Source organism: Nesoenas mayeri (assembly GCF_963082525.1).
Source record: "Nesoenas mayeri genome assembly, chromosome: 1".
Classification (NCBI taxonomy): domain Eukaryota; kingdom Metazoa; phylum Chordata; class Aves; order Columbiformes; family Columbidae; genus Nesoenas; species Nesoenas mayeri.
The window spans coordinates 31,610,945-31,739,824 of record NC_137541.1 but is presented as its reverse complement, the minus strand read 5'-3'; the positions used below and the strand labels follow the sequence as shown (position 1 = coordinate 31,739,824).

Here is a 128,880-nt window from a genome sequence, read left to right as displayed (position 1 = left end):
CTAAAATGTGACAGAGGACCAGTTTGGCATTGTCCGTGACTGTGATTTGGGAATGTTTAATAGCTTATAAAAATTAAGATTTCAATTAAGTGATCAGGCAGCAAGTTTCAAGCTTTTATCTCATTATACTGTGTAATGTAGTAGTGGAACTCACTGCTATGACACTTTTTTCAGATTCATAGAATCAAAAAGATTAGATTTATATGAGAACGGTGATAGTTATTTAAAGATGTTAGATTAAATGCAGTCTCCACTCAGAAATACCCTAAATTACTGACTACCTTTAGCTGTAAAATACACAGGGATATTAACAGTCTAGGAATGTTTTATCCTTACCTGATTTTCTGTTTCATATTTGCTACTGCCGTCTTGTCAGAAAGAATAAAAACAAAACTGACCTTTGTTCTGACCTAATAGAGCACTTTTTCAAGAGTTCCAGTAGCTGGAGCATGTCGATATATCTTTCTACTCTGCTGCTTCTGCCTCACCAGTTTCCTCATAGGATTTGCTTTTGTCAGCATGAAGCACTAGCTCAGTTCAGACTATTACCCCTGACCCAGCGGTGTTCCACCGTGTCCTTTTGTTCCAAGCATAAAGTCACTTGACACAGGTGACATTAGGAAAGAAACAGATAAAAATGAGCCTGTTTCTGTGCAGAACTGGCATATAGAATTCCTTGCCTTAAATCATCTTCCTTTAACAGTTTTCTTAACTCTGTTTGAACTTCTATTGATTAGAAGCATTTATAGGATTTGGCTTCGAGTCAGGGTGAAGAAGAAAGCACCTAATGCCTAAAACACGACCTAGAGGGACTTCAGAGGAGTAGGATTTTTGCACTCTGGTCTCCTGAATAATTTTAAGATTCCATTCTTTGTTGGCAAGATAACAAATCATCTCTGAGTGAGAAATTCAGAATACTAGCATTGGGTAACCATTAAGTTAGATAGTATGAGTACCTGTTCTGCTTGCTTAAAATGCAAAATTATTGTCTGCAGCAATTCCTGATGCAGCTGCTTCATTCTGAAAAAAAGACCAAAATTTGTCAACTAAGTCCCTTTTTGATTTCTGAACACCGAGGGATTTGCTCCTGTTCATGCCCAACCTCACACACTCCAAGCATCATGGCTTCAGACTTCCATCTGAGCCTGATCAGTGCTGGGAAGCTAGGCAGAGTGTTAACTAGGCTCCTAATTTAGATCAGGCCAACAGGGTGCAATTTGTTTTCAAAACATGAGTGAGAGAGTGGTGTTTTTGTCAGAGTTTGGAAACTTCAAGCACCAGCTCAGGATGCAGAAAACAGCTTTGGTGGCTGCAGAGCTCTGGGTCAGACAGATGAGGCTATGTAACCATGTTGTCAAATGAGAGAAAAATAAAATGCCTTGTGGAACACCTTCCTGTTATTCTTACAAAAACCACAGGGGTTTGTGGGTGGGGTTTTTGTGTTGGTTTGAGGGTTTTTGTAGTACTTTGGGGGCCTATCTTACACTAGTGAGTTGAATGCTAGTTTCAGAGTATATATAAGGTATCTCTGATTATAGTGAAAATGACATTAAGTGGTAGACAGATTTTTATTTTTTTAAAAAATAATATCAAAACCTTAGATCTTTCTGCAAACATTCAATTATTAGATTTTGTCTTTTGTATTTTCAAAAGAGCCTGAAAATTGTCAAAATTATGTTTTCTGGGTCATGGGACCTCTTGCCTCTGGAAATGGCTGAGTAGTGTCTCAACAGCCGCCAGAAGATGACTTCTATCTGTCTTTGGGGAAAAAGCAGGTGTGGACAGGGGATAGGGAATATTAACTTAACTGGTTATAAATTGTATTACACTGTGCCTGTGCAGCACTTGTTAAACCATTGCAGCTACAAGATACCGGAGTAATTTAGTCCATGTTTAGCGGGCTACCACTATGTTCTTGGCATATTCAGGTTACTACTCTCAGCAGAGCAATAGACAAGGGATGTAAATATACAGAACTATGTGCAGCTAAATAGGTGATGTCTGGAACAAATTGTAAACACTTTATCTTTGGCTTCTGGGTCACCGTGTTCTCTGGGATAGCTCTTTTTTAATCTGCAGAGGTGACTTACTGTAGCATGCAAAGGTGAGCTATACATGCTGTTTTGGCTGCACTGTTCTGAGGCACAAAATATCAAACTGCTTAGAAAAGCTAAATGTAAAACATGACATTTAAAAATGGGATCTATTCAGTGTGACTATGAACGTTTAGAAGTAAGTAGTACAGAGACCTCTTTGTTTCTGCTTTCTATTCTATTTGGCATCTGCAGTGTCAGTATATTATATACCATCACAATTGCACCATTGCTTTTCTATAAAAATATTTCAAATAACCCTTCTAGATGTGTTATCCTAAAATAAATGACATTGGATAGCTGATTGCTTCTCTTTAGTATAGATTACAAAACTGCTTTTAGGTGTCCTTAAAATTTTCATACTAAACAGCTTTGTTTATCTTACGGATCTTAACAGGGTGAGCTTTTTTCTGTAGCTGTTGACGGCAATATTAAAAATTACTACACTGTTCCTTCTTTAGAGAAAAAGGTGTCAAGTGAAGGGCTTAGTCACTCACAACGTAGATGACATTGTTTCTTGTATCTGTCCTGGCGTCTGTAAAAAGTATTCTAGAAGGGATAAGCTGAGGAGATTCTGTGTGTAAGAGAAAGCAATATATTTTGAGTTGAAGAACTGTGCAGGTTTGTGGAATAAGGTTCTGTCAGCACCAGACTGACCCTGACCCTGCTGGGCATTCAGACAGATGAGATGTGTGCTTATAAAAGTATTTAATGGATGTGATAGGTAATGCAGCAAGTAAAGACTTAGAGAAACTGTGGCAGTAAGATGTGATAAAAGTGTGTGTGAAAAATCTAACCAACCCAGTAAGGCAATGTAGGTCACAGTCGCTTGAAGAAATACCACAGTTACTAATACGAGAACTTTACTATCTGATTATTAGGATGGTCCAGAGAATGAAATGCAGCTCTGAGATTGTGAGTCCATCAAAGGCAACAGCCAGAAGCCCTTGTTAAGATGAGCTGATCCATGAAAATTCAGTTTTATCAATATGCAGTTAAAGAAAATTAGAAGGCATCCAAATTTAGATACTGCATCAAGCTTGGTGCAGTACAGCAAAAACTGTCACTTGGTTGCAGGAGTAAAGATGCATTTCATGGAACAGATCATCTTGAGTGCCATCACATGGCACATACAGGACAACCATGCGATCAGGCATAGTCAGCACGGGTTTATGAAAGCCAGGCCCTGTTTGACCAACCTCACCTCCTACAACAAGGTGACCCGCTTAGTGGATAAGGGCAAGGCTATGGATGTTGTACTTAGACTTCAGTAAAGCCTTTGACACTGTATCCCACAGCATTCTCCTGGAGAAGCTGGCAGCTCATTGCCTGGATGGGAGTACTCTGTGATGGATAAAGAACTGGCTGGAGGGCTGAGCCCAAAGAGTTGTGGTGAACAGAGCCAAATCCAGTTGGCGGCCGGTCACGAGTGGTGTTCCCCAGGGCTCAGTATTGGAGACAGTTCTGTTTAATATATTTGTCAGTAATCTGGATGAGGGGGTTGACTGCACCCTCACTCAGTTTGCAGACAACACCAAGTTGGGTGGGAGTGCTCATCTGCTGGAGGGTAGGAAGGCTATACAGAGGGATCTGGACCAGCTGGATCGTTGGGCTGAAGCCAGTTGTATGAGGTTCAAGAAGGCCAAGCGCTGGGTCCTGCACTTGGGTCACAACAACCTCAGGCAGTGCTACAGGTTCGGAGAAGAGTGGCTGGAAAGCTGCCTGGTGGAATAGGATCTGGGAGTGTTGATTGACAGCCAGCTGAACAGGAGCCAGCAGTGTGCCTAGGTGGCCAAAAAGGGCAACAGCATCCTGGTGTGCATCAAGAATAGTGTGGCCAGCAGGACTAGAGAAGTGATTGTGCCATTGTACTCGGCACTGGCAAGGCCTCACCTCGAGTCCTGTGTTCAGTTTTGGGCCCCTCGCTACAAGAAAGACATTTGAGGTGCTGGAGTTTGGAGAAGGGCAACGAGGCTGGTGAGGTGTCTGGAGCACAAGTGTGATGAGGAGCAGCTGAGAGAACTGGGGCTATATAGCCTGGAGAAAAGGAGGCTGAGGGGAGACCTTATCTCTGTCTACAACTACCTGAAAGGAGGTTGTAGCATGGAGGGTGTTGGTCTCTTCTCCCAAGTAGCAAGTGATAGGACAAGAGGAAATGGCCTCAAGTTGTACCAGGGAAGGTTCAGATTGGATATTAGGAAAAAAATTCTTCATGGAAAGGGTTGTCAGGCATTGTAACAGGCTGCCCAGGGAAATGGTGGAGTCATCGTCCCTGGAGGGGTGTAAAAGACATATAGATGAGGCTCTTAGGGACATGGTTTAGTGCCAGAGTTAGGTTATGATCGGGCTTGATGATCTTGAGGGTCTCTTCCAACCAAAACGATTCTATGATTGTTATAATTGTGTATGTGGTGGCAGAGGACATAAACACATTCTGTCAAATGTGGCTATGGAACAAGAGCTGCAAAATAAAACCAAAGGGATATTAAGGACTGTGTGGGTATGCTGTGAAGTTCTAAGGCACTGAATTGTATTTTTAGAGTGAATGAGATAGAACTGCTTGTACTATGTTGTGTTTAATTGAAGAATGAGTGTCTTTTATTTGAAAATGATGAACCTTTTGGTCATATGGGTTTGTACTTATGTGCAAATATTCAAGGAAAGAAAAGGAACTAAAGAATGATACACTTCTACAAAGAACCTCACTTGGGATGTCCTTGATGTGCAAATTTGATGAGGTGGCAAAGAGCCATCTGCCCATGAAGCCTGGAGCCATGAGGGTGCATATAAAATGAAATGACTTAGTAGCATATGGCAGTTAGGGAAGATGAGAACATGCAGTACTTGGACGTGATGGTTTTGAGTTCATGAACCATGTATCTGGAATAAGTGATTGTAGTCCTTGAAATTATGTTCTTTCAGAGAAAGTTTTTTAAAAATCAACAGCTAGATTTATTTTAGTCTGCTGCAGTAGAACATTTTTAAGAAGTGTGTTTTTTCTGTGGGAGGCTTTCACAGGAAAAGCTTAACAGAGGAAACTCAGTTAATTAAAATCTGGAACACAGTTCTGCAACAAGGGTGGATTCTCTGCAAGTCCCATGCCTGTGGCATCCCAGAGAATGCAGGGCCCCAGGGCATTATTCATGTTCATATTTAATTTAGCTGAAGCTGCTGGAGAATGTCCAGAATCCTCTCCGTTTGCTGCACAATTTAGGTCAAGCCCATGATGGAGTACTTGAGTTCAGGACAAAGTACTCCTTGCATAACTTTTACCTTTTTTTCACTCTTCTATTATTTGTGCTAGGCTGGTGGATTTTATACTATATTGCACACACGTTGTATGCCTGCTAAATATTAAAGAGTACAAGCTACAATGTGTTGTTATGAGTCCTGCCAACTTACTGCAGATTTGGTATGGTGCTCTTCCTTAGGATTTTGTATGAGTGCCATCATCACTGGAACCTCTGGAATGGCAAACTGGTTGATGGGAAGGCACTGAGCTCCCTTGATCTGAGTGTGGTCACAGGACTACACACAGATTACTCTGCTCCTTTGAGGACAGGGCAATCAGTAAATCATAGAATCATTGAATCATAGAATAGTTTGTGTTGGAAGGGACCTTCAAAGGTCATCTAGTCCAACCCCCCTGCAATGAGCAGGGACATCTGCAACTAGATCGGGTTGCTCAGAGCCCCATCCAGCCTGGCCTTGAATGTCTCCAGGGATGGGGCATCTACTACCTTTGGGCAACCTGTGCCAGTGTTTTGCCACCCTTATTGTAAGAAATTTCTTCCTCATGTCTAGCCTCAATCTCCCCTCTTTTAGTTTAAAACCATCACCCCTTGTCATGCCATAACAGGCCCAGCTAAAAGGTCTGTCCTCATCTTTCTTGCAGGCCCCTTTTAAGCACTGAAAGGCCACAATAAGGTCTCCCTGGAGCTTTCTCCTCTCCAGGCTGAATGACCCCAACCATCTCAGTCTGTCCTCACAGCAGAGCTGTTCCAGCCCTCTGATTATTTTTGTGGCCTCCTCTGGCCCCTCCCCAACAGGTCTGTGTTTCTCCTGTACCGAGGGCTCCAGAGCTGGATGCAGAACTCCAGGTGGGTTCTCACCAGAGTGGAGCAGAGGGGCAGAATCTCCTCCCTCAACCTGCTGGCCATGCTCCTTTTGATCCAGCCAAAAAATATTACAACAATGTTCTCTGGATGCAGCTTCACTGCTCCAAGAAGCTGGGAGCCAGAGGAGGAAGGAAGGAGACAGGAAGGGCAGAGAAATGGGTAGGCCAAATGACTGTATATCAATTATGCTAAATACTTCCACATTTCTTTCTACAGATTCCGCTCTTGGCAGTGCTTTAGATCAGAATTTATGAGGAATGTGGCTGTCTGAAATACATAGGTGTAAATTCTAACTTCAAATATTTAATTTCAGTTGTGGGACTGTTTTGGAAGTACAACAAAAGCACTGCATGGATTATGTTAGTGCAAATGGGACTTGCTACATCTTCACGTTAAGTTATCTTCATGCTTTAACCAGCTTCTCCTGGGGAACAATGACACCTGTCTGTTAGTAGAACTATTTATTGTAAACTGTTTTATACGTAGGTGTTATATTTAAATAGGTTCTGACATGAGAGGCTTGAATGCAGACAGCACAGTGGCTTTGTGGAAACTGAGAGGATGTGCTGTGCTTAGGAGGAGAAGAAGGGGGGCTTGAGAGGTGGGAAAAAATGTCAGGCGAGAATGAGAACATTGGTAATGCAGGCACCAGCATCAGAATAAGGGGCAAAAGGGAGCAAAAAGGTCAACTAAAACCCAACACACTCATCTGTAACATTAATTCTCCTCTGTTTCAAGAAGGCTGTAATAGGAGATGAATGATTTTGTGTATTGCAGTGAAAGTTTGTTTTTCACATTCAACTCTGAACTCAGTTTTCTGATTTTCTCACATGCTAAACTTCACAGCAATGTGGCAAAGGTGGATGTGACTCAGCTATTTTTTTTTTTAAATAAAGCCATGATTGACTTCCCAATCTATCCCTTTTGTCACCAGTTATTGTTCGAGGGCTCTTTAGCCAATAAACAACTTCTAAGACCTAATGATGCTGCTTCTGAAAACCAGTGTCTCTTAAACTCACTTCCCTGCTCTCTTGTCCATCCCTATGGGATTGTTATTGTTCAGAGCTTTCTGCAGTTTTTCCAACTGTCTGGATGATAAAGTCCTTCTGTCTCTATTCACTTCACCACTGATATAAGTTATGCTGAGGGTTTTTTCCTCATTCATAACTCGGTGTTTGTTCTGCTTATGATGAAGGTTTCCTCCCTGGATTTATGACTCAGATGGAGAGATTTCTGTTCTGTGGTTTTCATGTGTTGACATACAAGCTGCAGACCAGCTTCAGGGTGTCTCATTTTAACTATACTTTCCCTGCATTATGCTTTTTTAAAGTCACAGAATCACAGAATTGACTGGGTTGGAAAAGACCTCAGAGATCATCAAGTCCAACCCTTGGTCCAACTTCAGTCCATCTACTAGATCGTGGCACCAAGTGCTATGTCCAATCTCAGTTTAAAAACCTCCAGGGACAGCGAGTCCACCACCTCCCTGGGCAGGCCATTCCGATGCCTGATCACTCTCTCCGTAAAGAATTTCTTTCTAATATCCAACCTAAATTTCCCCTGGCAGAGTTTAAGCCCATGCCCCCTTGTCCTATTGCTGACTGCCTGGGAGAAGAGACCAGTCCCCACCTGGCTATAACTTCCCTTCAGGTAGTTATAGAGAGTGATGATGTCACCTCTAAGCCTCCTCTTCTCCAGACTAAACAACCCCAGCTCCCTCAGCCTCTCCCCAAAGGTCTTGTGCTCAAGTCCCTCCACCAGTCTTGTTGCTCTCCTCTGGACCCCCTCCAGCACTTCAATAAATATTGCTTTCCAGCTATGCCATTCATTTAGTTATTCTGTCCAATTGATTTTCCACTTTCCTTATCATTGACTTAATTTAATATCTAAATAAGGACTTAGGTTCACAATTGAAGGAAACTTTACTCATTCAGGTTCTTTTTCCTTCAGTAAACTGCTAATAATATGAGGGGATAGCCCATCTATTTTTTACTTTTAATTAATCAGAAAAAATTAAAATGTCTAAAAATGGACATAACCCTAGCAAGCTGAAGTGAGCAACTAACAATAAAAATTCATCCTATGGTTTGTTCTAAAATTACTTGTATTAATAATCAATAAGGAACAAGAAATTAATTCCAAAATTTGCTGCCTGGAAACTTTCCTCTGTTTCTCTCTCTTCTTGAGATATAATTGTTACAGTTCCTTGACATAATATGAATGAGTTAAATTGAATTCACTGAGATGAATAAAATATATATGGTCATCATTAACTGAATTATAGCAAAACGAGCAATAAATCACACAGGCTAATGTTTGCTGCCATGTTTGATGACAGATGTATCATACTTAGGCTTCAGCTGATGAGAGAAGCCAACAAACTGTATTTCAAATGTCTAGACATATTCCTTTGGAGAATACTCAAGTATGAGTTTCATACATGCCTCCAGTCTGAGAGATAAGTGCATTATTCATTGATAACTGGTTTTAAAAGATGTATTTTGTGCCACAGTATTATGATAGGCAGTATTTTTTGCTGTTACTTGCTCAAAAAGTTTATTAGCTGTTCTGTTATTTTTTTTTTCTTTTTTCTTTTCTCCCTCCTTTTCAATGGTTTGAGAGTTCACTGTGGAAATCTGCTGATGTTTGGCAGAAAACATCCCCTTTAGAATCATGTATTCTAAAATAGAAAACAGTGTGGTAGGGAATCTCTGTAATATTTTTATATTATTTCAAATATACTGTCTTAAGCTTATTCAGTTCATTTATTATATGTTTATTCATTTAGAAATAAAAGTTAGTTGTCCCTTTTAATAAGAATAAGCAAACCAGCAGACGGTTATTTCCTATTTTGATTCGTATTTCCATAGTTCCATACTCGGGCTGTTCCAAAATGTTTCTATTTCTTACTAGTATCGCTACATCTGAATACTGGTTTAGGGAAACAGCGTTTCAACTCAGAGAGTCACGGGAGGGAACCGAGAGACTCAGAGGAGCCTCAATGGGCTGCTATCACTTACATGACATGAATAGTTTGTTAAGATACGGGACAGTCATATGAAGTAAACCAGCCACCTTGCTAAGGAGAAATCCCTCATGACTCATCGTTCACTCTTACTGGTTTCCCAACCTATTTTTCTCATCCAGAGGCAGTAGGTCAAGTTTCACTTGTAAAAGTACTATTGATCCCATTAATTTTCAAAAGTGTCACAACAGAACTGAAGCAGTAAGAGACGAAAACTCAGAGCTCATGGGAAGTAGTCAAAAATAAAAAGAAAAAAGGGAATTCCTTAAAGGAGCTGTGATAAATGCATTATTGCAAACTACCCCAAAGTGGAATAAAATGAGAAATAAGAGCTCAACTTAACTAAACCATGAACTCTTCACCACTCTTAAAACAGGAGAAGAAAAAGGGAACATAAGTCAGTTTGCTGAGTGTTATAATATTAGCACAAGGATGCAGAGGCAAAATCAAAAAATCAGCCAATCAAACAAGAAAGTAATGAGTGTTTTAGGAATAACAAGAAAAGAGGAGTATGCTCATAGGAGGGGTAAAACCAGGGAGCAGGTTGATCCCCCCTTCAACAGGGAGAAGTCTTCAGTGCAGCAGCTGGAAAAGCAGAGGCATTTCAGCCCTGGTGGAATCAGCCCCTACTAATAAAGTCAAATCTAATGCTAGCAGCCATCTATCCGAATAAAAGCTGAAACAGGGAAAAATAGGGATAGGGAATACTTAGATTAGTTTGATGTTGTCAAAATGGCTGGGTCTCTCAGAGTACCTGGAGACCCTAGGCAATTCTAAGAGTTGTCATTGAGAATTTGCATTTACAAGTATATGCTCAGATTCTCGTTTTAAAAAATGGGAGCTGAGGAATTTTACATCCATGGTTAAAAAAAAATCCTGGAACAAAATTATCGAGCAAAGGCATGAGAAGTAAAAATCAATATGGACTGTAATTAATCTGATGTCTTTCTATATAAGGCTACAGATTGTACATGTAAAAGAGAGGTGGTAGAAATCGTTTATCTTGACTCCATTAAGATTTGTGATATTGTGACATAGTAACACCATTGTCTAAATACTACTACTGCAACCTGAGTGAAATTTTGGGGGGAAAACTGCTCTCAGTAATTCACAGACAAACTGATGAGATGTACTGAGTGGGCTTCTGCAGAGATCTGTCACGAATGCAATACTGTTCAATACTCTCTTTAAAAGCTTGGATGGTGGAATGGAAAATATGCTTGTAAAACTTGCGAATAACGAGCATCACGTAGGACACCAGCTGTCTTGGCTTTTCATCTGATACTGCTGAATATTGAATGGGCATAAGAATAGCTCTTCCTTTCCTCGCTGTTCCTGAGCTGATCGGTTACCTCCAATGACCTCTGCAAGCACCTTCTGCTCAGCCCTTGCTTCTCCCCATGGTTCTTCCATCCTGGCGTGGGCTTCTGCCCTCTGCTCGTCACAGTGTTTTCACCAGCAGAGCTGACCTGTGCTTGAGGTTTATGTGTCTGTGTCCTATAGGTCAATGGCAAGATGATCAGTAACTAAGTGCATCTCCAAGGCAGAATATTTTAGTAAAATATTTCTGGATGAAAATGGGACTGAAACCCCTACATCTTATTTCACTCATCTGACCATATTTTTCCTGGCTGATCTAAGCTTTCAGTAAATTCTCTATCTCTTTCCTAGAGTATAGTAGGTCTGGTAATGATTGGTTCACAGGCACTTTAATATTTCAGGGAGAGATCCTTTAAAGCTGGGTGGGTGGATTTTTTTTTTGTTTTGGGGAAGGGGTCTGTTTCTTGTGGGGTTTGTGTTTGGTTTTGTTTTGTTTTTCGTCTTCAGAGTCCCTGTCTAGCAAAACAAAACTCTCTTTTCCTTGGAGGCAAGTTATAAGATCTTCAAAGCTAATAACTGTCCTCTGTCTTTCAAGGCTATGTAGAAGCCTGGGGCCATAGACTGTATTTCCCACAGCCCCCAACAAGCTCCATTATGCCTCTAGCTGTGATTCTTCTCTACGTATCAATAACCTCCCATCACTAACAAGGTCAAATACCGCATTTATAAAATACCTCAGTGTTCTTAGATTGAGGGCATTTCTATCTTTGTCTGAGTTTATACTCCTTTACAGCAGGAGGCTGGTGCTCTGGTGAAGTGGTAGGGGGAGACATCCGTTGCCAATGTAGTAAATGCCAAAGCTGAAATACAAATTTTCAGGGCTCATTTGAGCTCAACCCATTCAGACTGTCAGCATGGAGTTTATAAGCATGTGGGGGAAAGAAAGACAAATGGACTCTTGAGCACAAATAAGTGACAAAACTGAAAAAAAAAGAGCTCTTTAAATGGGTTCTTACACTTCAAGACTTTTTGTTAATTGGAAAGAGAGCCTTGTGTGGGATCATCCTTTAAAGAGGAGGCAATTGCAAGCAATTTCCCTTAGACAACAAAAGACAGTAAACCTGGGTGAAGTATTGGTCATATTCATTACATTTCTTATCTAATTGTGTGATACTATCAAGTCCTACTGACTGGAAATGCAGCCACTTTCATTATGTATAGAATCATGGTGCTAAATAACAATGTGGTTAGATGAGAAGAGTCAATGTTTTAACAATTTTGCAGCCTTCCCTGTACATTTGCAGGGCAATAAGATGAAATTTTCCAGGTCTTGCTTTGATAGATCACAGCTTATAATTATAGTCACGTTGCGTGGGAACGTGGGCACACTGCTGGCTAGATTAAAGAAAGAGACAGACAAGATCGAAGCCTCTCTGTTTTTCTTTTCTCTCTCTGAGTGTGCTAACATGTGCCTATTTCAGAAATGTTGATGAGAATGTTTTCATACTTTTTCTCCTTTTCCCATTTTTATAGCTCTGAAGGTTTTGGTGGTTCTGCTTTGTTTCACTTCTAATAGATTATTTTGCTTGACCTTTATCTATTTCCACCATATTCAAGTGACTGTACTCTGTATTCCTTCTCTCCCTTCACCACAATCTTAGCTCTCCACCTCCCTCCCTGGAGGCAGCCCCTGTCATTATCATCTCTCCTTCACTCCTCTCTTCCCTGACATAATGGAGAAGCTTCATGACACACAGTTCCCTGCGTAAGAGGAGGCTGTTCATCGCCAGACTGTATTTAATAACGCCCTTTCACAATCCTACTTTACAGTTTATTGTAGAATATACAGTAAAGAAAATCAGATGGTGGTTAGTGAGGTAGAGCTGTGGGTTCACCTGCCATTCCTGGCTCCTGCCCTGTATAAAACAGATGTGATAGCGCCATGGGCTGAAGAGCTGTGGATCATAGCCTGACAGAGCACTAAACCTGACTTTTGAATGCCTTGCACCTAATTAAATATTCGTAGTATCATACAATCATTTTGGTTGGAAAAGACCTTTATGATCATCAAGTCCAACTGTTAACTGCCTGAGTCCACTACTAAACCATGTCCCTAAGTACCATGTCTACACATCTTTTAAACACCTCCAAGGATGGCGACACAACCATTTCCCTGGGCAGCTGGTTCCAACACCTGACAACCCTTTCTGTGAAGATATTTTCCTAATATCCAATCTAAACCTCCCCTGGTGCAACTTGAGGCCATTTCCTCTCATCCTATCACTTGCTACTTGGGAGAAGAGACCAACACCCTCCATGCTACAACCTCCTTTTAGGTAGTTGTAGACAGCAATAAGGTCTCTCCTCAGCCTCGTTTTCTCCAGGATAAACAGCCCCAGTTCCCTCAGCTGCTCCTCATCACACTTGTGCTCCAGACACTTCACCAGCCCTGTTGCCCTCCTCTGCACTCTCTCCAGCACCTCAGTGTCTTCCTTGTTAGGAAGGAACTGAACACAGTATTTCAGCTACATAATACAAAATACTGATCAGGTATAAAGTCACACCAAAAGGTGAAGCATTCCTGAAAAGGGTGTTTGCTCATGGGTCTTACAGTAGATCACATATTTTCTTTTCTCACTAGGATTTCAGTGGACCTTCCATATCTATACTCGTCTTTTCTTGCTCAGTTGTTTGCCCAGTTACAACTGGTTGGCCAAGAGCATGGGTGATTCTTCGAAGCACCCATTCTCAGCTCTGTCCTTCCTTTTCCTGGGTCTCTACAGCCTTTACTTTGGACCTGGCCTTACATCAGAGGTTTCCACTGCCATAATAGCCAGCAGTGGCACCGTCACCCATGTAGAGCCCATCAAAGGCCATAGCAATGTCATTTTTTTCAGTCTTATATGCTGTGATCTGACATGGATCTGGGAAGAAGCTTGCTGAGGCTCTTGAGAGGAGCTGCTGGGCAGCAGACACTGGCAAAATGACCAGGGATAAGGAATATGGTGCCATTGCCTTGTACGTGCTTAAGGAGAGGCATCAAAAAAACCTCGGACCAGTGGAGCATCTAAACAAGGCTTTGCAGAGAGCCTATAAAAAGTCTAATAATACCAATATATAGTCCAGTGCTGGCAGATATGTTCTTTGTACTCAAATGGGCTTGACAGCAGTTGGTGTGGTAGGGGCATGCAGTTCCTGAGTAGAGTGGGGGTTTGGTGGTACAGCCCCAAATCTCCCTTCTGTAGGAACCACTTTCCCTCCTCTGAAGACAGGCATCCATCTGCACTGACTGGAGTATTGTGAGAGCAGTGATGGGTGGATAAACAGGACTTCCTTAGTTCTCAAGTATCCTTGAGAAGGTCCCAGGCTAATGGGCACAAAATGAGGGACAACCTCCTTTGCGGATGCTTTGCTTCCATTTCCTGGCATGTCTTATTTTCTGGGCACACTGCCAAGCAGCAGGATTTCCAGCAGGTCTATCCAGTCTTCTTCATTATCCCACACTGACCTTTCTACACTAAAGGTGCTCCCTGCTCTTCCATCCCACCTCAGAAGCTTTGATCAAGACCATGTCACATCCCCATCCCTTGGTGGTTGGAAAACTACTTCTAAGCATTTTGGTTTTGCTCGCTCTCTCACTCCAAAAACCTTTCCCACTGAACAATTTTTAAGGTGATGTCAGACACATTCACACCTCTCACAGAAACCCAGAGCTGTTTTTTACCATCAGAAAGTGTTTTGGTGATAGATGGATGTAGAACCAACCTAGCTGTCCATCCTTTGCCAGTTTTCAACGATCACATAGATTTGACTTAAGTGATACTGGAAATTAGGTGACTGTTTTTTGGAGAAAACTAGGCATACTGAAGCACCTTTGTGACCAAGATATTTTTTTTATGAATCACTTTTTTTAGTTATGTGTTTAGTTCCACCCAGAACATAGTTTAGGTACCTAATAGGTCAGATTATTTGGGTATAGGTTTCAGTCTGGTTATTAACTCAAAAGTAAGAACTGCACAGTTCTCTGCTTACAGAGCTACCCAGCATCACTATTTCCTTTTACCTTCATTGTAGAAAACATTTTCCTTTCTAATTATTGACCTCAGTTTGGAATCAGCTCAGCAAAGGCACCTAGACAAAGCAGGTAGAATAACTGCCCGCAGGAAGATCAACTGAAATACTGCCTCCCAAATCACATTGGTCTTATCTCTAACCTCTTAGGAGAGAGCCAGAGAGATTAAGAGATACTGCAGTTTCACCCACATATCCTACTCTGTACTTGATATTACCCATGACAACACAAAATACAAGGAGGAAAACACTAAATATGCACTTCTAAGAGATGGATGCCCTGGAGCAACAGAAACACAGAGCAGCTCCCACAGGAGAAGAATAAGAGTAACAATCTTGATTGTTTTGTAATGATGTCTAGTATGTTTTTCCTATATGAGGCACAAAAAGTTATTTACTACACATTAAAAATACGTAGACCCTACCTGGTCCTAAAAGGTGAGTGCAGGAAGTGTAAATAACTTAGAAAGTGAGAGAATGACTATGGAAAGAGTTCTGCATGGATTCATCCAGGCATGTGTTAGTGATAGTTTAAAGGAAAAAAAAACAAACAAACAACACCTTCCTTAGAAGGATTTTTTACATGTACCTCATTTCTGAAGTGCATAAACTGTGACTCTGGCTCCTGAGAGGGGCAAGCCAATGAAAGCCAAACTAAAAAAGCCAAAAGAAGTGGGAAGTAGCTTCTGTTACCTTATAATATTGTATTTTCTCCAGTAGAGAGATCATAGTCAACATGTTCTTCTTCGAGAGTGGTTCACACTGTACTTAATCTGGTACAACTGTGGGCTGCCACCAAAGATGCCAGTCTTTCTGTCTTCATGTCCCCACTCCCACACATGTCCCTGTTCTCTTCCTTCCATCACATGAAGGAATTATGCAACTTCAGGGTGAATCAGTTCCCTTGATCCAACAGCAAATGAGTAAGTTTTTGATGGGATAGTTCTCTTTGGGCTGACCCAAGAGAACTGAGCTGAAGGTAGATGGAGAGGATGGAGAGAAACTGATGAGCATGTGGGACAGTGACCTCTTTACCTCCATCATCTTTAGCCAGTGCAACATTTCTGACTGCAGTCTTGGGCAGCTTCAGAACTGGAAAAGCACACAGGGAGAGCTGTTCTCTATCAACATGCTGCTGGACCAACAGCAAAGATCTGGGGGAGGAGGAGGTGCCAATAAACCTGATGGAAGAGGCAGAATTCTGAGGGGGTTGAATGCTAAAGCACATGGGATATTTGGAGAATGGGAAACAACCATCTCAGCTCTTTTTGGAGAACAGAAGGAGCTGGACTTGTGCATCTTCCATAACCCAGTGGCTGAGGAGAGTTTTGACTGAGGAAAATAAAATCTCACTGCTTCAACCAAATATTAATTGTTTTCTCATTTGCTCCTGTTCAGATATTTGCTGCTGATCAAAATCTAGCAGATGATGTGCTATGAAAGGTGAAGGCAGCATAAAATGCCTTGCTGAATAATTGATCACCACCCCTCCAGGCTATGTCCATGGATGAATGCATATGCCAGTTAGGATGACTGTGTCCCCAGTTAATGCTCTTAATTGACAAATACTTGATCTGAATTAAAAACCAGTATCTTTAAAGACATCTTACTGTGCCTCATCCCAGCTTCCTCAGTGTTGCTTCTCCTGAAATGCACAGCGTCTGGCACTTAGAGGCCTTAGGCTATTCTCTTGTCTGTTCGCCTTTGGGAGGATTAATGGTTATTTAGAGGCAGCTGCCTGGATTTTCTCCCCATGTGACTGTTCATGTGGTCACATCCAAACTCAGTCCTCGGTCATATTTGTTTTACATTTGCTATGATAAGCTGATTTCCTATTTCCTATATAAACTATTTAACATGACCTTGCAAGTCCAAAGTTAACATTAATTTAAAAGGAGATAAAATCAAGTCTCATCATTAATCATTTTATTTTTCAGTCTTTTTAAAGGCATTTTTACTTCTCTTTCAGGTAAGAACATGGTCCAAAGTATATACAGGTGTGTCAACGCACATCATGCATACTGCATGTAACCCTCTGCATTAGAGGAATATTAACTGACATATAAGGTCCAAGGTGAAGCTTTTGAACATTAGAAAGTGTCAAGTTTAAGATCCCCTTATTACTCCTTTTTCATCTGTGTTCTGCACTGAACCAGACAGAGATCCCATGGAGGGACAATACGTGCTGATACTGATAATGCACTTTGTGGAGGGGACCAAGTCAAGGTCATATAGTCAGCTGGCATCTTCTAACTTTTGGGTAGCTGGCTTTGCTATCCACAGATGTTCTCCTTAAGTAGCTTCCTTCTTTTTCACAAGAAGTCTTGTGTTTATTTTAAATAAGAAAATACAACTGTTTCATGTGTGTCCCAGGCTATGGATAGACGCCCTTTTCCAGATGCAGCTGTGCTGAGGTGAAGAGTTATTCTGGTTCCTGCTGGTTCACAGTGACCTGCCCCTTCCCTGAGAAAAACTCCTGTCCCCTGGTACCACCAGCTGAGCCCACTGTCCACCTCTGAGGTCAGAATGAAATCACTCCAGGTTAAACAGGGTAAGCAGGAGAGGCTCATTCAGATTGAAATGTTTAGGGGTAAGTCACAGGTCCCAGGGTGGGTGTCTATATCTCTCTCAGCAGACCCTAAGGAATGGGACCTAAGGAATGGTGCTTCCCGACAGAGAAGGCTGTGAGTGTGCCAGTGCACTGTTTGCACAGAGGCACTTGCAGAGTGGACTTCTGCCTATGTTTGAACAGCCCAAACAGGAGAAGGACAATTATAATTTTTTATAGTTTTGTTCTCTGCTAAAGCTACCTAGATTTATTTTTTTTTTGGTGACAGAGGAAAGGCAATTTCCCTGGAAAATATCACAGACTTTGTATAAACTGTGGAACTTCTCAAATAGAGTGAGTTTTCAAGGGAAAGACAAAGCCCTGAGCAACACATCTGACTTGAAAGCTGACCCTGCTTTGAGCTGAAGGTTGAACTAGAGACCTCCTGAGATCCCTTCCAACCTGAATTATCCTGTGGCCCTATGAGTTCTTAAAGTGAAAAATAACCAGCTACAGGTTTGCTGTCACTAGCGCTATAAACCGAATGCAAATACCCAGCACTTCAGAGCACTCTTGGGAGGGTTCCAATTATAGCTGAGACACTCGGATGCCTGGCTGCCCCCAGAAGGATGCTTTCCATTCTGCCAGTCTTTCTGCTTTCTTGTTACTGCCTCGCATGGCCCCACAGTTTGTTGGATCCGCTGTCTGAGCTGGCAGAAAGCTCGTTTAGTGAGCTGAGCTGGCTCACCCGTGGGTCAGACAATGCCAGAGGCAAGAAAATGGGAAAAGGTGGGGCCAGGATTAACCCTGGGAAAGTAGGGCCTTAGCTTCTCATGTCAGCAAGCTATGAGATAGTACAGTTTTATTCTTGTAAGTTAATGTAGATGTGTCTAGTCACTGTCTGGGTCAGTTCTCCCACCACCATGTTTAATTATTTAATGTAGAGCCTGATCCTTCAGGGCTGCAACCCCATTAAGTAGGCTGGTCTCTGTGCCTCTGTATTGCAATGTGTGTTTAGACTGTAAGTGCCAAGACTCAAATCTGTGAAGTACCACTTACACGTCTGCTATTAAATAAGTGATAATCTACAAAGAGCTTTTGACTTCCCAGGGAGTTTCCTGCTTGGTGGCTTTTCTGTCTTTTGATCATAGGTCAGATCCATGTCCCATTTGCCATTAGGGTGATTTCTTTTCTGAGTGATTTTCAGTACAACCTTATTGCTCAGGTTACCTATTTTTATATTGCTGACTTGTGATGTGTGCAATGAAGCCTGACTCGCTGCAGCCTAGAAAGAATGGTCCAGCTTTCTCCTCCTTGCCTCTGGTTACAAGCTCCCGCTGCTTCCAATCAAACAGCTGTGGGCTGAGCTGAACCAGCTCACAGATCAGAGCAGAGAAAATGAACTCTGACGAAAACCCAGCAGAGAGGTTCCAGCCAGCCTGGCAAGCTGATTCAGCTCACCGTGCCCTTCTCTGTCCTCACGGCGGCCAAGGCAGGGGGAAGGCAGGGACAGACCCCTGGGCAAAAAAGGGGAGCGCTCCCTGGGGCTGTGGCCTACAATTAGCTTGTATAAAGTGATCCTGAAACTGCCAGATCAGTCACCTTTTGCTCTTCAGAAATACTTTCATTAAAATTTTTCTTCAGGTCATTTTACATGTAAAATGTACCAGGAGAAATTCTCCATGAGGCTGCAGAATCAGTAAAAGACACCTTAACGTATGTTCTGGGTTTTTTTCCTCAAACAAATGTAACAGAAAAGAATGATTATTTAAAAATGATTATTTCTTCTGGCATAGAACATGAACAAGCCAGAGAATATTTCGTACTTCATCAGTTAAATATTTGCAATAGTGAAGTGGCGGTTTTCTTTTTAGCTTTCGGCAACAAATGCAAAAGTGTGCAATGATTAGCTTTACATGGAGTCAGTGTGAAAGAACAACAGTATTTTTAAGGAGATGTCAGTGGCTTATCTCACAGCTGGCACCTATAAATACAGTGAGTAATTTCTGCAAACCCAAATAGACTCCAAAATTAACACTATCCATTAAGAAAGACCATGGAGTGCTATAATTTTGTCAGAATACTCTGGCTGGCAATAAAAAAATAATTCTTCATGCTGTATTCACATCGATTAACACAGGTTTCTAATAAGAAAAGCTGTAAATTTATTTATTTTTAATACAGCTTAATTCGTACATAGTTTAATGTCATCCAGAAAATAACAATTTTTCTATTATTTCCACTTTAGCAGTTTTTGTGAGAACTAGCCAGTTTGACATAGCGCTTTTTCCTAGTAACATTTCCATGTTAATGTGTGCTTTCACCCAGCCTTCTCAGGCTGCTCAGAAGTGACACAATTACTTCAGACTCAGCAGTGCAGCAATAAATTACAAATTGTCCTCTAGCTTGTTTCTGCACACCCACGGAAAACTTCTTCCCTGTGGTTGCTCTCAGAAGACTTGAGATTCCATCTGCTTATTTTATTTCTCAGGTGGAAAACAAAGGGAAAAAACCCAAACAAGATAAAACTGAAGAGTCTGCATCCATTTAAACCTCTTCAAAATCCAGAGTGAATGTTTCGATTTAAGTAGAGTCACTGAAGATTTACAGCGACAGACAGAGAAAAACTCAAAATCTTAGTCCAAGGCTGACCTTGGAAGGAGGTTTAACCAAGAAGGAACTTGCACCCACTCATTATTTCAGTGCAAACACATAATGCTATCTTGAAATAAAGTCTGTGAATCAATTCAGTCAGTAAGTTTGATCCTGTTAACTACCAAAAGAAGGTTCCTCAGCTGAGACACTGGAGGAGTATTGAATACTAAGCTCAAATTCTCAGCTGCTAGTTAAGCAGGAAGCCAGGCTGCAATAAAGGAGAATATTGCCATGATTCTGGGGATTGAGGTGTTGCAAGGGCAGCTTCCAACAAAAATAAAGCCCCAAGAACTTACCTAACTTAGCTCGTTTGCTGAAAGCACCAAGAGGCTACAACTACTGCAAGTTACTGAACCATAAAAGCTAGTAACAATAACTTTTTCTGGAAACGTAATTTAATCTTTCTATGGGGACCTAAATGCAAATGTTTGCAGGAGTTACTGGTATTCTGGAATAATGTATCTGGGCTTTCCAGCTGAATAGTGGGTTTTTCCACATTACAGCAATGCAGTTACCCTAATTCAGCTGGAAAACATGGTGTATAACTAGCTTTTCCAAATGCTCCCAACTCCTCCCATTGCTATTTCAAACACAGAGAAAGTGACTGGGCTGTCACATTTGCCTGTGCAAAATACACCATGTGCAATAGAAAAAACAGCACAAACCAAAACAGCTGTTACATAGTCTATTAACCTGTGTTCAGTTGCTTCTTAAAATAAGCTTGTATCTAATAAAGCAACTCAGTAGCTTATAGTTTTTCCAGGAAAATAAAATATGCTGTCTTACTGTATGTATGACATTTCTTGACTTTTGGAAGGCTCCTGGTATCAGAATATGACCCCTCTTCCTCGTCAATTAAAAATGAAATAAACCAGCAGACAATAAAAGAAAAAATTCACCCAGACCATCTTCTGGAACTGACTGTCTCTTTTTAACTCCCTGGCTTTCCCACTGTCCAGGCACAGCTGCAGCACACTCATATTATCACTGATGTTCCTGCTGTTCATCTTTACATGGGTAACATCAGCTTTACAATACTTCCCATCTTTGATAGCACTGGAGACAGACATTTCAAGGTTGCTTCTGAACTTGAACGTTTTGTATAGCAACACCATTCATCAGCACATCTAAGACACTATGATTGGACTGGCCAGAAATAATTCTTCCGAGCTCTTTACTGAGAACTTCAAACTGAAGTGGCAGCATGCTGTGAGAGATCAGCCTGACTATGCCTACTATGCCAACCCTTTCTGCACCTTCTGAACATCAGAGAAAGCTTATATAATCTGTAATATCATCACCATAGGTGATTTTTTTTGGTTGCATTTCCAGGCCTAGAATGTACTGTGAGGAACAGAGAGTACTGGTGTGCTTGTGGTATGTGTTTTCTTACAGAAATCTGAATGAATGGTTCAATACTCAAAACTTCTTTGCTTTGTACACATCAAAGTTCAAGATCCTTTTGTATGGATTGTAGGATGCATCACCTAGGATATGAATTTCAGGGATGCATCACCTGTGCTTTGGATATAGCACTCTGTGACAATTTACAGATAAAATGTTTCCATTCATTTTAAACTTAAAAATTAAAACAACAAAAAAATCACTTTAGAAATTTGCCATTTGCCAGTCTTTTATCCCATATCTCTGTTCAATAATGCGAAAGCATAGGAGTATTCAAACTTTCCATAGAGTTAAAGCTCCCTAAATCTCACATGTAGGCTTCAGCTGGAGGACATAGATTGACAGTACATTATTAATGGCTGGTATAGAAACTGCTGTGGGCGATAAGCAGGTGCAGATCTAAACCTTGATGTATAACACTGGAGATAACAAAGCCAAGTGTCATCCTTCCTCATGCACTGATTTGCATGATTCAGTTTAATTGGGCAAAATCAGTCAGGGACACTGGCCTCATCTGTTAATAGCTCTCCCTGACAGTGCACACAATTACCACCCCATCCCCAATGTCACTCTTCTAAAGGATCTCTGTGCCTGACTGCTAGTCAATTAATGATCAGGCTTATAAGGTCTCTTTGTCTGGTTAGTTCCCCCAGTAATGCAAAGCAGTGGTAGACCTGGCCTAGCTTACGACTTTGCTTTTGCTTTGCATTGCAGTGTAGCAGCACGAAGCAACTAGTGCCTACTGGTGAATCTGTCTCAAAACTTCAGATAATGTTTTCAGCTGAGTCAACGTTCTTCATATACATCTTTAGCTTATGGCAAATTTTGTGCTACTGTTCTTGTGTCTTCTTATTGTGTTTCTTCCTGGGTTTTCTTGTTAGATGTTCTTATGTAAATACCTTTTGAAGACATTATCAGCCAAATATCAACTGGAGTTGATATTGAGATTGTATATCAGTAATTTAACTGAAAGTACTCTCAGGAAAGATATGAATTGCATCTAGCGATAGCTATTTGTATAAAAATCTAGATCCCTTTTTCACAGATTTTCACACATCAGTCATATCTGCAACTGATGAACTGAATGTCAGGTCCTGAATGGAGACTACCAAAGAGACTAAAAGTAAATACATATTCTTGCACAGATGTCTCCTACCTATTTTACTTTTGTAAGTTGATATCTCAAATGTAAGAATGTTTTGAATTATAAATTGAATAGTCTGGTTTAGTTCTGTACTATTTTATCATTTGATCTACGGATTACGACACTTGTAAAAGATACAAATCTGCAGCATATCTAGACACAGAGGGGAAAACTTTTAGGTTGCATTAGTCTTTTTTATTGGTGTCAATTACAAAATATTTAGCTTGCCTAACCCTATATTTAGACTACCAATTAGTCATGCATATCAAGGTAATCTGATGATTGAAGACTTCTGAATGTCCATCTCTTGTCTCTGTAAAGCTAACTAAAAAATCCCATTGGCTGTTCCATTTCCAGCATGATAAATTGAACTTCAGACTATGTTGTGTTGCTCTCTGAAGCTATATCATCCTTTGATTGCTACAGCGTCTAAAATGAAAATTGGAAGGATGATACTTACTGTGATATCCAGTCAATTCTGTAGCTTCAAAGATTATAGATTAAATAGATTTGCTTTGGAAGATTAGTCTATCAATAATGCTAGCATTAATGAAAATTATACTCTTCTACCCTTTAATAGACTTTTTCCAGGTCTAGTCTGCCTCTGTTCTTCCTCATATCTAGGAAGAAGGTTTCAAACATAAAGAATTCCATATTCCAAATTCCATTTAAATAATGTATTATCAGTGCTACTTCGAACAATTGTTTTTGAAGCATTCCACATTTTCCCTGCCTTCTAAGAGTGTTAGGACACCCTTTATTCTTTTAGACTAATCCAAAGAACTTGCTCGATATACTTGTGTATTCTACTCTGTCAGAATGATATCTTATCTTGGCAAATGTCCAACTGGTATTTCATTTAAATTTAAACAATAGAAACCATTATGGTTTTGAACTCACTCCTCTCAATTTTCATCACATAAACCGATGTTTGTACCCCAGCACAAATACACGACCTTCCCAGAATGCTGTTTGAAATTAAGGGATAAGAGGTTTTGGACATGCCATCAAATTATAAACTGAAATCTATCTTAAAGCTACAACTTGAATAAACCTCAGTTTGGCAGACCAGGGAGATTATGATTCATGCTTTAATTTTATCTGTCAGGTGCTATTGCAGTGCTCTTCTGGCTGGCGTCCCAGGCAAACTCCTAAGACAGAACACAGCTTTTAGAACATGTACACTTTCACAGACTTCAAAGCTCTCCAAGCTCTCTTGTATTTGACCTCCTGAGGTTACCAAATGAACACAAAGTCAATCAATCATTTTCTGCCACTGTCTGGTTGAGGCGCTTTTTTCTTATGTCTACTACGCAGTTTGTTATCTTCTAGTTACACAGGGACAGATTCTTATCTGGAGTTAAGTGCACAGGTTAAACAGCTTGCATAAAGGTATGTTGGTTAACCCAAGCAGAGAATCTAGATCATTTTACTGCAGTTTAATGAGAGACATGGTTAAAAGACTTTCTGCTATGCGTCTCCCTTCTTAACTGTGAAATAGCTTTTTTCTTTCAACAAATAAATCCAATTATAGGATTTCTTTTTTCTTTCAAAGAATTGAACTACAGATAGAACTACTGAATTTATTTGAAATCTTCTTACATGTGCAGCTAACAAATATTCTGTTGTTACTATATAAGCTAGGAACTCACATTATTAATTACTTTATCTGCCCAAGTATTTCCCCAAGGATAAGGGAAATGGTAAAGCCTTTGCTGTATGTTCTACTAGTATCATAAAAAAGACATTAAACACTTCATTCTTAGCAATATTTATCAATGTTTATATGAAAAGGGTAGTAGTTAAATAGACCTAGTGAGGACAAATTTGGACATTAAAGTTGTCTAGAATGCTACAGAATTTGCAATTAATTAAAAACAGGAGCTTCTAGATAGTCTTTTCATAAATCCAGTCTTCAGGAAAATGTTATTCTTCTCTGAACCATCTAATTTAATAGAGCATGTATAAAGATGTTATTATTCTGGGAGAGGTACATTAAGGCACTGCATGCCCTTATGTATTTTGCAAGTGGTAACTAACAAACTGGGGCAGAGATCTGTGGGTATGTTTGAAAGCACAAATCAGAAGCTGTCACACAAAGCTGACTTAAAGCTTGTGCTTACACTGCCTTGATCCTGGTGTTTCTTTGAAGATTCCTTTGTAAGGCTGTAGGAGAGCATTCTGAGGGACACTCAGATGCACGTAATGGCTACAGATGATGATAACTCCAGTGCAGAATTAAGTAGCAAAATTTGTCATTTTTCAAACTCCCTTTTGTAGTAACTATCTTTCCTTTTGGTTTTTAGCAGGCAGAGAGCAGCAGTTTAGCTCGAGAGCAGAGCTTCTGCATGGGTGGTGTGCCTTTGCAGCATTAGCCATGCAGCCTCCCCCATCATTTGCAGGGCAGACAGCACCTGTCAGACCATGCCGTGCAGCTGCTTCCTAAAGAAGTCATCTGACCTCAATGTGATCTGTGATGATCATCTTGATAATTGCAATATTTTTTTCCAGGGCACTTCTTTTTTTTTTTTTTTTTAAAGGGTATAAAACATCTTAAAAGTAGCAGTGCTGCAAGATTAGATAGTATTTTATTTGAACAGTTCTTCTTGATCCTGAACAATTTGAAGAGTCTTCTACTTCAGCAATTGCCTAACAGGAGGAATCAACACCAATCCATGTTGACTGACAGGTTCCTCTGGGAGACTTTTGCTTCTCCCAGCCCCAGCCCACCTGTCAGTGCAATGGGCTTTCCTGCAGACAGTGCTATGAACCTACTGGCAAAGCCTGAGGGTATGCTCCACGTTAATTAAAGAACTTCGTTACTCTTTCTCATTTATGTATTTATTTTGAAAAAGCAGCTCTGTAAAGAGCTTCTACCAAATATTGAGTGTCTACACGGTCCAGCCCTACACTTAGCAGCAACACAAGTCCAGAAAAAAAGACGGGGAAACAGACGAAGGTGTGGTAAGATGCGGGGCATGATTATTTAGGGATGCTGGCATTGCAGTAGCCTTAGCACAGTGGCAAGGAAATTGTCTTCTCCTCAGGGGAGAGGCTTCCTTGCTCAGCTTTGATTCTGAACGCACACAGTGATGTGTTCTATTAGCTGGATCTGATCCCTGTGCTTTTTTTATTCATTTTTGCTGTTTAGATGCTATATTTTAGATTCATTTAATTTAAAGGAGGGGGGGGTGGAAAAAGAAGGAAAAATGGAAAGTGTAACACTGGAGCTGGAGGCAGAACATACTGACATGGATTATATCACGAAGGATATAACCTTTTGCCAAATTGAAACAAAACCAGTGATTCCAAGCCAAAAAAAATTAAAACGTGAGATCTCTTACCAGCTCTCCTGTGTGCCGCACCTTTATTAAATCCATCTTTGTCTTCCTTACATGGAATAGTGTGAGAATTGGGAAAAGGGGACTCAAAAGGTTTCTTGTGGAGATCTCTTACCTTAGAGTATTTCATAATGAAAATGTAATAACCTCATATGGAATACCTCTTAAGACAAATCTCCAGCTTTTTTGATTATTAATGTACCCATGTCTCTGTGTGTGCATGTGTATATATATAGCTATGAGCAGTGAAATATGCTTTTTACTATATACAGAGAAGGCATTCTTCTTAAGGAGTCATCATCTTTATATGGGTTTTTTTGACAGAAGGTTGGTTTGTTCATTTACTACTCCTATTATATCTGAAAAAGCAGTACATCTGCAATATCCTTTTTTTCCTCCTGATGCCACAGTGCTACACATTCACCCACCCTTTCCCCTTCATTTGTCAGAGATAATGCCTGTAAGTCAAATTCTGATCTCAAAGTAAATCTGGAGGAATGTATAAAAGATATTTACAGTGAGAAAAACTGAATGGCACTTTTGATCCAAAGGTGGCTTATGGCACTTGTGAATCCAGCCATCGCAGTAGGTGTTTGCATGCTGACTGACACAACGTCTGAGTACTGAACCGAAGCTGGAACTTGCTTAGGGGCTTTAGTTCTAGTATTTCATTTTTTTGTGCTGACAGCTTTTAAAAAATGCCATGTAGGACCAAGAAGCTGTGTGACTTTCAGTCATATCCTGTAATCAGATTCAGAATGCTTTAAATATTGCTGTAAAGTGTGAAATCTCTGGACTCCTGTTCTTCCTTTGGCACTATTTCCATTGGAAGCCTGCCACCTGCACGACACAAAAATAGGAAACTCAACCTCTGGCCAGATTTTAATGCTTTAAAACAGCTCCTAAAAGAGAGAGCATCAGTGAAGTTGAAAAACAAACATGAGATGAGTGAACCATGACAGAAGAGGAACTTGGGAGGATGAAGCAGGCAGAATTAGCAGTACAGAAGACCAGCTAGAAAGATAAATTTCAGATATAAAGGCAAGGAGAAAAAGAAAACAGGAAGGAGGATGAAGGAACACACAAAGAGGAGAAGGAAAAAGGAAAAAAAATAAACCAAGATGACAAAGAGCAGAGAGGGAAAGAGGGTGCAAAGTAGGAGGGATGAAGGCAGATGATGCAATCAGGGAGCAGACCTGAACCGATAGCATTGAAAGTGGGCTATTTCTTTTCACTCCTGTAGCCCTGAGGGAGCTGGGCTTGCTAATCAAGGTATGTATGTGTTCACCCCTGTGAGCAGCTAGATCTTACGCTGATGTCAGCAAGAACTGACAGCTGAAAACAGGGATTGTTTCTGTTTAAAGGAGCCCCTGCAATGCATACCCATTCCTCCTTGGGGGGCTTTGGGTTTGCCAGAATGAATCCCCTTTTCCCCCTTGGAAGAGGATGTACTGGACATTATCTTGGTTCACCCTGATGGGAGGAGCCAGGGAAAGATTTAACCCCAAATTTAAATAGCCGATAATGGCAGCTTTATTCCGCTTCCTTCAACCCCAGAGATCCAAATTCACACAGTTTGGTGAGCCTTGCCTCCCTCTGCTCCCTTTATATTATTGATGGTTCAAAGCATGGCCCCAGCTTTACCACTTCGAACCATTTGCCCTGGAGAAGCCAGTTTTTCACCATTTGTTAGGACAGAAACTTCCACTGGCTCCTCAAGTCTAGACACAGGGCGTGTGAACAGCTTTCTGGTGTCTGAAGGCATCACCTGGCACACCTTCGATTTAGCATTCACAGGCAGTCTGTAGCACACCTCTGCTGTGAGAGGTATGATAGAAGAATTAAGTATGGGTATTATTTATTAACAATCTTTAGTGATCTATCCAAAATGAATTATCATCTTCGGTCTAAAAGACTGTCATGTGTGCCACTATGCCTAGGAATCTTAGCAAAAGGACCAGAAATATTTAATGAGTGTTGAGAATGTTCTGTTATTCCTAGCAGTGATCCCTCACAGCTTGGATTACCTCCGAGAGAGGCTGAATAGAAAAAATAGGGAAACTTCCACTGTAAGAGTTTTCTGTGACAAAATAGAGGACTTAGACTATAGAGTTGAACATCTGGCATCCTTTGAGTTCACTACAAACTCCACAAGGATAAAGACAGGGCCCAAACCAGGAAAATGAATGAAAAGTAGGCAGTAACTGAAATAATTATTTGATAATTACCAAGTACCTGAAGTAAAATGGTTAGATAATTTCATTCCAGAGGACAAATATAAAAAATTACCACTATGGTCAATTTTTTCTTGATCCTACACACGCAAATGCTGCTGCCATGCTATAACCTACGAGTGTTCTGTATAAAATCCTCTGTCTTACATGTTTGGAGCCAAGTATGCACAAACATACAAATTACAGCCCTAGAAAGAGTCCTAGATTTATCTACCACCATGTTACTCCAGGTTAATGACAACATATCCCTGCTGATGTCAGGGCCATTTGAAAGGTGTGAATCCTGAAGGATGTGTTGGTGAAACTCGTCTCATGAATGCAAGAGTTCCCTACACTTATACAATGTGTTTAGGTCAGACTTGAACACACAAAATCTTTTAAAGCATGTTTTAGGCTCTCTGATGTTACAATGTACTCTAGATGTGGTCCCACTCTGCCCCAGCCCTTTCAAAAGCAGAATTTACATGTTCTGCCTCCACACATTAATAAGAGAAGTGTGGACTCCCCAGGAGCCACTGATACTTTTTTGATAGCTTGGGCTGACCCCAAGGCTGAGCAAACACAAGCTGGAGGGGCAGTTCTCACTGTCACCAATCTTATTGTCTCTATTACAGGGTTTTCAGGCCTCATTATACCAACCGTATTAAAAAAACTCACCAGCCAAATTTCCATGAATTGTGTAGATTTTATTATATCAATGCAACTCAAGCAATGCAGATATACTGTCCTGGAATAATGTGCGTTTGTTCCAGTGCAATTTTATATTTATGTAGTTTTCCTTTTTGTAAATAGGGCTTAAAAGGTGGCTTATCTACAATATCATGATAATCATCTTTATGGAGAGGTTTTAAACTCAAGCAGTGATGAAGTGATTACTTAGTTGCTCAAGATGCTGGTGATGTAGCAACTGGCATAGCTTTGATGTGTGCAATAACGGTTCAAATATTGACTAAATGGCAAGTCTTCATATGGATTTACACAGCAACAGCCTATTTTTAAATAACCTCATATGTGAACACTTTTTTCCAGGAACAACGGTAATTGTCTCTGCAGCAAAATTTTTCACACAAAGGTACCTAGAAATTGCTACTATGCCTTTTCACATCCTCTTTAACATGAATAAACTTTTAACCGAGAAGTCATGCATGCCAGAACATTTATACCATGAGATGTTGAAAATATTATTAGATTTTTAACTTTCACAAAGCTATCAGCGTATCATCTTCAGTATCATAATCATACTGTGAGCATTTCCTTAGTACAATGCTATAAGAAAGTCGATTTTAAGATAATAAGAGACCAAACACTATCTAGAGAGTGAATGCCTGACATACAAAAACAATTATATCGCCCATCCCTTCTGTCTTAAAGATGCATCTACTTTAGTTCAGCTGAATTAAAATAGGGTTATCTGGAATAATGATTCCAGAACAACAGTACTTCTAGATGAAATCAAACTAAAACTAAGGGAATTAAAAATGAGGACTCATTCATTCCTTTTCTTCCCCTGAAACATTTTTTTAAAGATTGCTAATACTGATGCCATCAACTTTGTCATTCAATCTAGGTAACGTGTCGCACAAATATTCAGCAGAAGAAAGATGACTTTTCTGGGTTCACGTGAATATCACTGGATGACAAAATTCTGGCTATGAAATTCTCAACTTTTGTCAGCTTGTAGCAAAGTCCTCCTAAATCTCTTGATTAAGCATTTGACTGTTACACACACCTCTTCAATGTGCTTTTCTGCATTGCTGCTAAAAGATGCTTTCCACTACTGTTTCTGTTGCAGAGGTGACATGGGATGGCTCAGTACTTTCACTGGTGTTCTCTAGTGCTATTTGAGGATAGAATGAGGAAAATATCCTTTCTTTCCTCTTTGTTGTTACTCAGGAATGAGACCCATCCTCACACAAACCCATGGGTACCGTGACCCATCTAACTGAACTTTTGAATGCACCCTCTGAATCACCTTTCAGCTCCCAAAGTAAGGATTAGTTGGGAGTTCAGTGGGAAATAGGCTCAATGCTGCTGGGAAAACACCACCATTTTTAAGCACAGTGGTTTGGGTGATGGCCACACAACAGAAGGTCTGGAACATGACAGCCAGAAAGATTACTTGGCTGTTAGGGATAACATTTGTGGCTGGCAGTTGCAATTCCCTCTGCTGATTAGAAATGGTTCTCTGCAAGAATGATTCCTGTGGGACTGCAACATATCCCAGTGTTTTGTAACCATCAGTGGAAGTTCTGTTTTGTTTCTCACAATCAGTATGGAAAAAAAGCATGTTGTGACCCAAGAGAGATCACAAGAAAGAGGCTGTTTCAAAATAAGTGCTTCTGAAAGTGGGTAAACGTTTATTTATACATTAGCAAGAGTGCACTGTGGAAAAGTGCACAAGGAAACAGGTTTCACTATTGCGTCCTGTCTACAGATTTCTACATAGCATAGCGTGAGGTTCAAGCACAGCTGAGTCAGCTCATATAATTCTGTAATTTTAAAGGGTAGATGTCCAGTTCTGGACTACTAGTGCAAAGCTCTCTTTATAGTCAACTGGGAGAAATGGTCTCCATAGATAAGAATGTGCTTGTCCTAGCAACAGATCAATCACCTTGTGCAGGAGCTTGCTTCTCCCCGCTGGGGGTTGGGTCTGGGCATCTAGTTCATGTAGATGTCTAACTAAATACAAATGAACCCAGGCCAGCTGTCTCCACCTGGTGTGGCCTGTCCTCAGATGTGCAATCCATACATGTTACTCATAATTTACAGAAGGCTCTACGAGAAACATAAAAAGAATGAAACTGCAATACAGAAAGAGAGGAAAAAGGCAAATATGGAAAAAAAAACCCAGAAGGCAGGGAAAATTACAATTCTGGAAGCAGGATGTGAATGCAGAAGGAAATCAGGCTATATTACCAACCACAAGCAAGAAATACTACACAGGCTTCCAACTGCTGGTGTACAGGAGAGACACAGAAAACTCTGAACCTTGGAGAAGTAATAGTATGTTTACATAATTGTAAATGGCTCAACTAATGGGGCTTTCCATGCTTCCCTAAGATGATGTCAAGCACTTTACCGACATTTTCCTTTTCTTCATCATACCCCAGCATTTCTAGCTGAAATTCTTTTTGACAACTTTGCCTTTAGATTCAGAAAGTTTCTCCATTGTTCACTTGATAGATTTTCAAAGACATCTACATCTTTAGTTACGCTTTTTCACACACTTGGGTAAACCTCCCGTTGGGTATATTTTGTTCTCGAAATCCCATCATTTCTCAACAAAGACCATGCAGCAAAAATAGCTTTGACCACTATGATGCTGACCAATATAATCTCATTGTTCGCGCTCTGCCATCCACCTGCGTCTAACTGCCGTCTTTTGTTACGTCCTTAGGACATGTGCTCTTTGTTCTGTTTGTACAGCATCTTGCAAAATGGCATCCTAGGCTGCGACTGGGGCTCCTGTGCACTAAGACAATCCAGGTAACAAACACTAGTGTTTTGTTTAACGTTGCTACGCTGCACGAGAACCACATTGTACTTGTAAACTTTCAAAGTGCCAAAGCACTGCGCTGCACACAGGTCCCAGGTAACACCGCTCTCTCCTGGTTTTGTATCGTACCCATCACCTTCCCCACGCGCCTCCGGGGAACAGGCTGGTTTAGACCAAGGTTTCTAAGCAGAACACTGTGTTTAGTTTTTTGACCGTTTCCCTCTTGCTGTAAAGCACAACCTGCAGCAATTTGTTTGGGAAGGAGAACAAGGCAACCTAGACGCTACTGCAAGCAATAGCCTGTGATACAGAAAGGCAGTTTCCCGGGGGACAGCCGTGCGGGCCAGTTTAAATCACCCGGTCGGCCCGTTCTGCCCAGCACGGCCTCCCGCCTCCCGGCCGGGGACAACCCTCCGCCGAGCCCCCGGCCCGCACGGCTCCGGCTGCCCACGGCCTGCCTCGGCCCAGGCCTCCCCGCCAGGCCCCGGCCGCCCGCTCCGCCCGGCGTGCGGAGATCCCGGGGACGATCCTCCCCGCCGGGCCCCGCGCAACCCCTCAGCCCCCGGGCCCGCCCGGCCGCCGCAGCCCGCCCGGCCTGACCCGGCGCACGGAAGGCCGCCATGCGCCCCGGAGCGGTCCGTCCTCGCTCCCCGCCAGGACAATGGCCGCGGGGCGCTCGCACACCAAGCGCTGCCGGGGCCGCCCCTCGGCGCCGGCCCCCTCTCTCCGCCGCGCCGCGCCGCGCCGCACCGCCCCCCTCCGCGCCGGGCCCGCCGCCACGCCGCGGCTCCCCCCGCCCCTCCGCTCCCGCCGCCCCCAGCAGCCCCCGCGGCACCCCGGCCCCGCCGTGCCCGGCTCGCAGCGCCCGAGCCGCCGGCGCTTGCGAACCTGCCGCCGTGCGCGGCCCGCCGGGCGCCGCGGCCTGCGGGCGGCCGCTGGTTGGCGGCGGGGGGACACGTGAGGGGGGAGGGGGCAGCGGCGGCGGCAGGAGTTTCCCCGACAGCTGGAGGTTGCGGCGGCGGCTCCTCCTCCCCGGGTCCCCGTTAGAGCCGAGAGACCCCCCGCGCTCCTCCTTATTGACAAACACACAAAGGGCCGCGCCGGGGCCGGGCCGGGGACGCGTCTGGAGCCGGCATGGGAGACAAGAAGAGCCCGACCAGGTAGGGGCAGCGGCGGCGCCTCCTTTCCCCGGGCCCGCTCCGCGGCAGCCGGGTGAGCGGAGGCGATGGCGCCCGGCGGGGCGCCCCCGGGGGGGGCAGCGGCGGCGTGAGGGCGTCGCGCCCGGTGTTGCCCCAGGCGCGCGTGTGTCTCCGCAGGCCGAAGCGGCAGCCGAAACCCTCCTCGGACGAGGGCTACTGGGACTGCAGCGTCTGCACCTTCCGCAACAGCGCCGAGGCCTTCAAGTGCATGATGTGCGACGTGAGGAAGGGCACCTCCACACGGTGGGTCGCCGGCGGCGGCTGAAGGGGAAGCGGGGGCGGGGGGGTGGTCGTTGGGCGGCCTCCCGGGGAGCGAGGGGGGCGGCTGTGACAGGGATCGGGGCCGGGAGGAGCCGCTGGGCGGCTTCCCGGCGCCCCGGGGTGCGAAGGAGGGCGGCTGTGACAGGAACCGGGTCACGTTTACCGGGGGCTCCCGGCTGAACGCGCCCCGAGCCGGGAGCGCTGCGCCGGCCTGTGTGGAGGGAGAAATAATAAATACCAGGAAGGGCGTAATTGCCTGCACAGCCTAACCCCGGAGAGGCCGTGCCCCTCGCACCCAGAAGAGCCATCCCCTGGGGCGTGCCTGATAACACACCATTTAATGTTTTCTTGTTTTGTTTTTTTTCCTTTAAACTATTTTTTTTTCTATGAGTTTAACTTGGCCTTATAGATACTCTGTGTAAAAATTTTATTTTTTCAATTTGCTTTTCATCAGCGAGCATCACTGTGCAGGTTTCTGGGGCCGCAGGGGTGGATAATAACCACTGGCTGTTTGGCGAGGGGTTGTTGATTAGCTGAATTGCGCCGTATGGAAGTGCCACCCTGCATATTGGTGACTTCCCAGGAGACCCTTGTCTCTGTGACCCTGTCACAGCTTGCTGTGGATTACCTGGTTCCTGCACCTGACGTTTTTTTTTTTTCAGTATTGTGGCCTAAATGTGCATGCTTGGGAAACTGAAGTTTTATAAAACCAACAGGAGTGCACTTGTAGGCTTGCGAGCTAACCAAAGAGAATATTGCTGAAGAATCCTTTGTTACAGTTATCATACCTATGGGTTAATCCCGTCAGCAAGAGAAGTTTAAGTGGCAATAGAAGTTGCAATCCTATCAAAAGCACCAATTACATTCCAGATATCGTTCAAAGCAGCATCGAATATGACTTGCAACAAATGTTACATGTTTGAAATTTTAAGTGCAAGGCTGAGTCCAATTACTTGACAAAAAAAGAGATTCATCTTTCTCTCTAGAGATGATTTTGTAGACTTCTGAAAACTGGAATGAATGTTGAAAGGACTTGTCATAACTTCAGGTTTGAATACTAGTTGATTTCTTTGTTTTTTCTCCTTTAACCAAAGAAATCAGTGAGCTAAATGTGCTGAGAGGTGTCCAGTTATAACAATGGCATTGTGTTTATACCACAGATGTGTACAGATCAGTATTTTATTTCAGCAAAGTAATACTGCTGAAATAATGAATGCAGAAGCTTTAAAACAGCATAAATAAAGCCTCTTTAACTTCCAGTCAGTTTGATAGGCAGAGTCAGTTTAAAATTACGTTTTGTTGCACTGGAGACTCAGTTGGATAAAAGCACTAAAACTTAAAAACACAAACAAGTGTGGAAAAAATAAACAGTCCTGGGAAAACTATGTTATCATGGCCTTCCTTTTTCCTTGCTTGAATATTTCAAAATTTTAAAATATTTTAGCAAAAAAGTATTTTAAAAAAAAATTATTTATTTCTGGTTTCTCTTCCACAGTGATTTGGTATGCAGAGCTCTACTTGATACATTGATTTTTGTTTGTCTACTTACACTCTGAAACAATGCGTAGCTGAGTAGGTTTATGGGTTTCTTTTTCCCATAGGGTTTAAATAGGTTGCATGTTCACATGTTTGTAAAGTCCAGGATTTACACACGACATGAGGTAAATACAGGTTGAGGTTTTAGGCCAGGCAGTTTTGAGCTCCAACTCTGAAATTAGATTTGAGCCAGTAAGTAGACCTTTATGTCTATGGAGAGAATCATTAGGGTGCCAAAGGGACACAAAAGGCCATTTGGGTGGATTTTTTGTTTTTAAGGAGCTAGAGTCCAAGAGACCAGATTGGGGCCTTGTTAAAACATTTGCTGGTACTGCCCATGCAACAAAATGTTTTTCATCAGTGTTGGTCAGAATAACAATAGAATGGTGTTTTGATGACCCTGTGAATGCATTTTTTTCTTTTCAGTCTTCCATTGTGAAGCTTAATATTAGATTAAGTTGATGCCCCAGCACAGCTCTTAGAGTGGTTCTTTCTTCAAAATTTCTACTGCATTTTTTTACTGATGGGAGCTTTGTGTATAATATGCTGTAAAGCACTGTTTTTTGTTTTAGTTAGAGAAATCCATATCTTTGTGGTGCGCAGTTTAATGTCTTCGTCTGCATGTTAAAATTCACTAAATGTGACCAGATTTGCAGATGTAAAAACAGGCAACCATAGTTGTGTTTGTTGGTTTTGAAGGCAACTGGAAATTAGGCACAAAGTGGATTAAAACAGTTGTGTTTTTTATACTAATAATGTGCAATTAACTTTAGAGAAATATTTTCAGATGTGTGGTAGGGTTTGTGAGTGTTTTCACTGCTGAATAATTTCTTCTCTCTGAAAGAATAATCTTTTATGCCAGAGGCTAGGCACGGATTATGATCTTTAACAACTGGTGGAATTGTTAAGATTAGTGGAAATAATTCTTACGACTTTGTGATTATATTTCAATATACTTCTAGGCTGAATTTTCAAAGCAGATTCTATTATGGCGTTAAATTAGCTTTGTCTGTGACAGCATCACCTTGAATGGTTAAACTGGGCTGTGCTTTAGTGGGAGATGTGCAGGAGAAATCCTGGCTGCTGCAGGAAGTGGTGTAACTGATTCCCGAGGTGGTGGCACTTTTTTTGCTGGGTTGGTACTGAGGGAGTGCCCCAGCGTGGTGCCAGTTGGATGCGCCACGAGTCAGATGTAAAACTAAGATGCTATCTGCCAGCTGGAAATCCCTGTACCTTTTACTGTAGAACCATTGCCAGAGTTTAATTTATAATGTCACTGAGGATCTAAATTCTCCCTGTAGACATGTCTTTCTTATTTACTTTCTAACCTAAATTGTTCTATATTGTTGCTTGGGTACTGAGAAATTACTATGTTCCCCTTGATAGGAGACTGTACTGAATATAGTAATTTTCTGTATGTGACCTTTAAAACATTTTAAAATCTTTCTAGATGAAAGATGTTGTATAAACGTAAGGAACCTAGGGCTGCAATAATCATTCCTTACTTGGGCAAATCTCCTGCTGAAGTTCTTTAGAAGCATGAGTAAGAAATGCTGAATAGAACCCTAATGTACTGTGTTATAGAGGGAACTGGTAACGAACTCTGTATTTAAGTTGCCTAACAGTTTCCATGATAAAGAATTTGTATGATCTTTGAGAAGCTCTATTGTTTGTAAAAGCCATTGAAGTTTGGTAAGAGGAAGAGTCCTTAGGCTAAATAAGTGGTTTGATTTCCTTGCCCCATTAAATTGTTTAAGTTTTGCTGAGACGTAAACACTTGAAAATCATCATTTACCTTCTGTCACTTGTGTTGTACAGAAAAGTGAAGTAATTGCTAGAACACTGAAAAAGCCCAGACCAGCATCACTGTAAAAGCAACAGTGGCAATGACATTATGCTGAATACCCAGAATGGAATTATCTGGCTTCTGGGGAGGTTATAGTGGGGATGCCAAATTTGGTCTGACTCTCACAATTGCTGCTTTGCTGAAAGAATGTTGCCTCTATGGGCACACTACCATTTCTTGTCTGTCTCTGTCTGCCTTCCTTCTGTCCTTTTGCTTTTCATGGCACTATCTGAATCAGGAATACACCAAGACTGGTTTGACCTTCAGGGATTGGGCTGGATCCTGGGACAGACCTTACTGCAGCAAGTATTTGCTCCCAGTTCGTCTGTCCTTTAATAGGTGTTTGGTTTGTTGGTTTTTTTTTTTCTTGCCCCCTAACATGGTTAGTCGTTGTAATTTAGATGTGTTGTAAAGGTGAGGGTTCAGAGTTCCAGTAATGCTGGCAAGGAGTACACAAGAGAACCAGCGTTTTCTCTGAAGGGATGTGCATTACTGTTCCATCACCTCTCTGCTCCATCTTCTTCAGATCATATTAACACTGCTGTTATTCAGTTAGTGACAGCATCCAGATTTAAAAATACCTATCACTTTGCTTTTCTTACTGTGGTTTCTATGCGCGCATATCGTGGTCTACTCTCTAGTTGCAGGGTCCCTTTCTTTTTTCCGTGCTATGTCAAACCACTTCTCCGTTCAGTGTGAAGGGTGAGCATCCAGGGGAGTGTAGTCAGAGCTAGAGGAGGAACTGCAAATCTGGCTTTTTAAACTTTGAAATGCTTGGCCTGATATTTTGCTATGTAAATAAAGGAAAAAATGAAAAAGAAAAAAAAAAGGAACTGGGTATATGATCAATTTCCCCTTTCCAGAGTCAATAGCATTCTGTGATATTCAAGTTAGGAAAAAGGGCAGAATTTTAAATGATATTTTCACTAATAGTTTTCTCTTAGCTAATAACAGGAGAAGGATTGTTGTACAAAGATGTAACTACTTTATGCTTGTTATGATTTTATTTCATTTTATTTTTTTTAGAACTACTTTTTTTGCTTGCTTCAAATTCAGTAAAAACTTATTTTTTTGTATGAATCTATGAGACCTAGTGCACACTATTCAAGCCCAAAGTATTTTTTCTTTTGGCCATGGGAAAGGAGGAGGGAGATTTAAGGAGGTTAAACAAGTACAAGTGACTTGTGTGGAGTTTTGTTTGCTTGTTTGGGGTTTTTTGTTGTTGGTGGTTGGGGTTTTTTAGATATTCCTCTGATACATGTTGGGCGAGCTACTATATGCAGTATCATTTACATAAAATAGCCCCTGAAATTTGTAGCCAGAATGAGAAAGTGATCTCAAGTCAGGATGAATTTCTGTCTATTTGGGATGTATACCTCTTCACATTCTGTACTGCTGAAGCAGAGACAGGTATAACCTGCTGAATGGGGGCATGGCTTCCATCTCCCGTGCTCTGTTCATCTGCATTAACGGATTGTTCCTTTTCTCCCAGCCTAAGCAATGAAAAGCCAACTTTAAATCACACCAGACAGAAGAGTCTGAGTTATAAGGAACTGGGATGCTGTCTTTCTACATTTGCTTGATATTGGGTCTGTGCTAAATTGTGCCTGTGGACATTCAATACGTGCATGTATTTTATAAACATGTCTGACAGTCTCCTAAATATGAGATACAGGTCTCTACTCAAAGCTGTCATGCATTTGTTTTATGCCTTACAAAGCATAAATAAAATGTTTAATTTTTTAACTTGGTTATCAAGGTCATTTTTCTTCAGCAAATATGTGCAATTTGTTTAGTCATGTACCATCTGGATGTTTATAAGCACGAATCAGTTACATTTAACCAAATCTGGTATTTTTATTTCTGTTGAAATGCAGTACTGCTCAGGACAGAGTTGGTACTTATCTTGTATATCTGGTTTAACATGTCTGTTTTACAACAGCTTGTTAAGGACTCTCTTCTGCCTTCCAGTGTGCAGCCTCTGGGTGTGCACATGCGCATGCGTGTGTCAGGGTAAGGTTGTGAAGGAGAAAAGGAAGAACCGCCTGTCATGCTGATTTTACAAATACACGATTGAATCAAGCTTAACAGGCTGAAGAGCAGTTTGTTACTTGTGGTAGTTTGGGGAAGGAAATATTTGCAGGAATGAAGTGAGTGGAAAAGTCATATAATCCATACTTTACTAAGCTCTGTAATACACGTTATGTTTCAGCTTAAATATTAAATTCTGAAAAGCACGTATAAGTAGTTCTTTTGCTCTGTAGGTAGACATCAGGTAATCTAGTCATTCTGGGCTTCAAGTCTTATTTTTAAAAAGAGTTTTTTTAAGTAACCTTTGTAATTATTGAGTAACTTATTTAGGAGTGATTTTCTCTGAAAAATATAGTGAAACTTAAGAATATTGCACACAGCAACTTGAATGAGATTTGTTTTTTCCGTATAAAACCGCAATGTAATTTTTATTGACTGGGGTGGCTCTGTTAGATGCTGTTGATAGATGTAGCTTCTATGTGCAACAGCGAATGCAATGGTCACCCTATCAAAAGAAGATAAAGCTTGTGTTTTAGAAAGGCTACATAAGTAGGTTGTTTTTTTGTTGTTGTTTTCATTTTTAGTTTTGGTGTTTTTTGGTGTTTGTTTTGTTTTTTTTTTTTAAGGTTAATTCTGTTAAACTTTTGTAGTTTTGAACCTGACAGATATTTTAATCCATTACTCTAAAGAGCCCATGACAAAATATGCCTTTTTTTTTAAGTGTGAGCTTGATATTTTGGGTTTCATGTTTGTTTGGGATTTTTTTCTACAACTCTTTCCTGATGTCTGTTGCAGCAGCTTGGTTGTTTGGTTGGATGTTTCATCCCTTTTTTAATGCAATCTCTCCAGAACAAAATGAACAATATTTCACTTGATGTTGGGCTAAGACCTGGTAGGGCCTATTTGATCAAACTTTGATAGTTGATTTAAAGCTAGCTTAGCTGTTTCTTTTTGCATCACATTGAAAATAGTAGTTATATCAGCAGTCATCTTTGGTCAGAAATTCAGGTAGCTGTCATTGTGACCTGGCCTACTGTGTGTAAATACCTTATGTAATAAAGAAACAAAAGGGAGCGGAAAGAAACTTATCACTTTCTATAAACTTTCTCTCTTCCCCTCCTATGATAACAAATGATGTCAGAGCTGCTGAACAGGAATAAAAACTTGTTAGCCCTCTGTTTCCAAGATTCAGATCTGATAATGTATTTAGGAGATACGCTCTTTAGAAGGCCACCTTTGTTAATGGGCGCTGCAGGGTCAGAGGTAGGTTCTGCCAGTCAAGAATGGCTTGTTCAGCTACATTGTACCAAAGCCAAGTAAAATACATTAGCATTTGTTTTCCACAGTTACTAAGGTAGTAAAAACTTTGAATACATTTGGGTTCATTATAGGGATGGTTCTAAGGAGGTTAACATCTTGTTTGTCTTATCTGTGTTGCCCTAGGAACTGAGGATGGAAAAGGTCTACTAGTGAATTAGACCCTCTTCGCTATTGAAAGAGGATCAGTAAACCTGGGCAACTTCTAACATAATCTTTGTTCTAGCAGGTCTCCAGTGAAGGAGACTGTAACCCCTTGAGGCAGCTTATTTATAGTGCTTTTACCTGTTATGTTTTTCCAGACACTTAACCTTTCTGTTCAGTAAGATAATTTGATTTATACTCCCCCTATCCCAGTGAGTTACCCACTGTATTTGTAGTTCTTTGGTTATTGGGTTTTCATGTTCACCCACTTTTTCTCTCCAAGTCTTTCTTACAGAAACAATATTTCATCAGTCCTTTCTTATAGGTGGTAGTCTTCAGTTTATATCTTGATTCTTTATTCTTGATTCTTCAGTTGACACACCTGTTTCTTACGGTGCTATCCCAGAATGAGGATTGACCTTCAGCTGAGTCATTTCTAGTATAAGGTTTAGTGGGCCGGTGCTTTTCCAGAGTCCTGCTAAATCATTATGTCTGATGCTGGTACTTCCTTGAATGAGGATTTTCCTTTTGTGCAATATTATCATGATGTTGGCTTCTCTGTGCCTTGTCATCTAGTTGGTCTGGTAGAGTCTGGTGTCCTTTTGTGTATCATTGTTACTTCAGCAGGGCTTTTCTTAGGCAATCATGAGGGTCTGTGGTGTTTTATGCTGTCTTTCTTGGATTTCAGAATTTTGATTTTTTTATTTTTGAGTCTTAACTCAAGATCCTCTTGGCAGGTAGTTCTCACCACCTTTCAGCATGGTGCCGTTTGCTTGTTGTATTCTTTATTTCTTTGTCTAAAGCAAGATGAAGAATATTAAATAGTGTACCTCTAGAACCTCATTATAAATGCTATCATACATCTACAGATGGTGGTTGAGAACTATTAAAAGCAAACCATAATTTTGAACTTCATTCTGCAACATCTTTGTCCCAATCATAGTCTAGCTTTAGTGGGAGAATGTATTTTTGATTGTGTCTCAAGGCAAGCTTTGGGATGTGTCTTGCTTTTCTCCTAGTCACTAGGACAATTAGTCCATTAAAGAGAGAAACTAGGCTGTGGCAAGCCAATCGGCTTTATCCTTTAATGCTCCCAATTGTTGAATAATTTTGTTCTAGTATCCTTCTGAAATTTGAGTTAGGCTAAGTCAGCTACTACTTCCTACATTTGTATTTGCCCACCATGTGATTTGTCTTTTTTTTTTTTTTTTTTTTTTGATCTGCAGTACTTGTTGACTTCTTCTATCTTCCTATAGTTCTCTATACAATATGTTTTGGAGGGTGAATTTCATTAGATGTTATTCGCTGTAATATATAACATTCAGTAGCACAGTCGTATTCTAACTTGTACTAGTATCCCCTTGTTCAATTTGGTTACATGGAATTAAAGTTCTGTATGGAGACTGAAGCAAAGAAACCTTAATGCCATCTGGTACATCCAATATTTGCTTTCTTTCCATGTTTTATAATGGATATACTCCTTTCTGTTTCCATTATTAAGTACTTTCCTTAGGGGGCATAAGTATTGCATGTTTCGATGTGTTCAGCTGTTTGTTGTTTTTTGTTTTGCTTTTTTTTGTATGTGTGTGGAAATTTCACGTTTGTTTTTAGTGCCACCAATGGTATTCTTGCTCACTGTGTCTTTTCTAGGGAAATTTATTAGCTGTCCTGGTCTAAAAGCTACTGGGATTTGAATAAATACCTACAATAAGACTATACTAAAAGAAGTCAAGCTGATAAGAAGAAAGCTCTCTTACCACCTGTAGAGTGATGAGAAGTTGTATTTTCTGCCTCATGACTTCTTATAACAATTTTTCCTTTATTTTTGTGACAACCCACTATGCCTGTTCCTGTTTAAAACTTGATACCAAGTGTCTGTTCCTTTCATCTTTGAAGTCAGGTTAGGACAGTTTGCTTTGCAGAACATTTTCTCAGAGTATCAAATGATGTCTTGTCTCGTTGGCTGACACAGTCAGCTACAAAATACTTTCAAAGTAGGCTAGTGGAACAAAATACTAAGTGTTCATTTTTTATGCTTTCATGCATTAACTTATCCTGTCTTAAGTAGGACAGAGAGATCCTGAAGGTTGTGTGTTCTCTGTGAATTGCATTCTACTGGTACGTGGTACGTTGACGTAGAGCAGGCTTGAACTTGGAGAGTTCAGCCGCAGGGTGGTGTTGGTAGGCTCTTGGTTGGCAAACTTGCCATCAGAAGTCAGACTGAAGACTATAAGATATGACCTTGACGCTGGCTACAAGTTTTTCTTACTTTTGTAGGAGTTGTGGGATAAGGAGGAAATGAACGATTGACAAGTCCCGAACTTCCAGTAACTCAGAATGGGGAAATTATCTTTAAACATTTCCATAATGCTTGAATATACTTTATCTGAACTGCACAGTTCAAATGACAGTGCTTTGTAGAAGAAAACATGTGAATGAGAGGGGGTTTTAAAATTTACTTTAAAATAGAGTTCCTAATTCTAAAAGCTGAAAAAAGTTGGTTTGGCACATTCAGTGAAAGGAAAGTTGTTTCTTACAGATATGACTGAATTCTGTGATTAGGGTCATGAGCTAGAAGTTCTGTAATTGAATAAGAAGGGGAAAAGGAAAGGTGAGTGCTGATGATTATGTGCCATCCTTTTCTATGAGTATGCACCTTATGCACCTTTGCTGAAGAGCATTATGGAGACTTTATTTTTTTATTTTTTTTTTTTTTAGGGAAAGTGTGTAGTCTTTTCCCCTACTCAAGGTAGGCATCTTTGTGAGGCTGGCTCTGAATGGAGGAAGTTTCTAGAATGCTGCAACCATATGGCAAGATCACACCCACAGTACAGAACAAATAGGACAGGTCAGAAGCAGGCTCTGTCCTGTTTGGTCACAAACTGAGCTGTGCCAAATATTCACCCGCTTTTGTGCAACAATAGCCGTGCTGCTGCTTCAGTAGGAGCCTCCAGTTTTGTGTGTGTTTGTTTGTGTAGGTGTGAGAAGCATCATGGTTTCTACGGGAAGGGGACAGAGTAGCAGCCTGCAGGATCCAATTCTTTGTGGAACTGAAAGTTGGGAGAGGTCGCTTTGCCATGAATCCCAAGGATCTAGGGGTCTAAAGGACTGTAACCACTGCCTTCTCTGCAGAGTCCCAAATGCTTCCTCCTTGGGGGATGCCGTTAAGGAAATTGAGCTTTCTGAACCCTGCTCAGATGTAGCACATTATTATCTAGGAAATGCAAATTGGTTGATACTCTCATGCTTCTCAAGCATTATATTTTCAATATAGCTGTCATGCTGAGCATTGGTGAACCATGGTTCATGGCATGTGTGGAAGAGTTTCTAGGAAGAGTGTGCAAGCGGTTAAAGCCTTAAAATGGTTGTTGGAAAAGTAAAATTTGATAGCTGCTTTAAAAGCTATCCATGAAGATGAATTTGGGCTTTCTAAAGGTCCTGATATGGATATTTCTTCTTAGGGCAGACTGTTGTGCAGAGTACCAGTTGTCTTCAGGAGGCTTGCTGGCCTCATCTGTTAAATGTCATCTGGAAAATAGGGCATTCCCTTTAAGGGAATGATTAAATAGGGACACTGCCTCAAGGGGTAGTTTTCTGCACATTTATGCAGTGACTGATAAAACCATATGGGTCTTGTAAGTCTATTCTAATTGAATCAGCTTTTATTGAAAGACAGAATTGCTAGAAATGCACTAAATGGATGAATTCCAAGTAAATGATTCACTCTGTAAACCAGCTAGGAATATGAACACACTGGAAATCAGCACTAGCTGAAAGTTAGAATTCAAATATACATAGGATGTGTAAAAATTGCATTGTTATTCCACAATATACGTGTGGATCTATATTGTGTTTTCCCGTACAGCAGACCACTAGCTCCCTTGTTTGCACTGTCATCATTATTCAGTTGTATTATTTGCAGAGGCAAGGTAATGTACTGTTAACACTCGAGGATATGACAGAAGTGATGGTAATGAGAAAAAATAATTTTGGATAGCAACGTAAATTACCAATGAACTGCTTCAATGTAGAAATAAAGACAGTTTCTCACAAGATGACTTTCCGTGGTGATTAGTATGAGCATATTCATGTGACACGGCAAGCTAAACGTAGTTTAATCTGGTAGTTTTTATGCTATGAATAGCTTAATAGAGTACTGATGACTGAGGCAGGGTGAACTACTGTCAGAATTCAAAGACAGCTTCTCCTTCTAATGATTTAATTTAATTGCTAGCAACTGTTGTACTTGCATTATAAGAACTGGTAATAGCAAATATTTTTTGTTTTTCATAATGTGACTTCAACTGCTAAAGATCAGGAGTGGCATCATTAGATGAACTGCTAGCTTCTGTGCAGACCACAGTTTGCAAGATCTAATTGGCCACAGCGTTTGCAATTCTACTTACTATACACAGCATTCCTGATGATTTCCTGTTTGCTTTAAATACCATCACTTATGTGCTTATACAGAAATGATTTATTTTGTTTTCTCCTTCCCCTCGGGCATTAGGAGAAGTTGTGGTGTGGTTGTGCTTGATCACAAAAATCAGCCATGGTAAGGGAACAGATAATTGTGCTGGGTTTTTAGTGAAGTTGAAAAAGCAGTTTCCTTTGTTCTGGAATATGTTTTCCTGTGTGTTTTGGCAGAACCTAGAAGCTCTTGTTGCCCAGGGTGCTGCTCAAAGAGCTTTTGGAGTAGATGCAGATAGTCTGTTAAAAGATAAATGTGATGTAAAAAAAGCAAATTTTGCTTACATATCAAATCTAGAAAAAAAAATTGCTAAATTAGTTTAAAAATTGCCTGATGGAAGAAAATAGATTGTCAAACATTTTATCTACTGATCTGCAAATATGTGGAAGGTTATATTAAAAGTTGATATGAGTGTATGACAGTTCTTTCCATTTGGGAGTGAGTGTTTTGCACTTGACAAAAAGAGTCCTCCACTATTGGAGTTTGAAAAATATTTCATGCTTTAAATGTTTACTGTCAAACTGGCATTTGAAAAATTCATTGTCTTCTTGAGGCATGAAGAAAGATCAGTAAAAAAAATAGGGGAAATTGATAGGGTAAAGGTAGGGAAATTTCATTTGCTTCTGTATAGCCAGATTGCATGTACTTGCACCTTAACAATATAGATCTATGCATAAACTGGAATGAATGGCCTAAATGTAAGACTTAAAATTTTTTCTTCTGACTTGAAATTTAATAAGATTCTGCCATTCGCTGTGTGTCAAATTGACTGTTGAGTGTCTGAGTTATTACATGAGGACAGTTACTGTGATGACTTAATGCACGTGTGCGTGTCTTGGTTCTATTGATTTCTTTCTGTATTATAAAGAACTTCAATAACAATTTTTTGACTCTTAAGAAATTCTTCCTGTGTGCATTTGTAATCTGTGTTAATAAGATTATGATGCTAAATTAAATTTGATCCCATTTATTTTATTTAAAGCGGTCAACACCATTGCAATGTCTTCCAACACTTCTCATGGATTTCTAGTCTTTTTTAAAGAAAAAGAAAAGAAATCTCTTCAAAGTTAAGCTCTTTGCATGCAGAGGTCAGCTCAAAACAAGGAAGACTGGGGTAGCTGTATATATTTTTAATTTTTCCATCTGGTTAGGTGAAGTTGCTTGCATTTGCTATTGTTAAAGTCAGTTACAGTGGGAGGGAAAAGAGACTCTGGAAGGGACACAGCTGCAAAAATCATGTTATTGTAACCTGTTTTGCAGAAAGACTTCTGAAAAAAAGAGAAAACGTGCCAGATGAAGTGGAGATTGTAATTACTTTATATTTCTAAAGTAACTTGTTATCAGTGTATGGCAGTGGTGGAGGGAGGATATAATTGTATTTAAAAGAATTGATGGGAGGAAAGTTTATTTAAGTTAGTAGCTTCTGCTTCAAATTAGTATATTACTTCTAACAGAAACTGAATTCTGAAATATATATATATTTTTATATATATATATATATATTTTTTTTTTTTTTTTTTTCCATTGTGGAGCCATTTATACCTTCTGGCATCTAAATCTACATCATCCGTCCATCCTGGAAAAGTTACATTCCAACGCTGCTGGTTGTAACCTGTCCTGTGATCTTCAGAGTAAAAAGCTGTCTAAGCTCTTTTACACAGTTACAGTTAGAACGTTGCATAATTAATGTCTTTTAGAAAACATGCAGGAAGCATATCATACTATAGTATTGCTACAATATTTAACTGTAGCTGTACCCTGTAAAAGATACTGAAATAAATGCTGTAAGAATCACTCAAAACTTCCATACCTAAGGGAAGATATTATCCTAGTAATATGTGATACAGGAGTAGTGTTTCATTTAGAGAATCTTCTCCCTAAAACCACCTTTTAATATCCTTCTTTTTGTCTGTCTGTTGTAAAAGCTGTTTACTCTAGAATCATACATCTTTTAAGCTGATTCCCTGTATGTATCTACCTGCTTTGGAGATCAGGAGCAACTTTTTATTTTTAAATTAATTGTGCTAATTACTGTGTTAAGATATATTTGAGAATGTGGACCTTAGTAGTTAGAGAAACAAGAACGTGTGGTGAAGCAGATTTGAGTAGGGACTCAGAAGAATATGATGATGAAGTAGAAAGTATGCAAAGATAAGCTTTTCTTGAGATTTCAGTAATGACTGTGAACTAGAAAAATGGAGATTAGAGTATTACTGTGGATATCAGATTTCTATTATCTTCTTGAGACATTAATATTTAGGATAGATGTGAGTAAGAAATGATCTTCAAATAAATTATAAGATATTTAAAGCCTGTGCATTTGTATTGGGAAATGATCCAGTCTATTAATAAAAGAACAGAGCAGGATTTGAATGATTTGACTTTGTCCTGAGCAAGATTTTAATGCACTTAACTGTGTTTAGACTTTTAAAAGCCATGTATGTTACAAACATCAGCAAAACAAGATTTTTATTAGGGTTTGGTTAACCTTCCAATAGTTTTGTTTAGTTCACAATGGCATATTGCTAATTGAGTTGCTTAAAGCGGAATGAACAATACAATGTTAGGGTTTTCTTTCTTGCTCAAGGAGGTGAATTATTTAAGAAAACACAAACAACTACTTACTCTAATATTAGCTTTACAGGAGTTTGTCTTTTAGGTTTTGCTGACAGTTCCAAGAAGCATTGAGCCAGTCTGTCTGTAGGCTTTTAGATGCTCAGCTCTGTGGAACGAGCGTCTGTGGTTTTTGTTGGTGAGCTGATACATCAGGTCTCATACTGCCTTGGAAATGCATTCTAAAAATACTCGTGGAAGCGCTTTAAACTCTTTCAATTGTCTTTAATGTAATTTTGTAGAATTTAACTAGGCCACGTATGAGAGTTTTTACTTTTAACAGCTTTGTGAAATTATCTAGCCAAGTGATATTTATGAAGGGGTATTTAGAAAACTATTTGATTAAGTATCTAATAGTAAAATTTGATCTGATTTGGGTGAAGAAACAGTCATAGCCATAATGAGGTTGGCTTTGTGTTGCATGGAGGTGAGGAATACATAAGATATAAAAATAAAGAAGCAAAGGAGCAGTAGATAATATTGAACATCACAACAGCGTGTATTTCTAAGTACAGATGTCTGAAATATAACCCTGTATTCAAGATGCAGTACTAAAATTGTGCCATGAATTTTCCAATAATGTTTTGACTTGTCTGAAGAAAAATACGTGCTTGCTGTTAGCAAATGGGTTGCACACTTTAAAAAATGGTCATTGGAAATGGCCCCCATCATGTTATTTTCTGCATAAAGGCTGAAGCTAGAAGGAGGAGATGACTACATTTAATGAATTCCAGGGTCTGTCTTCTTTTATCGGGGCTTACTCTTATTTCCAGTGGCAATGAACTACAAAATACAGACAACTGAAGACTTTCACTTACCTCATGTCATGAGAGTTAAATTTGCTACCAAATTCTAAAGGAACTGAAGGCTGGAAAAACTCAGGCATGTTAACAAGGCATTTCTGAAATCCTCACTAGATGAGGCAATAGCAAAAGCTGTTGGAGGAGGAGTAATAATACACAATCAAAATTATAATTTCATTAAAAAAAATATTGAGTATCTTAATTCAGCTCCATCAGAAACACACAGAAACCCCACAGTAGCAGATGCAAAGGAGATATGCAGGTCTGCAGTGCGCTAGAGAGAGAGGAATACTATTTTTTTATAACAATGTAAGTCTGTGGTAACTTCTAGATAAAATGCTACTTTTGTGGGTTTGATATGAAGTGAGAAATTTTAAATTTGGTGCAGAATAAGCTGATAAGAGTTTGATAACAGCTTCTAAAAGCTAGCATTTCAAAAAGAAGACAGACCCTCGCCTTCCCAAAAAGAAACGTGTTGGAGGGAGGACAACGAGGTACAATAAAAGCAGAAATTACTTGTGTCATGGTAGTAGTGTTTTTATAACATGGTATGTATTACTGCAAGTTGGATGCTGTTTTCAGGTATCCAACAATTTTTTCAGTGTTGTAGGCAGTGTAAACCTATATTTGATGTGTCTGAACCTTCTAACATGGTTGAATACCTTAAAAATCAGGTCTTTAATATACTGGGGATAGTATAGAAGAGTGTATCATTTTGGGCAAAACCAGGATGATATTAAGTATTAATACTGCTGTACACAGTAGCTTTGTGAAGAATGTACCAAGAGTGATTAGTCTTTTAAATATCATACAATTTCTTGACTAGAAGGGCAACCTGTGTGGAAGGTGCTAGTTTTGAATGTAAGAATGTGTTAAAAGCTTTCCTTGCATTTGGCAGTAATTTTGAAAAGTATCTTAACATTTTAATGCTGTTTGAACCGTTACAGTAATAAAACATGTTCCTATGCATCATGTTGTTGGCACAGCTGCCTGCGGGAAGGCTCCACAGAGGAGGTGTGTTCTGTCCAAAGTTACTGAGCATTTGCAGTGGTTTAAGAGTGCACATAGCTGGTTACTACATATCAGCTTATCCATGATACTTATTTATATTTCTGTAGATCAATAGGACACATTTTATATGGAATTCAGGGGACAACAGAGCTGTCAAAAGAAGCAAGCAGTGTAATTGTAGGTAAATGAAAGGAAAGCTTCTGTAATTAAAGTAATGATGAGTGCTTGAACAAAACTAGAAATAGAAATAAGCTGAATTTCAGCATGACTTAAAATAGAAGTTGCGTAAGCTTGTGTATACAAGATAAAATAGAAGGAAAAATCAACGGGGTATTCATTAGACAGAGAGTGGAGGCATTGTCATGACGATACTCTAATAGCCATATTTCTTTGTAACTGTTAGAAATGTGTGATTTTGGGAAGGTTGCTTTTTAAAAACTTGTCCCTCATAAGAAGTAAACAAAGAAGATGGTGCAATACAGGCAAACTTGCAGTGGTTTGAGGAGCTGACTGACCTTCTCTGCTGCCGAGTGACCAGTTCTAGGTATTTTTTTCCTAGAAGCTGACTGAGCTTATTCTCTTATGCTTTGCCTGAAGATGCTTACTTGAGAACTCCTGACTTTGATTTGAGAGTTTCTACTACTGTAGTCAGAACTGTGTCAAGTGTTCTGAGTTAATCCATAGTATGTTGGCATACTCTGTGTTTATAATGCAGCTTTTGGAGTAAACTCCAAGACATTCGCAAGGAGCCATCATAAAAAAAACCCCACAACCCTATGTAAAGTCTGTAAAGGCCAAAGCTGCTTTTTTTGGTTTTTTTCCCCTTCTTTTTTTTTTGTACTGATCATATTCTGTAGCAATCAGCTTTGCAAGTTTGACCAAAGAGGACTTATATAAATGGATTAGTTACTGTTTGTAAGGCCTTTTGCCCATAGCGATTTTGATAATTCTTGAAAAAAAACCCAGAAAGTGAAATTGAGGGCACTGATTGACTAGATTCTGGTTTCCAAATAATGAGTTCTGCCGTGCCTTGCTGGCGAGACAGAACAGATCACTGAAGTGTGAATGAAGCTGATGTTCAAAAACATGTTGGACTTGTTACTTGAGTCCTGTGCAGTGACAGCCTTAAAGCAACAAGGGGCAAAGTAGAAGAATAGTGAACTTCCATTAATTTGGAAGCATTTATTCTGTCCTCCTGAATCACCCGAGAGAGAAGAATGCTTCAATTTAAAGAATAATGTGGATTTCTCATTTTTTGAGGACAGGATTCTGTAACCAAGGGCAAGACAGAATCAGTGAGATTCTGTTCCAGATATTTCTAACCTCTGTTTCTTGAGGGATGAGTCTGCTGTCTTGAACAAAAGGTCAGTGTCTCCCTGCAGGGAAGACAAGTTTAGATAAATGGTACTTCTTAAGGATTAGGGATGCCTTTGAGTAAAACCTCTTTAAGCCTCTGAAACGTGTTTGTTGGGTTTTTTGTTTGGTTTTTCGTTTTTGTTTGTTTTGTTTTGTTTTTTTAAGAAATGATGGTCTTTTACAGTGGAGGGAAGGAGAAAATTTGTGTGCAAGATTGAAATAATGGAACGTAGGCGACACAGTGTAGAGATTCTATACAAAAGCAAGTGAAGAATTTTAAAGAAATATCCCAGGCTTTGTTTTGCTCAGCTGCTGATCTTTCCAGGGAATGAAAATACGATAGGAGGTAAGAACAGCCTGAAAGCTCAAACTGTTCTGCTGATTCCTGGTGTATAATAGTTACCTGTTCTGTTTGATAGTATGAACGTCTTACCTGTTGCATTGACTCCTGTCATTCAAAAGGTAGTGTCTTAGTATCTGGAAGGGAAACTTGAGTCCATGAACTGAAAATAAAACAATACCATATGGGGCAGCTATGACATAACATCTTTCTGTAGGAATAGTACTTCACAGGCACTTTCTTCCCGATTTCTAGGATGGGGCCAGACGTGTATAATTTTGTAGGAAACTGGGGAATAAGAGTAACTCAAAACCAGAATTGGTTTATTTTTCTTTTTGAGGCTGCTAACAAGGAAAACTAGTCCATCCTTTTCAGTGCTAAATATTTGCTCCCTTTGAGAGCATTAGTGTTGAATGACTTTCTGCACACAAAAGTAAATAGACAAGTCACTGCAGCCTCTGTAAATATACCCTCCAAGCCAGCAGCTAGATCAAATCCTGTAAGATAAAATGTAGTCACATTCTGCGACAGGAAGAATAGCATTAAAATGATTGCATCCTTGTTGTTTCACATTAATGGCAATTGTAGGAAAGACACAAACTGTATCCTTGAATTTGTATTACTGTCTGTGGCTTTTTAAAAAAAAAAAAAAGTCTTATTTTTTTTTTAAGGAGATTGTGAAGTGTGTGAGTATTTGTATTCAGGACCTTTAAAGCATCTTTGGAATTAGATAATTAATAAAACCATAATGGATGAGGCTGGAATAGAAATGTAGGTAGAAGTATGGCTGATGTTAACTTAAAAGAAAGATAACACTGACAGAAAAGGAAGCAAATCTAAGTGATAGGGAAGGAGAGGCATAATATTTGTAGCTGTGATGTTTAATGATCTCTTGGAAGCTCAGTAAATCAGGTTGTTGGTACGGCTGCAGTGCTTAAGGCCTAAACCATGAAGTTCACCTCTGGAAAGAATTGATAGCACTTGTCTTTTGTAATAGTGTATTTCTCTCTTGATTATTGTTCCGCTTAAAATGACTGAAGTGAAATTATTAGACAAAAATACAAAGTTTTGAGGGGCTGACTAAGCAGTATGTATTGTATTTGTGAATGTTTCTGCCTGTAGTTCTGGATTGTTCAGTTGTAAAGTCACCCCCAGTGGTAGAGGCAGAAATGCTTATAATCATAAATATATGCAGAAGTATATATAGAGCTTCCTTCTAAACACTAGTCAGCTCAGGTGCTCTTGAATATGTTCAAAAAGCAAATTACTGTAAATATATTGATGAAATAAAAGGCAGAGTTAACATTGTTTGTGCCTACTTAATCTGTAGCAGCCTATTACAAGGAGTCTTTAACTGGTTTTGAAAACCAGTAATTTAAAATGTCATATTTTGGCAAATCATCAAAATCAATTTCCTGTTACAGGAATAGTTTTTCTTATCTTCTCTGCAAGAAACTCTTCTCTATATGGATTCCTTCACGCTTGAATGACATGATTCAGTTACTGCTAAATCATGAACAATTCTATCGTGTTAAAGCTTCATGAGTGGTAAAGTTACCTGCTGAAGGCTGCATGGCTTGCAAAATGCTTGGTTGCAGTTCAGTAGCCCTTTTTGAGTATGTGGGGAAAAAAAAATGCTTGAAAGACACTGTGTGTTGAGAGACGTGCATTTTTTTCCCCTCAGTTATTTAATATGAAAACATTGAACACCTCATTTAATAAATCTGGGACTAACAAAGCAGATAATAAAAGTTAGAACAAGATATAACAGCTATAGAAATAATTGTCAACAGAACGATGGATATTTAATTGGAAGGAATAAAATAACTGAGTGGAATTCATTGCCACAGCAAAACCACATAGAACCTCTTGATTCATTTTTAGTGCATCTTCCCAAACATTATTTTCCTGTGGGTTTTTTGGTCTTAACTGACCTCTGTTCCTTGTGGCGAAGATCTTTTTCTGTCAGTCTCATTTATTTTATGGTACTAGAAAAAGAAGTTCTAAACATAGGACTTAGTTCCAAGTTTAATTTCCCGGCTGTACTCTAATAGGAATTATGTAATTTGCCCTCAGGAACTGAAATGGTTGCAAATTTAGAACTCCTAAAATAGTTCGCTAAAATTATTTTTTCCCCCTCTCTGCCCCTTTTTTAACAGGTTTCCATGATCATGGTGTTGTCCACAGCCCTGGGCAATAATTAATTCTCTGTCAAGAAGTTCACTGCTGTCTTACTTCATAAGTAACAAGTCAGATTACTCTCTCGGGTCACTATGTATTAACAGTAATGACAAGATTGTCACTTGGCCATCACTAGAAGTATCAACTTCCTGTATCCCTATTTCCTGGAGCAGTCTTCAATTCAAGACAGATTATCAGTTTTGTTTATATATCACAAGTGTTTTTCACCTGAAATTATAACCTTGTGCATCAACTACACCTGGGTTCTTCTTGCTTTGTTATGAACTACCATGACGAAAGGTCGAAACAGTTCTGAGACAGGTTTTCTAAAAAATGTCCTGTGTACTCTGATAATGCAAACAATTGCAGTCCATCAGATAATTTTAGTTATTTTGGACACCATGTAATGTGTGGTTTCCAAGGTCCTAGTTGCAATGTTCTCCTGAAAAGCATTTAGTCATATATGTGCCAGTTGATATAAGTCGAGTAATTTTCACTAAGTGATCCGTTGCTGACCTTCATCTCTCCATGAGTTAGCATAGGCTTAGTTCATGAGTGGATATGTGGTAGTCCAGTTTTCACCCCAAAGTTCAACTGGGTTGACCTTTTTAATAGTCTATTTTTATTTTAACTCATTAAGAACTTGCTGTGAGGACTCAGGAAATCTCAGCTGGTTTATATTAAGTGCCTTTCCCACACTTTATGGATTCTTGTAACTTGGCTTTCACTCTGTAACAGGAACTATTGCAGTCATTACTGAAAATATAACTTGCTAATGGGAGCTGTCTTGATTTTCTGCTTTTGTTATTTTACTCATCACTTCACCTAAGTAAGAAGTGCCTGTAGTGTGATCCTGTGGGTTGGGATAAATAAATATGTAGGTGCTCGTAGCTTCTGTTGCTTTTTAATAACTGCTTTGTATTTTCAGAGTATCACAGTGCGTATAATTTGTGCTTTTTCTATTAAAAGCAAAACCAAACCCATACAACAACAAACAAACCACAACCCAACTAACAAAACCCAAGAGCTTGGGAGGGTAAACATTCTTTTCGAGAAGAAATTTGCATCTTCAAAGTCGTAATAGAATCAGAACTTTCCTATTTATATGCCATGACTTGAAATTTCTTAATTCCAAAATCTCAAAATAAAGAAACATGCGTTGGGAAGAGTAAAATGTTTCATTTCATGTTAGAATCATTGTATTCCAATACAAAATGCAGTGAAGCCATTTCAGAAAATGTAAAAAATAATAAACTATTGAAATCCTTTTGATTCCTGTTCCTCTTCTCACCCTGGTTCTTAGTTTGGATCAAAACTTGGAAATGAAGCCTGTGCCGTGTATACTGTTGGAATGCGGTTGGAAGTTTCTGTTGCCAGCTTTAAAAATATATATGTTCTGACAGCTATATCCTACTATAATTCGTGCAATATATTATTTTCCAGTGAACAACTTAACAAAAATGACACACAAGAGGATTTGTCGTTGTTTTCAAGCTGAAACTTGAGCTGAAAACGGTTTTACTCTGTAAGGCCAACAGTGGCTTTAGCTCTGTTATCTGAAAGGTCAGCTTCTTCCTTTTTGCGATATGGATTGTATACTTCAGTATTGCAGCACACTTAAAACAGACGCCTTCATCATTTGAGGGGGGGACTGGGTGGTAAAGTATTCCCTCTGGAAGCTTCATCATCTGGAGGTTGCTCTGTGTAAGTCTCTGTCTGGCTATGACAATGGCATATTGCAAAGTCTTGTCTCTAAATCCTTAAAAATAAATCAATCTCATTTCTTATAATGCAAGTGAAACAAAAGGCTGTTATGGGTTTAAATTTGATATGCTATTTTAATTAAGTATGAGCAGCAAGATAAGTTTTAACAGTATTTCTTCTTATCGTGGTTGTTAATAACTGAAGTGTAGTGAGTTTGAGACTTGTTGTGAAGTCTAAGCATTATGCATGTCTGTATATATGTGCACACAGGAAACCTCGACCTGTCTCTCAGCTGGTTGCACAACAGGTTCCTCAGCAATTTGTGTCCCCTACGCAATCAAAGAAAGAGAAAAAAGACAAAGTAGAAAAGGAAAAAAGTGAAAAGGAAACAACAAGCAAAAAGAACAGTCATAAGAAAACCAGGTAAAAATTTTAGAAACTTCTGTAGTATTGGTAAACACAATTTAAAAAAGGAAACAACAAAATGGTTGGTGATTTTACTGCTTTGTGCTGTGGCAAATTCTTTCAACAATAAGGCTAAATATTTGTGTGTGAAGTTTCATTAGTTTAGGATGCCAATTAAATGTGAAGAAAACCTGCAGTTTGTAATTTTGACCAGAAGATGGAGACCAGCTGAATAGAGAGAGAAAGACTAGGTATTTTTGTTAAGGGTTACAGATGTATTGCTCACACCATACAAAATTGTAGGTAGGCAAATGGATGATACTGATCTCTGGAAAAGAGAGGGGACAGGAGTGACTAGTTTTCATGGAAAATAATTTGAGAGAGAGAGAACCAGTACCAGACTGCAGAAGTGTAGGGAAGTAATGTGGTTATTGCTGTCCTTGCAGAACTGGAATAAACTTTGAAGGGCTGAACTAGGGTATAAATTAATGTGACAGGATAATGCATGTATGTTACCTAGTGATAGAAATCTCTAGGCTACATCTGGGATGCTGAAGGAAACCTTGGGCTCATAGAACTGAGAACATGAAATATTACGGTACGGACAAGCAGTTGTAAAAGCCTTAATCTTGCTGGAAGACCAGGTGGAAGGAGGGTGCAAACTGCAGAACAAAAGCAGCAAGTTTAACCCCTACATCATCTCAAACTGAGCATAAAGTTATTGTGGCAAGAATGCTGTGCCAAAAAGTTGAGAACTATACAAGAACTAGTCTACTCAAATGTGGGAGGAACTGAGGTCCTCCATCTGAGGTCAGCACACCAAGGAAGATTCTTCAGGATTAGTTATGCAGAGAAGTAGCAGATGCTTCTCTGTCCCTGAAATAGGATCATCAAGATCAGAAATAGGGAGAGACTGAGAGTCAAGAAAGAACAGTCATTAAGAAAGTTTTAGTTAGGATTAAGAACAGGGAAATGTTCCTTCCTTTTACCTTTTTTTTTTTGTTTTGTATGGGTTTTGATTTTTTTTTTAATACTCAAATTTACTAGCATGCCTCATGCAGCTTAAGTACTTGAAGTTAACATAGTGAGTTTTAATTAAGCTAACTAAATATTATAAATTAAAATTGGTTGAATTGCAATCATATTAAAAATGCAAAAGTGATGTAAAGAAAAAGGGAAAACATTTAAGAAATAACTAAAATAGAAGTCTTGGACTGAAACAGCAGTATTGAGATCTGCATTAGGAATTGCTATTTGAAATAACTAGGCTACTTTTTTTTTAATGCTTCAAAGAGTTAAATTTTTCACAGAATTGATTCAGTAGGTAGGACAGCAAATTAAGAAGGCTTGATTATTTTCAGCAGATTTCTTCAGTATCCTTTGGGAAAAGGATGTCCTTTTCTCTTTGCCTTAAAACTTGTATATTATTGCTAGAAACGATCATAAAAATCTGCACGCGCACTCCATATAATCCATAAGTTCCAGGCACGGCACTTACGCAGGGTGATAATATTGAACTTTTCTCTCCATTCCCATGTTACAGAGCAGCAGATTTTCAGTTTTCTCTTAGATTTTCAGTCACACTACTTCAGCCTCAGGGGAACAAGATGTCAAAGCTTGTCTCTGTCCTAGCAGAGAAAGGCATGAGGTGTTTTGGCTGAAGTGACTGGGAACCAGTTCTGCTTCAGACAAAGTCAGGTGGCAGGATAAAGGTTAGGGCTTTGCCGTTAGCACACCTGCTCACATGCGATGTCATTATTTTATTGCAACTTGAGCTGGTGAAAGCTGTGGAGTCACTTAAATACATAAAGCTATGCTGTTCATAACCCCCTGTGTAAATTCAGCTGCCTTGTGGCAGGTTTTCGTGTAGTCAAAGGAAAACAGTAATTTGAAAGTACAGTGTACTCATCACTAGCAAAACTATGATGACAAAATACAAGTCAAAGTGTTCTTTGTTTGTTGTTGTTGCTGTTGTTGTGAAAATCAGACAACTGAAAGAATAGATGAGGAGACTTACCCTATCAACACTGTGAAATGCTCAGCTCTGTACGTATTTTAAATCACAGCATATGCCAGGAATGCCAGAGTTATCCTGTGAACACAAAGTCCCATTCAAACAGTATACTAGCAGTCCTTGTGAAGTTTTGAGATTAAGTAATACTTTCTGTGAGTTAATGCTATCTGTGCTGTGAATTCAGAAGACAGATACCAACATCTTCATTATTGAACATCATACTCTACTTACAGTTGTTGCTTAAGGCTGCTGCAGAGATCGATACTTCTCTGGTTCAAATTTATAACTTTCTATAGGCACAGTAAAGAAAGACTTAATTTTCAAAAATAAAAACCTTCATATGTGCAACACGTCCATATTGCTGCACAGTTACATTACTCACAAGGTCAACTTTTAAATAATCTTAAGGTAATGTGTTATGTTCAGCTATTTTAATGTAAAACATACTAGGAGACACTCTACCATAAATACTTTTGGTACGTTACTTCAGTATTATATGCTGCACATAGCAGTCTCATGTACACATATATGTTCTCCAGAGCTCCTAAAAAGCAGGAAGAAGACAAGATAATAAGGTGGCATGTGTGCTTTTAATATGATATTTGCTTTATTTAGGCCAAGATTGAAAAATGTGGATCGAAGTAGTGCTCAGCATTTGGAAGTTACCGTTGGAGATCTGACAGTCATAATTACAGACTTTAAGGAGAAAACTAAGTCACCACCTGCTTCCAGCGCTGCTTCTGCAGATCAGCACAGTCAGAGTGGTTCTAGCTCTGACAATACAGAGAGAGGAATGTCCAGGTCGTCTTCACCCAGAGGAGAAGCGTCATCACTGAATGGGGAATCTCATTAAAGTTTATTTTCTCCAGTTTCTTTAGTCTCTTCAAAACATGCAAATACATGACTTCTGTCACCCGTTACCACATTTTCATGACAGATTAGCCATGCATAATTGGTATGTTTACTGGAACATAATTTATGCTGTTTAAAAAAAAAAGGAAAAAAAAAAGTGCAGTGCTAGAAACAATAATTTAAATGCAATCGACAAATGCTTAGAAAGCATTTTCAGTCCGACTTTTTAATCTTCATGTGTAAAGGTGCCATGAAAATGTGGTTTGAATGTTCATTATGCAGTGTTATTGGTAAGTCCATTTTCACTTTTAGTTTAGTGAATTCTAACACAACTCTTGGTGTCTCTACTATTGGCATGTACTGAATTTAAATTTTTATAACATAGTTCAAGCTGCCTAAATATGTATTATTTGAGAATTGTGAAACATAGTTATATGTATGCAAGTCAAAGATCAACTTAATCAACTATTGCTGCAACAGAATTTTCATAATAATCTTCTTAAAAACACCTGCTGGTACTTGGTGTGGTTAAATAGGAAAAATGTTATTAAATAAAACATTTGTATGGATTTTTGCCAATGTTTGACACATTTTACTAGATTACTGAATTATGTTGATGGTTTTACCAATATTTTTTCACACTTAAAACACTTATTGTAATGTTTACAAGCAAAATAGAAAATACATTCAAAGCATTGATTGATTAACCTTACAATTCAGGTAAAATACTACATTGTCACTATACACTGGTATTCTGTGTTGTGTAACAAATATTGAACCTCAGATGATGACACATTTGGCAAAAACTAACATTTGGAAATATGAAAGTTTGGAAGAGCTTTAAAAATAGCAAGTGAAGTTCTCATTTCTGCTAGTGCTGTTTCCTTGCCCCAAATTTATCTAGTGTCATATAGTCACTTAGCATTTCATTACAGGAATATCAGATGTTGTACAAGAATAAGGAAATAACAATATTATTTTTTTCCTGTATAAATTTATTCAGTATTGATTTGGCCTGTTAAAATATATTATGTCATAAATCATATGAAAAAATTCAGTACCCTACTTTATGGCATAAAGTGTCAACATTTACACATTTAGCAATATACCGATACAGAGCAGAACTATTTACAATCCCATCTGGTATTATGTAAAATTACCAATAAAATATTTTTGTGAATACAGATTTTGCATTTGTGTTTACAACCAATAAGTGTTTTGATACAAATATACAATCCATGTATAGATTTTAAATTATATATTCAGGTTCAGTACAAAAGTCCATTTATCTCCTTTTAGTGAGATAGTCCACTTACACTCCTGTAATTCTTTTCTTTTTCCTTCAAATTACATATATTTTTAAGCCCATGTAAAAGTTGGATGTACCTTCTTGGTAGTGAATCCAGCCCCAAATTATTATCAACATATAATAAGTCTTCTTAACAGCTAAAACAATGGATTTTTGTAGCCCCTGACAATTGTGATGTTTGGTGGTTTCTTGTAGTAATGTATTTTTCTGTTTTTAATGCAGTACTTCTACAGGCACAATGGTACTGTTCTAATTTGTAAGATGCTAGTTGTGAAATACAGTTAGTTGCATAAAATGAAAGTCTGATGTGATATCTAAAAACATACATACCTCATTCCTTGGTGTTGCTGTTTAAACTTTTTAGACATCAAATGTTAATTATAGGCTGTTTCAGATGGATAACTACTGACCTGTTTATTATGTATTCTGCTTTATCTTACTAAATAGTATGTCTGTTCATTGCCATTACCTGGCCAAATCTTAGTATCTATAAAACAATGCATTTCAAGGTTCTTAAATGTTTTCTTGGGCAGGGCTGGTGTTCAGAATAACATACACTAGTTTCCAAAAGAAAAATACATACTTCTCAACTTTATTTTTTTATATTTTATTTTTAGGTGGGACTATTTGCAGAATATATGGATGTAATGGATTACAAGAGAGCCGAAATTGTTTAAATTAAACAGTTAAAGGATAGCAAATCTCATTGCAAGATGTTTTATGAAACGTGTTTCTATTTTAAAACTTAATGAGTGCTAACACATTTCAAAATTCCTTGCAAGCAAATAATAATCTATTACCAATAGTTCACTAAATGGGAAACCCATTTTCATTTAGAACTATGTGAACAAACCACCCAAAACTGCGAACAAGGGGTTTCCTTGTACCTTCAGAAATAAGTAGCCATTTGGTTTGGAAGGGAGAATGGTGTGGATTTTGTTATGATTCAGCTGCCTCTAGAGAATAATCTCAAAAAATGTGGTACAATTATGGTTATAATCAAAAAGAATGCAGAAAGTCTCACTGTTGATTGTGGAATAAGACACAGAAAAGCAATTTCTAACCACAGATACAACACAAGTCAGCTAAGATCTAAAAACTGAGCTGTGGTGTTTTTAATTGAACTTGTTATGTTGCCAGTGTTTACCTTGCAATGTTGCCTGTTTTGGCATTAAAGTTAAGATACTTTTTGCCTGTTTGTGATTAAAGGGATGTGACAACACTGACAGCAGAGTAGACAAATTCTAAGTAGAATATGGCATTTGACTCTGTTCAGAATGTTTTAATTTAAATGAACTTCACTAATTTTGACTTGTAGTAATCCTAAATCCTTTTTCTAACTGTAAATATATTTAAAAGCATCTTTACTCAATTTATAAAAAGTGAAAATTTAATGTTGTAATGTGTTTTGATTAGCTATTTTTCTCTGTGACTGCTTTCTGCATCAGAACTGTTATTTGTTAAATCTATATATGCACTAGTTTTCAACAGCCATACATCCTGGGTTGTTCATGAAAAGGTGACCCAACAAAGACAAGTGTGATAGTGTTCCGTGTAAATTAGTTCCTTTATGTGCTGATGGATTGTCTGGTTTCAGAAAGGAAAAGGGGGGAGAAATGGGGAAAACAAAGTATAAATAGTTCATTGATACAATGTACAGTTGTGTACAAAAATGTAATTCAGTCTCTTATCTTCCTCACTTTGCCACTAATTACAGGTGGTATAAGGAAAAGAACAAATGTACAGTTGTAGACTGTGATCCTCTTTTTCTCCTGAGTTTAAATCTACCTATGGGAGAGAAACAAAAGTTGTTCTTAGTAGCAGGATAAATTATGCCATATAAAATCTTGATTCTAACAGAAGCTGTAGTAAAAAACAAAAAAACATAAGTTTTGTAATTCCTGACATTAGAAGTCTTGAGATGAAAACTATGACTGAAGTGTTAACCTATTATATGTTTCTCTAGATATTTGATGTTTTGGGGCATAGATTGTAAAATCTCAAAAATGGTTTGATTTTATAATTTGTGCACTTTACTTTTTGTTTAATATTACGGGTAGCACATTTTTTAGGTAGCCGTGTAAGATAGAATACTTTTTATAATTTGTTTCCACCAGTTCCCCATAGTGTTCCAGCATACACTTGACACGAGTGTGTGGCTCTGCATCTTTGATCCTTTAATTTGTCTCTCTCCTGTCTCAAAAGCCTGACAGTTTCCCACATTATGCTGATTGATTATACTTTTGTTATACGGGTTGGATTTGGCATGGAACTGTCTATTGTGTACCTTTTATGTACATCTGGGGTTCTTTAACTGTATCTGCTTGGGTTTTTTTTCTGTCACATGCCTTTATTTGACTCTGGTCCCTACTAGGGAGTCTGGGTATACTTCCTTTCTAATATCAGAAACTATATGGGAATAGAAATGCATGTTAATTTAATTTCTCCAAAAGCAACAGCAAATGCTATACTTGTAGTAAATTTGTCTTGTGCTTACTCAGGAATAAGATACGTAAGATTAAAAAGTTAATGCTGGTTTTGGCTAAAGGACCAGTCAAATACAATATTTTGCAAAAGTGTACTTTAATCTCTGTGTTAAGATTTGGCTGTGCTTGAAATACTGTTTGAGCTTTTAGAGGTTTTTCTTACTTGAAATTATGCCCCGACTTACATCAGAGCAGTGTCAATTTGAAAGGGTGTAACTTTACACACTAGCAAAAGCTGTACAGTAAAACCAGTCAAAATGAGGAAGCTTAGTTGGTTTTCTTTTGTACTGTCAAAGTTTTAAGAGGAGAAACTTTCTCCTCTTGTTAAGAGAGACTTGAGATTTGTCTAAAACAAGCAGCAGATATTGAGCTTAGTTTGACTTCTACAGAAGAACCCGTGTTTTAATGAGAATTAACGGGATTTAACTACGAAGTTTAACTTGTGAAGTACTTTTCTACTTTAATTACAAACCAATAATTTACAGACATTATTGTAATTTCTGTCTAGATGGATACAAATGGAGTAAATGGTGCAACAGCAATGGATGGCTGCACACTTGCTAGTAAAGTGTATTATCCAACAGCGAGTGAGGTGTAAGTGACATTCCTAAGACATGGCACAAGTTTGTGATATGTGTATGAACAAGGCCTAGGAGTCCAGGTGCCTCCATCACCCCCACCTAAACTATGCTGCTGCATTCAAACAGTGAAAGAAAATGCAGCAAATAAATTAGTTTCAGATCCTAGAGTCCTAGAAACACTGGAGCTGTTTACAGCTTCTGTTTAACTCTATCAGTGAAAATTAATTAAAATAAGCTGCCGCTGTACAACACATAATCCCTCAGGAGATGTTTTTGATCCTAATCTTGCCCCTTTTATTATGAGAAACAGATAAAACTCATCTAACAGAACTTGCCTTGTCTACTATCACAGGGAATTTTAAGAGCAGAAACTTAAATATGTGTAGGAATTTATAGCTGTATTTTTAAAGAGTGAAACGTGGAAGATGAAGGGCAGAAACATGTTCCATAGCTCAAATGACTATTAGTAATAATGATCACAAGAGATTGCTGTACGATTTGGGGTTTGTAACAGACAAAATGGTAACGTTATCTAGTCACTCCTTGTCCCATATGTTTAAAAATGAAATTGCCACCAGAAAAAATATTGTTCCAGTAACAATGGTTTGAAGAAGAGTTCCAAAATGTTAATTGTTTTGTGGAAAGTATGGCATATTTTGAAATATCTGAGCACAAAGCTCTTTGGGACTACATTTTCAGGATCTAGGCCACCTGGAAAAGCGTAATCTTTAATTACACTGATCTCTATGTATAAATATTGATCTTACTCAAAGTGCTTGCAAAGTGAACAAGCTCCCTTAAACCTGAAGATTTTAAGGAATGTGGCTTTAGACCAATGGAGCTCTAATATACAGTGGAGTTACTGAGAAGATAACTGAGGAGAAGAGAGCATTTATCTATTTTTTGATAATCTGCTAACCATGTGCTCCTAATTTTCCTCCTCTGTATGAATAAGCAAAGTTATACAGAAGCAGGAGATATATATATCCAGGGCTAATGAAATTTGGCTCTTTACAGCCTTCCCAAGCTCACTATGTTCTAGAAATGCAGTTTGGATCAAAGGCAGTTGCAGGTACTTTGTCACTAGAAAGGATGGAGTTGTTCAGTCCCTCAGCATCTGTTAGTTGAGTGGTCAAACCAGTTCTGCTTTCGGAGTACCCACTTAGAGAATACAGAGATCTAATTTGCTATTTATATGCATCTAATATGCAACTACCATCCATGAATAATCTATTTCAAGCTGATCCTTCTTTGCACAGAATAAATCAAAATGCTTCAATGCCAAACCCAGTTCCTGTCGGCACAGATCTGAGCAAGAAAATCTGCCATCTGACTGATCGTGTATTACTGTAACAGCCTTCAGCTATGAATTAATCTAAGCAAGGGAAATCTCTTAAGATTACATGTATTTGTTGAGTGTGCTCTCATCTCTGAATTAAATACATTCTGGTTCCTTATGTCTTTTTAATTTTTTTTAAAAAAAGAACATCTATAGTACAAGTGGATGCAGTGAGTTTGAAATAATTTATTATGCCTGCTTTTGTAAGTGGGTAATTTGACTGCTACTCCCAGTTCTTCAGCTTTATCTTGGTTTCTGTAAGACCAACAATGGTATGTGGAGCTTAGAGGTCATCTATCAATTTTGTGACGATTGTCCTTGATTCTTTATAATTGACTTACTGAGCAGATTCTTGCCAAGCAAACTTACTGATATCAATCCTGCACTGTTCATGCATTCTGGCTGAGGGAGCTGGTATTCTGGGATGCCAGTTATAGGGCTTTCTATCTGCATTTCAGCAAACGGTCTGATTCTGTTTCTGAGAGGCTTCCAAACATGGGAAAATAAGCAAAATGCTTTCCAGCTGATGGAGGTGTAATGTTGCCAAGTAACTTGCAGTACCTGGAGGCTTTTTGAAAGGTGCAAGAAAATGCTCTCAGTGCCGGCTGGAGGAAGAGATCTGAGGCACATGCACAGATACTGGGTGCTTTCTCAGCTTTTCTACAGAAATATTGAGTAGTTTCTGTTTCTAAAACATCAAACACCTTCAAAAACCCTCCGTCAAATAAAAAGACATAGGAGGAGTAGGGGAAAGAACCAAGAAAATGTGTTTTCAGAATAATACCTAGAAAAGCCACTATATAATGGCTTCTTTGTGTGTTTAGTATTCCTTTCTCTGTGTACTGTATTGGAAGTAGGCAGCATCCCACACTTAGAGGTGTGGTTTGCTTTATAATTCTTGATACCTGTTCGTTCAGTGACTTTTGGCCTAAAGATAGATGTAGATTTTTGTGAATTTCATAGTGAATACCATGAACACTTCACTCTTGGATACAGGTCATTTGTTGAAAGGGCGGAAGTTTTGATTAAAGAGCTAGTCAGGAAGAAAATAAATTCCTCTAGTACATTTAGACACTAACCAATTTTGAAGGGTCTGATTCCTGGACTACTAGAAAAAGGATAAGTTTATGTTGAAAGGGTAATAAGAACACAGGCTAGAATGGGTGTGGCTTCTGAAGAGTTTTGTGCCCAGTACTTCATAGAGCTGTTTTCAGTGATTATTCCACACCTTAGCCCGTTGATCTTGAAGTGTTGGTAGAGCATCCTCACAGACAAATCAAAACTACCAACAGCGCTGTCAGATGCTCTTAATATTTACTAAGTGCCTTACACAGAGCATCACTGAGGCAACGGTTTGATTGAAAGGAAGCTTGATGAAAGATTTACTCCTCTGGATGGAGTCACGGGTTATCAGTTGTAACCAAGGTGAGGCTCCTGGTTATAACACACTAGAGTCTTATACTGTATTGCTGATACAAGTACCCAATAAGAAACAGTCCAGAAATTTGTGAGGCTTTCAGTTGGTAAAACATTCTTTGGAGGGTAATATTATTCTAGTCGGTAGTGATAGCCTACAGGAATATCACAGAAGTATATAAAACTTCTGAGTATTTCTGGATGGTTTCACACTTCTCAGTTTCTCAGTCAAAGACAGTATTATCCTTCTCGGGAAGGAGTATGTAAGTTGGTTTTATTCATAGAGTTTATGTTTATCCAACAGTAGGTTTTTAAGGATTTTATTGTCAGAAAAAGGGCTTGTTGTTTTGAAAATAAAAATCTTACCTACCAGGTGTCTTCCCCAAAATGAGTAAGTGCCTTTTCTGTTCTGATTCTTAGAAGTATTCACTTTGTCAGATTGAATCTGAATGTCCTGGATAAACCAACTATTAAGTACTGAGTGTTACCAATGGCTTGAAATCCTTTCAGTGAAAGAACAGGAGGCAGAATGTAAGCCACTTGAATGATTTTGAGACCTGATGTTATCAGAAGTTTTATAACTGCTATGAGTAGTATACTTCTAAGAACAGTGTTACTTTTCAGGAACTTGACACTGATAGGAAATAAATATTTATTAAAAGAAATATATTAAATAAATATTTATTTACCCATTTAAGTAAGAGAAAATGTTACACCATGAGGGCAACAGTCTTGCTGTTAGCAGTCCTGATTACTTAATGGAGAGTAAAACTGAGGCCCTGGACTCTGACTGTAAAAGAATGTGTGGTATTTGGTGAGAGATTGGGACTGTGAATCTTAGGTCCACATTCTAATAAAGTAATTTTTGTAAGTTTGTAAGTAAGTTTTGACCAATTCTCAAGCAGAAAAGAAAGCATGAGCAGATATCAGTAAGAGGCCCTCTGTTTTTATTGGTGCTGCTTCCTATCTCTAGAGGTTTGGGGTTTTTTTTAGCTTTGCTCAGGACCGGTACAGCTGAAAGTTTATTTTCCCTTCATTCTTAAGTCTAGACTTTGAATGGAGTTTCTCTGAGACACTTTTGTAGTGAAACCGTATTCCCTACAAATATTGACGACAAAAATAAACATCTCCGTGAACAAAAGATTGTGTGTGGTTTTAATTTTTTTAATATATATGAATCTATTATAAAAATTCTAAAGGTACTCTAAGAAAAATGTAACCAGTGTATCAACCTACACTTAACAGCTTTCTGTGTAGCAGTCAGAAAATAGTTTGCATCATAAGATGCTACAAATTTTGTCTGATAAACTATGTTCAATTCCCGTTAAGTTCTCCTTTAAATAAATATGACAATACATTGCATTTAGCCAAGTGTATAGTAACCCATTAGGACACTGCCCTAAACTGGCCCCTTCCCGACCTCAATTGTAAAGCATTATTAAACAATTTAAAATTCTGAAAGCTTGGCAGAAAAGCTGTGGGGAAGTGACAGGGAAGAAGGAAACAGTAGGAATCACAGTGCAAAGGTATATTTTCCAAAACAAATGCCACACAATGATAACGGAATTGTTTAAAAACTACAGTTATTTCACATTGTTTCATTACATACAGTTGGTTTCAGATGAGCGTAACTATATGTGTTTGAAGCCCAGAATAGTGACACATATTGAAATGCCTTCTCCAGCAATAAATTAATACTTCTTGCCTGTAAAGAATCTGACAAGCAAGTATTTTTGGTGAAAACTATTGTGAGTGCACTATATTCATTCTTGACTTCCAGTGGTGATGCTTAGGGTGTGTTATTATAAATAAAATGGTAAATAAAATTATTAAATTGTTCAGAACCCTTCTCTGAATGTGTTCTTTGTACGGATTAGGAGAAAGTGCAAGAAGTGTAAGTGGACAATTTGGGGATAAACAGCAGACTTAGGAAACTTGATCTCAAAATGTCAGGAGGCCTCTGCTAATTTATGGACACAGGTGATTCATTTACTCCTTTCAGCTGTGGTGGAAGTTGAAATACTCCTGAGAGTACTCCTTGCAAGGCAAGAAATCATGAAAGCATCCATGCTTGCAAATTAAAGTAACATCTGAGGTAAGAGGCTTGAGAAGAAGGCTTAGTCTGAGGCTTCATGGAATCATTTTTGGTTGGAAGAGACCCTCCAGGTCATCAAGTCCAGCTATTAGCCTGACTCTGGCACTAAACCATGTCCCTAAGAGCCTCATCTATACATGTTTTAAACACCTCCAGGGATGGTGACTCAACGACTTCCCTGGGCAGCCTGTTTCAGTGCTTCACAACCCTTTCCATGAAGAATTTTTTCCTAATATCCAATCTGAACCTCCCCTGGCGCAACTTGAGGCCATTTCCTCTTGTCCTATCACTTGCTACTTGGGAGAAGAGACCAACACCCTCCACGCTACAACATCCTTTCAGGTATTTGTAGACAGAGATAAGGTCTCCCCTCAGCCTCCTTTTCTTCAGGCTAAACAGCCCCAGTTCCTTCAGCTGCTCCTCATAAGACTTGTGCTCCAGACACCTCACCAGCCCCATTGCCCTCCTCTGCACTCTCTCCAGCACCTCAATGTTTTTCTTGGAGTGAAGGGCCCAAAACTGAACACAGGATTTATCTTATTGCATATACGACTACTCTTTCTCTAACTAAAGCAGGTTCTAAAAAATGCTCTGCATGGGTTGTCTCAAGTTCTCTTCAAATTACATACAGTTGCTGTGTTCAGTTATCTCTGAATTGTCTGTTGTTTGTTTTGCTTTGCAGCGTGAAGTAAATCCTACAAGGCAATCTTGAAAGAAGCTGGTTCTCTTGCTAAGACAGTCAGAGATTCCTAGTTGTGTAGCAAGTGACTGAAGCGTTGGCCATGAGTACATAAGCTCATCCTCACTCCAAGGAGGCAACGTGTGAGGCTGACATATCCTCAGGTGCAAGATGGTTCTAATGCTGTCCTGGAAGTGTTGGGCATGGATCCCAAAGTGCAGGCAGCAAGTGGTCTCAAACTGTTGATATAACTACCAACCTTGGTACTAGCAGAAACACTGACTTGTACAAGATTCAGATACCAGAATGGGGCTATTGTTGCTAAATAAGGGAGCTAATTTAGTCTACTTACTCATCTTTAGGAGAGAAAGAATTCTAAAGAGGAGAGCAAGCTGTAAAGCCTTTATATTACCCTTCTATTCATTTATTTCCTCTTTTGACTGCTTGGTAAGTCTGCTACACAATTATGAGTCTGAAGATCAAAACAAATTTCTTAAATTCCACACAAATGTTTTGGCGGCCATGGGAGATCACAGCATTCTACTACGGGCCTGGTGCCTAGAGATATCTTGGGACAGTGTCCTGTTTTATTTTACCCTTTCTTGACCTGAAAGAAAATTAAAGAGGGGAGGAGGGAGGGAAAAAGTCTTTCTGAAATTACAGATAAAGAACAGGTAAAGGAAGGCAGAGTAATGTATTAATGCAATAATGACACAGCAGTGCTTGAAGGTATCTTAGATGTTTTAGGCTCTAAGTTCTGTGCAACACCATATCCCAACTACTCGCTGACTCCGCTGCCACTTGGGCAGTGGAATACAATAGCTTGAGAACACAATTCTAATGACAAATCAGATAAATCAGTATAATGTCTGCACATTCCAGGGAATGGCACAGGACCGTGCAAGGTAAGCTGACTGCTCACCATAATTACTTCTGTGAACTTCAGACATGACTATTGAGCAAGTATAAGGGTACTTGGTACCTAAAGCTTGTTATGTGCCCCGGGCATTTGTTATGTGGCTGTTCTATCCAGTTTTAAAAGGGGCAATCAGTACAAAAGAAACTATTAATGTCTTGCCTCTTCTTCCTGGTACTTCAAGCGCTAAATGCTTTAAACAGCTAGCACTTTTCACTGCTCTAATCTGGTTTTTGAATTAGTAATTATGGAAATAAAGCAACCCCTAGAGAAAACGATATGGAGAGGTGAACGTTACGGCTCCCTTTCTGTATCCTTGACATGTCTCTACATTGGTTTATAATGTTAAACCCTACTTGAAGAGGACTAGGGAGCAAAGGCAGGGTACAAATAAACAAAATGAAATGTAAAATAGCAAATGGGCTTGCTAGAAATTGACAAAATAAATCTGCACTTCAGCTGGTTTGACTGACTGACTGCTTCCCAAAACCTCTCCTTACTGAATGACCATCTGTCATCTTTTCCATTCCAGGCTACGCTGCTCTTGCAAAATAGAAGCAACCAGCCACCTGGCTCACAGCCTCCAGTGCATCATCCAGTTTGCACTGCCGAAGGGCTCTGAGAGACCCAGACAACTCTCCTAAACCTCCTCTTCCTCTTGGAGGGGCACCCGGCAGTTCCCATATAACATTTTTCTTTAATTTTAGCTCTTTGCTGCATGCAGTTTCAGTCTCCTAGCTATGCAGGCTTTTTGTACTCCCAAATAATAAATACATAAAATGTATAATTGTTTTTACATCATATGTGAAAAATACCAACTAAAAAAAAGCAGTTGTTTTCAGTCTGTGGTCTGAGGATCTCAAGAGTTAATGCATTCCTTCCAAGAGTCTTCAAAAAAGCTACGAGGATGAACGTATGCATTACAAGTAGCATTGAATTCACTGTGTAGCGTCTGCATTGTTACTGTAAAGTGGAAAAGGTATTAAACACGTTACAGGATTAATTTCAGATTAGTTGGTGTCCTTTGTATTAAAAATTGAACTTCCAGTCACAATGGAAAGTTGCTATTGTGTATGATTACTGTTAGTAAATATTTATTGTCTTACAAGAAAAAAATGTTGTATTGTAGAAACTTAAAGATCCTGATCAGGGTGTCAGAGGACTCAGAACACTTGATGCTGTAGCAAACAGCAGGACAAGGTAAGGACTTTCAAACTTGAGTATAGTCATATATAAACAAACAGCCAGGCCCGCTTGCCTTGTTTCTGTATTTTTGTACATGGTACATATTTGCATAAGAAGATAAGTTTGCTTTGACTCCTCCCAGGAGTATTTTAAACACAAATACTTCTGCCAGGTATGGTCCTTGGAGAATTTCAGATAAGGCAACGAAACCAAAGCCCAACACTGAGAATCCCCTTTGGACCAATGTTTTGGAGCTTCAGATTTAGAAATCTTTACAGAAAAAAAAATGTTTTGACACACACGTACAGAAAAAGAGAGAAAATAATCTTTTTGCTCCTAGAAGGTATTATTTCTGCTTATTTAATGTAGTAAAGCACTAAAAATTGTGCAAGTCTGCATATATAGATGCATATTTATTTATGTAGGACATGGAAGCTGAACTTTCTTAAGAGGAACACCGCCAATATTTTCACTCCCTACTGTTTAATAACTTATATTTGTTCCCAGAGAATCCATTAAATACATTTGGAAGTAAATGGTACTATTGACAAAGAAACAATTGATTCAAACTAGAAGAAACTAGGAATTTGGCAAAGTATCACACCACTTCCCAAACTGCTTACAATGCAGCTTGTTTAATTTCGTGTACTGTTGTCCTTGGGTGTGTATATTGCTGATACCAAGAGTAATTACAAAATATTGTAAGCTCCTGCTTATAGTCCGAATAGGTTGAACGCAAACTACAATGTAAAACATTGAGAGCTAAAAAGGGAAGAAATGGAGGAAAACAATAATATTTTGGTCATCAATAAAAGTTGATTTTTAGAATTTTAATTAACATTTTTGACACTGCTGGCCAATGTAGGGCAATTTGAAGAGTACAAGGCAGTTGTAAAAAAACTAAATCCTTGTCTTAAAAATGAATTGGATGGAAATAAAAATGATATCTGGCAGCAGCAGCAAAGGGACATTACAGCAAGAAGTCTGATGATACCATGTGCACAACACATGGTAGTAAAGCAGTTTCCACTTGCTTACCCAGCCTTGCATCTATCACAGCAAAGTGTTGACACTGCAGGTTGTACGAAAGGGCACCTCAACATCAAAGAAAGTGTCTTTGCCTTTGAAAAACCCTTAACTGGTCTGCACACGAGGCAGCATTGACGCAAATCTGTCAACACAAAATCTGATTGCTTCACCAACTTAACTGATGGTTTGACTTCCTGAAAGAACAAAACCCAAAGGAATGATACAAATGCATGTGGTCAGGTCTGGGTTTTTTAATTAGCAGAAAGCTGGAGTGGAAATCAATTTCTCTCTTTGTTCTCTCTGTTGCATCAGATAATCCGCTTCCATAACTGTGCATAATTTATTTTTTTAAGTTGATCTAATTTATCTCTTGATCTAATGAGTTGTTAGAATTTTGGTTTCATTTCTGACATACAGTAAATGCTTTTATGACCCTTGAACACACTTGCAGAAGTATAAGGTGCTGATTCTTTTAAAAAAGCCAATTGCCTTAATTACTTGTCTAACATCTGTAGTTCACTAAGTAGGGTTTTCTGGATTTCAGCTATTTTCTGAATATAGTAAGCAGAATTGAATCCTAAAGATACAAAAGTTACCACGGCTAAGTAACTAAATTCCATGCAAGAAAATGATTTCAAGATTTAATATTGGTAATAAATGGAGATAAACTTGCATCTAATTGTACCTCTTCATGTTTTAGGTTTATTAAGGACTAGCAAATGCTGTATCATAAAATGTTATATATTGTTCATTAACCATTTAGAGAGTGTAATAAAGATACATAATTATTTCTCTTTAAAGTATTTTAAAAGCTGAATTATCTAATTGGATACCATCCAATAGTGTTTTTACTCAGGGATGCAACCTAAGTATGATATTTTGGTCACTTTTGCTTATCTTTGTTATTCACAAGGCCAAGTTTCTAGTGAGTAGCATTTTATCTTTTATCAGATTAACTCATAAAACATGTTTTGCTTTCTCTGAGAGACTGCAAATAATAAGGTGTAGACATTAACACCTCGTAAATACATTTAACTTTCCATTTAGCCATGGCTTTATTCAGCATGACTGTACATAAGGGTAGCAGCAAACAATCATCGAATCTTAAGGAACATTTTAAAAATAAGTACCAAGGCCTCATATTTGTTCTGAAACGGTTTTATTTTCAGGGAATAGTGTTTAATTTAATTGCCTTCAGTGCAAAACTTTCACACTTTGTAGTGTGAAAAAGGTGCATAAGATTATCTAGATTTTTCTCCCCAGTTGCATTGGATACCTTAACAAAAGATACTTTCTCTCTAACCTTGCCTCAGTTACACTTTTAGAGCACTGCAGGCACATTCTCATTAATTATTCGGGCATTATTGGACAGCACTGAATGAAGAGAATCCTGTAAATTCCTATTTAGGAAATGGTATGATTGATAATTTTAGGTTTTTTTTGGTCTCCCTATCTCTCTTTAGCACTCCTGATTTCTTATTTTCTCATCTATGAATATACTTTCTTGTTCTGAAGCATTAAAGCATTATTGCTGCCCAGCTGCCACATTCATTCTTGGTCCCTCTGTAGCACCCTTCAGACTTCATTTTCCCTCACTGGAACACTCTTCAATACAAAAGGCAAGTGTTACACCTCAGTAGTGACTGACTCTTCTTTGGTTTTATGCTCACTGTCAGTAAATACTCCATTATACCTCTCCGCTCTGAGTCTCATATTGCTATGTTACTTATTCCCTGCCAAATGGACTTGACAGGGTATGATATGGACTTGTAAGGGGTTGTGACATGGGACAGTGAGTGAATCCATGACACAGGTGGGCAGGCAGGTAGGCAATGAGAGCAATGAGCCGGGTTTTGAGCGCAAACGCAAATTTAGGGAAGCCGGCAGAACGATGGGTTCATCCCTTGCGGCAGAAAGCGCGGAGGAACGGAGAACAGAGGGGCCCAGCAAAGACTCTGAGTGGCACTTCCAGAGCTGGTTGTTTCTGCGACACATGCCAGCACGTGGGTCTCACTGACATAAATTTCCCTTCCTTCATTAAGCAAACTCATCCATGACTCTTCCATCATCAACCCGCTATCACTGGCCCTGAATTCTCATCATTACTCTTCATCACCTCTAGTTCCCTACTTCTCTTAGATTCTACTTATTTTTCCCTTGGTCCCAATGTCTCTGCTTTTATCTCTTAGAAATTATCCTGGCGTCTGTGCTGCAAACATAGCTGCTTATCCACCATCTCTGAAGGCCACTTTTCCTCACTTTCGTTTTGAGGAAGAGGTGATGAACAATTTTGGCAGGACAATTTTGTCATTACTTCTCTTCCAGCTACTAGAGTTGCCAGCTGGCATTCTGCTTTCTGCCCTCTTTCAAACACAGCCAAGAGCAGCAGTGAGCTACAGCGCGGGTTTTGTGGGCATTCACGTATCACATACACCCTCAGGCCCCAGAGTCTACAATATAACTATTTTTTTAAGCTGTATTGTAAATCATATTGGCATTTTTCTTAAAAAGCGGGGTCCTGAATTCATGTCATTAAGTGGGGATGTCATCACCTATTTTGAAAACGTCCATAGAGAAAGAAAAACAGAAAAGACCACAGAGAAAAAAGCCAATTTTGTAGAGGAAATGTGAGCTCAATGCACCATAAGGGCAAAAAAGCAAGCAGAATTGTTTCAAATTTGTCTTTTTTTTTCGTTTTGTTTTTAAATCAATGTCAGGAGCTGAGGGAGAAGCATTGGCTGGCAACTTTCAAACCCATATCTTGGCCACAGTGGGTTCAGCTGTTGGGCCTTTGCTCCGCAGAGGGGGCCAGAGATTGGGTCTGTGATACTGTGCTGGATTCAGCTGAAACCCAACCAACGTGCCCCTGGCTGGCAGGACGCACACCTATTATTTATTCTTCTCCTGCATGATGAAGCCAGAGGAGGGAAGGGGCTGGAGTCCAAAATGATTTGCACACTCGGGTTGTGTCTCCACAAGGAGACAGGACACCTGTGTAACCCCAGCTGCCTAACAGACGTGGGGAATGTCCCTGTAGGATGCAGGTGTGGAGCTTCTACATGGGAAAGCTGAAGTTACAACAACAGGAGCCTTGGGTGTATCAAAAATAGCGTGGTAAGCAGGACAAGGGAAGTGATCCTTCGCCTGTACTCTGCATTGGTGAGGCCACACCTGGAGTACTGTGTTCAGTTCTGGGCCCCTCAGTTCAGGAAAGACATTGAAGTGCTGGAGCGGGTCCAGAGAAGAGCAACAGGACTGGTGAAGGGACTTGAGCACAAGACCTATGGGGAGAGGCTGAGGGAGCTGGGGTTGCTTAGTCTGGAGAAGAGGAGGCTTAGAGGTGACCTCATCACTCTCTATAACTATCTGAAGGGAAGTTATAGCCAGGTGGGGATTGGTCTCTTCTCCCAGGCAGTCAGCAATAGGACAAGGGGGCATGGGCTTAAACTCTGCCAGGGGAAATTTAGGCTGGATATTAGGAAGAAATTCTTTACAGAGAGAGTGGTCAGGCATTGGAACGGCTGCCCAGGGAGGTGGTGGACTCGCCGTCCCTGGAGGTTTTTAAAGTGAGGTTGGACATGGCACTTAGTGCCATGATCTAGTAAACAGACTAGAGTTGGACTCAATGATCTCTGAGGTCTTTTCCAACCCAGTCGATTCTGTGATTCTGTGAAAAAAAAAAGTGTAATTTTCAGGCAACTTGAGCCTCATGTTTGCCCATGTCGAATACAGGAGCCTGTGCATTGAGCACTTCTGCTCCGACCAGACCAGTCACTGCATCTGCGTCGGACATTTGTTCTTACAACTTTTTCCCGCGGACACATTTTCTGGAGACCAGAGCGGGCAGCGGCAGCGGGCTGACCACAGGGGCCTGGTGGGGACAGGCAGCTCCCCCCGGGCCTTCCCCTGAGGGCAGCGGAGCCGCCCCGCTATTTGCCACGGTAAGGAGGGACATTCAGCCCGTTTCTCGTTTGGGGCAATTAAACGGGGATTCGTATCCGCCGCTGCGATGCTGCCCCGCCCCCCGAGGCCCGGCCCCGCCCCCCGAGGCCCGGCCCCGCCCCCCGAGGCCCGGCCCCGCCCCCCGAGGCCCGGCCCCGCCCCCCGAGGCCCGGCCCCGCCCCCCGAGGCCCGGCCCCGCCCCCGAGGCCCGGCCCCGCCCCCCGAGGCCTGGCCCCGCCCCCCGAGGCCTGGCCCCGCCCCCCGGCTCCCTCCGGGCTCCTGAGGCTCACCGGATCCGGCCCCCGCTCGGCCCCGCCCCTCGCATGCCGGGGCTCGGGCCGCTGCCGCCGCGTCCGTTCGGGCTCGCGCTGCCGGTTGGGCGCCGGCCGCCGCCTGGCGCCGCTGCCGGGGCCGGCGCGGGAGGATGCGGCGGTTCGCGCGGGTGGCGCTGCTGTGCCTGGGCTGCGGCGTCTGCTCGCTGCTGTACGGCTTCAGCCAGCTGGCCCTCTCCCTGGAGCAGGAGCCGGGCGGCGGCCGGGAGCGGCAGGCCCGAGACCCCGCCGCGCCTGGCGCCCGGGCGGCGGCGGGGAGCGCGGGCCGAGGCGAGGCGGAGGCCGGCAGGTACGGGGCGCCGGGGCCGGGCGGGGGAGGCGGGGGCGCGGACGGGCGGTGGTTGCGCCCGCATTCCTGCGGGGAGGGCCGGCAGGCGCGCTGGCCGCCGTCCCGCGGGCGGAGTGGGGCCGGACGCTCCCCCTCGCCCCCCGCGGGCGCCCTGGCTGCTCGGTGCCGGCCCGCAGCGCCGTGGCGCCGCTCCGCTTGGGCGGCGAGGCGGGGGCGAGGCTGCCGCCGTGGCGCGGGGCCGGGCGAGCGCTTCGGGAGCGAGCGGGGGGGTGGTGTCGCTGTGTGCTCCCTCCGAGCAGCCCCGGCGCCCCGCGGGCCGGTCACCGGGAAAGAGAGGCTGGAAAAGCCTTAAAAGCAAGCCAACAAAGGAAACTTTCAGAAGTGGCCTTGCAGGCCAGCCCCCGTGCGCGTCCCCGCCGCGGGAGGGGCTGCGCTGCCCGCGCTAAAATCGCGCTGCTGCTGCCTTGTTGCAACAGGGTCGATGAAGCGAGGAGGGTGCGTTTTCTTCTACCAAAGCCAATGTATTTTCAGGGCGTTACTCAGTTCTGAAACTTGATAATTGTCAAATATAACTTTATCTAAGCAAAAATGCTTATTACGGGATACTTTATTAAAGCTAGTCTTTGCACAGTGAGCAGTGAGTCCAGTTCCACCGTTGAAGTGTCATAAATCTGAGCAGCTCACACTCTGCATAGCTTCATGTTTCTGGTGCCTGCCTCCTGTCAGCAGAAATTTTTATGTGATCAAGTGGTGAGTGAAATTAGAGAATGAAAAAATACTAGTCTTCCTTTAGATTATAGTTTCATGATCTTTTTTCACCTGTGGCTACCAGAATACTAATGCCAGGAGGAGTGACAAGAAACATGTTACTGAAGCTGGCAGAGGAATTAGGACCAGGCCTTTCTGGGCCAGCCTGCCTTTAACTCTGCTTAGATTCCGCAGAAGTTTAATGTAAGTTTGATGCTTTGGTGACTGTCCCTTGCCAATACTGCACACACTCTGGCACCCCCCACTCCCGACACTGCTTTTGATCCTCTGGTTAACACAAGTGAGTTGATCTGATGTGCTGACCTGCCAGAAAACCGCCTAGTGTTTGACCAGCTCAGCGGTCTGAATTGACTCATCCTGTAATTACAAATGTGTTGGTGCTGGTGCAAAGGAATTATGGAGGATGGCAGGATGACAGAAGCTCTGACTTAATTGTTTTATGAATATAATGAAACAGCATTCTGAGTTGCTAGGGGTGGAGTCTGCGGAAATGTGAAACCCAGCTTTTGACTGGGCTCTAATTCAGATAATGTTTTTTTCCCATGTTTTTGCTTTAGTTCCGATTAATACAGATTATGACTTGAAAAACTGTGCGGATGCTTGTTCGTCACTTATAGCTAATGACTGAAAGCTAATTGTGAGCTTAAATCTACTAATTCTAAATAACGTGATAACTGGAATAAAAGAGTGAACTTTAACATCTTTATGTAAGATTTAATTGGTTTAATGAATCAGATTTAAATAGAAATGTGAGGAAAAGCTTGTATGTATAATATTTGTTTTAGTGAAGAAAATATGCAATTTATGTGAACAAAACTTTTGTGGATGATAATCTAAATACTTTGTAGTAGTAAACACTGAAATTACTTCCAAGTACATCATGCTCCTGGTTAGCAAAAGAAGAAACAAGTTTATTTTAAGAGCTGTACTTTGTTTAGTATTTGTACTAACGCGTAGTTTTTGAGTCAAAGATACTGGTGGGGGAAAACTCCAACAAGGTGCAAGAAGCTTCTTGCTGTGATGAGGTGAAATGATATATAAATCTATCCTGTGTTGCAATGTGGAAAAGCTTTACAAACTGAGAAAGTTATTTTTCTAAAGGTCTTCAGTGCTGTAAATAATTCCTTGTGCATACAGTTTTATGGGACATATCTGCTTGCAAAATCAGTGTCTGTTGACACCTGCGTGGGAATTATTTGCTTATAAGCTGCTGTCAAACTGAAGGCTCAGGATGAACATCATCCTGTTGTAAATTATTGATGTTTTATATGCTGTTTGTACAAGCAGCATGTGCAAAACTCAGGTGTGAGTCAGTCCCTTAGTCCCTGAAAGGCTTTCATTTAAAGAAAAAAATCTGTCCTGTGGCAGTTAAGCAGTGCCCCACTGAATGTTCTTTTAGATGTATGTTTCGATTATTCTCGGGTATGAAGGCATGTTACATTCTCTGGCGTAACTGATACACACATCTCAGTGAATGTATTGGTGTTTTTCAGTTTTTATACTTTATACTTTTAATACTATTGTTTCTGTAGTGGAGACCGAGCGTGACGGCCACAAGGCTGTTTGCTGCTGCGCTTCTGGCTATCTTGCGATCATGTAATATCCTAAAGGGTTCATTACCTTATACAGTACATTGTGTTCAGATAACCTTCTAATCCTTCTTGATGTTTAACATTTCATATGCATTGATAGTGACTCTCAGTAATGGGTTCCTTCAGCTGTTTTTACTGATAGCTTTAAGATACAGTTTGACAAAGCAAATGTAAATGCCCTCTGAAGGCATCTACTCACTCAGCAGTGATCTGCTTTTCTCTTTGGCCAAGAATTGTTTTCTTTGCCTGAATAATCTACAGGGTGTCTAAAAAAGATGGACCCTTTGAAATCGGATGGATGCTTTGAAATTGCGTCCATCTTTTTGAAACACCGAATCGTTTAGAACATGACTTAAGGGCAGAAGGAGCCTCAGTGATGGAGGGGGAGAAGTTGAGATTTCTGGTAGTTTTCAGAAGCGTGTAAACTGCAGGCTTTAATAAAGCTTCAGAATACCACACCTGGAAGAATTTTGCAATAGTGATGATGCTATTAATTAGAAAATCTTTAATTAAAAGGGAAGTACCCTATTGAAACTAGAATTACAGGTTGAGACAGGATCCTCCAATAAACATAGTAATTCAGGGGAGCTTGTTGGGTAATCACTTTGGTAAGGAGTTGTTTGTTTCAAAGGCTACTGTAGCCTGAGTAACAAGATGAGTAGAAACTAAATGTGTCTTGAAACTTGGTATAAATAGCTGAAAAACATTTCAACATTGATTAGCTAAATCCAAAGGTTGGGTTTTAGCTGTGAAGAAAGAGTAATGCTGAAGGTAAATTGTCTTGATTATTCATTTCAGTGAGAAAAGTCAGTACTGTCATATGGAACAGCTAAATGAACGATAGATCTGAACTTGAAAAAAATAAAATACTGAAGTGTCTACTTCCGGAAGATACAAAATCAGTCAAAAGCCAGTATATGTAGTCAGCCTTTTTTCTTTTGCTAGTATGATTTCTGGATGAGGAAGAAGGCTGTGAAAAACTAAACAAACAAACCAGTGTAAACAAATGCATATTTGCTACCAATATGTCACTTAATTGTACTATAATCTTCTGTCTGCGGAGTATCCTTTCAAGTCAGTCTTTCTGTCTTATGCAAAGTGAATCTTCAGTTATTTTTATGAATATTGCTACTTCAATTAAGCAGATAATGTTAATCTTTTTATTCAACTCCAAAAAGAGTGCTATCCTAGTGGCAAGTTTGTGAAGTAGAGCAGGAGTCAGTCTGTCAGTTCTGTGAATTCAGTGAGGTCAGTACATTTGACCCTATTAAATAATGTGAAATATTTTCCCATTGTGCTGTAGTTTAGTGTTTTCATGCAGCCAGCCACACTTACTGTTTTGTGTGACATTGGTATCTGACTCTATCTGTCTCTTGGTCTCTGACCGTCCTGGCAAGCAGAGAGTTAAGTGGATTATAGTGCGTGGAGGAGTATAGGAAGTAAACCCACAAGCTTAGACAGCAGGGGATGGTGGCTGGAGAAGGTAGTTCATTCTTCCCTTGCACTGTACACAGCTGTGTTTGTCTGTATCAGAGTTTAACCAGCAGTTTCACCAGTATGCTTCATAGCTACTCCTCTGAAAGAAGAAATTGGTCTAGAAACTGTTTGGACATTTCAAAATGTGAGTGAAACTTTTGAAAGGATGAAGCACTGAACAATTTGAAGATAAAACTTTGTTTAAAAAATCCAGCTGAATCTGTCAAGTAGTAGACTAATGCGTTTTTTTACATATAAATTGTGTAAATTAACAAAACATTATCAAGATTGTTCCACTTAAAAAGTTTGTCCTGTATCAGACATTTAACATTACATCTCCTCTCTCCTATCTAATAAAGCCATTGCTTTTCTGACAAAATATATCAAACCAAATTTGCGGTATTGCTGGAGATGTTAAGGAAAAGCTATTCAGAAGAATCAGAAATTCCCAGTGCACTTGAGAGTCAAATTTAGCATCTCTTGTCTTCCTAAATTTTTATTGCTGTGATTCTGAAAAGGAATGAACTAAAAAAATGCATCATTCCTGTTTTGCTGTGTGTAATGGTTATGCTGTGTGTAATGGTTATGCTGTAGGAGACACCAGTCTGGCTCCATTAGTTGATTCTTGCAATTGATTAGACTTTAGGAGTTAATGCAATACCTACAGGAAGGCAGTAGTCATGACTCAAGCTAGTTAACTGCAACCCTGACCATTTGGACATAATATTATATTTGCTGTGAAGGTACAGTAGTATAAAAGATGCCACGTGGACTGAAAAGTATACTTGAAAACTGTGATCTCCATTAACAGTAAACCCAGCAGTATGCTTAACAAGAGATTTTTTTTGTTTGTTTTTCTTAACCACTGGTTGTTGGGGGATTTGTTATGCTTCAAAATTGACTTGGATGAGCACAGGGCCTCAGTCTTTGTCAGTGCAACTTGTGCATTGCCATGTATTTTGCACACAAATTTAAAATTGTCCTTAAATTCTGAAAAGAATTCAGGTCATAATATAGACACCTTTGCCATGTCTGCAAGGCTGACATTTTTACTATCTAGTGGTGTTGAAGCTAAATTACCTTATAAAGATAATTATGAAATGACTGACTGCCTAAGGGGGAGATACCTTGAACTGGCAAACAGATCTTTGAGAATGCTTATTTATGATACTAGTGATTTTTTTAGAAACTTTATCTTGCTTTGTTTTTATATTTTTGACAGTGGTTGGTGTTAGGAGTTGTCCAACCCAGTAGTGTGATGGAGGCGAGGCTGCTGTAGCTCCGTGTCCTGCATCCAACCAGTAGCAAAGCTGACCATTTATTCCCAATGGGCACATATGCCTGCAGTGCACACATACGTGGCTGGCCACAGAGATCAGTGTGGAGAAAACAGTGCTTGCACAGCCACAGACAACACAAGCAGACTGATCCTTTTTCCTCTCTGGCTGATAAGGTTGAAAGACTTTTAGTGAAAAATATATTGAAGTATATAGTGTGGATCCCTCCAGTAACTGACTTTAGACACTCAGTCTATCTATGACTGGCTCCTGCTTGCCTGACCTGGTTTTGCAGACCCATGAGGCTTGCAGCCCCAGTTCAGTTGCTGATACTTGGAACCCTCTTAGACATATACACAGGTGCACACAGTATGGATCCTTCCAGTTACCGGCCTTAGCCTTATGGCAGCTGGCCACAAGGATTTCCTCATGCAAATGGGTCTTTTGGATAGCTAATCTAGACCTGTGGCCTTAACATTAGCTAACCCTCAAACCCCAGGGCCTGTCTTGTGGCTGCCATGGACCTTCTGGTCCTTCCAGTAGCCACCCCTCAGATGCTGGTCTCTTGTGGCTAGGTGAAATGAGAGGTTCTTGCAGTAGCTCAGACCCTCTGATCTCTGCAGAGCCTGGCCCAGCCTTGTGGCCTGTCTGATACCTGTTTCCCAAGCCTCTTGCTCTACTTGTGGGCTAGTCTGGCTTGATACTTGCTAGTAGTTATGTGCACCAACAGGCACACCCACATGCTATGTGCACACGTCTCTCCAATTTCTGGCACTGCAGGCACATGGTCCCCTGTGACCTGTGGCCACCTTTTCATTTGCTGGTACTTGGACCTCTGTGCATGCATCTGCACATGGAATGGAGCCCCCTTTCACCCAGGAAAGTAGAAATTGAGTTAAATAAGGAGGTTGGTGATGAGTCACACAACAGGGCAAATCATACTGACTATTTTGCATGTGACTGAACCCTTTTTATCTTCTCTCAGTTTTTGTTTTTGCGTTCTCATTCCTCCCCAGTCCACAAGGAGACCCACAGCCCTGTCAGCAGTTGGTAGGGTCTGGAGAGCCTTTCCTGTTGTCTTACCTGGTGGATCTTTTGCTTGGCCTATGGGCTGACTGCTGTCCTGTGTTAGGGCTGAACCAGCGTGCTCCATATGCCTGGGTTAGATTGGTGGCTTTCCTTCACCTTGCATTAGTTTCTGCTTTCTATTTATGGAGACTGGCCTTTAATCGTGTAACCTATAATAGATGTGAGCAAAATATCCCTCCCTGATGCTGAAGGTGACTATTCCTGTCTGCCTAGTAACCTCTCTCAGGTAACAGTGACTGTACCTGTTTGATGAACAGATACAGTACATCTCCCTAGTTTTGTAAAGTACTTATGTCACTTATTTGTAGTCTAAGCTTTTCGCAAGTTTTATTTCAGCTAAAAAAAAAAAAATCTTAATGAGTGGCTTTTTGAATAACTGTGAATAACAAGAAGAAAATGCTGTCTGATTATTCCAGTCTCTTAATCTTTTCTATGCAAAAGCTTAATGGAATATGGTAGCATATGGTCAGCTGAGACTTCTGTTGGCAGGGGAATAGTCCTAGTCTTGCATTAGGTAAATTACATTCATATGTATCCTAGTAACATTTTTGTTTCAAATTAATAAAATCTGTGGCTGACAACCATGTCATTGTGCTGAATGGGATGTTGGAAAGGCCTAATGTGTCAGAGGAATGACTGGGGTGTTAATTTGAGCTTGCCTCTTGCCTTGGTAGTCTGGATAGGAGAGTAGCTCAAGGCAGCTAGGAAAAAACACAGCTTGACAGCTGGAAGAGGAATAAGATAATAATCTTTCAGACCAGAAAACTGTTTTTTAAAGATAGTCTATTAATTTATCCTAAAAGTAATGAGACACAGTTACTTCAAAAAGGTACATAGTGCAGATCATAAAGATTGTTCTTCAGATAAGCACAAAGTCTTAATGTGCCTTGAAATTTTTAAGAAACTTCAAAAGCCACAAAGATTAATGTAAGAAAGAATCTGGCAGAGAGAACTTGTGGTTTCATACCATTTATTTTCCCCAGAGGAGTGCAGATATCCCAGTCACAATCTACAGTATCCTGGAATTTTATTTGTGGAGACCATTTTTAAGTCATGAGATAGATTTACTTGACTAATTCTTGCAAACACATGTATCTACAGGATACGAAGATTTCCTGTGATCTCTACCAAAGAACTGCTCCATCCTCTCAACACTTAATGAGGCTTTGTGGAACAGCATGATTATCAGATCATTTTTCTCAAGTCTTGAAAAAAGAACAAGTTATACAGCTTGCAATTTTTTATGCTATGTTTATTAAATCCGGTATTTGCAAAACATTGGCCTTTACAGATACCAGATAACCCAACCAAGGTGATGCTGATTCATATCAAACTTGCAAAGCCAACTTCCATTAGAGTTCTGAGCTGTGGTCCTTAACTACCTTTTTGTCATCAAGCTTTTGTGTGGGTTTTCTTCTTGCACATCTTTCGTTTGCAGATACCAACTTTCAAAGGAGGATAAATGCTATTGGCATTGTGTCACTGGGGCAGAAAGAGGGAGCATAGGAAATCCTTTAAGAGTATGCACCTTCCTTTGCAATAATCTGCTTGCTCATTAAAGATTTTAAATCTTGGTGTTTATTTCCTCACCAGAACCTTTGAAATTACACTTCAATTGCCCTTCAAATTTTTTTCCTATATTACTGTTGCATAAAATGTAGTAGTGGACTAGTAAAACCTGTTTTTTTACTTGTTAATGTAGCAATAGTCAATAAATTATTAGTCTTCTCATAAGTGTGGAGAAGGAAAACTTGTCAGATACGGTGACTCTTTTTGTGTTGCATTAAACTTTTGTTGAGAAACGGTGGAATTTGTTGGTGCTGAAAAGCCCTGATTTTTGTTAAAAATTGGCTTTGCAGGTTTGTACTAAATAGAGTCATAGATGAACAGGGACTGTGTTTAAATGGAAAATGTAACTTTGAAAATGAAATGTTCTACTTGCTTCTCTGCTTGGAGTAGACAAAAGTATTGCAAAGATGGAGTTTTTTCAGCAGTTAAGTGTTGCCATTCACTCTGTTAGCAAAGGATTTACACTAAGTCAAGAACACAGAATTCCAGCCCTCTGTTTTTCTCCCTCTGAAAATACATGGAGAGGAAAGGCTAGAGGATGTGGAGCAATCTTCTCTATAAAGATTCCTCCTGGTTAGCACCTAATACCCCCTCTTTTCTATTAACCAAGTTCCATTACATGGCCAGTCTTCTACCAGGTAATTAACTATACAAGTTATGTTTGAGCTAGAGAATAATCCATTTAACTTTGCCATAAAATCAGTAACATTTATATAGGTTATTTTTGTCTTATCCTGTTAGGTGTAAGAATGTGTCTGTGTCTTTCTGGAATTCCTATTGGATGCTGCCCTCTGATGTTTGTGGAAAGAACTGCTTTTGGGAAGCTGCTTTTAGGTAGGATCTATTATTAAATAGTACTTTATTATTTGATTGCAGACAGGTGTAGCTGATAAGAATTTCTTGCTATTTGGGGAGGTGGCAAAGCAAAATATTTTGATTGCTTCATATGTGTTTCACCTGCTTATAATATGGTTGCCTTTAGCTGGGCTTTTTACTACTGTTCTATTACATTTTAAAAATTGTAGACTCAAATGTTATTGCAAAGAGTAGTTTTTGTCAGTTATGGTGCTTCATTAAGTAGAGATTTGCTAACACTGGTAAAAGTCTATCTGAATATAGTCTGAAGAGTTACTGATGAATTAATTATTCTTGATAACTAAAACTTGCTGCACAATAATACACATGATGTAACTTGTAATAAAAACTCGCAGATACGCTTAATAGTTAAGTTTGGATTTTTTTTTTTTTATTAAGTTACATGTTTTGTAGAATTTGAGGAGGATACTTCATCCAAAAGCACTGAAACAACCATTTTAGAATGTGTTTGAAGATACCGTGTGTTAAAACATAGGTTGTATCCTCAAAAGTTGCATCTTTAACAGTAACTTTAAATGTTTTGATGTGTTTGTTCAGATGCGTTTGTTCAGATGCTTTAGGCTGTCAGATTACAGAAGTTGCTTTAAAAGAAATGGAAGTAGCCTTGAGCTACTTGACAGATAATGTTCTCTAACCTGCGTAGTTCTCTTCAGTGTATAATTTAAGTTGTAAGTTAAGTTTTCTTACGTTGAAAATTTTACAGATCATCCTTTGATATGGTTATCTCTTCCTGTTTGAAGCTTGAATATTTCTAGGGAAGAAAAAAAAAAGTTTAGCTTCACAAGACTTAATGTATTTGAAAAATACATTATTATGATTGTGGGAAAGACTAAATCTGTATTCTTTTCCTCTCTGCTTGTGGGCTGTCAGGGCTTTTTAAGCTTGTCAGTTGTTGAGAAGTTACTTGAAGAGGTGGCTTAGATTGATTTTTTTAGTCTGGTGAACTGTACCTGTAATTTGGGACTCCTGCGTCTTTCTCTCTGCCCTTTGTAGCCAGTGTGTCATCCTCTTGGCACAGATATTCATCTGATATTCCCTTTGGCAGATTTAGCTGTCTGGATGGACTCAATGCACTTTTATTTTTTTTTTTCCTTTTGGGAGTTTAGCTTTATGAAGTTCAGCACATGGGGGTAAACCAAATGTCAGTAATGCTATGGTAGACGGCATGGGGGCTTAGCCTGTGCTTGGTGGAGGGACAGCACATAGTTGTAAGCTTATTCATCCATGGACATCTGAGCCAGTCTAACAGTTAGGTAGTGCTGAAAGAGGACAGTGTCTCACTGTCTTTTGACCCTATTGCCCGTAATGTTGTCCATGAACTGCTCACAACACAATGTGATACACTAAAATAGCAGAAAACTTCCTTTCTGGATCTTCTGCCAGGATTAAAGCAAGTAGGAACTGGGAACCAAAAGCAGAGAAACCACGTGCAGTTCCTTTGCGTGTACCTTAAAGTATAACTTGTATGATGCCATTAAGAATGTTGTGCGTGGCTGTCAAGACAAGTCTGAAGTGTGTGTTGAGTATGGCATTACTGGGCAAGTGCGGTTTCTTTCATGGTGAAACAGTTGTCATGGTGAACCACTAGTAACTGCAAGATCTCATGTTTATACAGTTTGACACTGGAAGAAAAAAGCTGCTTGAATGTGTGAAGGAGGTGTGTTGTTCAGATTAATCATTTTAGATTGTTTTATTTTATCAATATATTTCTCTTAAAATAATCCCCGTATGTTGTGCTAACTCTGGTGCTTGTTGAATTTCTCAGTGAGCTGCCCTAACTTCAGAGGTGGCCTTCTTGCCTCTCCCAAACTTCATTTATTTCTTGTTCAGTTGGTTTCAGATAGGTGCACTGAGTTTCTGTGAGAGAAGAAGCAGGGAAGGTGGCAGAGAGGAGGAGGAAGTGGATGGCAGCAAGCAATCACAATGGCTCAGCATCTGAACCTGCTGCCTGAGCCTTATTTCCTTGGATGTGCTGGAATAACACAGAAGATGGTTGCAGTTCAGTTACAGCTTTGGATGGGAGTCATAGTTTTGTTCGACTCTCAAAATACATGCATTTTACTAGTTGAGAAGTTGAAGGGTTTAGACCTCTGATACCATCTTATGCTTCCAAACTAATACTTAGTAGTTGTTCTCAAGTTTGCAGTCAGACTTTTGGAGGAAGAAAAATGAAATTAATTCCATGCAGGTTTCTTAACCACAGCAAATGAAGTCTAAAATTCTTGTTTTCTGAGATAGTATTTATAGGGCCAATTCAAGATTCTTCATGAAGATGAATCCTCTTGAAAGATTTTTCTGTAAAAAGGCAGCATTGTGGTTTTAAATTTGGTACCTTTTGAAATAGAAAGGAGTGAGACTTCTACCATAGCGTCTTATTCCAAATAGTTTGATCCTGAGTTGACGAAAAGTTCATGTTCTTGTTAAGTGCAGTTGTTGTAGTGAGGTGCAGAACAAAGCTGGTCTCTGAAGAGACTGGGAGAGGGATATGACAAAAGCCTAAGAGTCACATATGTAATTGAAATCTTAGGATAGCTAACTCCACTGCCTGTAGATGTGCCAACAAAACAGTGAGAATTCCAATGAGTTTTGCTTTTAATAGAAATGGCAAAGTCTGGTCATTCAGCTGCACTAACACCTACCCTGAATCTTCTATTTGGCATGGTTTAATCAATTAGAAGAGAACACTACTATTTATCCAAGTCATAAATCAGTTTGTGAATGGAGATTCTGGTGTTCTTTCTGTTTCAATAAACTAGCCAAATGGGTTTGTACAGAGGAGCAGATCATATAGCCAGAATTTCCTTTCCAGTAGTATTAATAGATAAGTAAAATTTATCTAAATGTTAGAATATCTCCTTTCCCTTTACCACTGAACTTTTCCAAACATTGGGAAATAGTCCTTCAGTGTTTGTATTCTTAAAGCTAAATTTTTTCAAAGACTTATTTATGATTTTAACTTGACATTCTAGTTGGGTTTGGGTGGGAGTTTTTTTGGTTTTGCTCCCCCCGCTTCCTGGATATCAGAACCACAGAGATTTGTTCATCCATGAGAGAAAGAGCATGGCATAGACATTTTTGAAATGCAGCTTGCTATGTCATTTCCTCCAAGTAGCTGTAAGTGTATAAAGTGTGAAGTGACAAGTAACGGTCTGTGGATTTGTAAGTCTCAAGTTAGTGTAATAGTAGAGTTGGAGACCTATAGAACAATCTGGAAATTTTTTACAAGAGAGGTGTATATATAGACTTCAGTATGACTCATGCTGTTGTTAATTCAACATCATTTGAAATAGATGAGCCCTAAGTAGTTGCTGATTCTAATAATGCATAATAAGGATAATGTCTCTGTAAGTTACAAAGTCTTTGTAACCTACAAAATAATTCTTACATTCTTGTATTACCATTATGTAATATAGTGGTGATTGTATATAAAAACTAGTGGTGTAAGTTAAGATGATGGCAATGTTCTTGGAAAATGACACATATTTTTACATTATTCAAAACTCAGGCAATTGTATTAAAAGTGGTAATTCCTCGTTGGGCCAGAATAAGATTTGAAAGGACAACTGAGGCGAATTTATTGCTTCAGTTATTCATACCACTCTGCTTTCAGTACCTGGATGCTGATCTTTCCTTCCTTGGCTTCCACAGCCATGTTAATGGAACAGGAGAAGACAGCTTGATTGCCACGGAAGGTGGGTAAGGGACTTCCTGATGATCCCTAGGCATATTCTTTCCCATCCAGTGAATGGGAAACAGGAAATCTAGCCGACAAAGTTTGTAACACAGACTGTTGTTCCTTTGTGGCTTTCTTTAATAAGTACCACTATACTTGAATGTGCTTTAAAAAAAAAGAGAAAAATAAAATTGCCCTTGGTCACAATGGCAGCTCTTCGAACGGTACCAGGTCACGCTTAATGCTGTAACATGGCTGCTGCTCTGGAAGGTTTGGAGCTTGGAAGGTGGCTGGAGAAGCTGTTTGACTCTGGCCTCAGTAAAGCAAACTAGGATTGGGACAGGCTTAATGATCACAAATTAGATGGACTTATAGACAGGATTCCTTATGTCTGTCAAGGTGTTCCTGAGGGTTTTGTACCTTCTCACTGATGCTCTTAATTTGTTAAGTAAGAATAAGAGTAGGAGAACCCTACCTTAAATGTATACAGGAGACTCATCACTGCAGTACCAAGTCTAGATGACAGAGCTAAGATCTTCATGGAGCTGGTGAATATTTTAGCAAGGATAACATTTGGGTTTTTTCCAGGAAGTTCAGTTGGTATGCAGTGAAGGTTCTAGAAGTGTACAACCCATCAAAATATACCTCTGTAGCTTACTAGCAAATTATTCATATTTTTAGTTGACCTAGAAATGCTAATTTAATATACAGTGTGTCATGGTATACATCTTTATAAACAAGGCAGTATCTTGACAGACAGGCTCTGGAAAATCTTGTTGTAGCAGATTCACTGAGCATATTGAGCTGTGTTCTTTCATCAAAGGTTATTAACCCACAGCAGAATTAATCAGTATGGAATGGAGGTCTACACTTCAACACATAAATACTTCAAGGAAAGGTTTGTACTTGGCCTTATGCTGATGACAAGCATCATGTTTTAAAGTATGTTTTTGCTCTCACAGTGTCAAAGTGGATTGTTTTTAATGTGTTTTCTAAACTCATGGATTATGTGTGGTGCTCTCGCTCAAGTGTTGTTTTTTCATTTATTTTTACTGTCCGTACCACTCACAGAATCATAGAACGTCCTGAGTTGGAAGGGACTCACAAGGATCATCAAGTCCAACTCCTGTCCCTGCATGTGACAACCCCACAGTTCACACCATGTGTCTGAGGGCCTTGTCCAGTCTCTTCCTGAACACTGTCAGGCTTGGGGCTGTGACACCTCCCTGGGGAGCCTGTTCCAGGTCTCCACCACCCTCTGGGTGAAGAACCTTTTCCTGATGTCCAGCCTAAACCTCCCTTGGCACATCTTCCTGCCATTCCCTCGGGTTCTGTCATTGGTCACTGAAGAAAAGAGATCAGCACCTGCCCTTCCTGCTCCCCTTGTGAGGAAGTTGTAGACAACATTGAGGTCTCCTCTTAGTCTCCTCTTCTCCAGGCTGAACAAACCAAGTGACTTTAGCTGCTCCTCATACGGCTTCCTCTCCAAACCCTTCACCAACTTCTTAGCCCGCCTCTGGACACTCTCCAGTAGCTTTATATTCTTTTTATCCTGTGGCACCCAGCCCTGCACACAGTGCTGCAGGTGAGGCCGCACCAGAGCAGAGCGGGACAATCACCTCCCTGCCCGGCTGGCCATGCTGTGCTGGATGCACCCGGGACACGGCTGCCCTCTTGGCTGCCAGGGCACACTGTTGGCTCATGTTCAACTTGTCACTGACCAGAACCCCCAGGTTCCTCTCCAGAGAGCTGCTTTCCAGCATCTCATTCCCCAGTCTGTATGTACAGCCAGGGTTGCCGTGTCCCAGGTGCTCTCATGTGTAATTAGTATCCACAGACAAATGAAGTTCTCTTATTTGTCTCTCAGCACTCAAATCCTGTTACAGCTTCCTGTTCAGTGTCTTCTAGTGGACTACAAGTGCATTCTTCACTCTTCCAATTTAATTACCAGAGGGTTTTTTCCCCCCTACAGGAGCTAGGACTGCCACATTACTGGACTTTTTTTTTCTTTAGAAATTGGGGCTCTCAAATTTTCCTTATTAGTCTATCCAAAAGCCTTACTAAAATACAGTATATTTCACTCTGTTTTTCTTTTTCCAGCTTCTCCACTTGATTGCCCCACATCAAAACATCAAGCTACCATTAGTTAGAAATTTACATACAAATATCTGCATTTTTATTTTTGTATTTTTCATGTTGTGTCTGAACATTTTTTTTTTAACTATCTCCTCACTTTTGAAAATGTCTTAACATTTTGAGAACATGGATTTGAGGTTCAGTAAGGGTATTGCTCTGATACCACAGTGTGATACTCTGATACCAAACTCGCTCAGGTTCATACAAATTATGGTTCTTGTAAAATACTTTTGATTTTCCTCATGCTTATCTCAGCTATTGAGCTGCTAAAAAAGTCTGTATTGCTGAAAAAGTTGTGTCATTAGGTCATACTAGACTCAGGGTTGTTTAAATGAACCAGGTTTTTCTGTCCATGTCTTGTAGTGAGGTATTGGCATGACTAACTGCAGTGGAGAGTGATGGGGGAAGGTCAGGGAAAAAGGTTACAGAGGATGGAAATTTCAGGAAAGTAGAGAAGGAAGCAGTTGAGGGCAGATAATTTCGAAAGGAATTAGGGGAAGCACCCAAGACTGTATCTACATGATACAATATTGAAGAAGGGACTGAGATGAGTCATGGCATAGATAACTGGCTCTGTTCATGGAGCATGTTAATATTGAAGGTGAGACTGCAGAGCTCAAGCTGTTAAGTTCTACTGTACAACAGAAACTCTATGCTGCTTCTAGTTGGAGGAGGAGGAAAAAGTGAGGAGCGGTGCTGGCTCTGGAGGATTAGCACAAGAGGTCAGCAGTCAGTGCCCCTGAAAGAAGATGGGGCAATGATTTCTCTCTGGGAGTGAACAGAAATGTGTATGAAGCAGCACTGAGGCCTGATTATTAAAAAGGAGGCTGTGATTGCTGGTAGTCTGTATGCAGGGAAGTCAGTGGCAGCTTATAATCACTTAAGGATGTCTCTTCATGGAGTCTCGAGTAAGAACCACAATTCTGGAGTCTCATAACTTCTCATGCCATAATATGTCTCTGAGACCTAATATGTCTCATCCCCTTCTTAGTGCGTAGTCCCCAGAGGGAATGGTGGCCTGTTCTTTCCAATGGTTTCTTGCTCCATCTGCTTTGGGGATAAAGCTTTGTGTTGTGGATTTACAGATCTGACTCCAGCTGTTCTCTATATTGTGCAAGCTGAAATTCAGTTGTTACTAGCTTTTTCTAATGTTTTTTTGCCTTTTCAAAAAATTGTTTTTAAGTACAGGTTTAAAAAATTGAACTAATGAAATCAGAAACTCATAGAACACAGATTGCATGAGCAAAGTGACTGGAACTGTATTATAATATCATCAGTCTGGTTTTTGTTGTGTGGCTTGAAATGTTACTTTATTCACAGATATCAGTAGATTTCTAAATAATAAAATACAGACTTTCAATGCATTTTAGAGTAGCTTTGGCATAATTTTCATCATACTTTATTCATGGAAAGCCGTGTGTTACATGTGGTTCAGGAGCTTGGTTTTCAGCTATGCAGTTTGAGTAGGTTGTGCCCTTATTTATCACATGACCTTGCAATGTCACTCTAGGCTCTCATGACTTCAGGGCTTAATTATTGTAATTCTCTTTTCAGTGGATTAGTGATGAGGCTAATCTGCTGCTTGCAGCTGGTTCATACTGCAGCAGTGTACTTATTTGTGGGCTTCAGCTACCCTCATCACAGTCAGCTTGCTTTGTGCTTTTTACATTAGCTACTTACTACATGGTTTAATGTTTAAATTAGCTTTATGTATAAAGGTCTGAATGGGGTTGCCTTTGTTAAATTTAGACTTTTTTTTTGTGTATGTGTGTGTTAACCGGAACTAATTTTTCCGGTTTTGCTGTGAGACTTTGTTTTCAGTCTGTGGATTAAATCTGCTGAATATAGACATCTGCGTATAGATGTCTATGTCAAGTAGGTCTTAAGCGGCCATTAAAATGTAAAAAGCATAGAGGATGATCCAGGTGACTAGCCATTAAGTTGCTGAGAAGTAGAAGGCTGGTATTATTTGAGAAGCACTTGGGTATCCTAGACCTCTTCTTAGGACTAGTGGACACAACATGATTTTTGAGAGACACAGTCCTTTTGCACTGGCACCTGAAGGTCAGGTGGGAGATTCTAGAACTTACTAAATGGCACTATACCTAAGTTGAAAAATTGAATCAAGCCCTAGGTATTTACTTTGAAATAAGATTAATTGCTTTCTGTGCTCCATATCCTGCTCACTAGATTTCCATTTGCTTTAGTGAGACTTTGTACACAATCTCATGTCAACATCTTCGTTTAGGTGTCTTATTTTACATCTGAATCCTACCTATGAGGTCTTTCTTCCATGTGATTTTTAGTAATGTCCCAAACCTTAAGACTGACTGCATGTTGTAATTAAAATTTTATTAATCTTAAATCCCTGGGATGCTGGAGTTTTTAATTCCAGGGCATTAAACTCTTCCGAAACTCAGAATGTTTTTTTAAATGCAGCCATTATTTGTGGCATTAAACTTCAGCAGTTTTACAGTGATATCTTTGCTTATATTTTGCCTCATGGAACTTAAAATAATGTGTGTTGCTCTTCCATGCCTTAAAGAAAAAAATGGGCATAGTATTTTTGTCAATTTAAAGGAAAACTTGTATGCATCTTAATGTGTTTTAGTTACATAAATTGGATAGAGATTATGTGCAAAGAATCACATTTGTTAATTTCTGTTTTGAAGTGTCTCTCTCTTTGGCAAGTTTGAAGGGGGGCTGGTACATTTGCCAAGCATTTCTCTACTGTTGCTAGTTTGGGGAAGACTTTTCTAACTTCAGAAAATTTTCGTCTGCATATCTTGGAATTAAACTTGTAATTTAAACCTTCAGATGCTGTTAGTTCTGTCACCCCCTCTCCCCCCGCCCCATAGTCTGTGCAGACAGCTCAAGCACAGACCATTGTTTTGAAGACTGCCTTTGAGCTGATAGGTTTGAAACCTTTGAAAGCTTTTCTGCCTAATTAGATATATGAAATCCGGGAGAATGTGGTTTTAGGTTTAGTATGCCCACTGTGTTTGCCACCAAGCTAATGGTATTTACCTGATGATGATTTTAGCCTATTGTATTAAAAGAATGAAATGACTTTTAAATGTACCAGCTTTAGTACATACCAGGTACTTATCTCTGTAACTGTTGGGTGTATGTCTTCAGGGGGACTACCATGCAGTGCTTTAGCCCCAAGGATGTGGGCAGTGCATGTGGTCAGTGTACCAGAGAGATTTTCCAGAACCACTGTGAGCACCAGGACCTCCCACAAGGTTATTTCAGCCATTAGTTTCCTCCCCTTCCAACCCAAGTTGTATTCCTGCAGGATGACAGGGGGCGAGAAAGCTTTTTGCATTTTTTCCAGTGCTTAGGAGAAGCCCTGAAGCATGGGTTTGACAAAGGGACTTACTGGAGCAGAAAATGGACAAAACGCCTAGATCACTCAAAAACGTTCTTAACAGAGCTTCTTAAAAGTAGGGGTTATCTCACTTTCATTGAGTTTAATTTTGCTGTATTTGTCACGTTTACCTATCTCTGTATCGAGTCTAGAGAAAGGAGAAAATGAACTCCTGCAGAGACTTTATGTGCTGTCAGCCTTTCATATTTTGGTGTAATTTCATGCGATCTTTCTTTTAACATAGCTATTTTGATGGGCTTCCTTGCTAGTTATAGACAGCAAAATTACTAAGAAAATAAAGATTGGTTTGTTTAGTTTCTGTATAGCTCTTCCATACCTTGTTTCTCCCTCATGGGCTGGGATGGTGGGAGTTAATATGAGAATATTTCAAGTTAAATGTAAGTCTACATATCAGGTGTAATGCTCTAGGTTTATATGTTCTGTTTGAGTTATCCTTTGGTGGTTTAAATAAGATAAAGGACATTTTGTTAAATTACATGCTGCTATAAACAGTAGAAGTTTTCTTGAAGCCTTTGCTAGGAATAATGTCGAATTAAAAAATGGTTTTTTGTATTAGATACAATTACATGAAAACACATCCTTCTGAGAAAATGCACCTAGCAGTGGTTGCCTGTGGTGAAAGGCTGGAGGAGACTGTTACTATGTTGAGATCAGCCATTATTTTCAGCATCAAACCTCTCCAGTTTCATATTTTTGCTGAGGACCAGTTGCATGAGAGTTTCAAAAACATAGTAAGTATTTTCTGATTTGTCACTTTGAATCTGTTAAATACAAACCTGATGCTCTGAATACAAATTTTGTGTGAGCTTATTTAAAGTCTTTATAAGAGAAAATAGAGAGCTATCCTTTTTTGCCTCTGTGCTTACAGTAAATAAGTCAGCTTTACATTTTCTAATAAAGTGAAATTTCAGTCTTTGAAAATGGTAGATATGGTTATGTCTGATTTTAGCCAATTCCAGTTAATGAATATAACATCGTGACTGAAGTGGCAGTATCAGAAGCTGACTAGTATATAGCTGTGAAGGGTTTTACTATTTTTTTGCTTAAAATATCATACTAACTGTGGTATTAGTATGTTAGACATATTAATAGAATACACTAATGTCATGCAAACAGTAACTGTGGCAAAATTGGGTAAAGTTATTTTTAATTGAGAAAGACTTCCGTGATATTTCTCCTGCGGAAACTAGTTAAGAGCGGAAGAGCTTTTATCTGAGCTTTTATCTACTTTTTGTAAATACTAATGGATTTTACTCGTTCTTTTGTACATGTTCTGATATGATGTGTTTTCTTTATAGTAGTCTGCAGATGCCAGTTTTTGTTCAAGTATTTGGAATATTTGACAGATTGTAGTTCAGAAAGCATTTCTGTTATGGAACAGGGGTGTTGCAGTTGTGTTCATTTATCGATTTGAATGAGGGATTAATTTCTTTTTTGTAACAGAATTGAACTGAAGTAATTCATGTGATCTCTTCTTTTCATATAGCTTGATGGCTTCACCAGTGAAAAAGTTAATTACACATTATATCCAATAACATTTCCAACTGAGAGTGCAGCAGAATGGAAGAAGCTGTTTAAACCATGTGCTTCACAAAGGCTATTCTTGCCAGTAAGTTATTCTGTAACAGGACAATACAGAGGTCTGTTTACAAAACATCCCTGCTAATGTAATTTCTGCTTAGTTTTAAATGAAAACTATTACTCCTAAAAGTTACTTTTATGACATCCTAAAAAAGACCCAGACTTTAACCTTCTGGGGCACTAATACACTAGTGAATAAAAGTCCTTTTCCCGTTTGCTCCATTGTGACACAGTATCCTCAATTAGTGGTGTAGGTCCTGTCATCCTCTCAGAGGTAAGTAGGATTTATCACACCTCATTTGCTCATTTACTTAGAAAGTTTCCTGCATGTGCAGGTCTGAGAAGAGTTAGAGAAAATGAAACAAGAAATGGGCTATCATTGCCAGTGCTCTGTGCCGCCTTTTCTTTGCTGATCTAAGGCACTTCAGAAATTATAATTCAGACTAGGTGAATTATAGCAGTAGCAGTCACCATCCCTGGTGTTTTTCAAAAATGTGTAGATGTGTTGCTTAGGGACATGGTTTAGTGGTGGACTTGGCAGTGCTAGTTTACGGTTGGACTCAATGATCTTAAAGGTCTTTTCCAACCTAAATGATTCTATGATTCCGTCATCCCCATACTGTCTCTTCTAGGGCTCCCAAACCCTCTCCCTTGTTTGATTAGATGCGTAGGAAAGCAAGGGAACGGGAGGAAGATGGGAACTCCTGTTACAGTAATGTTTTATCTGGCCTGCAACCTACTCCTGAAGAGTAGGATAGAAAATACAGACTGAGTGCCTTTGCATTACTGTTCTATATAAAACCTCTGTTCCACTCTACATAAATTATCCAGAATGAGAGAAGAGGGAACAATGAAAAATTTATTGACTGCAAACTGTCATTCTAAAGTGAATTTATTTGCATGTGACAAAAATGTATTAAACTTCATTGTGTGATGCCAGCAACTTCTATTTTGTGAAAAGAAGCTCGATAAAACTTAAGTTTGGTTTTAAACTTTTTTCCCCTCACAGTTAATCCTCAAAAATGTGGATTCACTACTGTATGTTGATACTGACGTCCTGTTTTTGAGACCTGTTGATGATATTTGGTCTTTTTTGGAAAAGTTCAACTCTACACAAATTGCTGCAATGGCACCGGAACATGAAGAGCCTCGTATTGGGTGGTATAATCGCTTTGCTAGACATCCTTATTATGGAGTCACCGGAATAAATTCTGGAGTCATGTTAATGAATATGACACGTATCAGAAGAAAGTATTTCAAGGTATGTCTGGTGCCTTTATTGCATTTTCTGTGGTTTTACATCCTTTAATTCTAATCCTCTTTCAAATTCATGTGGGGCAGTAATTTTCAAAATAATTTTCTTGTAATTGGAATAATGCTCTAAAAGTATACTTTGTTTAGAATGCTATCTAACTTGTGTTTTTTAAACATGATTCACTGTAAGACTTGGAATTCTTGAAATTTAAGTGTTTGATTGTTTTAATTCTTCTTAGTTCTGAGAGATCCTGTGAATTGATACAGTTTTCTGTAAATTACGTTTGTTGATATTATGATATATTTCTTCACAGTAGAGAGCAGAGAAAACAGTTTAACATACTGTAAATGAACTTTAAAAACGTGTGTAGCAGTATGGCCAGGAGGTGGTGCTAAAACATTTAGTAAGTTGTTTTAACTGTAGTTTCCAAATTGAGATCTTTTACATTGTAACCAGGTGATCGTCACCTCAAGTATCTTTTGGTTTACTTCAAAGCTTTAGTTCTTGTAGAGAACTAAGCTCATAATGAGAGTACTCGCTAAAGGAGTGTGTGCAGCATCAGAAATGGCTGTTGTTTCACAGATGGGAAGCTTTTTCTTATATGCTTGAAACACAAGTGAGGAAGATTGTGCGTCATATTTGGTATAGGGAATCAGAACAAAAAAAAGTCTTGAATTGTTGTGAAAACATTGATCTTAATGCTCTTTCTCAAATTGTTCAGTATGTACTGTACTAAGCAAGTGTGCTTGATGGGTTGCAGGCTTGACATTCATACAAGTAAGGAAAGGAACTGAGATTGGAGTGAGCTACCCTGTACTATGCAAGTATACTAAATATTTGGAATTATAACAGGGCACTTGAGAAAGGGAGGCAGAAACAGAGAAAAGCTGCTCAATAGCAAAGCACATGATTCAAAGCACTTTTTGATGACTTTTGTTAACAAAAACCAAATAATTTAAAAAAAATTCGAAAAACAACAACAAAAAAAAGCCAAAAAACCCCACAAACAAACAAGGAAAAAACCAAAACAAAAAAAAGCCTACAAACCAAAACTCAACCCCCCACTCCCCAAACCATAACTCCCTACTTCACCCCCAAAACAACAATCCAAAACCCAACAATTAACCCTGCTCCACGTCAGTCATTTTAAATGTTAGGAATAAAGCATTTTCTTCCCTTAATCATTAGCCATCATTCTTTGACATCCTTCCCAGGGCTTTACTGTCACTTCAAACTTATACTTCTCTTTCCACATCCAATGTATATATACTTCTGGCCCTTGCTTTCATATTTCGTCTGAATTTCATACTTGTCCAGGAATGGTTGTGTGCGCATTGTGGCCATTTGTCAAACATTTGAGACCAGTGGTGCACGTAAAGAAATATTCTTTCACTCTTGCTTGATAGTAAGAAGTAAAAAATGTAAAAAAGTGCTTCATTCTATGTACGTGTTTTGTGTTTTCTTTTTACTTTTGTGTGTGCAACTTTTAACGTGGTTGCTGATAACTTGTTTCTTGCATTAATTTCATCTTTTTCCTTCGATTCCTGTGCTTTCCCCCCACCCTCTTTCATCATCCTGTACATTTTTCCTGGAGTCTTAGTCTGATTATCTTGAGCAAGAAATACACATACAATGTTTGGATGCATGGCGTTTTGACATATATATATTTTCTGGTTCAGCTGAAGCATTTTAAATGGCCTCTTTAGCTACCCTTCTTGGTTTAAAATCTTGCCCCAGTATCTTTCAGTCTCTTCTATAACAAATGCTGAGCATCTAGCTGAGCATCCAGGTGTTTTGTCTCTGTCTTTGTACGTTCCTGGCAAGTGTAATGTTTATTATTTGTTCAAGCTTTGAATTTATAGAGATACTTTCTCCAGTGTGACTGGCTTGGTAAGGCTCTGCATTAGACTGTACTGCCAGTGACTGATGTACTTATCAGACTTCCTCATGATTTCTAGTTTATGCTCCTGACTTAGCTCTTCCACCTATTGGACACACTGGAGAAATGTCCTGTCATATCAAGCTTGTGGAGTATCAGAGGGCCTTAAAATGCACAAGCTCTGTTACAGAAACTCTGCTGTTTGTGGAGACTTGCAGGGACTTGGTTGTCATCTTCATGTTCCTTGCATGTCTTGAAAGGGTCATTGATCAGTATGGAAAGTTGCAAGCCCCACAGCAAAACTTTGAAAAGGGTTTAGCATAGTTGAGACTACACATGTTAGGCCTGAGAGAGTGTATGGCTTCCTTTGTTTACTGATGGCAAAGAAGCTACTAGTTTCAAGCTTTTAGAAGAGAGGTAAAACAAATTCAGGGTAGGGACTATTCTAATGCCCCTTGCCAGCAACACTGCCAGTGCTTTTGGACCTTGTTGGAACTGTCCCATGTTGTGTCCCGTTAACTATTCCAGTCAAATACAGTAGAACTAGAAAATGCTTCATTTTTTTATAGGAAGGACCAAATTTGTTTTTATTCATTCAGGAGACTTAACACCTTCCTCAAGGAGTATATAAGTTCTAGGAATTTTTGGATCTTTAAAAAGCTGCCTGTAGATCTTTTTTATGACTGTCTAGTGGCTAGAGCACTTCTCTAAACAGTGGAAATTTTGAATCAGGATATTCCTGCAATATGATGGATTTAAAGCTTTGGGTTCTTTGTCTATTGTAGTTTCTTCAGCCCAGAATTACAGGCTGAGCTGCTTGAGGCCTTTAAGCATCTATCTTCTGTTGTCATCTTGATTTGTAAGAATCGGGAGGAACTAGAAGATGAATAGATAAAAAGAACTGGAGACTTTAGCCAATGGTTGCAGTGCTCACCTGAGTAGCAGAAAATGTGTAATTCCATGTATTGCTTAAGGATTAAATCGTCTTCTATCCATTTATTTATTCAAGCCTCAGCCTTCTCAGGACTGTCAGGTCTTTTCATTTCAACAAGCAGCCTAGGTACTTGGCTATCTGTTGTGTCTAATGGAAGTTGTCAATCCTGTTTCTGTTTGTCTTGTGTGTTTTGAGACTGTGTATATAAATACAGTACAAATGTGCACTGTATATATACATCTATATGCACATGTGTATACATATATACAGATACATATGCATGCACATCATGTTATTGAATATAGTGTAGTCATTAAACAGTGCATAACTTGACCATAACACTAGAATTGGTAATGAAACTTCTTATGGATAGTGCCTGCCTGTTGTTTTTGCTAAGCAGTAATTAGAAAACGGGAATGTAAAACATGCCAAAGTATTTAGGAGATAGAAGAGCTAATAGTAGGTGACTCATTTTTTTTTGGACTCGCATACCTATAGATGTAGATACTTTTATACTCAAAGAGACATAGCAGATATGGTGTTTTAACAAAAAGTCCTAGAGCAGTGAAGCTTTGTAAATAGAGAACAAAGACTTCTATAAGATTTATTAGGAGACCTAGTTGTGATGCCTGAGACATGGGCAGTCACATTGAAAGGAATGAGCTCTTAGAAAATCAAACAAGCCCCAAACAAAACTCCAGATAGTGTGAAAAAAGGAGAGTTTCATGAGCATGCTTTAGACAAAAAAAAAGATGAAAAATTCAGAGGATTTCTATGACCTAAGCCACTATACACTTTTTTTAACCATTCAGGATTGCTTAAGGCTATAGCTCCAAGAAATGTGGTGAACCTGTGCAAAATCTAATTGCTTCTAAAAGGAAGGTTCCCATCTCTTACCAGCTGCTTTTCTTATTTACGTTGTCCTGCCTCTGTTGTTTTTTGGTCCCTTCTATGATTCAATTAAATGTGGTAACAGTGGAAAAAAGAAACCTTTCTGTTGAGTAAGTGAAGTAAATCGGCTCCCAAAAACTCAAGTAAATATTGGTATGGGTAATGCAAGAACAGGATTGAGTCATGTCACCAGAAGGAAGAAGGCTTGTTCTTATTTGGCATTGAGGAAATTTAAACTGGTCACCTGTTTGTGGGATACAACTGCAGTTTGTTTAGATATTGCTATTATGATTTGAATATTTTTCTTCAACTTTCTATTTTTTTACTATAATTGAGAGAAGTAATACTAGGTTGCTAGAGGCTAAATGTGACAGCTCTCCTAAGTCTGACTTCAGCCTTGGACAGGCAGAAGTCTTATGGGACAGAAATCAATAATGACCAAAGTAAATAACGCACAGCATCTAAACAAAACAAACACACAGAAAACCAACATGTAGGAGAATGTCTTCATGTCCTTATATATTTTGTTCTTACATTTTTTCTTCCGCTCAAAAAAGCCTGGAATTTTGGCAGCTCATAAGGGCCTGTCTGTATCAGCTTGATGGCATCACAGAAACACCACTACCATTGTGGGGTTTTTTCCTAAACCTTTAACTGTCTTTGCAACTTGCTGAATATTAGAGAGGAGGTTTATATTCTGGAAATCTTTAAGTTACGATAGAGTTGTTTTTCTTGTGTTTACTGGAGTAACTGTTGAAGAGCAATTCTGTCATCAATTTGATTGAACTGTAGCATTCTACTTCTCGTACTGACCTCACTACAAGTTACGGTAAAATTTTAAAGGAGATTGTATAACTATTCAAATAATTTATCTTGCTCTGTGATTCCTACACCAGTTTCATTATATATTACTCTTCTGTTTATGCAAAGGTTATTGAAATATTACAGTTTCTAATTCCTAAATCTGATAGCACTATTTGTCAAGCAGTATTGCTTCCAGACATCTGGCAATGTGCTGTATGCTAGTACTTGCTTTGCATCTCCTTGGGATATACTCTGGATTTCACTGCTATTAAAACTATACAAGTTAAATTAAAATTATATGAAATAATGACTTGAAGAATTTAATATTTCTATGGATTTCTCTAAAACTTTATTTACTGCTGTATATTCTATCATGATTATCCTGGTATCAGTGAGCTAATTCAATTCTGTTTTTAATTCTTAGCATTGAGTCTAAATTTAAACCTTAGGTCAATATTCTATGGATGGCAAAGTTCAGGTGAGGGACTATTCTTTACCAACTGTGATTCAGTCTGATCAATTTCCTTTTTTTGGGAAGGTTTTAGCTTGGTGTTAAGCCTGTGTTTTCTTCTGTTTAATCACATTGCACTGAGCCTAATGATAATTCTTGCTGGAGAAGAATCCTCTCGTGCGTTTCTTATGCTTGCTCTCATCAAATACTTGCAAGCGATCATAGTCATAAATTTTTTAGGACAGAAGGGACTGTAGTATTCTGTTTGGCGTCTTACATAATATAAGCTATAGATCTTTTTTGTATTAATTCTTGTCTGAAATCTGATATTATTTCTTTTTTAGTCTTCAGTTCTGAAAGCCCTTCATATTTGATGACTGGAATGATTTGAGGAAAGACTAAAATGTTAACTGCTAATTTTTGCACTTTCTAGTTTGTCAGTGGAAGGCATGGAGAAGGGAGTCTTTGATACTGTAATTCTAAAACTGAATATTTAGCTCTCGGTAATCTTTTCTGTGTTTTAACATGGTGTCTCTGTGTACAGATCTCAAACCATATTGGAGTTCTAAATTGTTGTTGTTGTTGTTTTTTGGCAACTTGGTTAAAAAGAATCAAGGGTATGATTCTGAACTTGATCAGGAATTTTCGCTCTTCAGGACCTCCTGGTGTTCCATGCTCACTCTCCCAACTGAAGTAGGAGGTACAGAGTGAGCAGTGTTGTACCTTGTCTGTTCTAGTTGAGCTTAAACATTGTGTAGAGATAAGAAGTTAGCTTTAGAATATTTAAGCTGTTACACTGCAGACGGTAACCCATTTGGTAATGTGGAGGTCAGTGTAGATGAGCTTATTCCAAGTAGCATGTCCCCAGCCAAACCCTTAGAACAACTCCTCCTCCTTTTCCTTTGAAGGAATTTTGCTAAATCAGGAATTTGGGAATGCTGTGGAAGTTCAAGTTCAGTAACTAAAAAAATATCGATTCAACTCAATGAAAATTTGTTTGAAAAACTTTGAAGGATTTCTGCATTTTTGTACACTGCTTTGTAGCCAATATTTTTACCTATATGTGTTTGGAACTCTTTAATTATTAATATTGTATTGATCTGGTTTGCATTTTTGAAGTTAACTTTAAAATCTGTGTATGTTATCACTCCGTGATAAAGACGGAGAAATTGCATAATGTATATTTAAATAGTGCCCATCCAGTTGCACGTGTCACATAAATGCAGTTCTTGCATTAGATCCTATTGCTGTATAAAAAAAAAAGTCTTGTTTCTTACAGCTCTTGGTTTAAGATGCTGGAGGGAAATCTTGACAAAAATTTAATGTGGCAGTTAAATAAAAGTTGGAGATGCATCTAATTTTCGGTATCATAATATAATAAATGAGAAATAAAACATATTGGAAATGTCCATAACTGTTTTCCTTAGATATGCTCATTTGTTTAAAAGGAAGAAATCATCTATACATTTGAGATTTGTAACTTTGACAGGCAAATTACTGAGATTCTGTAACGCATTTCTTCTTTATAGGAATGATTGTCTTGAATTTTGTTTTGTTTAATAGAATGATATGACACCAGTCCGGTTACAGTGGGGAGAAATTCTGATGCCACTGCTGAAGAAGTACAAATTGAACATAACATGGGGTGATCAGGATCTGTTGAACATCATGTTTTTTCACAATCCAGGTAAATCCACATTGATTCGAAGTCCAACGTGACAAACTTGATCTTTTCTATGGTGTTCAAAAATCTCAGAAAATATTCTTTAGCAGACTTGAGTGAAAGTATTCAAGGGACTTTTCATTTCTTTGGTTTTCTGAAAATGTTTACTCCGAGACACAGCATTGGGGCTTGCTAGAGTGTAATTAGCTGCTGGGTTTCAAAATGACTATAGAGAAAATTCTGAAATGGCCTTAAGGAAAAAAGACACAATGAACGTATTTCCTGAAACAATTTTAATATTTAATCCAGAGTTCTCATTTTTCTGCACAGAAAGTCTTTATGTCTTTCCTTGCCAATGGAATTATCGGCCTGACCACTGCATCTATGGAAGCAATTGTAAGGAAGCTGAAGAAGAAGGTATATTTATTCTTCATGGAAACAGAGGTGTTTACCATGATGATAAACAACCAACTTTTAGGGCTGTCTATGAAGCAATAAAAAACGTAAGTGTTTACAGCATTGTGCTTGCGCAAAGTGTTTTTAAATGTATTTTTGTCTACAGTGCTGCATTCTATTTTGTACGTTTTGTTGATACCCTGATTGCCACAAAGTAATTTTTTTTAATCTTTTAAATGATGTTAAGAATTTCACCAATTTTTTGTTTACTGCTTGGATAGAATTCCTGTATATTCCTTTTGTGACAAGCGTGTTTTGAAACATGGTATAGACTATGTCTAGGTTAGGTTTCTAACACATTGCCTCTAGTTTTCAGTATCTATTTAAAAGGCTTAATTCTCGTTCTTTTATTAAATATAGCTACTAAACTGTTGGAGCATTTCAAGGTCACCAGGAGCTTAATTTTTCTGGATATTTTAAAATGCAGGAAAAAACCTTTCTCCCAAAGTTTGTGTGTATTTACTGCAACATTGTAACATTTAACTACAGCTAGTTTGGGACTGTGGAAAATATTTTTTTATACTGTTTTGACCTTTTATAGAGATTCAGCGTATTAATATTTTGCTGTTCCTTTAAATGCTCAGTACAGTGACTTCTTTTCATTGTGCAAATAAGTCATCTAATAAACTATTTATCACTCCATCAGTATACTCACTGAAGAGCTGTAAAATTTAGCACTGATGCACATTTTAATGTAGCGGGCTATTGTGTGTGTATAACCTTCAAAAATCAATAGTATATTTTAATGGTGCTTTATTATATGTTGTCATATGGATATAAAAATGAAGAAAAGTACTTTTGGGGGTCTGAGAATACATTGCAGGGCAAGTGGATGTGTTTCAATAAAAATACGATTTCTTTGTTTCCTTTGAGCATTGTCAAAAACAGAAGAAAAAAATTATTTATGATCCCATTTGGTTTATGAATATGTCAGAGAAAGTATGTAAAACGCTGCTGATTCAGTGGTAATAAGATCAACAAAATTGTTACTTTGAAATGAGTTTTAGCTTATAATTTGTTTATGAAAAATATTGTGCTGTTGAATTAATGACTTCTTTATTTCATCCCCATGTTAAGCATACTATATGTTTGACCATCATTCAGTTTAATGAAACTTCCGTAGCGCCACTTCTCATACTGTTGTTTCATTATAATTTGATAAGAATTCCTTTAAAGTTATATGTCATTCAAGAAAGTTACTGTTCAACAAACAGATTACACATCTAGAATGATTTCTGGTTAATTTTTAATTTAATACGGTAATTTTAAAATTCCTCTTTGCCTGTCTGGATGTTTTCATTTGCTTATGTTTTTTTAAAAAAACAAACCAAACCAAACTTGTTTGCTAGGCTTATTGAAAGCACTAGAGAATATTTCTGTAATTCAGAGGTGTTTTTCAAAGGCTGTGTTCAGGAGCTCTACGAGTTCTTGAAAACATTTAATAAACCTACAGAAAGCAAATACGATGTTCAAAGGCATTTTTATAAAACTCTTTAATAACTCTGAATAATGACACTCTTCAATTTTGACCTTAAATCTTCTTTTCTTAACCTTGTTACAGTATTCATTTGGAGAGGATCTGGTTCATTCCCTGCTGCAGCCCCTAGAACTGGAATTGCAGAAAACCACGCATACGTACTGTGGAAGGGTATACAAAGTGTTTGTAAAGCAGCTAACAAAAAGCATAAGAGACTTGTATGCCAGAAGATCAAAAGGAAGGTGATTTTTATTCCAAGCTGCTGTTAAAACAAGAGACCGAATTAACAAACTGTTCAAAAGGTGCAAAATTCAAATATGGCTTGAATTGGCTCTTAATGTGCCCAGATAAAAGTTTACTTGCATACGTAAAAATGAAGAAAATATTCATGCAATGAAGAACAGGAACTTTTTTCCTGTAAAGGTGACTTTTTGCTCTTTTGAAGTTTAATCCATGATGTTTATCTTGGATCTGATGATTTGGGTGTTACTGGCTTCTATGGTTGGTAGTTGTAGTCTGCATAATTCAGTTATCTAATGATTAGATGAACAAGGAAGAAATGAAGATGGTTCTATTTGGGAGTGTACCTCATATATTGTCTAAAATTCTGTTAAACTGTGAATGTAGCAATAACTGAGTCAGCAGCACTAACTTCACTTTAAAGGTGTGAGCCTTTATGTAAACAAAGTTGTTTACAAGTGCAGAAAATACTCTATTTTCAAAGAAATGTGATATTATCATTGACAATCTTTATGTGCCTTTATATGTTCATCTCTTACATGTTGAAGTACTGTTTTGACAATCTTGTTTTGCTTATCTTAGATGTAAACTGCACACTATAAATGATTTCTCATAAATTAATAACTAGTATGTGATACTAGTTTTCTCTGTATCTACAGAGACTTTTTAATACACAGCGTTTGTTTCAAGATCGTTGAGCCCTCATGGCCAAAAGATATAGCAGAGTTGAGGGGTTTTTCTAGAAAAAAGTCAGTATGAAGTCATCTGTGTTACAATCCTTTTTTAAAATTACATGGGTTTGCAGCTTTATAGGGCATTTTGGAAGTAGGAAAAACAAAACAGTGGAAAGCTGTTGCTGTTATATTTTCTTACTAAGGTTTATTACCTGATGATCATTATAGAGTATTTAGTACCTAAAAGTGAAGAGCTGTAATGCGAGTTCTGATGCTTCATCAGACTGTATATTAGAGGAGTTTCTTAGAGAATATATCCTGTTATCATATTTTTTTAATAACATGGCTTTAAAGTAGCTTTGGGGCAGACCCTCAAATACGTGAATGCGTTACTGTCAATAGGGTGATAGTGATTTACAACGTGTAAGGATTAGGCTTTCTTTAGTTATCTTAGTGAAAAAAAAAAACCTGTTTATGTAATATGAACTTTTTTTCAGAGAAAAACATGAAGAAAAAGGCTGAGTTATAGTGTTATGGTAAAATATTATTTAAAATTGCATGGTATTAAATGTATTTGTAAGGTGTATTTGAACTTGGATAACCTGTCTAACTGAGATGAAGTCTTCGTAAAGTGAGTTTTTGGACTCCAGAAATGTTCCTGTGTGTTGAGCATGGAGGATCCACTCACTGACTTGCACCTTCATCCGAACCCCGTTTTAGAAGCTTAATTGTTGTGGCTGTTTCTTTATCAAAGACGGGCTGGCTCTGACTCCCACATCCATGAGAGCTGGATGAATGCTTTAGGCGTAGAAAACCACACTCCATTGGAAGTAGAGTTTATATTCTGAATCTGCTTCTAATCTCCCTGCTGGCTCAGGGTGTAAATTTCTGAAATGGCAATTAGAAAGTAGTCTGCTTCATGTGTAGTTATGGTCTCTTTTCTATGTAACCTTTTGAAGTCTGAAAATCTAGAAATCGGTGTGAAGGTGAATACTGTTATTGACTGGTTTTTACAATATGCAATGCATTATTTTTTTACATAAATACAGATTTTTATATCAACTGGTCTTCAGCTTTTTTTTTACTTGTGTGTTTGGATTTTAAAATTCTTTCTTTTGCCCAGTTTCTTGTGTTTGTCTTTGCAGAAACTTTCAGTTTTGACTTGATTTTTAGTGTGTTGTATGCATGTGAAGATACTGTTTGAAAGCCAATGAGCCATTTTAGGAAAAAAAAGTGGAATGCAAACATTAGCAGCAACCTTTCCACTTAAATGTCAGGTTTTGTGGGGGATTAGAACAGAAAGGATTAATATTGAAGGCTTATCATAGGATGAAAATTCTTACTTTGTGCTTATTTCAAGAGGTGTTTACTTAGCATTTTACAAATAGGAGAATATACTGCCATATGCCATGTTTTCTTGTTTAATTGTTATTAGTATAAACTTAAGCTTTTCACCTTAACTCTCCATTCCCCACTGAAACTTGTGAACACTTTAGAAAACTTTAAAATCAGCAAGTGCTCAGTAGCTTCCATTAAGTAACTCTCCAGAGTATTTATTTCAAATGAATTTCCAGTTCTGTAATCCTAGTTTCTTAAATTTAGAAAAAATGATTTACCTTTAAAAGCATATCTGACTTCTACAAACTAAACACTTGGAGACAGTAAGAAGACTGAAAACCATAAAGTGTGATAGAAACCAGTTGTGCCCCCAAACATTTCAATACCTGATTTGTAAAGTTATATGCATATAAGTGTAGAAACATATATCTAGCCTTCATATGCTTAATGCTGTCTAGTTTTAGAAACGTTATTTTTTTCTGTAGACATAGTAAATAACCAACAAAATAGGACCTGACAAATTATAGAACTTCAGAAATCCTCTTTTCATTGATTTATTTGTCATAAAATTATTTAACACTAATAGAATTCTAACGTTTCATAGGAAAATGTAAACAACAGGAAATGTGCATTCAGGTTAAGACAAATCTGTCGTGTTTGCGCTTTGATTTGTCTCCGTATCATGGTGCCATTATTCTGTTTCTGTTTAGAGGCAACACAGTCTCATGTTAGAAGAGATCTGTTTGAAGATGTGTTATCTCACTTGTATGAAATTCTCTCTTTGTAGGTGGTATGGAAGGCCGGCTGTCCCTTAATGAGGTCAGAGCATCCTTATGTATGGTACTTGTACCTCTGCCTCTTCATAAGGCTTCATGAGCCTTATGAAAATGTCTTTCCAGTTACTTCCAGTTTTGCCAAAATTTAGACTGGTTTTGATTTTTAAACTTAGAAAGATTAAGAAAAGAGGTTTAGAAGAAAATAAAAATTATCTTCCTTATTCTGATTTTAAACAGATTTAAAAGCAATATGAGGTTGCCTTTTGCTGGTTTTGATCCCCATTTGGTCAAGCTATAAACTTCTGGCAACATGTTGTTTGGAAGACTCAAGTGTCAACATGTTTGTTAATTTGTCCCAGGTTTCTGTCTGTATTAGGCACACTCCAGCCACACAGGCTGTGCACCTTCCACAACATGATGACAGAAAGCGGGTGTTTTTTCTTTGCTTCCTTCTAAATTATACTTCCCATCTAGACAGCATGGAAAAGGAAATAAATGTACTGTAGTGGTAGGAGGACAGGAGGGTCTGGGTCTGCTTGGGATGTTTGGAAGCAGAACATATAGGAGGTGAAGCTGAAGGTGTAGTGAATTATCTATACCTGCATTATTGGGCTTTCTTACTTAGAATGAAAATAGGAATGAAGGACTGCTGCTTATTTACTCATTTATGGATGTGATGGTGCTTGTTCTGGATTAAATGGGGTGAAACTGAGGGGTAAAATCGGTCTTCTACTTTTTTTTAGTTAATCTGTAGGGAAACACTAGATTTGTGATTTATAAAGTTATCTCCAAACACATGGGCATATCTGGAATTTCTATTTCTTAGAAGTCTTAAGTTCTTTTAATTGTCTAGTTTCTGTTTCCAGTTAAAAGATTTTAAACTGTCAAGCAAGCTTAACAATATCCATTTACTGACTATATATATGTATTTTTTTTGACTGAGTTAAGTGGAATACCCCTATATAATCTAAATGAATGTGTAGGCTGTGTCTTCATTTTTTTTTCTAATAAGTTTTGAATAGTTATTATTTTTACTTTCTTTCCTGTGGTCTCTAATGTGATTCCCATAGTTGTCATAGCTCCCCTGCCCACTTCACTACTTTGTGAATGGATGGCATTTGGAATAGCTTCAGTAATTCTGTGTATTAAAATAAGTTGCAGGGCCTGTAATGTGTGGGCATGGCTTCTCATTTATTAGCAGGAAGTAGATGCTTTTGTAGCACAGACAGTAGAAGTATGAAGTTGTGGGATGGTAGCTTCTCACCACTATGGACCTTGGAACATACTTTAGATGTGTCTTCTGTGGTTGTTGTTGTCAGTCTCAGCACGTCTCTGCACAGAAACACTTGGAAGTGATGTCATAACTTTTTCAAAAAGAACCGTAAGTATTTTTCTGGCATGTTTCTAAAGTCTTTGGAGTCTTCTGTTCAGTTTCTTTTTTGGCACTTCAGTTCTGTCTGTCCAGATGAATTTATCTATATATTTGAGAGGAATAACTTAAATTCCTACAAGGATTTGAACAAACAACAGCCAAGTTACTTGCTCAAGTTGCCCAAGCGGGCAAAGCATGAACCTAGCAAGTCAAATTTTAAAGAATTAAACACTAGAATATTCACTTTAGCTTCCATTAGAAAAAAAGAAAAATGTCATTTGATCCATGTTTAGCTCTACAGAGAAGCACAACTTGCCTTCTGTATTTAACTGCCAAATCTTAAATAACACAAGATAATTTTCCCTAGAAGTGCAAGTTGCCTCACAGTTGCTTTGCAGTCCTAGTAGACTACTAGAAACTATTACTCAGGTTTAAAAACAGAAGATGTTTGCAGAGGTAATAGTGAATTTCCCACTTCAGGAAGTGGGGAGAAAATCTCATTTTAAAGTAGTTCTCAAAATCTCTCTCTTGTAACCACTTAGTGGATCTATATAAGAACAGCTTGTCCTCCAAGGTTGTAATAAAATTTAAGATCTGTGGTTCTCCAATGCATTTTTAAGCCTTTGTGGGCTTATTAAATTTTTAAGTTTCTTGAAGGAATATTAAGCAATCAGAAATTTTTGTGTTGAAGAAATTCAGTTGTGTCTCTCCAGTTTTGCTGTTGCTTTATGCACAGCTGCATTCAATTCTGTAGAGAGCCCTCATTTAAACTTATGGCTGTGCATCTTCTGTATATCTGCTGGCAAATGTTTACAAGATTTCTTCATTCTCTCTTCCCCCTTTTCCCTGAACTGCTTTTAAAAGATAATCACTAACCTCTTCTTTCATTTGAATGCTTATAAAAATTACAGGAGATATTATTTCATGTCTCTTTGCAGAGACTTGTAATTAAAGGAGGACCTGTACTCCTACTGTGATTGAATTTATATATGTTTTTAATTCAGATTGCTATATGAGGACGTTCGGGTAGAAGGAATTTTCAAGCCTTTACTAAAAAGTCATGTTTCTTGAGTGATCACCTAGTAGTTTCTTCCCTGAATCAACTAATATTATCCCTGTCATCTCTTGTGATAGATGCTTGGCTACTGTCTGCCTAGTTGATCTATATTATTGCAAGTTCCTGTAATCAAAGCAGTGACTATAATTTCTTCTAGATGTGGATTTTAAACACCCGTATGTGGGTCCCACCTTAGTTTCACAAACCAGGACTTAATATGTTTCCACTTTTAGATATCCATCTTTGATTTCATTTCCCTCTTTTAATTTCTAGATGGACTAGTAGGGATAAAATACTGAGAAAACAGGAAATGCAGAATGTTTTGCAACAGCTTAGAGAACTACAGATTTCTGAAAAAAATAAAAACACAATCAATTTTGAAATAGTATTCTATCCTTGAGCCCAGTTTCTGATTTGGTAGGTGTAACGGTTAACGTCCTTGGTTCTGTCAAATACTTTGACTTTTCCTATGTAAGCTCCTTACATGGAGAGATGGGCAGGTATCTCTTAAAAGACCAATTCCTAGTTTCATTTGAACTCCAAGGAAAGGAAGAGCAGCTCTTGAACTGTAAGTCATTCCTGTAGATCCTCTGTGTCCCTGTCTGAACTCTTTGAAACCAGTAATAACTGTCTCCTTGCTGCTATTTAATGATACTGCATTTAGTGGTTTTTCTAATGGTCAAACTGAAAGGGGAGGGAGGAAAAATGCAGTTATTCCAATCTCCTTGTTAATTCCTGCCGTGCCCTCTTTAGAATTCCACATGGTGCTTAAAACAAACAAACACACACAAACCAAAAAACCCACCAACCAAACCCCAACTTTGTACATTTGGGTCCAAGCCAGAGGCAAATAAACTTGAAGGCTTCTCCTGACGCATTAAAACCTTCATTTAGGAACATGCTTTCTCTAGTCATGGGCTTTACTTGTAGATTAAAAAGTCAAGAGTGTTTTGTTGCACTGCTTATCAAAGTGAGTCTGCAAGAGCAGGACTCATCCAGTTTGATGCAGTTTATTGCTGTTTTAAGCGTGCCAAACTTGTAAGGTACAGGCACATTCCGTTCCAAAAGTCTGTTAGAAGCCTGTAAGAATATAATCAGTCTTAAGTCTACAGTCTTTAAGACTTGTGACTGCTTTTCAAGGTACCTGCTGAACTAATATTCTCACTCAAATTTCCCTTTTTTCCCCTTTGCGCTATTTCCCACAGACAATTTATTGATTTGTTTGTCCTTTAAGAGTGAAGAAAACATTTGGGAGTTTGCTGTAATAAATGTCCCCTTGAAATCAAACAGGATTTTGCTAGGGAAGGAAAGGGACTGCGAAGTTTGTTTGCTAGTGATAGTTTCTGGCCTTCAGACCTCTGTAAGTTCATGGAGTGCAGATGTGCAATTTACCTGTGGCTTCCTCTTCACTTTCAGAAGTGCTGCTGGAGTTCACTCTCTGTAATTTCCTCACTTATTTCTGGCATCGAACACTGGGTTCTAAAAATAGTCTTTCTATATTCCCAGAGGGCCTTTCTATTTTATCTAGTTTGTGTTGAATTATTAAACCAACTGAGATGAACAATTCATTAGAATAGTCTAATGCATTTTCTACTACCTTCATATTCTGGGAGGTCACGTTCTCTCCTGATCCTCCTTTGGGTCATTTAATATCACATCCTCATTCTCAGAATTATAATCTGGGAACAACAGGTTCATTTTTTATTTTCTGTCTTATGAATCTTAATGTTCTGCCAGTCATTTGTGTATATGTTTTACGAGAGCAATTCACATTAAATCAGTCTGTAATATTCACATGAATTGCTTTGAAATACAAAAATAGATGTGGAAGTTATCCTAAACTGCAAATCTTTGTGGTTGAATTAATGAGTATTTAGGGCATGGGTTTTTTTAGGCTTCCAAGAAAATGAAAGCAATATAGTCAGATATCTCCTCATTTAAGACTAGGAATTTAAATTTAATTAAAGCTGGTGTTTCAGCCTTATAATGCGAACCTACTGTGTCTCACTGAGCAGCTGGTGCCTATGAGACACTCTGCTTGCCTGTTGCGTATCATGAAACTTCAGAAGTATGAAGTCATGCAGTATCTGACTAGTCACTGGTACTCCTGGCTTTTTTTTTTTGTTGTTTTAAAATGTTCTATTTTATTGTTTTGTTTGACATTTTTATGCCATGTTTAGTGTTATCCAAAGTGAAGCAGGGTTGCAAATCTAAACCCAAGAAATAAAAGCCACTTTTGCTACCCAGGATGTGTTTTATACTATTATTTGTCTTTTGATTTGATTTTTTCACCAATCTGGTGGGTAAGTTTGATATATTGGGGACTTTACTGCCTGTCATGGGCACTCATCTTTCCTGCTTGCTGTTCCTGGCTTGCCTCCTTTCTTCACTACCCCTCCAGTGCTTCTTACTGTCTGTCTCTTCCAGGAGTTGGTGTCACTATATCTGTTCTTCTCATGATGCTTTTTCTGGATCTTGGTGGCTGGTCTGCCCATTAGCCAACATTCTGCCACCAGATACGTGATTTCAGAACTGGGCCATTTGCTGTAGTGAAGGGCGCCTTGCAGCAGCTGTGGTGCTTTCTCCACAGTGCTGTTGTATGAGCACGAGTCTGGGCACAAGACCATGTTCTTGACCCAAAGCAAGTCCTAAGCAGTGCTGTGTTTCTTGGCTGAAGCTCAGGGAAGAAACTTAGTTTTCCTTTCAGCTTTGTGTAGACTATTACAAATTTTTGATCTTCTTTATTCTTCTGTAGAGATAAAGGCTTTTTACTGGAGGTGTGCTTTCAGGAAGAAAGCTTGGCTGATGAAACCGTCACAGTGAAACAGAGGTGATCTGAGCCATTCTGCTTGCCTCAGGCAGGCTCAGCGGGGCTCTGGACAGCAACACGAACAAAAGACAAGAGCCAGGGAACCTGGTGTGCAGGGAGGGAGTCGATCTGTGCCCTGTTGCTCTGGGTGCTGGACAACCTCTGAGGGAGAAGCGATCTTCAGTTGACTCTTTCTTCTCTGCACATACGAAGAGAGAAAATTGCCTTATGACTTCAAAAGGCCCAAACAAAGTTTTAGAGGGATTATAGAATGCAATAGAGAGTGCACAGTATGTAAAAACGTTCTAGAAAAAAAAAATAACAGCTGTAAATAGCCTGTTAAAACACACAGGTTTTTGAGCAGTACCTAGTTCCCTGGTCCATTAAAAACAATGAATAAACCAGCAAAAACAAGTAATGGTAGGGTACTGATTAAAAAATAGATCAATATCTTATTTTTGCAGTAATCCTGTTTGCCTATCTTGATCTTTTTTTGGCCAGAAGGATAGGGTGTAATTAATCAAAATTGATTTAGCTTGAATAATAAAGTGTTAAGAGTTTGTGATTGTAAGAAAAATGAAACATCTAGAGAATTTTTTCTATTTTCTGTGCTTTAGACTTCAAGCACTATCTAAATGAATTAAAGTTGCTTTCCAAATGTATACTTATCAAATAGTGCATTGGGAAGAATTTTTGTCCAAATATACTTTTGAATTTTTATACTTTTTAGTGTTTAATGTTGAATTAATGCCTTTTGGCAAAACACGTGTCTTGTGGATGCCACATCCTGTAGAATAAGTCTGTAATAATTGTTAGACATAAAAATCCAATTGCTTTGGAGGGAGAGTTGTAGAACAGACACGTTATCCTCTTAGGGTGGTATCTTGTCTCTGAAAACATGTAATTTTAAAGGAATAGATTATATGGTACATTGGGCCTACTGCCACTCTTCCTTTTAATCTAAATTATGGCTCTCTGAGGATGCAAACTATTTTTTTTCCTGGGTATCAGCAAAGCAAGTGTCCGTTATGCTAAAGAACACAGGAAAGAGGAGCTCTGAGACTGTTCTGTGGTGATACTCACTGGTGTGTTTGCAAGCATTAGAGTAGACAAATGGAACTGTTTCTTAACCATACAGCAGTATTGTGCCTGACTGAAATCACTAGCTCAGTGCTTTAAAATACTACATAAACACAAAGGAAATATACTAGTATACAGTCTATAACAAGAAGGGTAAATACAGGCCTCCTCTAGAAAAAACTCAAAAATCCTTCCCTAATTAGTTTTACTCCTAAAAGTTCCAGAAGCTCCTTGAAGTCCACCAGGGATTTGAGTGTTGCTATTGATTTAAAGTGCTGAGATACTGTAGCAATGGATGGCATCATAAAGCACCAATAAATCGATTAATAGAGTTTAGCCTTGGGTTGTGTATTGGTTCATCTTCTCTCATCTCTCATATATCACAGGCCATTAATTTTCTCCCTGTTACCTTTGTACCAATCCCAATAATTTGTTTGACTAAAGCGTAACTTGTGTCCAGCTAAATCATACCTTTCAGAAAAAAGCCCAGTCCTGGTCTGAAGACACGAAGAGAGAAAATACTTCTGTTTGCTGTTTTGTTGCAATGGTTCATTGTTCTCACAGTTACACGTGTGTACCTCAGGTTTCATCTGAATTTCTCTGACATTAGCTTCCAGCCATTGATTCTTTTTATGCCTCTCTCTGTGAGCATAAAGAGCTCCTTAATAACCTGCACTTTCTCCTCGTGGAGGTACTTAAATGTTGTAATCAAATCACTTCTCGGTTTCCTTTCGGGTAAGCCAAACAAACAACTAATGAACTCTCTCTCACTAAGCCATGTCTTGTTCAAGTTTTGTGACTTTTTCTACCTTCATCAGTTTTCTGGAGTACTTCTTCAAATACGGGCATCAGGACGGTATAGAGAATTTCAGTACAGTTAAGGACTTGATAATTTTAATACACAGGTAATTTTTTCCTAGTCCTGAATTCATACATTGAATACTTATGTGAGGTTGCTTTCCATTCTTGGGATAAGATCTACATTCCTTGATAGGCGGGCATTTGTCACTGTTAAAATGAGCTCAGCCAGGCGTCATTTCACCACAGTAATGCAGATTCATCTGTGCAACTGATGTCGTTATCACTGTTTATCATCTTGCCAGGTATTGTCATCTGCAAACTTTATCAGCCGTGGTTTTACATTTACTTCCAAATTACCGATTAAAGCTTTTAATAATGTTGTGTCCTTTACAACATCACTGGAAACAGCTCCTTGATAACACTTTTCTATCACAGCTTATCTGTTGAGAGTGGCCGGTTCACCTTGCAAGGTTTCAATGTTTCTGTTTTTACTCTGCATAGCATAATTTCAACTTCAAGGAACAAAAAGAATATATATTCAGGAATAAATATCACATTTGTTTGACAAGCTTTATTTTCCTGGAAACCACATTGCTTGCTTCTGATTGTAGTATTTTCTTTTAATTCTCTTCCACTTAATTCTGTTGCAACTTTTGTAATAATTTCTAATGGGAATAGTCTCATAGTAGTCAGCCTACAAGTAATTTACGATTTGGAATAATACTCAAATTATTCAGGTTGTATTCTGGAACTTTCTGGGAATGCTAAGATTTATTTGAACTGTTAACAGTAGCATTCTTCAGGAAGTTCATGGTTTCCTGCTGTAAATTGTCTAGATCTGCTGATTTTGAAATATTTATACCTGGTCAATGTTTGTTTTACTTTCTTCTGGTTTGCTAATGGACGAGAAAGTATTTCAATATCTACATGTGACGCAAACATATTTTGTTTCTGAATGCAGAAGACTTAATTGAGTGCTTTTACATTATCAACAACATTATCATTAGTAGTGAAACCAGTTTTACTTCTTTTGTTCTTAGTTTGTTCAAAACATTACAGCATTGTTTTCATAGTCCTTCATTCTGTCAGCTGCAGCGTTTTTTTTGTTGTTTGGGTTTTGTTGTTGTTGTTTGTGGGTTTGTTGTTAATTGCTTTGTGGTGTTTTGTGTGTTTGTTGTTATTTTGTCTTTTTTCCACCAGATGTAATACTTCCCAATTTGGGGATCTTGGTAATTTCTTCATAATTCTAATTTTTACCTTTTGTTATTTTTATCTTGGTGAAGCTTCACTTGGCATCATCTTCTTTGTGTCACTCTGTAAGATGCTTGTCTGCCAGATGGAGTACTGGGCAAAGTTTGCTCATCTGCAGTTACTCTCTCTGCTCACTTCAAGGTTTGGTGGAACCTTCATGAACGGTTCCAGAGCATAATGCCTTCCAGTCACTGAGCTCATGTGTTCACTCACAGAATGAGAAGCAGGTTAAGCACCTCAGTATAGGAGATTTCCCCTAGACGAATAAACAGATTCCAAATTTGCAATAGTCAGTGGGCAGGAGGAAGGGAGATGTGAAGGGAAGAGGGGTGGGGATAGAAGTGTTGCCTTTCAGGTCAGCTCGTACTGGTAAGCACAAATACCATAGTATCGTCTTAGAGCTAATGTCTTTGAGATATATTGGAGTCCAACATCTTGTCAAAAACAGGAGATACCCAAGTCCTTTATCCCCTTTGGGATCATGCTACAAGATTCAGAGAGACTGTAATTTGGTATTAAATAATAAAAAAAAATGCCCCCTACCCCTATCATCTTCATTTTGTGCAAAAAGTTACCTGTGTCTGTATAGGATGATCAATACAAAGACACAAAGAAGGACACTCCCTCCCCCAGCTTCTAATGTTTTAATAACCTGATTGAACATAGACGTGACAGAGAAAGAAAAAATTAATAGGTAAGTGTTGGTTTTGGTTAGTCTAAGAGAACTCACTAGATAGTAAGTGGTACTTGTTCTGTTTCCTGACTGAGAAAGAAAACATCCTGCAAGAGAGTTTCTGATGCAAATGCAAACAATTATATATATTTTTTTTCTCTTAGCTAATGTATCTTTTAAATCCACTCTGTGGTTACTCTTGTTAGTAACCTCTAAGGTGATGTAACAATGATCAAAGTTCAGATTGGACATGACAAAAAGGGTCTTCACTGAGGACAGGGTCCCCAGGGCACTGATCACAGCATCAAACCTGTCAGACTTCAAGGCGCATCTGGATTAAGCTCTTGATGAAATGGTTTAGTTTTAGGTAGTGTTGCAAGGAAAAGGGTGTTTGACTCTATGATCCTTATAGGTCCCTTCCAACTTGAGATATTCTATGATTCTAAAGCAAATTAACTTCAGTCAACTGACTTTTACAGTATCTACACATTGCCTGTGTAGGTTATTGTCTATTTGAAAGTTTTGGCTGATAAATGAATTATGGTCACCTTTACTTCTGCTCCTCAGTCAGTATTTCTAGTTCTGGCTGCCAGTTTCAGTTTGCCGGTATTGTTTTGATCAGGAAAGGAGTCCTTTGTATAGATATGATATGATTAAAATGAAAAGTTTGAGCTTCAGAGACTGGTATAAGGCACTCCTGTCTTTCTTTCCTGGGAAGGAATCTATCTAGTCCAACAAAATGGTTTAGGAATTCTCCAAAAGTTACTTTATTTTCAATTGTGCTCTGTGTGTACTTGTAAGTACTGGCAGACAGCAGCTTGAACTACTCTCTGCCAAATTGTCATATTCAAGCTCTGCATTAGTTTTGAGCATTGTGGAAACAGTATTCATTGCTTCCCATCTACTACTGCCTTGTGATGCAGGGCTGAATAGAAACTTCTGTGAAATGAATGTCTCTCTTTTTCAGCTTGCTGAAAGAAAGTAAATGTCAAGACCGTGTAAGGGATTTATTGAGTAAGTAGTTGAAACAGCTTTAAATGAAAAACAAGAAGACAACAATGGAGTTAATGTCTTAAAGTCATCTTTATCCTGAAAAATTATTGATGATGCAAACAGCAGTAAAAATAGTGCCATTTGTCTTATTATATTATATTAGTCATGTTCTTCTGATCAACTGAGTGTTTAAAATTAGCCTCCTTCAATCACCTAAAAGCCCAGCATGTTTGATTGCTCATACCTCCATGTTGCACATAAATATCCTCAAAATACAAGCAGAGTGGAAGGCTCTCCCTTATGCTTATGGCACATCCAACTCAGCAGTGACTCTGGGCACCATGTGGCTGGATCCAAGCCCACCTGTCAGCCATTACCTTCTGAGCAGCCTTATGTTTTACACTGTCAGACCATCAAAGAGTAATGACACAATATTCTAAAGATGACTTTCCACATGAGGATAGTCTCCTATCAATTTCTCTGCAAACTAGGTGGTTAGGGTTTTCTTGCCTGTACTTGTCTTTGAGACCTCACAGACACTTCCCTGATTCCAGGGTGAAGTTACCTGGCAGGAACCTCCACCCCATCCCTCTCAGCCTGAGGGCACTGCAGAAGCTGAGGAATTAAGCACCCTTATCACCTTGTGTACCCATGACATTCTCTTTCCTCGGCCTCCTTCATTCCTGTTTGCAGTCACCACAATTTCTAGCATTTGATAGCAACCCGTAAGGTCTTGTCCTCTGAAACTCAAGTGCTCCAGGTAATTAGAGTGAGCCTGTTCATTTACAGTGAGAAATGTCTATGTCAATAGCAAGAAAGACATTGTTCGATGCACATATATAAAAAATGTAGTGTAAGTTTTGGGGATAGTGTGTGGGCATGGATCTCCTGTCCCTGGAGAAACCTTCACCATGTCAATTTAGGATATATGGAAAATCTAAACAATTGGAAGATTTTACTTAGTAAAATTCATTTTGGTGGTCATCTTAATTTTTATGCCTGATTGTAGAAACAGTTTTGGTTTTCTTCTGTGCTTCTGTAGTACATTTGCTTAAAGGCATCTGCTCTTGCAGTTAAAAATCTTGAATCACCGTGAAAACCAATTTTGGGGGTTTAAGTTAAAAAGCCTGAAAAGACTATTGTGGCTAATCTCTTGTATGCCAGATTTTTCTAGGGTAAGGTTTCAGGATGAACTCTCCATCTGTGGTTGTATGAGTACTATTTGTCCTGAAGGATGGTCCTTCTGTGTTTCCTCCCAAGCCCTATTGCATTAAGAGGGTTAATTTAGCAGAAGTTAAGTTCCCTTGTGTTCTAGCTTGTCCTCAGTATTTCACTGGGGGCTGTGTGCAGCTGAGCTGAACTCTTGAGTGATGCCCAATTACATCAAAATGTCTCAAGTCAGCACTATAGGTCCAATCACAGCCAACAGCCAGTCCAGTGTTATATTGAATTCACACAATTACGGATTCACCAACAGTGCAGAGTTGGGCGATGGTCATTGAATTTATGTACTTGCACAGATTCACGAGTAGTATACTATATAGTATAAGTCTGAGTGCATCCAATGAGAGATTCTCATGAGTAGATCCACAAATAATGAGATCTATTAAATCAAGAGGTACAAGTTCTTTCAGGTTGCTGATAAAATACACTGTCTGCAAAACCACACTTTGGTTGCAAAATACACTTTGGTTGCAAAAATACACTTTAGTTGCAAGAAGTATGTATTGGTACCAAATATATATAAATTGTAAGATGACTATATGGTGCTACTTCTGTGATTACAAATACAAGCTTGAGGTCTAAGTGTCCCAGGAAATCACGTCGTATAACCACGTGCGCGGATCTTACCCAAAAGTGACCTTCTGCAGGGAGAAGATTCCAGAAGTTTGCGATGCTGTCTTCTTGACTTCTCATTGATGGTGTCTTCCCTAATTTTCTCCTGTTGTTAGGGTATTTGATACTATTTTCTAAGTTTAGGTGGAGCTTGAGTGACTCTAGTCATACATACCTTTATTATTGATTGGTGTAAAAACTCTCACTTTGTTTTTTAATGTTAAAATCTTCACAGCATGTGCTCAAGGGAGCATAGGGATGTAATGGAGGTGTGTATCCTTTTGGATGGAGGTGCCTTTTGGTATTATAATGAGATTATAATGACCGAAGGTCATCCACAGGACGAATCTTGACACATCTGCTAGCTCAGCAACTAGCATTTTGGATGGAACGGAACATCTATCTTTTTTAATTGGCAACAGCTATGTGCACAGTACCATCTGGTTCCTGTACCTGCCTTGTAGTCAGGGCCTGGCCACTCCACTCCCCCGTACTCCGTAGTGCCAGCACACTGGGCTCCCCACATGCATGACCATCCAAGAATGCAGGACAGGTTGGGGTGGGGAGAGAACCATGCAGAAGAGATTCCTTACTTGCCGTGCAGCTGCCTTATATGCTGAAGGCATGGATATAACTTTATTCTCAATACGTGTATCCTTGATAATTAGTTTCAATAATTTGTGCCCTTGGTAAGTATTCCATACCAGTTAAGCCCCAGCAAAGACATACACTAAATATTGAAAGTCCTTTCGTTAGGACTTCTCCCTCCTGTAAAGTGAGTTGTGATTGCTTCTGCTACAGAAGGGGCTTTGAGTTTAGCAGGCCATGTCTAAGGCCACCCTCCTGAATCACTCACGATATGAAGACTTGCAAGGATATATCAAAGGTGGAACCTGTTTGTGTAGTTCATGTTTATAACCTGGCACATGTTTATAACCTGTACATAGAATTAATTCCAGATTTGTAAAGCTGCTAGATGGAGTGCTGTTTGAGAACAATCTTTCAGCTGGAACTTCATAGACCGAAGGTTTGTCCGTTCTTGCCTTTCCATTTACTGGAAGAGGGCTCTGGTGATTACAGAACCACCATTCTCAGCATAAACTGGCAGGTGGACAGTCCTCGTAGGGCAGGAGGAAGATTTCTTAGAAGTAACTGTAATCGTCATAGTGCACTTGGCATAATTACCTTCAACATCTGCCCACTGCCCTCTCTGACCTTGCTTTCAGCATTGTTTATGTTTGGGCCAATGTTGTCAGGTTCTCCCACCAGTTTATACCGTGTGGGAGAGAATTACTGTGTATGCAGGGAGAATGAGAGGTTTAAAGGTCTCTGAGTTTAAGCGTGATTGTGCTCTTGGTACAGTGATAACATGAATATAAATAGCAAATAGACTGTGAAGAACATACATTTAGGGATAAATTATCTTCCCCTTCTACCGTTTAAAGGCCTTTGCTGAAACAGATGGAAATGCTCATGAGGTTGCTGTACTTAAATGAAAGGCACTTTTTTGACAGGAGATGACCACTCTACCACAGGCTGCTTTTCTTCTGGTCATTTCTCTTCTTGTCACAGATCCCTTTCACTGACAAATGAAATTTGGAACTTCTTTCTGACATTAGAATGTGCCTTAAAAAGGAAAATGTTGACAAAAAGCAAAACTCATTAAACCTAATGCCTGTCTTAAAGGATAACACAAAGTCAAGTTACGGTAGCCCTCCCTCTAGTCCTAAATTTTATTACTAAGTTTGTGGAAGTAGTTTATAGGTGCATTTAGTGCTGCCTTCCCTTGGGTGCTACCAAGCATTTTGTTTTCCCTAGGGCCAGCTCCAGTGAGCACAGAGCCCTGTGCCCGCACCTGGCACCAACCCCACCACAGCCGTGTCCACATGTACCCACGCAGCTCTGCAAACCCACCATACTTTATGTCCTCTGTCCTCATTATGTGCAGGACGACCTTATGGCATCACCCAGCTAGCCCGAGTCTGTTGGCAGTGCCCAGTGTGGGACACGTGGCCGTGTTGGTGTGAGGCAGAGGACCAGCACCAGCCCTGGATTTAGGGGATTGGTGTGGAGCCCCGGCAAATCACAGCTGTGGGTACCAAGGGTCCCTGGCTCCAAGCGACTTTGGGAGGAGGCAGGTACCCACCAGGTGGCAGCTCCGTGGTCCTGTTTATGTGGTCCATCATACACTTGGAGACATCCTTGTGGCATCTCGCATCACAACGAAATTTTATTCTGTGCCATTCTTTTTTAAGCCGGAGATTACAATAAAACACTGTTGGGTTTTTTTTTACATTGAAAGATACGGCGTTTATGTTGTATCATTAGAACAGTTGCCAGCAACACCTTTTTGAGTCTCTTTCTATTGGTCTGTTGTGCATCAAACTGGCTTGTTTTTTAACTGCTTGTGCATTGGTACCTTGCTGCTTTGAATAGCAAGGTTAATTTGCTTTGTGTTTTTCAATAACAAGGTGGCCAAAAGTCACCTTTAGTACTTTCCTTAAAAGTAACTAATCCTTTGATACCCTGAGGCTTTGAATCAACGGTTTGAAATCAATATTTTCTATTTGAAGTTATTGTTTATCTTCATACTGCATTCTGCAAACTGAAAACCAATCGAGTACATTTATGGATTGTACAGAATATGGGACAGGCAAAGAATTAGCTGTTATGCCTTTTTGGGAAATGTAGAAAATTAAGGAAATTAAGTGGCACTCTTCTCAACAAACCCTCTAGTTACTACTACTTTTTTCATGCAATTTTGTTCTTAAATATCACTTAGGGCACTAGCTGAAAAGGAGACAGAATTCTGTTTTTCAGCACACAGTGAAATCTTGAACAGCAATTAAAATACACAATGTTTTGGCAGTCTTTACTAATACAATTTGTTCTGTGGACAGGGAGAGTTCATGGACTTTCATGTTTCTTTCACATTTGATCTTAATTTTAAAAGACCATTACTGCTTACACTCATCTAGGAGCCCTAGATTCAGCAGAATCTCAAGGGAAAGAGAGCACAACACTGCAACCTTAATAGCATCAGATGTGTGTTTATCTCAGGCTTTTTGTTTTACTTTCTAAATTTGTTATATTAAGAGTACTACTGTGAGCTCTGTTCTTTGAACTCCTTTTTGATCTGTGTTTTTAAGAGAGGTTACTTGGTCTCAAACTGAGTTTGCAAAGAAAACACATATTAATACTATGTAGCATTGGTTTATGTTAATTCATGAAATTAGCACATTCCTGTGGTCTGTGATGAAACAGGAGGAGTGTGGGCATGGTTTTGATGCCCAAAGCCTTCATTTTGTTAGAAGATTTTCACAGTGGTTTTTTTTTTTTGTTTTTTTTTTTTTCCTCAAAACATTTGGTAAAAATGATGTGTAGTTTCAACTAGTCAGTCACTCCAGTGAAGTAACACAAACTAACTGAAAAGGGCAATTCAACAGCTATGCGAAATCAGAGTTCCTAGACTTTATAGCTGCAGAATGAACGGCATGATAATAGTTTGATTTGGTTACCTGAACAAAAGAAAAACCATTTCATCTGAATGTTTTTGTCCCAGACTGGTGCAAAAGGTCGTAATGCTGCATTTCCCAGGGGAAGGAGACTGTTTTTTCCTGTATTCCCTCTTGGACCTAATGAACCCTGTTAAGACCACCTATGAAGGGAAAGAGACAAAGGGATGCTGAAATGTTCTGCTTCCTTCATATGTTTGGGTCTCAGTTTTAGGGTGAAATCTGCCTATTGTTGGGTTGATTTTTTTTGTTGTTGTCCTTTTTTTCCTCATTAGATACCTAGCGCTACAACCACTGACAACTGCTAAAGTAAAATCCAGCTGTTAGTCTCTCATTGACTGTGTATTCCTTTGTCCTCACTGACTGACTCAAGGTGCTGGAAACCCTCCTGGCTGCTGCCATCCCCTCTGCTCCACATTTGTTTCAGCCTCTTCTCATGTGTTGCCATCAACCTAGGTTGCCAGTTCTTCATAGCAAAAGACAGCTCTTTACTACTTTATGCAATTTCAGCTACTGGACACGAATTCTGAGTAAAACCAACCATCATGTAAATCGTATCTTGACAAAGCAACAGCCCACACAGTCAAAATGAAATGGTAATGACACAGAAGCAGCTCTATCCTGTGAAGTGTTCCCTCCAGACCAGACTGTAACTGCCTATTCATTTTGGGGTCTTACTCATCTTCTTTTGTAAACTAGACCAAATTGTGTGTTGTAGATCTCTTTGGGCCATTATTAGAGCTGCCAGGCTTGGTAATGATTGATATTAAATAAGTTATGCGAGGAACTCTAATTTCTTATTTACAGGGGCCTGTAGAAGAACACAGACAGTGACAAAGTACAGCTTTTTTCCTCTGAGAATAGGAGTCCAATATGCCTTGTATTTCTTCTGACTGGCCAATGCAATAAACTACCCTTACCCATCAAGGACTTGATTCAGTGCTCAGTGAAAGCAATCAAAACATTTCTGCTGCTCTTAAGAGTAGGGAAAGGTTGAACCATCCTGTCTCATAGGATCGCTGAAACCACACTAAGTGAGCTGCAGGGCTGAAGTGTGCAGAACGTCACCTGCCTTTTTCCACCAGGTCATGGAGATGTGAAAGACATGGAGTAGTGTTGCTATGAAACTCACGTATGAGCTTGTATCTTGGCTTGTGTATAAAATCTCCCATGTTCACTGGTTCTGCAACATGGGTGACCTGTGGGGTGAAAAATGGCAGCACATCTGGCTGCCTGCAGCATAACTGCATGTTTGTTACAGCCCTGGGAAGCAGAGGGCTGGAAATTCCCCCCACCGTGAAATTATGTACTAGGCAGAATGTTCGCAATGGGTTTCTTCAGTTTTTCACAGGCAGCTTCATTTTCTTGATCCTAAGAGCAACATGGTAATAGTGAAGCAAATTGGCTTGGTGTAGGCTGTCTTTTCAGGGAGGTTCTGCATCTGCCCTTGGAGTTGCATTTTCTACTCTGCCTGATGATAATGTCAGGCAAATGTAGAGAAGGATGATGCCAGGGGTGATGGACATCAGTCCACACATATTGTACATCAGCTTCTTGTGCAAGGAGGGTGAAAAAACGTAATTTCATGACCAGGTCTCTTGTTCTGGTTCTGGAGCTTTCCTCACTCAAACTGATTGATTACTGGTTGTTCAGAGATAAAAATCCAGATGCATGTCTGAGTACCTTGTGCATTTATGATTTATCTCTGAATTCATCTGCTAATAAAGGACCTGTAACTTTTGATATTACTGTTTCTTTATCTTTCTAGAAGTGCAACACTCTCCTGGCTCATTTTTTTGAAAGCGTGACCTGCCTGGGCCAGCCACAAGCTATGAGGACCATTACTGCCATGTTGCTTTTCTAGCCTAAAGGTCCTGAGCTGCTGCCAGCAAGTAAGAGTCATCAGTTCCCTGGTGAAACTGCAGAAGTTCCTGCCTGTGCACTAATAATGACTCTTTCCCCTGCTTCAGGCAGAAGAACTGAACCACTGCTGACTTCTCTCTAACACATCACAAGCTCCCTCCCATGATCCCCAAGGGAATTTCAGCTCAGTATTTTAAGAGCTTTGACAATGTGCTCTGATAATTTTGCATGCATCTGTGCTAAGGTCAGCCCTAGCCCCCGTCACTGGTACTGTTGTGTCTGCTTTTTTGATGGGCCAGTGCTAAATTAGAGAGCAGTTAGACAAGCGGACATGATAAATTGAGATTCACTGTATTAATTCCCCAGGAAATTGCAATTTAGAATCTAATCTCAAGCTGTAAAAGTCTTGGACTGGAGTCCATGCCCCTCTGGCTGCAGCTGTACTGGCCATGTGTCTGCACAAATTAAAGAGGATTTGATTAGCAAGTCTGTGAACACCCACACAGCCTCGCTGTCAGCATCCCCCTGCTTGGTTTGAGCCCCTTCACACAGCGGTTCCCTGGGTGGCACACAGCGGAGAGGGATTCACCTGCGCCATTTCTGTTGCTCCCAGGAACAGAGGAAGGGGCTGATCCCTTTTATTTTTTAGCATAGGTGTAAACTCTGATGGAGTTACTGGCTTGCTGGCATTAGGATTTCCCTCAAGGATCCCAAAGTTTCGTTCAAATAAAAGGTAAAATGGTAAAATGATGAGTCATTAAGAAAAGACAGAATGTTTTGTGCCATGTTCTTTCTACTGGTTATTTACGGTTTTACATTCTACTTTATAAGTTGAGTTGTTCTTGGCCTGTGCTGAGATAAAACAAAAGAGTGTTGTCTCTTGTCCCTGTTAGAACACCAGGAGAGCCAGTTCACTGACCCGAACCAAGGGACAGGTGTACAGACACCTGTTATCATGCCCCATGTACATCACCAGTAACCCTTGCCATGGTGAGAGAGAAAGAGGTTTCTTTCTTTTGTTTAAAACCAAAAAGATCATGTTCAGCTGCCCTGGTGTGGTTTTGTGCTTTGTCTGTGGATAAGTTGGCTATGGGTTTGGCAGCTGAACCCAACCTGAAAGCTCTTTGGCACTAGAGTTCATTGTGTCACCCGGGTGACCTTTTAAGTGAAGACTGAAGCAAAAAGAAGTGTTAAATATTTAATCTTTCTCAGCACCACTCATGAGCCTTCCTTCTCCCCTTCTGGCTGAGGTATATCCATAGGCAGCTTTTTTTGTTGTTTATAGTCCTTGTTTTTTGACTTACCCTTTTCTGATATAGTTGTTACATTTTTGTTGTTTTCTTTTACATTCTGTTATGCCTAATAGTTTATCTGGTTTTGACTGTTTGTATACTTATTTGTGTTGGAGATTATTGAGGAAGGCATGACTTGACCAAACTGACTTACTGTGCTTTACTTTAGGATATTTTGTACTTGTATGTAATATCCTGACCTCCTTCTGCAATTTATTTCCCAAGGGACCTTCCTGATTGGTTACTGAGGTTTTTTCTGTTCCTTCTCAAAATTCACTCATTTTAGTGTGGGCTGCCTGACACAGATCTGTGGAGATAAAAGTTCATTTCCCCTATTGCTGTGTGAAAGGAGTGTCCAGGGCAGGAGAGCATGTAGGGACAAATCATGATGTGTGCTTGCTCTGCTTATAGCTTCTGCTTATGCCATGTATTTAATTCATTGCTATCTGTCCACCTGAGAGGCTCCTCAGGTTGTCCTCTTGTCTTAATTTGTGCTCCTCTTACAATGCTATACTGAATAATTAGCCCCTCTTTATTTGTGTCATACTGTCAGGTTGGGGTTTTTTGTGCAAGTCTTTACAACAGCCCCTGATAATCCCAGTCTTGTTCCCTAGAGGCCTTTGTTCACAGGTACCTCATTTTTTGTAATAGTCTTCTCCTTCCACAACAAAAAACCAAAACTTCTTTGGTAACACTGTGTGCACAATCATGTGCTAATCCCCAGGATGCTCCCATTCCTGCTAGGGCCTTTTCATGCAATTGCAAGGGCTGCAACCCTTCTGAAGCTTGTGATTTATACTCACTACCGAACTTTGGTCTTAGCACTGTTGCGAACAGCATCATTAGTGATCACTTGAATTGCCCAGTATTTAGTGGATGAGCCTCAGTGGTTCTTCTGAGTGACAGGTGAAGGCAGATTGCACGTCTTGGGATGTCAGGCTTATGGACAGTCCTTCATCCTCTTCAGGACTGAGAATGGACCATTCCAGTCCTTATTTGCTCTTTGAGTTTGTGGCTTTGAACTCTATAGTCCTTAGAAGAAGTAGCTTTTCCTCATCCTGATTGAGCAGCTGGTAGTCTGAAAAGTGACTTTTGTTTTGTTTTGTTTTTGTTTCTACTTATATGACAGAAATCAATCACTTTCCAACATTCTTGTACTCATCAGTGGCTCATGTTGGATGTGTTGGATGGCAAGTTACCCACAGCCTTGCTGGGTGTTTCTGGAGTCACTGACATTCCTTTTCTTAACTCTTGCATCTTCTGCAGAATGTGACAGGCACGCCCGAGACATGTCTGCTCTTTGAGATCCCTGCAAAGAACTTAAAGTTTCCCAAACAAAAGCCTCCAAAAGTGCTTATCTTCAGATGGCTACCATCCCCTTACAAATGATGAGGAATTTCACGAAGACGCTGACAGTGGCCCCTGTACATAGTTGTTTTCCCTTTTCCTGAGATGCAGGTGTACTAACACAACTTCGAGGTATTTTTTCCCAACACTGCTTTAGGCCGAGCAATCAAGTCTGACAAATGGGACGTCAGTCTAGTAGCATAGATGATATAGATATAGATATAGATAGTCAAATTGTGTACTTTAAAACCTCACAGCCCTGACTACCCCTCCAAAGAAACAATACTCCTTACTTTGCATTGTTGTAGCTTTCGATGGCTAACTCTGAACCCTGGCTCTTCATGTCTCTCTCTAATTTTAGTCTGTGTCTATCTCAAGCTCACAGTCATGCAATGGTTGAACGACGATGATCTCCCATATGTCATAACTATTTGGAAAGCTTAAGGTAGTGTGAGTGGGTTTGCAGTTTTTGTTCCAAAACATTTGCACTGCTGTACAGCAGATGGTGCTCTGCTTCCCTTTCTTCACACACAGACTGCTGTCATTAGCGAAACTTTTCAAACAAGACTGAGGATTATTAATAATCTTTTCTGCACTGGCTGAGAAATTGGAGCTACATATTTTCAGAGGTGGTTTACTTAGCCATGCACTGATCTTCTTTCAAGGAGCAAGAAAGCATAAAGTCTGTTTGTGGGTTAATTTACAACACTAATCTATCTTCCCTGTGCAGTTAGAGCAGAACACTGACTTACATTTATTAAGGGATTTTTTTCATGTGTGCAAAACCACTATTGGTTTCAAATGGATAATTCTTTACTAAAATGAATGAATTACCAAAGAAAATACAGGTTGAGTTTAAGCAGTGAACTCAGTGAAACCATCAGAACCTCTAAATCAAGAAAACCATTTCACAGCTTAATTAAACAAAATGTTTACCCAGCTACCTGAAGTCAAATGAAATAAAATAGTATTCTCTGGTTTTATGCTGAAGAGTTGAATTCCTTCTTTACCTCTTTCAGAGTACTAAGTGCTGTTTTCTGACAGCACAGTTAGCCTGGGCTTTCAGGGGCTTGTTTCACAGGTGATAGCTCTTAAACAACTAGAAGTTGTGTTGAAAAAGTCAAATCCATGTCAAGGATTTGGTGAGAAACAGTGCTGTAAGCTTTGAAATATTGCAGACTGCAGTAATACCGTAGTAATCTTCAACAGTATTAACAGCTTAAACAGACAAGCCTATATAAATTGGCTTAAAACCAATCAGGTAGGAGAACTTCACTAATTCAGACTAATAACTCTGTTGGCTGTATTGTGGATTATCAGCTGTTGCAAATTAGGAGTAAAAGCATGATGCAAAGCTTCTGGAAATCAAAGTAAAAACTTCCATTGATATTACTGTGCTTGCATTATCCCCTTACGTGGATTTCCATAACAAAAATATCAAGGACACTGAAGCACAATAGGTAATTTATTTATTTTGACAAATTTGCTCTGTTTGCTGTCATTTATGATACTACCTATTTCACTCTGTGGCATTGTACTTGATAAATATATATTGCTATTTATGTGGCAGTAAATCTAAGAACCTCAGCCGTCG

General features: G+C 39.2%; 2 protein-coding genes across 3 annotated transcripts; both read left to right on the top strand.

Annotated features, from left to right (window-relative positions):
- Positions 1–32,234: 32,234 nt before the first annotated feature.
- On the top strand, positions 32,235–63,506 carry YAF2 (YY1 associated factor 2). Its single transcript, XM_080340826.1, has 4 exons — positions 32,235–32,609; positions 32,766–32,891; positions 54,533–54,685; positions 57,297–63,506. Exons 1-4 carry the CDS (start codon positions 32,584–32,586, stop codon positions 57,532–57,534), a joined length of 543 nt encoding a protein of 180 aa, XP_080196952.1. The 5' UTR covers positions 32,235–32,583; the 3' UTR covers positions 57,535–63,506.
- Positions 63,507–74,934: 11,428 nt separating this feature from the next.
- On the top strand, positions 74,935–105,011 carry GXYLT1 (glucoside xylosyltransferase 1; the record flags this gene model as incomplete). Of its 2 annotated transcripts, none has more annotated exons than XM_080340813.1 (8): positions 74,935–75,131; positions 83,644–83,736; positions 93,535–93,709; positions 94,465–94,587; positions 95,569–95,820; positions 102,337–102,460; positions 102,767–102,939; positions 104,454–105,011. In XM_080340813.1, 8 exons carry the CDS (start codon positions 74,935–74,937, stop codon positions 104,613–104,615), a joined length of 1,299 nt encoding a protein of 432 aa, XP_080196939.1. In that variant the 3' UTR covers positions 104,616–105,011. The 2 variants fall into 2 exon arrangements, with proteins under 2 accessions (XP_080196939.1, XP_080196938.1); XM_080340812.1 differs by having other exon boundaries at positions 83,620–83,736.
- Positions 105,012–128,880: the final 23,869 nt, after the last annotated feature.

Coding starts and splice junctions, on each gene's coding strand:
- YAF2 (XM_080340826.1), top strand. CDS start 32,584: ATGGGAGACAAGAAGAGCCCGACCAG. Junction 32,610..32,765: donor GACAAGAAGAGCCCGACCAG/GTAGGGGCAGCG, acceptor GTGTCTCCGCAG/GCCGAAGCGGCAGCCGAAAC. Junction 54,686..57,296: donor AACAGTCATAAGAAAACCAG/GTAAAAATTTTA, acceptor TGCTTTATTTAG/GCCAAGATTGAAAAATGTGG.